The sequence below is a fragment of the Saimiri boliviensis genome, chromosome 1, assembly GCF_048565385.1.
Source record: "Saimiri boliviensis isolate mSaiBol1 chromosome 1, mSaiBol1.pri, whole genome shotgun sequence".
Lineage (NCBI taxonomy): Eukaryota > Metazoa > Chordata > Mammalia > Primates > Cebidae > Saimiri > Saimiri boliviensis.
The window spans coordinates 96,985,811-97,108,310 of NC_133449.1; the positions used below are offsets into that span (position 1 = coordinate 96,985,811).

The window sequence follows — 122,500 nt, forward strand, 5'->3', positions numbered from 1 at the left end:
CATTTCGCATTTCTACAGCACTTCTCCCTGATCTTGGCTTTCCTGTGAGCTGTTACAATCACTGAGTATTTTCCACCCCACCCCCGACAATTGCTTTGTGTGCAGCTGCTTACCATTATTATCCTTAATTTCCAAAGGAGGAAACAGACACGGTAAGTGCTTATCTAGAAGGTGTTATTTGGGCATAAGTAACACCTCAGGTGAAACAGGTGAGGCACAATTTGCATCTTGGCATTAAATTAGAAATAGACCCCAGGAATATTTTATTCCTAAGATAACAACTGGCAAGTGGAAAGCCCTGAGTGATTGATGAAGGATGCTTGGCTTTTGTAACATCTTGGTAAAAAATTGAGAGTTCAAGTCACCTGCTTATAGGTTGGACTGCCCTAGACCTGCAGGAGCCCTGAGCCTGTTTGGCTGGTGTGAAATGAGTAGTGAGCCTGACCAATACACTAAGGATTGTAGGATTCAGAGACCCTGGATCCTACAACCAGCATAGTCATATGACCTTGGCAAGTCGTTGAAAACTGTTAAGCATCAGTTTTGTGTTGTTTTTCTATTTGTAGAGATAACACTTTCACTGATCTTCACAGCTCTCGAGGCTCACTGTTGGAATGAGACGGTGCATCTGAAAGTGGGTTGGAGACTATGGGCACTGGCAGATGTTTTTACATTCCGCTTCACTTCCATCCCCCTATCTTCTAGATTTCTGATTACAGCAGAGGACCCCAAGAGAAGCTAAGAAAAAAAAAAAAAAAAGGAAAATAGTTACATATGCAGAAAAACATAGACAAGTCCTAAAATGGTAAATGGAGGAGGTTTTTTTTTCTTTATAGAGACTGTTGTGCATGAAGCTCATCAATGGATAATTCTTCAGTCTTAGAATTCGGGCCACAGCAAAGTAAGGATGGCTATAGGCAGCCATGATATTACCAGAGATATATTTAGACCTATATACCTTTGTGATCACACATCACAGAGCTGGGAAAACAAAATGCAAGTCCACCCAATGATTAGAAGCACTGAATCCTCACTCAAGATACATGTATACTATTTAACTTATATATTTACTAAACTGATCATTAAGATAAGGTTATCTAGGTTCCATGGCTGACCCAGGTCCTGTTTACACAAATGGGATGAGTCACTGACTTAGGAGACCCCACCTTAATCAATAGATCAATTATGCCATCACCAGGAACAGGATATGTTAATATTGTGGTCCTCTGATACAATGTGCTGGGAAGGGCACATAGCCTCTGTAGTATTCCTTCCCAAAATTTATGGCTCCAATCTATCAAAACATCAGACAAATCTAAATGAGACACATTGGACAAGGTCCTCAACCAGCACTTCCCAAACGTTTCAAGGTCATGTAAGACAAGGAAAGACTGACGCATTGCCACAGATGAGAGGAGACATTGCAACTAAACGTATGGCAGGATCCCGGACCCAACCCTGGAACAGAGAAAGGATACTGGAGGAAACACTAGTGAATTCCTAATGAGTTGTGTAGTTTAGTTAATGGTATCGTATCAAGGTTAACTTAGTTTTGAGAGTGGAACCATGGTTTCCTGGGATTTTAACGTTGGAGAAAATAAATCAGGGTGTGTGTGGGAGCACTCCATTCTCTTTGCAGCTCTTCTGTACATGTAAATTTATTTCAAAATTAAAAGTGTAAAAAATAAGCATGGTGCTTGACCTGATTTCCTAGTCCCCATGCACAATTCCAGGGAGAAATCAGAGCTGCAATTCGATCTGGTGATGGGAGGGGGATGATATCAAAGTTGCCTAAATTGATGCAAAGACTCCAAATTAACAAGGTTGTTATTCCTGCAAAAAGTCTATCTATGACTGATTTATACTAGACTATGAACAAATAACTGAGAATTAGCTCAGTAAGCCCCTGCCAGCAAGCCTCTTCTCCCTAACCCACCACTCCTCCTCCCACCTCCCACCTGCCTGAGAAAGGGGACCTCCTCCCTGAAATCATAGCATTTTCCAATTTTTGTCTAAACCACTGCAAAGGCACTGACTCTTTTTCTTTTTGTATTGTTCCCATGAAGTGTGCCATTAGGGGCTCAGAATAATAAAGACTGCTGTCATAATTAAGCTCCGGGATGTATTTCAAAGACTCACAGACATTAGAGATGAGAAAGACCCGGCAGGTCATCCAAGCCTGTCTCCCTGCCAGTGCGGGATGGCCGTGTGCAATTTGGAAGATCTGTTATCAGGCTATAAAAATTCTAAACTATTCAAAAAATTACCACATTGTATAAATTATAATAAAAAGTTTACCTTATTCCTGGGCAATTCTTGAGTGTGTGTGTGATGGGGGGAGAAAGTAAGTCACTGAATAGCTTTCTAAAAACAATTACTGTCCTATTTAGAATATATTTTCCAAGGTGAAAGTGTGGTTATTTTCTGCTCAATGTGACAGCCTCCGCTTATTGTTATGCGAGAGTTGTCTCCCTGCATCTGATAATTTAAAATTTAGCACTGACCCCAGCTGTCCCTCAAATGATATTATAAATGTGCTTGCAATAGTTCCAACTTCTTCTGGCTTTTATTTAAGTGCTGGACTTGAGCACAGATGCATAGGATTCTGCCTCTGGCTCAGACATCCTACCCCAGTACCTTCATTCTTTAAGAATAAAGGCTGGAAGGAAATACTTCAAAGGCCTTCAAAGAATGATACTCAAGGCATTACACCTTATTAAGTTGAGTGAGGCCTTTTTCGATCAGAATTGTGAAATGACTGTGATGTATGTGTTGATTTACAATCCCAGTAGAAATGAACAAAACAACTACAATACTAAAAGTAGGATGTAATTTCAAGGGGAAGAATTTAGAGGAATATTGAGGAGAATTACTTAAACAAAATGGTTAATTTATAGTCCAGAAATACATCCCTGGAATATATTTGAATTCTAACAAAATGACATAGCAGAATAAAGGATATAGGCAGATAAAATCCAGTAAAATACATGACCACTGCACCCATCAAGAGTGGATATCCTTCTGGCACTCTATCATGCCAGGTATGGGTATATCAGAACATGGCAATATGAAAGATGTCAACATTTCCCATTGTCTTCTTGAGTTTTCTCTACTTGGCATATACAATTCACCTTTACATAATACATACAAAACTGTGGGTTGTGTCCTATGAAAAGAAGGAATATTATCACAAGTTAACTATGTCTAGCTCTTCTTTGCAATCAGTTGGTGGTTGGGTGCCCCACATTTGCAATAAGTCATGGTGGAGACCCACATTAAGAAGCATATCCCAACACCCAGAACTTCTGTGTTTGACATCCTTCATCACTCTTTTTTTCTTTTCTTTCTTTTTTTCATGGGGGACAGAGTCTAGCTCTGTTGCACAAGTTGAAGTGCAATGGCACGATTTCAGCTCACTGCAACCTCCATCTCCCAGGTTTGAGAGATTCTCATGCCTCAGCCTCCTGAGTAGCTGGGACTACAAGCATGCACCACCACACCCAGCTAATTTTTGTATTTTTAGTAGAGACTGGATTCCACCATGTTGGCCAGGCTAGTCTCAAACCCCTGACCTTAGGTGATCTGCCCACCTCAGCCTCCCAAAGTGCTGGGATTACAGGCATGAGCCACCAAACCCAGCCCATCACTCTTCTCCTTTTAAGATGATTTGCATGTTAACACACATGGTTGTATATGCAGGCTAGACCCTGTTTATGTTTCAAAATTTCATTTGTTAGTTTGTTAAAATGTAGAATATATAAAAAATGCTGGCAAGGATATGGAGAAAATGGAACCCTTGCACACTGTCGGTGGGAACGCAAATTAGTCCAACCATTATGGAGAACAGTTTGGAGATTGCTCAAAAAACTAAAAATTGAGCTACCATATGATCCAGCAATCCCACTGCTGGATGTATACCCAAAAGAAAGGAAATCAGTGTATTGAAGAGACATCTGCACTTTTATGTTTGTTGCAGCATTGTTCACAATAGCTAAGATTTAGAACCAACCTAAGTGTCCATCAACAGATGAGCATATAAAGAAAATGTAGTACATATACACAAAGGATTACTATTCAGCTATAAAAAAGAATGAGATCCAGTCATCTGGAATAACATGGATGGAACTGGAGGAGATCATTATGTTAAGTGAAATAAACCAGGCACAGAAAGAGAAACATCACATGTTATCACTTATTTGTGGGATGTAAATATCAAATCAGTTGAGCCTGTGGGCAGAGAGAATAGAAGGATGGTTACCAGTGGCTGGGAAGGGTAGAGGAAGGGTGGAGGTGAAGATGGTTAGCGGATATGAAAAAAGTAGTTATAAAAGATGAATAAGACCTACTATATGAGAGCACAATAGGGTAACTATAATAAATAATAACTTAATTGTGTCTTTTTCAAGAACGTAAACAGTGTAACTGGGTTGTTTGTAACTGAAAGGATAAAATACTTGAGGGGATGGATACCCCATTGTCCATGATGTGCTCTTTTCACATTGCATGCCACCATCAGAACATCTCATGCACCTCGTGCATATATATCTACTGCGTACCTACAAAAATTAAAAACAGATACATAAATAAATCCAGAGCCCCAAAAAAGCATTTGGAATTCATTTTTTCAAAGTCCCAGTGTTGTAAATAAAGCTTACTTCGCAGGTTAGCCCATACAATTCATGATTAGAGCTAGTACCATGGCCTTGACCATATCTACACATAGATCCCTTAAAACCCAAGTGCTGAAATCCCCATGAGTTCACACAGCCATCGGTGCCTGATGCCAGCAACCCTTCACTTGAGTGTTGAGTCTCCCATTCATTGAGAAAGCATAGTCATTTATATGAAGTTGTTGTCATAAATGATTGCTCATTAAGTCTGAGGATTGTGGTTCTGAAAATAATAGATAAAGATTTAGACACATGAAAACAGCAAAAGCCATAAGACATCTCTATGACCACAACAAGAAATGACCAACAGATTACAACTCATGGAGACTGCAGAAGACATAAACTCAGACAGAACTGGGTGAACACTAACATCTCAACAGACACAGCTTTCTCCCTTCCCTTAATGGCATACAAGTAATATGACATACTTCCCTTTACCCTTCAATTATCACTTTTACCGGTAATATGGACAGTAACCTGTTGTGGGAAAACAGCTCCTAAATTTTCCTTTTCTGTTTTGGTTTGAGTCTTTGGTTTCCAAATATGGGGAAACCTTCAATCCAGTTTAATTGGGGGAGGAGAGAGGTCAAGCAAATACATAATGCAAGAAGAAAAAGCCTCACAAAAAGCAAGAACAGGAATCATAAAGCCCCAGGTTACCTGGATCCTGGCACTAGAGGAAGGGCAGCTCCAACAGAAAAAAAAAAAAAAAAAAAAAAAAAACAAACAAACAAACAAAAAAAAAACCTCTGGACCTCGTAAGAGCCCTTTGCTATCCAACGGACTCCTCTACACTCTCTGTGCTTTCTGACCTGCTCATATACTTTCTCATGGTCGCTGTCACCTAAGCCTGTGCCCATGCATAGCTCAGCACTGGCTCTATTCTTCCCATGGTGACTTTTGGAGCATCCTTCAGGTTTCTGTCTCTACTTCTAGCACCTTCTGATATGTCCCCAGTATAAATTTCTGTCAAGGTGGAGATGGGGGAGAAAAGAGAAAGAAAGGTGGGGAAGGGAGAAGAACCTGATGCCCAACCCACCTTTCTTTGACCAGTGACTATAGGTCATAACTTGTAAGTCATTGGATGGGCTATAGATTGGCTGTCCTCCTGTCAGATGTTCCACCCTCATGCAATTAGCATACAAATCCTGTGGCGTAAACTAAGAACCTATCCCCTAGAAAGCATAACAGAAATCAGATCTGTGACATTACTGTCCCCTAAGCCTTCTGCCCATATATTGCCCATTACTGTCAAAATATGTGATGCAAAAAGGTGCTGATAAGCACCTTTTCTTAAGTGTATTCAATGGAGTGCTCTAAGAAAATTAAAAATGCTTACTCTAGTATCATTCAGTGTAGATAAAGGGACCAGTGCTACCTGGATGGGAATGCCAGCTACCCCATAACCTCAGCCTTCTACTTAAACTTCTCATGTTGAGAACTGAAGAAATAACTTGTTCATCAGGAGAATTAAAAGAGAAAGATGGAACCCAGAATATTGCTAACTTCTGCTCTGTTACAACTATTTAAATGAACAACTTTAATTTTTCTAAATAACCATAAATGGGCCAGAGAATATTTGCTCAGTATACATATTCACAGCTGCTCTTCATGCCCCTTATTTCCTGGAAGTCAAATCTCAGGCAATTTCATGTTAAATGTTTAGCCTCACAGTCGTTTTAGATTTTACTCCTTCATTTTTCATTTTCCAGTTTCTTGTAAGTCATCAGTAATAGTGAATTTGCCCTGGGCAGAAACTTCACAGCAGCATGACCCACTCACTCCAGACGGACAACTACTGAGCTCCAACTGGGGTGCAGCCTCGTGTGGAGACTTGGACAGAGAAGGTTCAACTAGAAAAGTCAGGAGAAAAGCCCAGGGCTCCAGAAATCTTGGGCAGACCATCAAAAACACTTCCCTCACCTTGACCATCACTGGGAAATGCTAACTGCCATGTAAACCTTAACCAACAGGTTATCTCCTACCAGAAGGAGAAGAGTTGTCAAAACCCTGATCAATTACCTGATGACTTTTGCAAAGACGTCATGTGGCAACCTGAAACTTGAGCTGGCTACCTTGCTCTTCAAGGTCTCTATTTCACTGTTTCAATTACACAGACAGAAATACATAAGTAATATTTTTCCTAAGGTCTTGACACATATCAGCCGTGACTAGAAGTGGTGCCTCCCTGCCCACTCTCCCTATGTGCTAGCAATTCTATCAGTTTGCTCTGACAGGGGTTTACTCTATTACATGTGATCTCCTGAGACACAGTCCACACTTTTTGAGCACTCATTGAGTGGGGATTTGTTTTCCCTTCCCTGGTTAATAACTACAGAGAGCCATGTCTCCAAACCAAGTCACATTCTGAAACATTTTTATTGCTCTATATGTAAAGCCACAAGCCACTTTTATTTATTTATTTTTGAGATGGAGTCTTACTCTGTCCCCTAGGCTGAAGTATAGTGGCAGGATCTTGGCTCCCTGCAACCTTCACCTCCCAGGTCCATGTGATTCTTCTGCCTCCTGAGCAGCTGGAATTACTGGTGTCTGCCACCCCACCCAGTGAATTTTTGTATTTTTGGTAGACAAGGTGTTTTGCCATGTTGGTGAGGCTGGTCTCGAACTCCTCACTTCAGGTGATCTGCTCACCTTGGCCTCCCAAAGTGCTGGGATTACAGGCTTGAGCTGCCACACCCAGCCTAAGCCACAAGTCACTTTTATCCAGTGTACATATTAGCTAAATATTTGTGGAAGTTGCTCGTTTGTTTTTTTCAAATATTCTGTGAAATTCCAGTCTGGTGGAGGGTGAGGAAGGCAAGCAAAACAGCTGCTTTCCTAACACTAAGCACTCAACCACACTTTCAAATCCTGTCATAGGCTCCTTAGGCAGGGGCAAAATGGTTTCTTTTCAAGAAACAATCTTCCAAGATCAGCGATGCATGAAGTACTTAGATTTGAAAGGAGTGAAAGAAAGGAGAAGACAGCAAAGGAAAAGGAAGCCTCGACACAGCACAGAAATCCAGACTGGAGGGCCTTGAAGCTGAGAATGTTCCTGAAGTTGTCCACAAATGCTGCATCTACCCTTGACAGGTCATTTCATTCCATTTAGCACTTTTTATTCACTGTGGTTTATAAGCTCTTAAGCAAATGTAGAAGGAAGAAAAAGCAAACATATCTGGTAGTATAGTATATCAGACTGACAACCCAACTGAATTTCCTCTGCATTTTGAGCAAGACACTTCACAAAAGAAATAATACAGAAAGAAAAGAGCAGGCGGATCATAGAGATCATGGCTTCATGTTTAATTTCAGAGAAGACCTGAGTTGATTTCTGTTTAGATCAGTGGTACACCAGTTGGAACATGGTGCCTGGCGCTGCAGCACAGTAACATGATCTGTGCTAAAAATAGCTGCCAAATAGCCATGTGGTGGCTGGCAGCATGCTACATGTTGTGATGAGAGCGACCTGATTCAAAGGGAAGCCACACAACGCAAGAGCAAGTAAAGCTGAGGTACAGGGGAGCAGTTCTTCATTATCTTGCTGTGTTTTCCTTTTTATGTGAATTAAAATGTATTCCGCATTTTAAAAGACCATTAATTCAATACGGGTTTTTTTTTGGCGGGGCGGGGGTTGGCCAACCAACCACATTTGGAAACACATCCATGTAATTTCTGAGATGGTTTATCTTATTTGATGGTCTGTTTCCTCCTAAAGGGACATGATATTACTATTGCCAACCCCTCCCTCAAGTTTTCCCACTTCCAATCACATTCCTAGGCAATCTCAGACATACAGAGACAGTGAGATGTAAGAAGTCCCTAAGATGAGTGTAGGGTTGAAAAAATAATAATAATTAGTACTGAAGAAACTCTATCCAGTGACTTCTGAATAGTAAGTCAGAAATCTTGGGTCAGAAACTCTAAAAACATGATATGGTGATTGAAAACTAGAATAATAAAATAACAATAGTTGATATCATTTATTGAGCACTTACTTTGTGTCAGATACTTTTGAAAACATGTTGCATGAACGTTATCAGCGTCCCTGATTCATTGACCAAGAGACTGAGGCACAGGAAGTTTACACAGTTGCTCAACACCACACTGCCAATGGTGGAAGTTGGATCCCAGCCCTGGCCATCTCTCTTTCTCCAGGAACCTCTCTTTTAACCAAAATAGCCCCCACTGCCACTCTAACGAACACTGATTGGGAACTTTGTTAAAAGCCAGTCTGGTGGAACTGCCACCACCAGACAAAGTAAGAAAAGCTACTGGCATGTAGCTTGTAACTGTGTTAAAAGACTGCATGCTGCACTGGGGCTTTGCCCAGTTATTTTGCTTGGAGGAAAGTGAAAAGCTCTATAACTTGCCTGAGGGCATCCCGGTAGGCTTCAGATGCGGAAGTTTTCTCCCTACCACATACCTGGATGCCCTCATGAATGCTGCGAGTCATGGTACCATGACATACACATTGCTTCAAGCCTAAGCTCTAAATCCCAGTGAGTGGCCAGTGGAGAATTTAAAAGTGGCCAACTTCATGCAATTCAGTTGTTCATTCATGCAACTAACTCAACATGTGGCCTCAAGCAGTTGTTCTGTTTTCATTCAAAAGTGTTCAAAACATATTTTCTTTGCTATTAGGAAGAAACCAGTTGATATCATGAAGAGAACATGGAGACTCAAACACCAGGAAATCCACCTCCAGTGTGACCTTGGGCGAGTTACCTACCCTTTTAGTTTCAGTTCCCTCAACTCTCCAGTGGGCATGATGCAAACAGACAAAGTAAGAAAAACTACTGGTATGTAGATACGCTCAAATATAACAATCATGGCCATTGTGAATCTTGTCTTGACTTTCATGTAGTGGAATTTTAAAGAGGATGCTTTATTTTTCTTATAGGATTTCAATTGTCCACAATTATTTCACTCACTATAACTCTGGGTGGATAATCACTATTATTCCTCTGTTTTTGAATAACATCACCTGGAAAACAGCAAAGTGGCTCAGAAAAACCATTGGGCTGCCTAAGGCTGAAGACTCAAAACCATGTCAGCATGAGTCTGAGCTGTGCTGGCGTGGCTGTGATTCAGAGAGTCTTGATGATACTGGAAATATTTAAAGATAGAAAAAAAATGTTAAAATGATACAATTAAGTAAGAAACCAAGTTTAGGAAACTGCTCTGTATTACCGCCTTCTTGTTACCTATTAGAACTATTAACAACACTTGACTCTGAGAGTGGAATTATGGGTAGAAGGTGTTTCTTCCTTTCTGTTCCTTTGTACTTTTTGAATTGTCTAATGCATATGCATTACTTTTGTAAAGAAAACAGCTTGGAAAATTAAAATATTTCTTTACCGTCTTCTTTTGCTGTCCTATTGTGTCTTCCAATAGGCAGTAACAGACCTTAGATACCATGTGCTTTTCTAAAAACTTGATAGGTACTGAAATTCTTGCTTTTGAGGCTCATCATTTCATAATTAAAACAACAATGTTATGAGGCAACAAGGCTATGAAAGCAATTTGGAATATGTTTGTATTAGTCCCTTCTCACACTACTATAAAGAAATACCTGAGATTGGGAGATTGATAAAGAAAAGAGGATTAATTGGCTCATGGTTCCTCATGCTGTGAAGGAAGCATGGCTAGGGAAGCCTCAGGAAACTTCAATCGTGGTGGAAGGCGACAGGGAAGCAGGTACATCTTACATGGCCAGATCAGAAGGAATACAGAGAAGGGGAAGACGCTACACGCTTTTAAACAACCAAATCTTGTGAGCACTCACTATCATGAGAACAGCAAAGAGGAAGTCTACTCCCATGATACAAACACCTCCCACCAGACTCCTCCTCCCACACTGGAGATTACGATTTGACATGAAATTTGGGCAGGGACACAAATCCAAGCCGGATCAAACGTTGCCATCCACAAACAATCACTGAGGACAGGTAAAGGTATTAAATATCACAAACTGGTGAATATGCTGAAGATCAGTCAAAAACTACAGTGTCTATCAGCATAAGACATAGTCACTTATTGTGATGCAGTCAATTGAGCCAGGTATATAGAGCGGTGAAAACAACTTTTCTCCCACATCACCTCTTAAGAATCAAATACACCACTTTTATTAACAAAAAATTAAATACAAGAATTGTTTAGAATCCAAATTGAGTCAAATTTCAAAACCCTCTTTCTGAATCTTTTATTTCATCACTCCTCTTTCATAAGCTGCACTTCCCTTTTTTCTTAGGACATTTTCTTGCTCAAAAAAGGACAACTTCAATGATGTGGAATTACTAACAAGTCTGATGTTCTAGTGCAATATTATTATATGCCTTTTGATTGTCCTTGGACAGGAAGCTGAGTATTCCCATTAAGCTGGTGGATGGCTTTTGGGAAGTCACTGGGATTCTTCTAGATAGGAACAAAACTAAACTAATGTTGAGAATGTGTTATTGAGTGACATTGCTTCACCTTCTTTCTAAGGTCTCATTTGAATGGGTTTGCATTTCTCGTTTAAAAGCTAATCTAAGCATACCTCCTTGAGGATGTGTTATGTGCTATTTTCTTTCAGTGAATGGAACTGTTTGAGAAGGAGAGAACTCTGTAATCTAGTTTTGAAAGCATGCTATTGAAATACACTTCACATTCTTTCTAAGGTATTAAAAACCAAATGCCATAAAAAATAAATAAGAAATTTCCTTCTCAAAATACTTATCTTGAGAATCAAGTCAGGGGAAAATTTAACCTCACTAGCAAGATGGAATCTTCCATATATACACTAACATCCTGGCAGACTGAGACACTGTCATTTTCTATTCCTGCTCACAGTGTTAAAAGACCTGTCTTTCAACTGTGTTGACTCTTGAGAAACTTATTTTTGTGCTTTGAGTATAAGCAGTGAAGACTATTGTATTTGACCTGTAATAGCAAAAGGCAAACCCCAACACCTGATGCTGGAAGTAGTACATAATAAAGGAACAATAGGAATTATGTTTGCTTGGTTGGTTTTATTGCTGCTGCTGCTGCTGCTGCTGCTGCTGCTTCTGCTGCTGCTGCTGCTGCTGCTTCTTCTTCTTCTTCTTCTTCTTCTTCTTCTTCTTCTTCTTCTTCTTCTTCTTCTTCTTCTTCCTCTTCTTCTTCTTCTTCCTCCTCCTCCTCCTCTTCTTCTTCTTCCTCTTCTTCTTCTCCTTTGTCAAATTGAATGTACTGAGTGCTTTCTACATCCTGGGTATTTACTTTGAGGTGAGGCAGGTACCACTGTCCCTCCACACATATGTTGGCAGTCTCCATGCTCCACTTTTTTCATGATCCTGTCCACACGATCAACTCCTTTGTACAAAATAATGTTCAAAGTACACACACTTGCCCTTGTTTCCCTGAGTTTTCAGAATTCTTTCTTTTGATTCCACGTTCTCTTCTGCCCATTTCCATGGCTCTGCTCCGCTTCAAAGACAGTCTGTTTTAGAAGCTGCACAACAGCTTTTTCCACTCTCTCACCTCCCATTAACTCTTCAAATCAATCACGTCTGGCTTCCAGTGCCACCACAACACCAAAACTTCTGTAGTCACCATCACCAACCACTTCCACGCTTGCATCTCCAAAGGTCACCCTTTTTCCCTGTCCTACAGGTCTTCTCAGCACCACTGGTAAAGATAAAAACTCAATCTCTTCAAAACATATTCCTCCTGGGTTTCTTTGACATCACATTTCCCATTAATTCTTCATTGTCTATTTCTGGCCCGTCCGCAGGTTCAGTCTTCCACTTATCCTCCCCTGTTTGGTTCTCCAGCGCACAGAGGATCAGTCTCTCTAGCTCACCTCCTCCGGGGTCTAATCTTTGCCATGGTTTTATATAGGGCGACTCACCAATGCACATCTCCAGGCTCATATTGCTCCTCTGAACTAACTGCCAAATATAACTGTTTTTAAAAATTTATTAACATATACTAGTTGCACATATTTTGGGGGTATATGTGATGTTTTGATGCCTGCATACAATGTGATATTATCATATCAGGGTAATAGGGACATCCACCTCCTCAAACATTTATCTTAAGCATTGCATTTTTTTTTTTTTTTTTTTTTGAGACAGAGTTTCGCTCTCGTTACCCAGGCTGGAGTGCAATGGCGCGATCTCGGCTCACCGCAACCTCCGCCTCCTGGGTTCAGGCAATTCTCCTGCCTCAGCCTCCTGAGTAGCTGGGATTACAGGCACGCGCCACCATGCCCAGCTGATTTTTTGTATTTTTAGTAGAGACGAGGTTTCACCATGTCGACCAGGATGGTCTCGAACTCTCGACCTCGAGATTCACCTGCCTCGGCCTCCCAAAGTGCTGGGATTACAGGCTTGAGCCACCGCGCCCGGCAAGCATTGCATTTTTAAATACGGTGGTCGGGGATGTTTTCATGAGAAGGTAACTTTGAACAAAGATCTAAAGGAGATGAGAGACTGAGTAGGGACCACTGTATTAGGCCATTCTTGCCCTGCTATAAAGAAATACCTGATACTGTGTAATTTATAAAGAAAAGAGGCTTAATTGTCTCGCTTTTCTGCAAGCTATAGAGGGAGCATGGCACTGGCATCTACTCAGCTGCTGGAGATGACTCGGGAACTTTTACTCATGACAGAGGCAAAGAGGGAGTAGATATGTCACATGGCTGAGCTGGAGCAAGAGAGAGTGGGGGAGGAAGTGCCAATCCATCAGTTACATCTCGTGAGCACACACTATGACAAAGATAGATCCAAGCCATGAGGGATAGATCTAAGTCATGACACTGACGACACAAACGCCTCCCACAAAGCCCCACATCCAACACTGGGGATTGTAATTAACATGAGATGTGGGGACAAATACCCAAACTGTATTAACCACTATGTGCAACTGTGCAGGTCACAGTCTGCTTAATTTTAAAGATTTCAGTTATGACAACATAATGCAGACTATATATTATGTTCAAGAACATGGAGTCTGGATTGTTCCCTGGCATGTCTGAGGCACAGAGTGAGTGTGGGAAAGAGTAGAAAATAAGGTTGGAGAAGTAAGGGGTAAGCTTCTACAGCATCCTGTGGTCACTGTAGGACTTTGAGAAATTCAACTCTTTATCAGGGTTGAAACATGGACATATTACAGGCATCTCAAACATGACACCATGAACATGAACCATAAATTCCTCTCCCCTCAAACCTGTTCTCTTCCTGCCTTCTCCATCCAGCCATTTGCGTAAGCTAGGAAATCTGAAGTCATTCTTGGTTTTTCCCTGTCCTCAACCTCTATCAAACTCACAGCAAGTCCTTTCAACCTTGCCCTTAAAATATACCATAGTGACCCAAGGGCTTTGAATGAATGGGCCCTTCTTGCTTCTCTAACTTCAGCACAAAGCACCCCTTTTCAATACCCAGCCATGCGAGCTGCCTTGCAGAACATGTCAAGTTCTTTTCTGTTTTCAGGCCTTTTCTTCCACTTGCTCCCTTCCCTGAAATCCTTTTGTTTCCACTTTTCACCCAGCTAGCCCCTTTTTATCTCTTGTGTATCAGAATTGTCAGAATTCTTGCCTTAGAAAGAATTTCTCTTACTATCCAACAAGCATGGTTTCATCTCTCATTACTATGTCTGTTTTGCATTTTTCCCTAGAGGATTTATCACAATTGATAAAGTCAAAGTTATTTTTTTTACTTGTCTGTTGTCTATATCCCTTGCTTGAACCTTAGTTTGAGGACTAAGAAGACCATGTCTGTGCTGTTCAGTAATATGTGTCTAACATCTAGTGCCATTTGTGACAAATAGCATGTATGCAATTACCATTTGTTGAATAAACTAGTGAACGTTTCAGATATGAAACTGAGTCAAAGTGAAGTAGAATGATTTGGCAAATTGCAAGTTTACAATCCAGAACTGAAAATAAGCTCTCCAAATACAGGCTCATCACCTTCCCCACACCACCCTAGGAACCTCCCTTCAGGGGACCCAAAAAAGGAGTTGACAGGGAACCAATCAGTATAAGGGGATTGAAGGAATAAACCAACCAAGCATGCGGCTTTAGAAAGAAATTATTTTACCCAAAAACGTTTATAATTACTTTTTTTTTTTTTTCCTTGAGACGGAGTCTTGCTCAGTCGCCAAGCTGGAGTGCAGTGGTACAATCTCTGCTCACTGCAACCTCCACCTCCTGGGTTCAAGTGATTCTTCCACCTCAGCCTCCCAAGTAGCTGGGACTACAGGTGTGTGCCAAACGCCTGGCTATTTCTTGTATTTTTAGTAGAGATGGGGTTTCATCATGTTGGCCAGGATGGTCTCGATCTCTTGACCGCGATCCACCCACCTCAGCTTCCCAAAGTGCTGGGATTACAGGTGTGAGCCACCACACCCGGCCTATGACTATTAAATAAATACTTACTGACAGCAATAGATTACCAGGTGGTATACAGAAGGTGTTCAAAAACACAATCATTGCCATTGGCATTTATAGAGAAAACATAACTAGTTCATTGCATATGCACCACCACATAAGCTCTGCATCCAAGGAAGAGAAGGCCATGGTAGCACTTATTGTTTGCCCCAACCCCTCACTCACTGCTAGAATAAGCATGCAATAGCAGAAGATAAAACATGCTCTCCTTTCCAGCAAAACTTAAGAGCTTGGGAATGCCTGAAACAGATATTTTGATATGTGTATATGCACATATAATATAACGTAAGCATTTCTTATATGCATTCATGTATACACTATAGCATATAAAATATTTTTATACATACACATACATTATGTATATATATATGTGAGCACACATGTGTAATCAGGCATATATAGGCATGTATATATATATAGTTCTATATACATACACACAAACATATGTAGTTTTATTTGAATCCATATATACATACACATGCATACTATATATATATATATATATATATATATATATATATATATATGCCTAGGTGTGTGGTTATAGGTACACACAAACAGGTCAATTCAACTCTCTATTTCACGTATCTTTCAGATATTTACATATACCCACAAATTTTTTGAGAAAAACTTCCTTTGTATTTTGGGGGTATGAAAACCATATATTAATATTTCTTATAGTACCTTTATACATGCTAGACCAAAATAGAAGGCAATAAGCATTATTCTTTTACATATCACTCTTTTGTATTCTAAGTTGTTTAAATATCTATTCATTTAGGTAGTTTTTAACATCAATACTATGTGCAAGCACTGGTAAATTTATTAACAGGGCAGTCTCTTTAGAATTAATGGGAAAAATGCTAAGAAAAGAAAAAAAGGAATTGCCATATAAAGGGAGAACCCTCCTTTTCAGTGAATTATGTCACTATAATTCCTAGACATCCAGAAGAATATGAAAATCTTAGCTGCATGTGCACTTATTTTATCCCACTGAGCCCTTTCCTTCCCTAAATTATCTGTGTAATATTCAGATAATGCAAGATACCAACTACTTCAACCATGCTTATTTCATAAACCCAAGGTAAACTATCCTGTCATTTGAGTGAACTAAGAAAACCATCATCATATGAAGAATCCAAATCATTCTAATTTAGTTACTTATACAGATAATGTATAGATACAGAGAGTATCTATATAGAGATCAATTTAACTGTATAATTTAAATATAGACAGAATTAAATAGAATTATTAGATATATCATATGATTTCTTACATCTAGAAGTGGATCATTTATAAAAAGTCCAATGGTCCAATTGCCCCTTCAACTTTTCAGTCATAGCCGAACCCTATGGTTGGGGGGATGATCTTTCAAAGGGCTGAGTGGGCCTCTTAATGCATCTCCATTGTCATTCCAGACTTGTTGTCTTTGATATATCCCACTCTCACAGGACACGTGCCATTCTCACAGGCTAGTCCAGGTTGTCTCACTGATCTGAAGGTGAAGCCCCTAACACTTGCTCTGGAGAGTTAGTTCAGAAAGTCTAATCTGTAACTTGATGCCTGCCTTCCCTCCCTCTCTCCTTCCTTCCTTTTATCATCTTTCTTTCTCTTTCCTTTCTTTCTTTCCTTCCTTCTTTCTTTTTCTTTCTTTTCTTTTTTCCTTTCTTTCCTATCTTCCATGCTAACCACATTAATTGTCCCTTTGCTTACTTTATGCTTATTATAATATGAAAGACACTATTTCCCCATCTTCCCTGGTTTTTAACATATCTAAGATATTGTCAGCCTACATTCTTATTGGAATTTCTCCATCTACCCTGGATCATCACCAAGGAAATGTCTCCATGTATTTAACTCCTTCAGACAATCAATAAAAATTTGGTTTTCTATTTTATCTCATTTATGAGTTTCCATTTCCAGTGGAGTCCCACAAAAATAAAATCTGGTTTTGATTTAGCTCATCTTATATTTTCTTCAATGTAACCCAATTTTCATTGGTCTTTCTCACAATTCCACCCACCTTCTGACTTATATCCAGCTAATTTTACTGGTATCCCATATTTGCCTAACACCTCTGACATTCTAAGTCTCTTTGTAAGTCCAATGTGGTTAATTTTAAGAAAATAAATATCAAATTATGTGTTGAACTGAATAAACCACCATCCATTGAGTGAAACAGTTAAAGTGGCACTCGGGGAAACATAACAATAATAGATTGCCATTTGCCAAAGAAAACTGATTTTTAAAATTTGCTTAGCTCAAATATATTGATTTATACCATCCAATTTATCTCTTTCTACCCAAACTTATAATATACATGAATACTTACATGCACAAAAATATACACACACATGCACCCATATATATTGATGATAGATAAATTAATATAGATGAATAATTACCAACACTAACACTTCCTCCAAGATATTTCTTTATAATTCCACTTAATCTTCAAATTTAATAAACATATTTTATAGATTAGTAATAAAAATGACCAAATAACCACTAACAACACACTTGATAGTACCTTTTATAGAAAGCCCTACCATCAACCCCCAAATTGCACATGATTATTAAACTTCTCTGTATAGTCTCTCCAGCCAGTTCCAACATATGTGCAATCATACACCTAAGTCAATTAAACCAGCTGAACAAATACAATATGGAGAAATGATAGCTTTAACCAAGACCGAAAGCTAACTCACTGCCCTTTTTATTCACTCTTTCTAAAAGTATAACTGAAAAGATATCTTATTTGTTAAATTGAAATTTTATGATGCAAAATCAACACTTTTCAAAAAGATTCTAACACAGTTTAAAGGCTTCTAAAAATTAATAAATACAACCAATAGAGAAATAAACATAATATGGAAATTTGGCAACATAATATCCCAAATCAGACATAAGGTTGCTACAATAATGTACTGTATATCGCTGCTGTTTTTAAGTATATTTCACTTGTTGACATAGCAATCACAACTCACCTTCATTCCTTTGGAGGACTGCCGGTAAATTGATCAAGAAATGTGCTTGAAATTTATTTGATTGCTGCATTACAACTATAAAATACTTCCAAAGTGTGAATCAGTGTAAAAATGTCATACATATCAGCTATTCAGCCAGTTGTCATATGAAAAATATATGGTAGCCACATAAGTGCACTATAAAGTGAGAATAACCATCTGAAATTTATAAATATTCAAGCCTTTGCTGAAAGCAGCTTGTATGTGAAACTTAAATGGAATACAGTACACCAGAAAAAGGCTCCATTCCAAAGTTCTACAAAAAAGAATTGTATTTACAGATGACATGGACTAATCAGATACATCCAGCATCGTCTGGAAAACTTAATGGCATGCCATAACTCAATATCACAGTCAATATGCATAACAGACCTCATAATTATTTTTCTAATAACCAAGCCAAAAGAAATAAATGAAGCAATATAAAAAATGAAACAGTGAAAGACAAAGGAAAGTACCACAAAAACATAATATCATTGAAATGGCTTGAGAAACCAGTTAGATCCCTGGAGCTTTATTATTACTATTATTATTATTATTGGCAAGTAATGTAATGAAAATGCCCTCATGATTCAGAACTTTACAGTTTTTGCAAAGCTCCTTCCCATTGGAACAAGTCTCAGTGGAAAAGCACAAGACGTACAGGGAAGACTGGGATCATCTTTACTGCGACATAGGAAGAGCTGACGACAAGCAGCAGTTCCTCCATCCCAGAGCATCTTCTAGGTGGTGACTCCTTTGCCTGTGGGTCATGCCTCTCTGTCCTCACAACAGCTGAAGAATGAAACACTGCACCTCCAACAAAGCTTGCACACCCTGCTGAGCTCCCCTGGGATGGAGGCTTCCAGAATGCAAATAAGAGGTAGGCATCTCAGATGGATTTGATTTCAATCAACATTAGTGCCAAAGGAACATCTTTGGTATGCAAAATGTCTATGCTACTGAATAATACAGAATTATCTTTCCCCACAAAAACTTTCTTCTTGGAGGTTAAAGGAAATAGTCAATCTGTAAATGTTAATACACCTATTGTCAAGATGAAGAAATTGAGGGACAATAATTAAAGAAATCAAATGATCAGAAGAACTGGAACCCATAACATCTTGAAGAAAGTTAATATTTTACAGTCTTTAATGAAACAAGGCTATTATAATCCTCATATGGAAATATGCTGAGAGTCTGCAGCTAAAGAATATTAAAATCACATTTTACCAATAAATTTTCACATGCTGAACATGTTAGCAATATAATTTTTAAATGGGCATTTTAAAATATCAAATAGAATTATGGGCCAAGCTGAAGTGCTTGGTTTTTACCTATTTTAAACAATATTACATTATACAATTAACTCACTTTATGTTCATAAAATTCAATCTACATTATACATAATTTGATGTGCAGATTTGCTACTTTTAAATATAGTTTAAAGTTTATGTAAGCATGCACAATTAAGTGAATAAAACTAGGTAAGCAAACCACTGTTGGTGAGAAACAAGATAAGCATATGCTCTCAGTCTTATTGTTGTTGTGGCCTATTTTAATTGGTGAGTACATGGCTCCCACTAATCAGAACAACTGTTGTCTATTTTTAAATTCATTTGCTCACAAGAGCCAGTCAATGTGTATGCTGATATTATGTGTGTGGAGAAGGAATGAAAAAAAAAATGATCTGACAACCTTGCTCATTCTTAATTATTCTCCAAGGACTTTTTTAAAATTAGCAGAAGTGAATGCCAAGGAGGCTTTAAGGCTAATCTATCTAGATTTGCCCTACGTCATGGTATTAAGCTATTATCAGGCCTTTGCGACCTGCATGAACTCTAACATGTTCAAGGAAGGGGAGATCTGTTTACCTGTTCCCTAAAGAACCAGGTCCTAGACAGCACTCAGACAAGATGAAGACTTGTTGGTGTCTGGAGAGATTCTAGGACCTTCTTATTGAAGAAAGTCATTAGTAAAATGAAGAATTTGAATAGCAACTAAAAAGTGATATCGACTAATTTTATGGGGGGATCACTGAAACAAAGTGGAAAAGAAAGTATTCTCTGTCTTAAAATCTCTCAAGAAAATACTTGTGACAACAGTTGATTTAGTGATGTATCTGAATATGCCGTCCAATAACTAGAAATAGTAATCCAGCTAGCAAAGAAAAAAATATCCCAGCTGGGGCCAGGAAAAACGACCAGCCATACAGAACGGAAGGGGTGAAATCCAGGCAGTCTTTCATTTTCATGTTTCGGTAGCTTTCCATGTCAGCCACTGCCTGGACCCAGATGACATACAGAATCACCACCAGCGAAAACAGGATGCCTGGGAAGGATGAAACAAAAGACTGTTAGCCTTTCTGAAGATGTTTTCTCAAGAACACTGTCTAAAGCAATCATTGACTGGATGACAAGCTCCTGCAAATATATTTCTAGCAAAATGAAATACTCTATGTTAGACCTTTTATTATGTACTTTATAGATATTTCTTTTATCTTTCATCTTCAAAGCATTGAGGGGACGGCTAGAGTAGCCTAAGAACAGCAACTACTGACAGGTATTTATTGAGTGCTTCCTGTGTGCCAGGAACTGTAATAAGTGCTTGTGAACATTAGTGAAAATCTCAGCACTCATAGAATTTGTATTCTAACTTTTTATTTATTGTACACTTGGTTTAGGATGAGCACTATGCTTTATTATGTCTTTCAATACCTAGAATAAGCTGTTAAAATAGGTACTCTTATCACCTGGTTTTAGATACACACAGGCGCAGCCAGTGGCTTTCAGAGCTGATTTTCAACCCAGGTCTTTCTGACTCTTTACACTATTATAACACAGCTAACTAATGCTGCAATTAAATATGGTTATAAAAATAGAAACCAAAGTAAGCACCAGACAAGAACAGAGATGAAAACACTGAACAAACGCAAAAGAATATACGTGATTCTTCAGATTCTAAATAGATATTTACACTAAAGATTTATTACAGCAAAAAGAAAACACTGTCTTGAATAAATGAGGAAGAAGGATTGATGATAAAAGATTCTGTAGAATATAAAATCATGGATTAGAGATCAACAGCCATATTAAACAAAAGAAGAAAGAGAAGAAGGGAAGGAAGGAAGGAAAGGAGGGAGGGAGGGATGGAGGGAGGGAAGGCAAAGAAAGAACAAATGCCTCACCACTAACTAGAAGGCAACATTCCAATTTAGCAACAATTATAATGTAACTGTACCCAGTTTCAAACACTGGTGCAATTAGATAAGGTATTACAGTGTTGGATCCTTGACCTTAATAAGTGACACAAAAGCTCTGTGAATCCTGAAACTTGAGAATACCACTAAGCATGTCCTGTCCATGTAACTGTTACCGTAATTATCAAAAGGGAACAATGCCACTGCACTGAGCAGCAGGCTCTAGGGTCCACTGAGCAGCAGGCTCTAGGGTCTGCTGAGCAGACTCACCAGAAAGCAACAGGCTCCACATACAAACCACACACAGAGCCTGATGGATTAAAATTTGTCCTAAAGCAAAATCTACTTGAGAACACTTGCTATTTGTCCAAAATTTCAATCCAAACATGCCAAGGATCTACTACACTCATTGAATTAATGAGCTGAACTGTTAGGTATAAAATCTCCATAGTCTAATTGCTGGAATGTCTGAAAGGTAAATGCAAGTCTGAGACTAAGAGCAGAGACTGAGGCATGTTGGCAGAGAGTAACTTTTAAGAGCCCAGTCATCAATTACATCTCTCACGTTAATTGTGATCCTATAGCATTTAAGACTCCCTCTCCCTCCTGGGCTATCAATTTCATAAAGAATCTTGAAAAGCAAACACAAAAGAAAAAGGGCTCATAAATACATTGTGGTGTGTTAGTATTACAGCTTAAACTTCCTTGGAATCGTGATACAAGCTACAGAGCAATGAAGAATCAAATAAATGCTTCACTAATAAGAAGCATCCTTCACACTGTGGTCTGTAATGTAAATGCAAATATTGGCTCACACAGTAGAGCAATGTAGCCACTGAGAAACAACTAATCACAGAGAAATAGTAAAGCCATAGCCTGCAAGCAAACTCCTTACAACGCCGTACCTCAGATTTTGACAACAATATGGCAATTCCATGTGCTGGCTAGCAACTCTGTGCATTTCAATACATTTTCCAGCAAATATATAGACAATGTTCTCTGTTGATGTAAAGGTTTGGCTTAGGCATTTGCATAATATCATTTGCCTTATGCAAAAACCTTGCAAAACTTTGTATTATTTGTTGATACGGTTTTTATCTTCATTGCATCATGTGAATCTCTTGTGCTTTCAGATACTTTAATGGAAAAAGGAAATTGCCTCTGTGAAAAAGCAGTTGCCTTAAATATATGTTTTCAAAAACTGAAAAATTCATCACTGATTTTTGAGTATTAGGAAAACGTATTGCAGGTAATCAGGTAGATGATTTTTAATAAGAAATAATTAATTTATATTTAAATATTGCCATTATTTGAAGAGGGATTCCATCCTGAAAGAATAAAGAATAGTCATTTTTATCACTATAATCTTTAACTTGTTCGCTAATTGAAGATACTGTCCATTTAATTTGTATCAGATCAGTTTATGATTATATCTCACCCATGAGGCAAGCCAGTGTGTGTGTGTGTGTGTGTGTGTGTGTGTGTGTGTGTGTGTGTAAACACACAGAGAGAGACACACACAGACAGACAATGAGAAGGAATTTACACCAAAGGCCAATGGTTTAGTGAATATGAAAGCAAGAATTTAATATGGTGGCCTCCATGAGACATGTGGTCAAGAAAGAAAACAAGAAGGATACTGTATTCAGGTAAACTGATCAAATAAATGAATGGGTTAAGGCTAATGGGAGCCATGTATCTCAGTGTCAGGAGATAGAGTTACAAATTTGCAAAGGAGGAAAGCTAGAATAAGCTCTACAGCTATTAGAATTTGATTAGAATTGGATATATCAGTGTGACCTTATGTTTTTTTCTTAGAGAGATAATACAGAAATAAATATAGAAGTAATATATAAAACATGCACAGTGTGTGTGCGTGTTTTAAAATACACGTGTGTATACACCTAGATATATTTCGTGGCTCTGTTCCTTGAGAGCATCAATAACCCAGTCACATGGAGCATACCAAGGGTCCAGATTTTGACTCCTAAACACCATGAAACAGGGCTTCTCAAATAAATTGCTGAATCCAGGCTGGGGCATAAAATATAAGATAAACCTGGAAAACTTTGTTACGCCAGAAAGTAAAGATGTACTCAAAGAATGCCAGGGGTGTTTTGAAAGCTAGCTTGATGGGGCTTCCCACAGCTCAAACTGAGACAATCTGGTCACCAAATGTATAATGATAGTGGTACATTATTTCTCACTGAATAAAATAGGAAACCACAGTGATATAAATAAATGAGCAAAGAAATAAACAGGGAGAAAAGAAGCTTTCCTTTACAATAGATAACTAACTTAGAAGTGTCGAAGGATGACAGAATTAGAAATCACCATTTGACAATCATTTAAAAAGAATTAATTCAGAGAGGAAACAAAAATGAATGCCAAAACTAGTGGGTGAAATTGAATGAAGCAGAGTATATTTATGTAAGTCCGAAGTCTCCTCCAATAAAATACTTATTAATTTTGAAGGAGAAAACAGTAACTTTATACTACAGAAACCCAGCAAATATTGCCTTATTCAAGTAATCAAAGTTAACATCAGCAGTGACATGACAAATTGATGTCACACATCACCTAATGGGATACAGTGAGAATAACACAGCATCAATGCTATAATCTTAGAGCCGAAAATACAGAGCCTGAATTCAATCATGAAAAAGAAAAATCAAACTCAAATTCAAGATCTTTCTACTAAATCACAGGCCTGTACTTTCCCGAAGTGTCAAGGTTATGAAGGATAAAAATGGACTTACTCTGGTTTAATGGAGATTCAAACAACAACTAAATACAGAGTGTGATTCAGAATTTGGTTATTTTGCTATAAAAGGCATTAATGGAATAGTTAGAAAAACGTGAATGGAATCTCTAGGTAAAATGACTTACCACATCTTTATTTTGAGATCTTAGGACTTTTAAAAACATAATAACTGGCTTGAATAACAAGGAGTTACAAACCTACTTGCCATAGTGACTTTAGCAAGAATAGAAAATTCTGCAATATTAGGAATTTAGTAAATTGTTTTAAAATAAGATTACACTTAAATTTGGTCATACATTTGGAAAGCACAAATTTATTTCCAATTAAATTTTATAAGACCTATATTTTGAAGTTCAGAAAATGTAAAAAAATATTTCACTGGAGGCAGAATCAAAACATGTCATGGAGATTTGCTATTATAATGAAACTGCAGAAAGATAATTGAGTCACACCAAGAACACGTTGAATCTCTTATTATTGGCATTAGGTGAAACAATGATTGAAACGTATAATTTTTCATGGATTCCCTTACAAAAAAACTTTGCCCTTTGAATGTCATAAATGCAATTTGGAAAGCATATTTTCTCTTTCTGAAACAAAGGGCACATAAAATTTAGTGACAAATGGCCACTGAGAATGCAATTGCTAATGATAACAATATGGAAAAAAATCACAGTGTGGAAACAAAACACATTTCCCAAGACCAAGTCAAAAACTGAGACATAAAATTGTATATCCTCACTGTTTCACAAACACAGGAATGAGAAATGGAGGCATACTCTAAAGATCTTTCCACTATACCATACGAACCAGATTTAAAAACACATCCATAGAAAGAAAAAAATTTAGCCCCAGAAATGAAAATTTTTTTTTTCATAAAAATAAAGGTAAACTATCAAACTGCTTTATTTTTCTCTCATGCTATTCTCACTGCACCCCATCAGGTGATGTGTGACATCAATTTGTCATGTCACTGATGAAGCTTACTTTGATTACTTGAATAAGGCAATATTTATTGGGTTTCTGTAGTATGAAGTTACTATTTTCTCCCTCAAAATTAATAAGTATTTTATTGGAAGAGACTTTGAACTCATGTAAATGAAAACATTTTTTCCTTTAAAAGATAGGCAAATTATCAAACTGCTTTATTCTTTCCTAGAAATACATATGCAGTTACATGTAATTTTTTTTAAAAGAGAGTGTTTTGGAGTTACTTGAAAATGATAAACTTGATCTTTAACTGCTTAGGTGTAACTCAACTGCCTTTAAATGGGTTTTCACAACTTGAATCATGAGCATTTATAGGTTGCTTTGGGAAAGAATCATAAATTCAAGATGATTCAAGGCCTCTTTTAGTCATGCTTCCATAAAAATGCTGTGGCAACTCATTTCAGTGTTCCCTGGGCATAAGAAAGGCCATAGAACAGCATAGTCAAAACATGCACTACGAAGTTAAGGTGAAAAGTAAACTAGAATTAGTAAACAAAATCGTCATTTGTCTACGTAAAGGCTGCACACCTCTAAAAGGTAGGGCGATATTTAGCAAGGATATCTACATAGAATTAGAAAGTAAACAGCATAAAATGTTAGGGATGATAGCATCAGCTACCTCACTGTAGCTATTTTCAACAGAGGATGGACATGAGGTTTGCAGCACTCATCTGTCTACCAAGCTCAAATGTTGAGCCTGTGGAATAACTCAGGTTGAACCCTGAGAGCATAAGTCTCACAGGTTAGGCTGAAGACATTCCCAAACATTCTGCAACAGGGAAAATGTTCCCAGGAAGCAGTGGGGGACTAGGTTACTTCTCTAGGTGGAGCTGTTTGGAAGGCAGCGGGGCATGTTTTTGCTAACTATAGAATCAAGGAAAAACTCTGGGGCGGGGTAAGTGTGCTAAGGATAGCAGCATTCATGAAACAGTGAATTTAGATCAGACATATCCAGAAGGAAGAACAAAAAAGAAAGTCGATAAGCTAGGTATTTACTATGATTTACTATCATCTTTGATGAAACATAGCGATTCATCAAGGGAGATATAGGGAATGCCTCCTGCAGATCCGCATAGGGAAAGTGAATAGCATGACTGACAATATCCCCACAAAGGACTTTTGCAAAAATACATACATCATCTTTATATAAACATTTCTTAAATCAGCTTATACCTAGTAGTTGAAGATATTAAATTAAACTGCCATGTCTCAAGGTTTTTCTAATTGGTAAAAATATTCCAGTTTCACTGTTTCTCTTTCTCATTCTTTTAATTGACATATACTTTACATAAAGTAAAATGTACAGATTTCAAGTGTATGCTTTGATAGTTTTTGACCAATGTGAACATCAGTGTAAACACAACCAATACAAAATAGAATGTACTCATCGCTCAGAAAGGTTCTTTATGCCTCTTCACTCTCCTGCCCAGAGCATCTATCACCATAGCTTAATTTTGTCCTTAGAACGTCATTATAAGTGAAATCATAACAGTATGCAGTTCTTTTGTTTGGGAATGTATTTACTCAATATAATGCCTGAGAATGCATTCATGTTCTTAAGATATGTTCACAGTTCACTCCTTTTTATTGCTGAGCAGTATTCCATTGTATGAGTGTACCACAATTTGTTGATCTGTTTATCCACTGATAAACATTTGGGTTGTTCTGGCTATTGTGAATTAAGCTAATGTGAATATATTGTTTTGTGATGTTCTAACTCATACATGAAACTTTGAAATGATGGATAACATTTCCTTAGACAAATGGTTTAGGAAAAATATGGTAATGAAATTTTTGTATGCAGCACAATCTTACACCAAACTGATAAAATGGCACTGGGTCTTATTCTACGACAGGCACCTGAAGTGTACCTGCTGAAGCTTCCTCCCTTTTCCTCCACCCCCAAGAAGCCCTGCTAAATCCAACTGAGAACATGGTTCTTAATAGAACACTACCCTTAATAGAACACTGCCCTGTCTTCCTCAAACATCAATTCCTCAGCAAAATTTTTAATGGTAATTCCACAGCGTTCACTGAGCCATTCAGCTTTCTAAGAGCCTAGAGCACAGGGTTCATTTTGTGACTGGTTGTTTTCCGTTTTTCCATTCTTTTTAAAAAATACTTTAATTGTGTATTATTTGAAATTTACAAAAATGACATATACATAAATGTCATGAAGCTTAATTGTAAAAGCAACACCTATGAACTGGTCCCCAATCTACGCAACAGAACATAATCCATCTTTGCAGCATCACTTCTGGGATTCTTTTGGAGAGACTTGCCCCTGCAATATTTAAGGAGCATCTATAGGCTTTAATTTAGGAAGTCAAAAATTACAACCAAGGAGTAAGAGTTAGACTCTTAAGAAGCTAGCTGTGTGAAAGCAGGCAGCTGATTAACCTCTTAGGATGGACTCTCAATGCTCCCTCATGCTATGAAAGTCAACAGGGTCGATTGAGACAATTTGACTTCAGCCCTGCATTCATAAAAGATTCCCAATTAGCCTTTCCATGATATCTATAAATTATGGTATATAGTCATTCATTTATGTATGAATTGTAAAAACATAGAGCATTAATAAATATAAACACTAAGAATGCTACAATATTTGCAAACTTGTTTTCATATATATTAAGTTTAACAATGAGGAACCTTAGAAATTACAATATTTGAGAGTTTTTTCAACTTCCATGAAGCCCTCTATGTCTTGCTAAAGGATGAAATATGAAGATTTGTGCTAGGTAACTGCCTATCACAGATACATCCCAGAGTCCACAATGTACTTTTAACTTTCTCCATATTACATACTGGGAAAGGGGAAATTTCCCACTTCTGCATTTCTAAAGAGTAATTTTTGTCATAATACTTTAATGTAATTTCAAAGTAATCTCATAAATATTATTGCATTCATTAAAATGTTTACACAGGTTTTCTGAGAAAAGCTGAAGTTACATAAGATGATTTAAAATTGTTTTTGTAAAAATTAGTTTGCTCTTCTGTACATTAGTATGCTATTGTTTCCTCAATAAAATTATGCTTTTAATAAAAATAAAACTAATAAAATTATGCTTCAGATTATAGAACAACTAATGTATAATTGTCCACATTATCTCCATTCTTCATTTTCTCAGAATTGTTTTCCATTTTTTTCTCCAATTTTCTGAGACAGCCTTAATTCCTTCTGTCATTACAATATCATGATTATACCTTTCTGATTTCCAAACACTCTGCACACACTTCATCATTCTACTTTCCAAATACATTAATTCCCTCTTCCCTTTCATTTTCTGGACTCATCATTTGATTTAGTCAACAATATATATAATGCTGATTGGGTTTCTCAAACATTTATGACTTTATCTTAGATTGGCATAATAATTTTTATCATTAAACATCCTACGTACCCAGTGCTCTGTACTCTACTGAGAAATAATTATTGACAGAGAATGATCATAGGGGTTTATCTATTTCTCCAAGTAATTAGGGGTTTAATCCGAAAAGTAGAATTTCATCTAATGCCAAGGCAGTATTTATTCACAAGAATTGAGTTTCAGGAAGTAGGATGTGGTTGAGGGCACACTGCTGGATTCTGGCTACCCTGGTTCAAATCCTGCCTCAAAGGTTCACACTTTTCACTTTATTGAGTAATAAAGATGTCCACTTCATTGAGTAACCTTGAGCAACTTTTATACTGCTCTGTTTCTTCCTTGGTGAAACAGGGAGGATTCAAGTGCCTCCCTCAGAAAGTAGTCATGAGGACTTAACGGAGGAAAAGCACTGAACACAGACAGTGCCTGGAACATGACAAACACCTAATAAGCACTGGCTAGTTTTGTTATTATCATTATTATTATTAAACTTTGGCATGAGCTCCTGCTAATGGTTAGCAAATGTTACTCTCTGAAATCTTCTAAAGCATCGGAGATTCTCATGTGACTGAGCTACTTCAGGACAGGCCAAGAGGCAAAACAGTAAACGTGCGGCAATGTCTTCCAGTCCTGAGATTTCAGAGGAATAAGGGAGTGATGACCTCCCATGCATCTCCCGGTGTCTTTCTGGAATTGTCCACCAGGTGGCACCAGTCACTCCACAGTCCCATGACAAAACATTTGCCAAGAAAGGAAGGTGAATCCAGGCTCGAGCTCGTTGGCACCGTGGACAGTTTCTTCAAGTGTCCAGTCAAGCTGACAGCCTGCCTCTGCCCACCGGCCCTTTGCTTCTAGGAAGTAAAAATTCTTTCCAGAGCAGATTCTTAGCCTAAGTCAAACACATTAGGCTTCTCTTTCCATACATGAAAATGTAAAGAAAACAAAAGGCTCTGAAAAATTACATAAAATTTAGTGGGAAAAAAAACAAAACAATATTCTTTGGCCACTCACTACTAGTTAGTTCTGAGCAAAGTGACTATTTGGGAGATAGGATGGTTTACAATGAAAGGAAATATTTGCAAAGACATTAAATCCCTTAGTACTGAATAAATAGTAGATAGTAATGAGACACATATTTTGAAAAAGAAGAATAAAGCTTATGGAAACTCAGTCTGCCTTTCCACTGTGACAAAACCTAATTTGAGACCAGAGACAGTGTGGGTTTTGTTTTTGTTTTTGTTTTATTTTTAGAGACAGGGTCTTCCTCTGTCAGACTGGAGTACAGTGTTTTGCTCACAGCTCACTGCAGCCTCGAACTCCTGGACTCAAGCAATCCCCCTGCATCAGCCCCCCCAAGTAGCTGGGACTGCAGGCCCACCACCACACTTGGTTCAGAGACACTATCGATAGCCTAGAAATAATCTCATCCCTTTGCACATCTGAAAACCCTCTTTCAGGATAAAGATGAACTATGCCTCAGTATAATATGTCACATAAGTAAAAGCGTTCATTTGCCAGTCCTGTTACTTTAACTCTTAGAAGAACAGCACATTTTTTTAAAGTGGAATGATAGGAGTATGGGGAAGCATTTATTCAACTACAGTCTAAGGTTGTTCAGAAAACCTCCCCCAAAAGTACTCCAGAGCCGGGAATTTATCCGGGCAGGAGTTAGACTGTGACCCAGAATATCTCCAATAAGGACATGGACACACCCAACAAGCCAGGTCGGGTGGACACTTGCAGGGGAGCAATGGCTCTCTCCAGAGAAATGGCTCTGTGTCTCCTCTCTTCACATTCTCATTCCCAGTCGTGGCCTTCATCTAAGATGTTCCAGACTCAAGGAGCAGGATTTGGGATTTGATTGCCTCATTTTCTCCCTTATTAGCGCCCCATTTAAAATGGATTCTAGTAGCCAGTCACAGACATTTCTACTGAAGAGCAACGTGGGGAAAACAAACTTCAAGGAAGAATCAGGGAAAGAAAAGTAATTACATTTAAAATACGTTTGTAAATAAAAGCCTTCATATCTGTTTTCTATATAATATTAAGCAAGTCTGACTAATGCTAGCATTTGACATTTAAGTAAAATGTCAGACCGAGGACATTGGAAAATCCACATGAAAATTTGAAGGAAGGTATTCCCACATTATAATAGGATCAATATGTAGATGACAAATTTTTTTAGACAAATCCCAACTGTGACAATGGCAGGCACAAAGCGAGTCTACAAAGCAGGTACTTTTAGAAATATGAGGGTGGCTAGTCTACGCTCCTGCTTAGAAGGCAGATCTAGTGTACCTGGGTCTTTTGATCATCAAAACTGAAGACACCAATTCTACTATAAGAGGTGCATCTGACTGGCATATCAGTAACAAGTAGTTTGCATTAACTACTCTTTTTTCCCACCACCTACCTCCCACACACCAGAGCTCTGAGTATGTTAAGTTCTGAACTTGGGAAGCTATGTTTTTTATTTTCTCCGGAAAACCTACTTGTCATATACCAGGAAAAGTCAGAGAAGCTTTAGAAAAGCCACTGTAGCCACTCCTTTGCCAGCCCCTCCCAGGGAGTCCCCTGAGCTTGTCCACAGTGTGCAGCTGTTTATAGCCCAGATCTCTCACTGGATGGATGTGGAGATAGCAAGTGTAGACGGCAGGGCTGCGTGTGCCTGCGGGTGTAGACGGCAGGGCTGCGTGTGCCTGTGGGTGTAGACAGAAGGGCTGCCTGTGTCTATTGGTGTAAATGGAAGGACTGTGTGTGCCTGCAGGTGTAGACAGCCTGCCTCCAGGCCATCAGCAGGTCTTCCTAAGCCATCTTGCTCTTGCCTTGCCCCACACACTCTTCTGCTCTGATGGCTGCCACATCCTCCTTTACCTGAAGGAAAACATGAGGAGCCTCTGCAAGCCACGTGTTCAGTTTCAGCCAAAGGTAAATGAACACCTAAACTATGTTCCTTGGTTTCTGTGAGCTGTTTTTTCTAGGATTAAGGAGAAAATATCTATTGTGTGATATATCCATCATATCTCTTATTTCAGGTACAAATAAATGTGGTTTACTAATGGGCTATCGCCATATCTCTCGACCTTTTGTAAAGAATAAAGGAAAACAAATCACAAATCCCACTTCCTTCTAAGTCAGTCTAACCTGCTAGAGATGGGAATTTTCTATTCCCTTTATGCTGACCTTTCCTACACTAGATTGTTTCCATCCCTACACTTATACAAAGTACTGCCTCCAGAATAGGAGGGACAGGTGAGCTGCAGACGGCTGTGCTTTGGCCTTTTTGCCACACATGGCAGAGGGTTCACATGACTCATCCCAACCAGCCCTGCTCATATTCTTGGTGAGCGGCAAAACTCACGACGCAGCTGTCTGGGGCGAAGAGCCCACCTGCGCTCCCAGAATGGGGCAGAGGAAGCAGGCACATGCAGGAATCGAACCACAACTTGGCCTCTGCGGTGTGGGACTCAGGTACACTGCAAAGGTATCCTTTGCTTCTGTGAGCCCATTCTCAACCTGAAATAGGAGCTGCTTGAATCCTTAGACTCTTAAGCTGTCTAGGTAGTCTCAGCAGCCTGAGAGTCTAACAAGGGATTGAGCCGAGGTTCAGAGCACCGTAGTCTCCTCCACCCAGATAGACTCTGTTTCTACTTCCTGCAGCAAAATTCCATACACACCCAGTTTGCCATTTAGGAAAAGGCTACTTCAATTATGGCAGAAAAATGTTTCTATTTTGATATGCTGGTAAGATACTGAATTTTATGGCCTGTCTCCCAATGCCAGTGTCCTGAGTGTCCAGGCCACATCCTTACTCATTTCACAGACTCAGATGTCCTTCCTGCTCATGTACAGAAGTTACTGTGTTGATGTTGCTCAGGGATTATGACTATTCAGCTCTGTGGTTAATTTTCTTTGTATAAGCCAGTGTTTAGAATGCCGTGCCTACCCATCCTAACACTTCCTGCATCTTTTCTATCATATCCAATGCCACAGGAGCAGGAGGAGATGAGTGACAACCCCTTTGTATCTCATAGTTCTCTGTGTGAGTCCACACTAAAACAAATGGCTGCAGTCTAGGTCTTCCAGAGCTGTGTGATAACTTGCTGAAACATAGGCTCAGGGTCAATGTCCTGACAATGACTATGCTTTGTCCAGAACTGACTCTCCTGGAAGTAGATGGCCTTGCCTGCCTGAGGAAGTATCTGCCCGAGAGTAGGGAGAAGCAATATCCACCTTCCAAGCCTTCTGAGCCTTGCTCTGAGCCTATTGACCCAGCAAGGGGAATACCATGGGCCCCACCCCTCTTACCCTACAGCCCTGATGTCAGCATCCCTGTGCCACGCATGGAATGTCCAGACACAGTGCTGCTGATGCCAAAGAGTCTTCCTACGTGCACACACCCAGCAATGGCCATGGAAAAATTAGCTCTGCTCTTCCCTAAAACCATCTGCCCCCAAAAAAGAGAGTGTCCAATTCTGTTTGTGACATCAATAAAGCAGCCGCTGCAAGTCTGAGTCCAGGCCGCACCCGCTCCTAGTTGCAGGCAGAGCTCAGCGTGCTGGCTCAGGGCCAGCACGGGAAACTCAGGAGCGAGGGAACAGCCATATTCCATCCCACCTGATAGGGTAGCTCTCTCTGCTCTTGGTAAACAAATGGTCATACACAAACAATGTAGAATTGTTCCCTGAAGGAAATTATAATAAAAGTCAAATGTAACATAAGTGGCCTCTGAATCATCTAGTTTCGTAACTTTGAGAATGGACTCCCTCAATACCCTGGACACCTCAGAACTCCTCAGGGCTTTTGCATGAAGTCCTGAGCAAGGAAATGCTTGGCCCCTTACCATATGCAACACAACGTTCATTTAAAAAGATCCGATATGTACAATTATTATGTGTCAACTAAACATAACAAAAGAAAAAGAAAAGCCACCAGTTACAGGTGTATGCATATATGAGTACATTAAACGCTTTATCTTCCTACACAGTTCTCAGCCAAACATAATTCTTCACATATATTGCTTTCTTGCACAAATTGCAAAATTAAAAATGACCAACAATTTTTTTCAAAGCTACTAAACACACACACACACACACACACACACACACACACACACAGTCCAATAGGACCAAAACCAGGATCAAAGCAGTTCTGAATTTAAAACAATCATAATGCCCATAATACATAATCACTAAATCATGGTTATTACATGTTCCCTCTATTGACAAACTGAGGTTACAAAAGAAAAGCAAGGAAAAAGAAGAAACAAATACTTAAACATGTAAACAGAGCACGGTTAGTTCTGGGAAGACCATAGAAAAATGTGTACCCTCATTAGAACTTCTGGAAAGTGTAAAATGTAGTTTGGGTGAGAAAAACGTATTTGACCTAGGAGATGCTCAGTTTTAAGGAATATAAGGATATTGGATTTGGTCCTCTGGAATTATGAATTAATTCAAGCAGAGGGATAAGTTATGAGATCTAAGTGAAAAAGGCCAGAAACAAAAGTCCACCTATTGTGTGATTTCACTCAAAGGAAATATGCAGAATAGGCAAACCCACAGAGATAAAAAAAAGTAGATTAGAGGTTTCTTAGAGCTGGCCAGGAGAGGGGGAGAGGAGATAATGAGGTTTCTCTATGGAATGATTTCTGAAATCAGATACTGGTGATTCTTGCACAACTCTGTGAATGTACTAGAATCCTACTATGAATTACACACATCAGAATGGTAGGTTCTATGTGGATTACATCTCAATAAAAAAGGCTTTTATAATGAAGAGCCCTAATGTGTAAATCCAGTGAAAGAAAACAGTTGAAATAAAAGACGAAGCAAAGAATGATTTAAACAGGATTCTTTTCAGAAAGAGAGAGGTTTTGTTTTGTTTTGTTTTGTTTTGTTTTGTTTTTTGAGCTCTTTAAAACGTGGTACTCAGGAAACAAAACCCCAAAATGAAGCCCGAGCAGCAGCCTCAGAAGCAAAAGCTTTTCTCTGACTTTCTCCTGCCCTCCTGTCTCCTAGTGCTGTTCTCTCCCATGGCTGGCCATAGAAACCACAAAGCTACCCCTCTTCACAAAGGTGAATCACAGAAATCTGAACTCCTTTCCACAAAGCCAGCCATGAAACCTGAACACATTATTCCAACTTTCCCTCCACCTTTCTGCGTAAAAACTGGCCACAAAGGAATGACCTGACCTACCTTGTTTACCAATAGGTCATAAGACCCCTATTTCAGAGAGGGTCCTGCCCCACACCCAGAAGGAAAGCATGTGACTCCGAGAGACCAAGAAGCTAGACTGACAGCCCTCGCTGGGTTCCCCACTTAGTCTATTAGCATTAGATCCTACCCATTTTGCCCGGTCATATTTCTACACAGCTGCCCATCCTTTGTTGAACCTAAGCATAAAAATGGACAATTCCCCTTGTTTCTTTTTGGGTCCTCAGTCTGAAAGCTCCCATGTATACACGGTAAATAAATGTGTATGCCTTTTCTTCAATTAATCTGGCTTTTGCAAGTGGATTTTTCAGTGAACCTTCTGTTCCTCTTTGCCCCTACAAAACACAGGCTCTATATCTGATCACTCTGCAGAATTAAGCACCATCGTATGCAGAAAGTATTGTGCTACCTGAGCACTGATGAAGTCACACTGGGCAGTGTCATAAGCTGTGGTTCTAATGATTAGAAGGACAATAACACTCTCCATTCTGTTCCTTTCTTTCAACTGTCACTACAGTGTCATGTAGGAGTACTCTGTCACTCGGATTTGATGTTACAATACAGAATGGTATGTACCATTTGGTCTCAGTCCTACAAGTTTATCTACTTTTTTAGAATCATCTTTACAAATAATAGGCTTGTGCTTATGTATCCAAGTTAATGGTCTGGCTTTTACTTCCTAATTAAATGAAAAGGGCTTAAAATTCACAAGACTTACCTCTTCAATTACTTTTCTATTTGTACTGTGATCATTTTAGCAGGAATTAAATTAGTTAGAAACCTGACTAAAATAAATGCAAGCTTCACACAGAAAATCATATATTCGGATAACTCACATGAGCCATAATTAATTAATTTTTTTTTTTTTTGAGACAGTCTCACTCTGTCATCCAGGCTGGAGTTCAATGGCATGATCTTGGCTCACTGCAACCTCTTCCTCCTGAGTTCAAGTGATTCTCTCGCCTCAGCCTCCGTAGTAGCTGGGAGTATAGGCATGCACAAGCATGCCCTTCTAATTTTGTATTTTGAGTAGAAACAGGTTTTCACTATATTGGCCAAGCTGGTCTCAAACTCCTGACCTCAAGTGATCCACCTGCCTCGGCCTCCCAAAGTGTGGGGATTACAGGTAAGAGCCACCACACTCACATGAACTACAATTAAGAAAAAGAATGGTGGTGATGTAGAAAAATATTTTTGTACCTATGTTAAATAAATAATGCATTTATGTTTATTATAAATCATCACAGACTTATCTTTTGACGAGCTCAGAAAATAACTACCTATGTCATATCCTGTTATGTTACAGAGACATATGTTATGATCCCCATTTACAGATAGAAAACTAATAGGGTAAAAGGTTAATAGTCTCTTGCACACCTTGGAGTGAGTCAGTGACAGATTTTTCTCCTCTAAGCCTCAGTATTCTCCTCTATATAATAATGGGCTTACACTGAGCAGAGACAATCAGGATGGTTAAATGTGTCAGCATGTGGAAAATGGAAAGTCCCTGGAAAGTGTCTGACATAGTGTTCAAGAAGTATTATATACAAATATGATTCATGTTCAAGAAGTATTGTATATAAATATTATTGTATTACTGTTACTAGAAGGCTGACACCTGATACAGAAAAGAAAAACAGAAAGACATGAAGAAAAACCGTGGCTGAAAATCATACCCATTGCACTGTACGTACCTGCAGCAATATACGAGCCTCCCCCGGCTTTGTAGAGAAAATGGCTGGCAAAGGGAGCTGCACAGATGATCAAAAAGCTTGCGGTGACCACAGCAACTACCCCCAGGAGCATCAGGACTGCCCAGAAACCACGGTAAACTGGAGACCCCAGGAGGAAAAGAGAAACGAAAGAAAAATACACTTAGATTGTGGACACAGTAGATTGTCACAGAGTCTGTTGCCTTCATCTTTGTTTTTCTTATTTAAGCCATGGGACTGCTAGATAGAATGCCAGGGATGGATCTGGACAAACCAGAGATCTTATCAGATGACCTCGGAATGAGTGATGTCCATGCTGGTAACCCTCAATCAACTCTTCTTGCTCAATGTTTATACCACACAACGTGCATCATACACTATGGGGCTCATTTTTCTATCAAAACCTTCCATTAAAATGGAAACAGAACTGAGGTTCTGGCTCCTAAAGAGGTCCTCCATATAAGTACCCAGTTGGGTAGCATAGAGGTTTCATATCAAATGTCCAAACACATGTAAAGGCATTCGCATTATTTATAAACACTGCCTCACATATTCTGCTAGGATATATTTGTACCATAATGATTTCTGAGAAGTTGATAATAGTTACCCCCAAGCCCTCTATGGAAAATAGTTTAAGGCAATAAAAAATGACAAGCAAAACCATAAAAGAAGTTTGTTCAATTTTGTTTCCCAAGAAAATCTGAGATTATAAATCAGACTTATTTAAGGTCTACCACTTTCTATTAATATTTTTACTTAGAAATATTCAACATGAGAAGTATAAGAGTCTCTCCATCAAGGTCAAGCAAGGCTAATTTAATGGATACACCTGGTGAGAAACAGACTGTGGGTTTGGTGATATATAGTAATCAAACAAAAAGGAATTCTAACAATCATTTTTGAGTTGGATAAAAACCAATCTTAACCAAATTCATCATTTCCAAAAGGCTAAAGCAGTAAAATAAATTCTTGTTGGTATAGATGGGGGAATGGTCAGTGAAACATGTTAGTCAAGTTATAATCTTTAAAGAAAATACAAAATTTGATAAGAAGGCAAAAAATGCTTTTCCTCAACAAGCCTTCCTGGCAAAGAAGAAATCTATCAATCAACTGGAGTCTTACAGGAAAGAGGATGGGAAGACAGAAATTTGAGAGGAGGCGTCATCTCAGTTAAATGGAAAAGGAAGGCTCAGATTTGTTTATGAATAACCAAGTCCTGGAGACAGAAATACGTAATAGGCTTTCATTTCCCCTGTCAGCTCTGGCCACGTGGCATGGCCTCCAGGGCTGCAGTGTTAGGAAGTATTCTGAGGTTGTATTCAGGCTCAGCATGGAAGAGGGCAATGAAGAAATACTGATGTCAACTTTGAGTATGGAAATCAAGAGTTGCAGAGTGTGGGCCAAATATTTGCTGTCCTTGTCCCACCTCAGATTATTAGGCAATTGGTGCGTCTCACATTTTACATTTTCACTCACTTCATTGAGAAATAGGTTGAGGTTGTCTTTCATAGGACAGCTTCTGTGCCAAGTGCTGGAGCATAACCATTAGTCGAGACATATAATAATAAAATTATCAAAAACCCTAAACAAAGAAAAAGTCTTGAAAACAGCCAGAGGAAAAAAATCATGACATCGATGGGCATTTGGGTTGGTTCCGGGTCTTTGCTATTGTAAACAGTGCTGCTATGAACATTCGTGTGTATGTGTCCTTATAGTAGAATGATTTATAATCCTTTGGATATATACCCAGTAATGGGATTGCTGGGTCAAATGGAATTTCTATTTCTAGGTCCTTAAGGAATCGCCACACTGTCTTCCACAATGGTTGAATGAATTTACACTCTCACCAACAGTGTAAAAGTGTTCCTATTTCTCCACATCCTCTCCAGCATCTGTTGTCTCTAGATTTTTTAATGATCGCCATTCTAACTGGCTTGAGATGGTATCTCAATGAACCTGGAAACCATCATTCTCAGCAAACTGACATAAGAGCAGAAAATCAAAACACTGTATATTCTCACTCATAGGTGGGTGTTGAACAATGAGAACACATGGACACAGAGAGGGGAGCACTACACACTGGGGTCTGTTGTGGGGAAATGGGGGAGGGATGTGGGGTGGGGAGGTCAGATATTGGTGAAGGGGAGGAAGGCAGCAAATCACACTACCATGTGTGTACCTATGCAACAATCTTGCATGTTTTTCACATGTACCCCAAAACATAAAATGCAATAAAAAACATATATATATATATATATATATATATATATTTCCTACATTAAAAAAAATCATGACATAAAACATGGGAAAATAATCCCAAGGCTCTAAATTTCTCATCAAGAATGCTGGAGGCCAAAAGACAGTGGGAAAATATTTTTAAGGTGCTGAAAGAAAAGAGCTTCAACTCAAATTTCCGTAGTGAAAATACCTTATAGAAATAAGGGTAAAATAAAGCCACTTGTGAAGAAGGAAAGCATAGAATGTGTTATCAGCAGACTGTTTTACAAGAAATGCTAAAGGAAGTTCTTCAGGCTAAAGAGAAATGACACCAGAGTGCACGCGAAACTTCAGAAATGGAGGCAGAGCAGCAGAAATGGTTCCTATCCATGTACATAAAGTAGACTCTATTTCTCTTCTTGTTTCTTTATAAGATATTTGTTTGTTAAAATTTTAGAAATCAGCATAATACAGTAGACAAACATAGGTGTTGGAATCAGAGTGACCTGAATACCACTTTCTTGCAAGGTAACTCTGGACCAGTTGCTGAAGCTCCCGGAAGTCTCTTCTATAAAATAGGGATGTTTGTATTCATCCTTTAGAACTATTAGAAGAATGATTTACAATGTATGTGAGGTGTGTGGCATATAATAAGAAACCAGTGAAAGGCATTTTTTTTTTTTCTTTTTGAGACAAAGTCTTGCTCTGTCATACAGGCTGGAGTGCAGTGGTACAATCATAGCTCACTGTATCCTCAAGTTCCTGGGTTCAAACAATCCTCTCTCCTCCTCCACCAAAAGTGCAGGGATTACAGGCATGAGCCACCATCTCTGGCCAGTAGATGACATTAATTTCGTGGTGGCTTGTATTGCTGTTATTGTCAAGATTGCATTATCGCTGCACAGCAGGTGGGCTTGTGTTCAGCAATAGGAACCCGTATTCTTTCCTTTAGCTTGTATGGTCAGCCCTCTGTGTCTGGGTTTTGTATCTGTGCATTCAACCAACCATTAATCAAAATATTTAGGAGCCGAGGTGGGCGGATCACGAGGTCAGGAGATCGAGACCATTCTGGCCAACATGGTGAAACCCCATCTCTACTAAAAATAAAAAAAATTAGCTGGGTCTAGTGGTGCGTGAGTGTAATCCCAGCTACTTGGGAGGCTGCGGCAGGAGAATCACTTCAACCAGGGAGTCAGAGGTTGCAGTAAGCTGAGATCACACCACTGTACTCCAGCTTGGCAACAGAGTGAGACTCCATCTCAAAAAAAAGAAAAAAAGGAAAAAGAAAAAAAAAATTTAGAAAAAACACAATGAAAAATGTCAATACAACAATAAAAAGAATACAAATTTTAAAACGATTCAGTATAACAACAATTTACCTAGTACTTGCATTATAGTAGATATTAGAAATAATTTAGAGATGATTTAATGTATACAGGAGGATGTGCATAGGTTAGATACAAATACTATACCATTTTATACCAGGGACTTTTGTGTTCACAGATTTTGATATCCTCAGAGGATGGGTCCAGGAAAAAGTTATCTGTGGATGCTGAGGGACAACAGGATGGCTGTGCACTGTTTTTGATGTGTTACTGAGCTTGGGACACCTCTTTGAAATGATATTTAGAGTGCAGTAGTCGTGTTTGGGAAAAGTAGACTAATGATACAGCAAGTTCCATGAAGTTCTCATACCATCTCTCATGGGAACATTCTTTGTTCATTTACCTCCTAAAAAGGCAGGGGTCATGTTTCATATCATGTGACTCTACTCCTGTAAACCTAAAACATCAGTAAATAGGAGCAGACACCTGACAGAAAGCCAGTGCACAGTGACCTCTGATCCATGCCTTCTGAAGAATAGTTTGAAAAGATGAGTTGGAATCATCCCTGTGATCCCCCAGGAACTGGAAAACTGAGAAAGTGAGGTAATGAGCAGCAGAGCAGACACTCAGAAGGCACAGGTAGCCCAGTCCAGACGAGCCAGGAAAGCCAGGGGCTCAGGAATCCTGAAACATGGCACACAGAGGGCAGAGGAAGCAGCAGGAGCCTCAAGGCAGTGGCAGCGGAGGGGATGTAAGAAAGGGAGGAGACACGCGATGAGGAAGAGGAAGAAACAGAGAGCAAGACAGAAGTGGGGAACAAACGTGTCCCAGAGCTGCTGTCATTCCTGACCACCAAGAGTCCCTGACATTTCATTTGCTCTAGCGAAGGAGCCCAGCTTTTGATTCTGAATCCCCTGTACAAGGCAGGAACAACAGATCGGTATTTAAAGAAAGGGAGGGCCTTGGCTGCCTGGAGAGCTTTGATCACATAGAAATAGCCTCCAAGTCAGATGCCTGAGCGCCGTCACCATGTGCTTTGTTTCCTGTCTACGCTTCTAACATTTAAAAGTGCATAACGTCAAACATATTACAGAATTTCTTGGAACTTCCTATTTTCTAGCTAATTATATTACATAGTTTTCATATGCACCACACTTCAATTGCAGAATTAAAATCTTCAGTCATAATAAAGAATTGTCTTGTAGAATTGCATAGTGTACATGCACTCTCTAAAATAAAACGGAGCCAGTTAGAATATCTTCAATATAGAGTGAATTAAGTCCATGCATTTGGGAACGGAAACATGATATGGGGCTCCTCTGCTTATAACTGTGTGACTATGATAGACTTCAGTTTTCTAATATGGAAAGCAATATTCGTTTCATAGGTTTATAGTCAGGACTAATTGAGATAATATATGCAAAGTGGTTGCATGCAGTAAGCACTCAAATATATTTGCTATGATTATTAATTATGACACCTTGTAATAAAATAGTCTTGTCAACAATGTGGCTGATACTAACCAATATCATCCAATCTCACAGATCTAGGGTGAAGATAAGCTTTAAATTATAAATATATATATATTAGAACATACACATATGCACACATATGCATATATTAACACTGAAAACTGAAAGACAGTCCTTAGAGGCTATCAATGTGTATATGAGTGTGTGTATATATACACATATATATATAATTTTATATATTTTATAGGTATAAAATTTTATATTCCCATAGAATTTCTGAAAGATATTTTTGTTTGATTAGTAATTTATGTCATTTCAATCTCTTAGATTTGAATGTGTCTCAGAGAAAACTGAGTTGGTTTTCTTGTTCTTTATATAAGCTTGTAAAAACTACACAACCTTGTCTTGAAGGTTTTAGAGTGTGCCTAGTAGGAGCATCTCTAAAAATCCATTTGCATCATTAAATACAATTCAATGTTTAACTTAAATAATATGGAACTTCTATTAGTGCCTATTAGAACATGAAGCAAGGTTTACAATGTAAATACATTTACTTGTAATCTATACAATCACAATGTGGATAATTAAAGGAAAGCACCATGTGAATCTGTGAAAGGATTAAAGAATTAAAGACTAGTTTAAAAGAGAGTCAGTTCTGTTGATTTTTCAATCAATTGGTAAATTGACCTACAAAGCACTCCCTGGGCAGGTGCTGAAATGAGGCTGGCGGCCAATCAGTCCAACAACAGATGTTGCATACATAGTGCTGGAGGATTCCGTTTTTTTTTTTTTTCCCAAACAGATTAAACTTTCATAGAATTACATTTTCTAGCAATTTATTTCATAACCTTATTCTAGCAGATCTAGACTGAAAATCATCAGCCCCAAGTGTACTGAAATATATCAACATATTCTGTGTAACTATATCATTTCACATTTTTCTAACATTTCCCTTTAAACATAGTATTTTCTAGTAACTATGTGAGAAGTATTTTGTTGTTTATTTATAAATAAAACAGCCTGGGCATGGTGGCTCACACCTGTAATCGCAGCACTTTGGGAGGCCAAGGCAGGAGGATCATTTGAGGACAGAAGTTTGAGAAAACCTGGGCAGCATGGTGAAACCCTGTCTATATTAAAAATACAAAAATTAGCCAGGCATGGTGGCATACACCTGTAATCCCAGCTACGCAGGAGGCTGAGACAGGGGAATAGCTTGAACCCGGGAGGTGAAGGTTTCAGTGAGCCAAGATAGTACCACTGCACTCCAGCCTAGGTGACAGAGCAAGACTCCATCTCAAAAAAAAGTAAAATAAAATAATAAACATATAAAATAGTAAAGCAGTCATTGAATCATTAGAGATTATCTAGTTTGTTAAATAGATTGTATACAGAATACAAAACTATGTTCCTGATGTCTCAATTTTATCCATAAAAATATATAATAGAAAGAGTATTAACTGTATCGCAAATTCAAATTTCAGATTCAAGCATGGGTCAAAGGAGCTCATTCATGTCTTGGGTATACCTGAAAGGTCCAAGTTCAAAGTGATGTGAGTAGGCAGTAAAGGAAAACATCTGTTAAAAATCCTTCAGGAAGGAAACTTAAAAATTACCAAAAACTACAGGACACTGAAGGCCATGAAGTAAAGTGGACTATTAATTATGCACACTAACGTATGTGTGTACATCTGTATGAGTGTGCTTATGTGTATCTATGTGCTTTTTTGTGCATATGTGAAGATTATCATAGGCAAGAAGCTAGTGGCAGAATGGGTATCTGTTCCGAATTCAATGGAAAAAGTTAGAAAAGTAAAGCCCCATAGTATTTCTTTTTCCAGTAGAAATATAGAAAAAAAAAAAAAGGCACTAAAACGTCATTAATTTAGACGATGGGCAAAAGCAGCCTGACATTTTAACTGTGGCTGATTTTAGAATAAGTTCCATTCCAAGCCATTCACATCCATCCAACAACTCAAACTGGTGGTCTCATCAGGGGCCTCTAAGAGGGGCCTTGCCAGGCTTGCTTGGCGAATGGGCACAGTGCCGACAACCAGAAGCCACTTAATTTAGCAAACATATGCCGAGGGCTTTTTACGTGCACGGCACCAAAAACTGCCGGAGTAAGCCATAATACTTGCCCTCGCAAGTTCTTTTCCCCAGAAGGAAAAGCAAGTAAGTTTAACGCTGTGTGCTAAGTGCCCTAGCAGGTATACTTGAATATTACGGTGTCTAATGGCATGGAAAGGCCGTGATTTCAGGGCTGAGTAGTCATGAGAAAAGGCATATGGGTACTGGGTCTCAGTGTTTGCCTGCAGTGCACGGGGCAGAAAGCAGGAGCAAGGCTATCCCAATCACAGAGGGAAAGAATTTCATGGAATGTGGGATAGGAAGCTGCTCCCTGCAGCTGCCACCAGGTGGATGAGGGAGGGGAAGAGAAAATGGAGAACCTGGAAAAGTAGCTGTGACTTTGTTTTTCCTTCCAAAGAGCTGATCCCCTATCACATGTGTGTCGGGGGTCACTCAAGACCGTTAATAAGAGATATCAATCCAACTGGTATCAGAGCCTCCCTGTTGTAAATATACAGAGAACGAACTGCCAGGATAAAGCATAGAACAAGGAAAGCTAGTTAAGGTAGCTATTGCAGCAAACCCAAGCGGGAGCTCATAAAAGACTGACCCAGAGCTGAGCAGTTGGGAGGGAGATGACATAAGCTTTGGTGTTCCTGTTGTTACAGGTGGTGAGAAACGAGGCAGAATCAAGGCTGTCTCTAAGGGTTTTCATTTGCAAGCAAAACCAGTTTGTTCAGTTAAGATATTTAAAAATTTCCTCTTGATTTTGCATAATATAATTTGCAGAACAAACCTTCTTTCATTGAGGGTATAGAGAGAAAAGTCAACCCAAATGATCACAATTCCAAATCTGCAGTGTTTTGATAAGTGATTTTGTTGTACATACACACATGTAAATATTTTATTTGCAGCTTAAAGATAAACTTAAGTGTTATTCATTTTTAAAAACTTGCTATATTGCCTCAGACACCCACAAAGCTAGTTCATAAAGCTAATCCTGTGTTTCGACACATCCTCAAGCACACGCAGTGTGAAGTGCTATAAAATGTTCTAAATGAGGCCAAAACAAAACACGCCACTCCCCCCCACCTCCCTCGCAGCAAATGAGGGCCGCCAGCATATGTCGCCTCGCTTTAAGCAATGTGCTTCTGTTGAGCAGGCCAGCAAGCCTGGCCTTCATCTCCATACTCTGCTTGTCTTGGCAGTGTCAGGCAGGTCTAAAAATACAGTAGTGCCTGCACCAAAGCAGAAGGACAGGCTGTACAGTAGCTCTGCATGTGAACCCCACCATCGTGAACATGCCAAGCAAAGTCCAGTGCTCAGCGTGGCCCATTGATTTATTTTCTGGATGCTGAAAACTCTGAGATCAGATGGAGTTTATGAACCTTCTTCCCTAAAACATTGCCCAACTCAGGAGATGCTTCAAGGAGGAAGCACACTGGGCCAAAGCGGGAGGGATTCCACCTTCCACTCTGGCAGTGACCTTGGGAAAGTCCTTGAAGCAGGAGAAGCGTGGGCTTCTTCACAAAGGGTTGAGAGCACACCCATGTTTATTATCTCACTTGCTCCCTCTAAGGAGCTTGAGGGTTAGGAAGGAGGCTTCCTGGGTGCTGAGAAGGGTGGTTTTGTTGTACTAGTGGTCCTATGGGTGGTGGCTGCAGTAACAGGAGTAATAGTCCAATGCAACTTGGAAACAGCCGCCACCAGCATTTTCAAAGTTGTAGAGCTAAGGGAGTGAGGTCAGTGTACAAAGCCACTCAGTGTCCATCCCCGGGGACCAGGTGAGCACACATGGCCTAATCTCCAGCTCCAAGGTCCACCCTGCCTGCAGCTCCCTCAGTAGGGAGGGGAGGCAGGTCGATGGCCCCCATTGCTGCTACACTTCAGAACTACTTCAAGAGCCAAAACATAACACCCATGCTAGGATTCCAAACCAGACCAGCTGAATGAGGATCTCTAAGGGTGGGCACAGGCATTAGTCTTTTCTAAAGCCCAGTAAAGCTGGGTGCAGTGCACACTGTGTAATCCCTGTTACACAGCTTGAGCCCAGGAGTTCAAATCCAGCCTGGGCGACATAGCGAGACATCCTCCACCGCCACCCTTGTCTCTCAAAAATAAATAATTTTTTAAAATAATAAATTTTTAAAAATAAAGCCCACTGGGACACTGTGATACACAGCCAGATTAAGAAAGGTAAGACTCCGGGTCCCTCTGAGCAGCTACTTTTAATGAGAAGGTTCTGCATGTCAGGCAATGGCTTAGCTCTCACACGTGTTCTTTCCTCTGTCTTCCCAGCAATCTCTATGTTACGTTTTACAGATGAGGCTCAGAGAGGTTAAGGCACATTCCACAAATTAAAGAGCCAGTAAAGGATAGGGTCAAGATTTTAATTCAGGGCAGTCTGGAGAGTCCACTATCATTAGTCTTATGTTTGTTGTGTTTTTCAAAGTTGGATGGCACTTATCCCTCTGTATCTTCTAGGTTCAAATTTTCCCATTCTGACTCCTCCTACCACCTTCCCTAGAGACTTTGAAAACGCGCCGAAGTCTTCTAAGGGTATTACCATCCCTCAAGGCTTTTCTTTGCAATACTGTTTCTTCTTACTAGAATAAATAGCCTTCCTACTTAACGTGAACTGAATGTACTCACTCACCCAAATTCATATGTTGAGTCCCTAACCCCCAAAGTGTGAGAGAATTTGAAGATGGAGACTTGGGGAAGTAAATAAATTTAGATGAGGTCATGAGAGTAGGGTCCCCCATGAAGGGATTAGTGACTTTATGAGGAGAGGAAGAGAGAGACCATTCTCTTTCTGCCACAAGGGTACAAAATACAAAGACAGTCATCTTTAATCCTGAAGAGAGTCCACCTCAAACCAAGCCATGCTGACACCCTGATCTTGGACTTCACGCCTCTAGAGTGATGAGAAATAAATGTCTTGTTTAAGCTGCCAGACTGTGGTATTTTGTTACAGTAGCCCAAGCTGACAAAAACACGCTTCCTCCTTCATCTGAGAAGGCATCTTTCTCTCCTTAAAGGGACATCATGGAGAGAGTTACTTCCTTACCTCCACTAAAGGCAGGAGAGGGTAGAATCAGTTGGAATAGAGGTGCATTCAAGAGGTGAAATACCTTTTACTGGGTGTGTGAACTTGGCCAAATTACTTGGCTTCTTCATGCCTCAGTTTCCTTCCCCAAAATGTGATGATAATACCTATTTTATAGTTAGGATGATTGGGATGAAGGTCGGTGCTAACCAAACACCAGTCACTGGACTGAGCACTGTACTGCCATTCCCGGTACACATGCCCCTCCACTTCCTGATTGTGAGTGTCTGTGACTCGGTCTTGCTCATTCATCTCTCTAAACCCAGTGGAAGCTTTATGCCTGGCATGTAATAGGTGCTCAATAAAAATGTGAGTAAGTAGAGAACCCATAATTTACCACTCAGTACCCCCTGTAATCCCAGGGTTAATGAGGTATTCAATGGTCATCAAACAGAATGTTGGAAACTCATTCAGAATGAAACTCATTCAAAATGAAAATGAATCCAGGATCTTGACCTCATTGTCACAACCCATGCAGTCTTTATCATGGAAATCCCTATGACAGAGAAGCAGGCCTTGGAAGAAGAAAAGCTGAGGCATCAAGGGATATGTTAACCCTGAGTACTAAGCAAGAGAGCTGAGTGCTATCTAACCTTCCTCTCCATCTGTCTGAATTCCAGTGCTTCAAATGAATCAAGAACATCAGGGACTTCTGGAAATGCTCCTGCCGAACTCTAAAACTGCCAGAAGAGACAAATTTCCTCATTCATTGATTAAAAAAAAAATTGATTTATACCTGAAAAGACTTGTGATCTTTCAGACTAAGCCACGATAGGAACATTTTAGGACCACTTTATTCCTACACATTTTTAACCACTAAATTGGAATCTGCCTGCTTTGGCTTTTGTGCAGACAGTAGAAAATAATTATAGCAAAGGCTTATTTACTTAGTTGTAAATATTCTAAATATTTTAGGAACCCCGAGTCTTCGTTTTCATAATTTTTTGGTGATTTGCCTCTACAAACATCTAACATCCAAGAAATCATATTTCTCCAGGGAAACTTACAGTCTTTTATTATATTGTTATTATACACCCTGGAATCTTACTCTTAGGGATCGGAATTAAAACTAGTTTCTACAATTTCTGTATCAGAAAAGTTAGTTCAGAAATTTCATAGTACTAAAATGATTTGATATTTTCCCCTCTATTTGTATTATAAGACACCTAGCCAAAGCAATGGTTAACAACTAAATTGAGTTCCACTCTTTCATTCACACACTTGGGCACTGATTGAAAATCTACCTTGTATCAGCTACTGTGCTAGGCTAAGTGAGCACTTACTGGTGATATACTATGAAAAAGTACAATATGTACCATCAAGTAGTCTAAGAGGAAAGAAATACACAACTAGATGGCTATCAGCTATGCCAAGTGCAAGGAAAGTCTATGGATAATTCATTATGCAAGAATAGAGAAAGGGTGCTTGCTGCAATCTTGGTATATTGCATAAAGGCTCTTTGGGGGGAGGTGATTCTTAAAGGTGAGAGTGAGACTGGCCTGAAAATGCAAGCAGCAGAGCAGGCAGCAAGAAGAAAGGGGACTGAGTGTGGAGTGGTGCTTGGAGGAGCTCAGCTTGCAGGTGCAGAACAGTGAAAAGCTTTGGTGTTAGGGAAGTAGCTGGAGGAAGAATGTAAAGAACACATCATAATGGTCTTTTTATAATGTGCTCATTTTTCAGTGGCACATTTTGGCCCAAGTTACATAAACTTTTTATACAAATGATATTGTCAGAGGCGTTTGAACCAGAGCAACTCCGTCTCTAGCTGGGTAAAATGAGTCTGAAACCTACTGGGCTGCATTCCTAGATGGTTAAGGCATTCTAAGTCACAGGGTAAGACAGAAGGTCAGCACAAGATGCAGGTCATATAGACCTTGCAGATAAAACAGTTTGTAGTAAAGAAGCCGGCTAAAACCCACCAAAACCAAATTGACAATGAAAGTAACCTCTGGTCGTCCTCACTGCTACACTCCCACCAGTGCCGTGACAGTTTACAGATGCCACGACACTGCCAGGAAGTTACGCTACATGGTCTAAAAAGGGGAGGAATGAATAATCTACCCTTTGTTTAGCACATAAACAAGAAATAACCATAAAAATGGACATCTGCAACCCCATCCATGGAGTAGTCTTTCTGTTATTCCTCAACTTTCCTAATAAACTTGCTTTCTCTTTACTCTGTGGATTCACCCTGAAGTTTTTCTGGTGCAAGATCCTAGAACCCTCTCTTGGGGTCTGGATCTGGATGCCTTTCCTATAACAATATTTAAAAATAAAACCACTGATTAACTTAATATTGGCTTTTTGTCCATACATCAATGTCAAAACTGCTGACAAAATGCTTGCAGTCTGGTTTCCCGTGGGAGGGTTTTCAGTAAGAAAAATTGACAAAAAAAAAAAAAAGGCAGAAAAACAGATACTCTGTTTTCTTTCTTTATTTTATTTTATTTTATTTTATTTTATTTTATTTTTTTGAGACGAGGTTTCGCTCGTTACCCAGGCTGGAGTGCAATGGCTCAATCTCGGCTAAACGCAACCTCCGCCTCCTGGGTTCAAGCAATTCTCCTGCCTCAGCCTCCTGAGTAGCTGGGATTACAGGCGTGCGCCATCATGCCCAGCTAATTTTTGTATTTTTAGTAGAGACGGGGTTTCACCATGTTGACCAGGATGGTCTCGATCTCTTGACCTCGTGATCCACCCGCCTTGGCCTCCCAAAGTGCTGGGATTACAGGCGTCAGCCACCGCGCCTGGTCTCTCTTTTCTTTCTTATAGAGCCTTATATTTCCCTGATGCTTTTTTCTTAAACAGTAAAATACAATGGGACAAAGGCACGGAAAACTCTGACAATACTTTCTGGAAACTAGTCTACCTAGTGGTGAAATTGACATGATCAAGGGAACTTTTAGAGAAATTTGAATAAAAAGGGAGAGGTCCAAAAAGTTTCTAGAAAGAAAATAAAGCTACAGAGATAAGAGTAGCTATCAGCTGATAGGCTGAGAGGATTGTACCTCCAAGTAGTGACCTATACCTGCCAGCAGATGCCTTGGAAACATACTTGGCCAGTTCAGAATCAAGACCTGCGTAGTTGCCGGGCGCGGTGGCTCAAGCCTGTAATCCCAGCACTTTGGGAGGCCGAGATGGGTGGATCACGAGGTCAAGAGATCGAGACCATCCTGGTCAACATGGTGAAACCCCATCTCTACTAAAAATACAAAAAATTAGCTGGGCATCGTTGTGCGTGCCTGTAATCCCAGCTACTCAGGAGGCTGAGGCAGGAGAATTGCCTGAACCCAGGAGGCAGAGGTTGCAGTGAGCCGAGATCGTGCCATTGCACTCCAGCCTGGGTAACAAGAGCGAAACTCCATCTCAAAAAAAAAAAAAAAAAAAAAGACCTGCGTAGTTTGGGCTGTGAATCACATACGCAGGGCATGCTAGCACAGCCAGGGTAAGATGAATGTCTCGTTGAGACAGACGAGAGCTGAGACATAGCTCGCATCTCTGGCAGGACGAGCATACCTCATTATCCCGGAACGAATGTGTGCAGTTTATTTGTTCACAGGCAGAGAGTCGCATTTTCTTTACTTGTCAAGAAACATGATCACTGGGGTTTTTTTGGTTTGTTTTTTGAGAGACAGCTTCTCACTGTGTTGCTTAGGCTATTGTGCAGGGCTGTTCACAGACATGATCACAGCTCACTACAGCCTCAAACTTCTGTGCTGAAGAGATCCTCCCACCACAGCCTCCTGAGTAACTGGAACTACAAGAGCACACCTCTGCACTCAACAGATGGTTGGTGTTTAACGTCAGCATGCACTGAGTGCAGTACCTCCCTGGGCATCAATTACGGACTTGGCTCCTCTAGGGATGGAGCTAAAGGAATGTGGTGTAAATGTCTGCTGGCAGCCTTGTGTTGTCCTCACTGACCTGACAACTATTTGCTGGGTCTTCTTTAGAAGCAAGTCACTTAACCAGCCTCCTTCGTTTTCTGTTTGCTTCTCCATAAAAAGAGAATCAACAGCATCAGAAGTCACTTCCGACTCATCTACTTAGAGTCCCAGCATGCAGATTGTCAATATTTCTTTTTGCTAATGAACTGCATACATTGAACTTTCAAGTTTCTACTTGAAAAAAACAGCCTTCTAAAATTGCCCATTTTACACAGGAAATCATTGCAAAACCCAAACATAGTGTTCCCATAGTTACTCTGTACATGGTTTAGGAGGGGCTTTCATTTTCCTTATTTATTTGCAGTGATAGGATATATCTTTGGAAGACTTCCTCTCTAGCTACTCAGCATAGCAAGCTGTTACAGCAAATACCCTCCATAGTGCATAACAACAGCTGTTGCTCTGGAAACAAGTTAACACTTTGCTTTCCATAAGACATTCCACTTTCCTTAACAATATTAAATCTGTGGTTTGCTGGTGTAAATAATAGCCTTGGTCTTGGCTCTATACAGACTTGAAGCAATGAATTTGGGTAATAGGAAAAGCATCTGATAAAAATCAATTATATTTAAAAATATTTATATTTAAAAGTCACTGTGGGCAGGGCATAGTGGCTCATGCCTGTAATCCCAGCACTTTGGGAGGCTGAGGTGGGCAGATGAACTAAGGTTGGGAGGTCAAGACCAGCCTGATCAAAATGGAGAAACCCCAACTCTACTAAAAATACAAAACTATCCAGGTGTGGTGGTGCATGCCTGTAATCCCAGCTACTCTGGAGGCTGAGGCAGGAGAATCACTTGAACCCGGAAGGCAGAGGTTGTGGTGAGCCAAGATAGCTCCATTGCAATCCAGCCTGGGCAACAAGGGCAAAACTCTATCTCAAAAAAAAAAAAAAAAAAAAAAAGTAATTGTAATTTTATCCCCATACCCCCAAACTTGTTTCTAAATAGAAAACAAAACAAAGAAATAAAAACCTGATATTGACGCTCTATACCAAAACTAAAAAGTAAAATAGTAGAACTTACCAAATCTTCCCTAATTAACAAACAGATCACGTTTTAAAGTGACGATTGCTCATGAGGAACACAAAACATAAATATTTTGTAAACGTTACTTAAGTTGATTACAAAGAAAGTTGTAGAAATAGAGGCAGCTCACTGATCTTTGGGTGAGAGATCTAAATTCTTGGTTTCCCTGACTTCAGATGAAATTCTTGGCTTTCAGGTGAATCTTCATGTACTGTGAAGTAGTATATACAGATTCAAGGGGATAATATATAAAAAGTAAAGTATGATTGCATATAATATGAACCCCACATACGTTTCCATCATTCCATTTAATTTGCAATAAAAAATAAAGTCATTTATTTTGGTATTAATAATTTTTTATAAAATAGCAAATAAAAATTATTTTTCTATTTTATAAATTATAAATTTATTAATAGGTTTTTGTTTTGTTTTTTGTTTTTGTTTTGACGGAGTTTCGCTCTTGTCGCCCAGGCTAGAGTGCAGTGGTGAGATCTTGGCTAACTGTAACATCTTCCTCCTGAGTTCAAGCGATTCTCCTGCCTCTTAAGGGAGTCTCCTGCCTCAGTCTACTTTGTGGCTGGGATTACAGGCACCAGTCACCACACCCGGCTAATTTTTGTATTTTTAGTAGAGATGAGGTTTCACCATGTTGGGCAGGCTAGTCTCAAACTCCCGACATCAGGGGTGATCTAGCTACCTCAGCCTCCAAAAGTGTTGGGATTACAGGCATAAGCCACTTTGCCCAGCCAACATGTTAGCAGGTTTCAATAAGTAGACAGAAGAAACAAGAAATAAAGAAATAGCTTTGATGAAATTACTATGTGCCTTTGAGCAGTTTATGGTTTTAATTGTTGAAAATTTCACTGGGTCAAATTCCTCATCCCAGCACTGGAGTTCAAGCACTACTAACGTTTGCCTTTTGTGAATGATATAAAATTTGATGGCGAGCTTGATAAGTAAAAATCCCAGAAGGCAAAACCTTGGGTCAAACATTTTTCCACATTACTCTGGACAACTTATTAAATCCAAGGATCAGACTTCAGTTGTGCCTTCCTCTACTTCTCAGCAGTCTTTGGTCCATCTTATCATTCCCTGCCCTCAGAAACACGCTCATCATGATTCCTGCCTCCCAAGCTGCCCATCCCTAGTCTCCTTTGCTGGCCCCTACTCTTATCCCTGACCTAGTAACCATGGAGCATCCTAGGGCTCAGTCCTTGGACTGATCTCCCTTCTCTCTGTACTCACTCTCCAGTGGTTTTGTCCTGTCCTACAGCTTTATAACCTTCATGTCACGACCCTCAAATGCACAGCTCCTGCCCAGACCTCCACCTTTAACTCCAGACTCTGCAATCCAAAAGCCTACAAAATAACTCCACTATGTATCTTAAGTGTAACATGTTCAAAAATTGCAATTCATTCTCTTAAAAATCAGCTCAACCGCAGTCTTCCTTCTCTATATCTACTAATAGCAACTCCATCCCTCCAGTTGCTCAGGACAAAAAAGCATTATCAATGACTACTCTTTCCCTTACACCCCACACCCAGCCCATCAGTTAATCCAGTCAGCTGTTCCTTCAGAATATGACCAGATAAAGTTAACCTCGGCTTCCAGGAAGATGAAGTAGACACACTTGTCTCTATTCCTCCTGGTAAATACAACTAATAACTCTGAACATTATGTATAAAACAAGCATAAGGAGTCTCTAGAAGGAAGACAGCAGAAGACAGGCCGGCAAGAGACTTTGGGACCCAAGCAACAGCAATGTGCCTGGTGAATTCCCTGGGTTTTCTTATTGCCCATGTATTCATGATGGAAAAGCAAGCAAGCCAGAATCAACAATGGGCACAGATTAAAACACAAACAAAATGCCCATCCAACGAGCCAGGTAAAGGATAGCATGCCAAGGTAAAAATCTTTTAGAAAATAACCCCTCTACTTTGACCAAACACTACAAAACACAGCCGTCCCACCATCACAAGTGAAAACTGAAAGGAGAGTGTACACTCCCCCCTCCACAGTTTGTAACAAGGGGTCTCAACCACATCCTGTCTACCCCTCGCAAGTCCAAGTAATATCAGAGCTGAATGAGAAGCCTGGACTTTTATCCCTACAGGTTGGCAATAAGGCCACCCTCCACAGTGGCAGTGCAGACCCTATAGGGTGCTAAGACTTCCACTCCAAAGTGGTAGAAATGAAGCAGACCCTCCTAACTGGAGTGGTGTCATAGGAGGCCTAGTGGAAGGTCAGGACCCTCTTCACCCCCACTTCATAATATCCCACCACCACCTTTGTCAGTGGAGGCTATGATTAGAGCTGTAATGAGGCCTTGCCCAGCTAGGTTGGTATCAGAGGAAGCATCGTGGGAGGCCAGAACCCTCACTAGCACTCAGCAGGAACAGGGAGCCTCTCTCTACCACTCATGACAGAAGAGGCTTGCCAGGGGGTGGAGGGGGGGTGCCTGGAATTAATAAGGCAATGTCTACTCCTTCCTTCACAGGAGTGGTATCAAAGGAAACCAAAAGATTTAAATAAAAAAGGAAAGATTTAAATAAGATCCATAGTCTTATTATACTCAGAAAGTTCAGGCTTCAAGAAAAAATTGTTAGTAATACCAAGAACCTGAAAAAACACCATTTCAGTGAAAAAGAATAATCATTAGACAGGAATGCTGAGATGTCAGAGATGATGAAATTATCTGATGAAGATTTTGAAATAGCCACAATACAAAAAATGGCTTCAATGGCAAATGTCAAAACACTTGAACCAAATTTAAAAAATAAAATAGAAAGTATGAAGAACCAAATGGAAATTTTAGAATTGTAAGATATAAATACTAAAATGAAACACTTACATATGTGTTTTACAGCAGAATGAAGGGGACAGAAAACAGTGAGTTAACTTCAAGATTGAGTAATGAAAATTATCCAATCTAAAAAGCAGAAGGAAAATAGACTTAAAAAATAAAAAGGAACTGACAGATCTGTAGAATTATAACAAAAGGTCTAACATTCATGTCTCCTAAGTCTCAGAAGAGCAGAAGAAATAGGACAGGGTTGAAAAAGTATTCATAGAAATAATGACTGAAAATTTCCAAAGTCATCAGAAGACATAAATTGAAAATACTGAGGGAGCTAAGCAAAGTCCAATAGGATAAACTCAAAGAAATACACACCAAACCATGTGATAATTAAACTTTTGAAAACTAAGGGCAAAGAAAAATCCTCAAAGCAGGATGGAGGAGCAACACCTTACATAGAGGGAAAAACAACTTGAATGACAGTGGATATTTTATCAGAAACCATGAGGTCGGGAAAAAGTGGCATAACATTTAAAGTGAAAAAAAAATGTTAACCCCAAACTTTATACCTAGCAAAAAATAGAATTCAGAAATGAAAGAGAAATCAAGACATTCTCAGAGGAACGGAAGCTAAGATTTGTCACCAACACAATTACTAAAAAGATAAAAAGAGTTTTCTAAACAAAAGCAAAATAATAGAAAACACCAGAAAGGAAGCAACAACAATGGAAAGAGTGAAAATATGGGTAAATACAATGTATATTCCTCCTCCTAAGTTTTCTAAATGATATTTGATGACCGAAGTAGAAAGAGTAACATGTAGTTACTCTTGCATGTAGTTCTCAACATATGTGAAAGAAATATGTGAGAATTACAGTTGCTGGAGAGTAAAGGAACATGAAGAAGGTAACGTTTTGACTTTACTTGCATTGGTAAATGTCAACAGTGATAGACCATAATCACATACATTTATGATGTAATAGCTAAACCAATGATTATAGAAGTTATACAAGGAGTTATACTCAAAACCGCTATAGAAAAATCAAAATAGAATTCTAAAAATATTTCAAGTAACCCCTAGGAAGCAGGGAAAGAAAACAGAGATATACAGAAGACAAAAATCAATATGACAGATTTAAGCCATAACGTATCAATAATATTGCTAAATATAAATGGTCTAAAAGCACAGCTTCCCAGACTGGATTTTTATTAAAAAAAAAAAAAATCACTCAGCTATACATTGTCTATAAGACACTTGCTTCAAATTTAACAATATTGGTAAGTTGAAAGTAAGGAATGAAAAGTGTTACATCATTCAAATATTAATCAAAAGAATGTGGGAGTCACTATGTTAATATAAGAACAAGTAGACTTCGCCACAGAGAAAACTACTAAAAATATATATTGACAAAAAGTTCAATCTACTAAGAAGACGCAGCCGTCCTAAATGTGTATGTATTTAAAAAAAGAGTTGTAAAATATGTGAAGCAAAAACTTATGTAACTTAAAAGGGAAATAGACAAATGCACAATTTTAATTAGAGACTTTGACACCTCTCTATTACTAGTTGATAGAACAACTACACAGAAAATTAGGAAATATGTAGAAAAACTAGATAACACCATCAATCAATAGGCTCTAACTAATCAACACTTATAGAACACAATAAAACAACATAATATGCAATCCTTTCAAGTACCAAGGAACATATACCAATACTGATCATATCGCAGGCTGTAAAACAAATCTCAACCATTTTAAAAGAATTGAAATTATACGGATTGTGTTCTTTGCCCACAGTATAATGAACTAGAAATCAATGACAGAAACATAGTACTGGAAGTCATAGTCTGTGCAATAAGGTAAAAGAAGAAAAAACAGGAAATAAAAGATATTTAAATAAGAAGGAAGAAATAAAATTATCCCTATTTGCAAATAACATGATTGTCTATGTAGGAAATCTCCAAAAATCTCTAGAAATTTCCCACAACTAGTAAGTAAATTCAGTATATTTGCAAGAAAACAAGCTAAATATTTAAAAATCTATTATAATAGAAAAATAAAGTCAGAAAGCTGACACAATCCAACTTCAATATTTACTATCAAGCTAGAATAACAAGAGAATTTTAGTATTGGTGAAAGAATTAATAGACCAATGGAACAGAAAAGAGAGCCCAGAAAGAGATCTACACAAATATATTCAACTAATCTAACAAAGAGGCAAAGGGAATTCAGTGGAGAAAGTTTTTTTCAATAAATGGTGCTGAAGCAATTGAAAATTCATATGTGATCTAATGAACCTAGACACAGATTTTATACCTTTCACAAAATTTGACTCAAAATAAATCATAGATATAAATGTAAAATGCTAAACCATAAAACTCCTTGAAAATAAGGGAAAATCTAGGTGATCCTGGGTTGGGTAATGACTTTTTAGATACAATATGAAAAGTATCACCCAAGAAAGAAAAACAAAGACAAGTTGGATTTTATTAAAATTGAAAATTTCTGCTCTGTGAGACACTATTAAGAAAATGTAAAGAAAAGCCACAAACTAGGAGAATTTTTTGTAAAACATGTATCCAATAAAGGAATGGTATTGAAGATACGCAAAATATCTTAAAATTCAGGAATAAAAAAACAAACAATCCAATTTGAAACTGGGAGAATTTGAACAGAAGCCTCACAAAAGAAGAAATACAGATAGTAAATAAACATGAGAAAAGATGTTCAACATCATATGTCACTAGAGAACTGCAGATTTAAACAATGAGATGCTACTACACACCTATTCAAATGGCTAAGTCCAAAAGCACTGACAACACCAAATGCCGACAAGGATACAGAACAACAGTAACTCTCATTCATTACTGGTGAGAATGCAAAACGATATGGTCACTTTGGAAGACTGCTTGGCAGCTTCTTTAAGCATGCTCTTACCATATGATCCAGAAGTTGCACTCCTTGGTATTTGTCCCAGAGGCGAAAACTTAAGTCCACATAAAAACCTGCATACAAATGTTTATAGCGGCTTTATTAATAATTGCCAAGGCTTACAGGCAACCAAGATGTGCTTCAATAGATGAATGCATAATGATACACCCATAAATGAAACATTACTTATCACAATAAAGAAATGAGCTATCATGCCATGAAAAGACATGGAGGAACCTTAAATACATATTACTAAGTGAAAGAAGCCAATCTGAAAAGGCTACATAAACGATGTGATTTTAACTATATGACATTCTGGAAAAGGTAAAACTATGAAGATGGCAGAAAGATCAGTGATTGCCATGGTTTGGGGGCAGAAAGTGATAAAATAAACAGTATAAAGAGGATTTTTAGGGTAATGAAACTACTCTGTATGATACTATGGTAGATGCATGCCATTATACACTTGTTAAAACTCATTCAATGCTTACGCAAAGAGTGACCCCTCATGTTAACTATTGACTTTAGACAATAATAATGGATCAATGTTGGCTCATCAATTACAACAAATGTACCAAGGCAAAGCAACATGTTAATGGGAGAAACTGTTTAGGTGGTGGGATGGGAATGCTCTATGCTTTCAACTCAAATTTTCTGTAAATATAAAACTGCTGTTAAAATGTCTTATTCTTTAAAAAAAAAAAAAAACAGAATTTCATTTCTATATACTAGCAATGAACACATGGAGAATAAAATTTAGAATACAATATTGTTTACAATTGCTCCAAAAATGGATTCATTAGTTGTAAATGTAACAAAACACATAGTATTTGTGTGCTAAAACCTGCAAAATGCTGATGAAAAAAAATAAAAGAAGACCTAAACAAACAGAAGGATGAACCATGTCCATGGATTAGAAGATTGAACATAATGAGGATACCAATTCTCCCCAAGTCAGTTTAATATAATTCAGCAAGTCTCAGCAAGATTTTTTGTAGCTATATAGACAAGATTATTCTCAAATTTATACAGAAAGTCAAATAATCTAGACTAGATAAAACAAATAATCTAGACTAGATAAAACAATTTTTTAAAACAGAAGAAAATAGGAGGAATCACTCTATCCAATTTCAGCATTCATTAGAGAGATAAAACATTAAGTTAATGTGGTACTAGCAGAGGAATAGAGAAATAGATCAATGAAACAGAATTTAGAATCCAGAAATTACTCCCATATGAGTAGGATCAACTATTTTTTGACAAAAATGCAAAAGCAACTCAATGGAGGAAGGGCAGTTTTTAACAAAGGGTGTTGGAACAAGTGGACATACATCTTCAAAAAAGAATGAGACTAACACCTTATACAAAAATTAGCTCAAAATATATTGGAGATTTAACTGTAATTCATAAAACTTTTAGAAGAAAATATGGGAGATAAATCTTTAAGACCTAAGGAATGGTGAACAGCCCTTAAACATGACTCGGAAGACATGTACTATTTAAAAAAAAAAAATTAAACTAAGTTTTATCAACATTCACCACCTTTATTCTGCAAAGGTTCCTGATGGAAAGCCATGCTATATAATGAGAGAAAATTGTAAAACACCATATCTGAAAAGGATTCATATCTATCATACATAAAGCACTCTCAAAACTCTGTGTAAAAGGTCAACTAATCCAATGAGAAAATGAGCAAAAGATACTAAATTTTACTGATGATGATATCTAGATGACAGCTAACAACATGAAAAGAGGTTTTACATCACTAGACATTATGGAAACATAAGTTAAAACCAAATTGAGATATTACTATATAGCTATAAGAATGGCTAACATTTAAAAACCTGGGGACAAAAAAAAATTGAAATTAAAAAAAAAAATAAAGTGAAAAACTAGTGACGATTAGAAAACCTGGTGAAGATACAGAGAATCTAAATCTCTCATGCATTGTCAGTGGGAATGTAAAACGGTACAGCTACTCTGGAAAATACTTTGGCAGTTTTTTAAAAACCTATACATTTACTTAACATATGACTCAGCAGTTGTACTTCTGGGCATTTATCCTGGGTAAATGAAAATTTACATCCATACAGAAGCAGTACACAATCTTTGTAACAGCCCGCAACTGGAAATAACCAAAATGCCCCACAACAGGTGAATGGTTAAACAAACTACTTAGCAATAAAAAGAAATAACTATTGATGCATGCTACAACTTGGATGGATCTCAAGGGTATATGCTTAGAAAAAAACAGTTTCAAAAGGTCACACATTGTTTAATTACATTTCTGTAACATCCTCAAATGACAAAATGAAAGACATGGATAACAGATTAGTGGTTGCTGGTTAAAAATGGCCAGAGAAGTGGCTATGAAAGGTAATATGAGGGATATCTTTGTGTGGATGAAATAGTTCTACATCATTTTAGGGGTAGTATTCACACCACATGATAAATGACACAGAACAATACAACACATGGTATCAATGTCAGTTTCCTGGTTTTGATATTGCATTATAGCCATGTAACCAATGAAGGAAACTGGGAGAGTGGGCACGGGGACTTCTGTACTATCTTTGCAACCATCTGTAAATCTATATTATTTCAAAATGGCCGGGCATGGTGGGTCACACCTGTAATCTCAGCACTTTAGGAGGCCAAGGCAGATGGATCACCTGAGGTCAGGAATTTGAGACCAGGCTGGTGAACATGACGAAACCCAGTCTCTACTAAAAATACAAAACAAAACAAAACAAAAAGCCAGGTGTGGTGCCATGTGTGCCTGTAATCCCAGCTAGTTGGGAGACTGAGGTAGGAGAATTGCTTGAATCCGGGAGGCTGAGGTTGCAGTGAGCCAAAATCGTGCCATTGCACTCCAGCTTGGGCTATGGAGCAAGACTCTATCTCAAAAAACAATAATAATAAAACCTCAGATAGTGTAAAATCTGTAAAGATATATATGGACATATTTACGGTAGAAAGTGCATAATGCTTGGAATTTGCTTTAAAATAATTCAGTTTGGATTATTTACGTAGATCTATATAGATATATAAATATGTTGACAATTAATGAATTTGTGTGATGATAACATGGGTTCCTTGGGTTCCTTATACTCTTCTGTGAAAATGTGAAAATTTCTAAAATAAAATGGTTTTTTAAAAAATCTAAAATTAACAACAAGAACAAAAAAATCCAGGACTGATATTTTGAAGTACACAGCAGCCCATACATACACAGTTTTTTGCTGTTTCATTTTATTTTTTTTTCCAGGTGATGTCCATTTGATAGATTCCCTTACAGCAGTTAAATAATTTTAATAGGACTGTTAGAATGAAACACATTTTTACCTCCTTATATCCTGGTCCTTCTCATCTGGAATACATCAAATATCCTAACTGGACTCTCTAATTGCTCCCTTGCTTTTGCATAGGCTGCTAATGATACAACAAGCTGGAGAGGTTATTTTGTAACATGTCAGATGGGGAAGCATTCCTTAGCTTCCCCTCTCATCTCATTCAGAGAATGAGCAAGTTTCTTTAAAATGGCCCAGCCTCCCCAGTTGCCTCTCTGACCATGTCTTCTATGCTCCCCTCACTTGCTCTTCACCAGCCATCCACCTCCTCTTCTGTTTTCACCCATCCAGTATGCTCTGGCCTCTAAGCCTTTGCATCTGATGTTCCCTCTGTCTTGAACATTATTCTTATCACATGGCTTGTTCCCTTGCTTTCTTCTGATTTCCATTCCAATGTCAGCTTCTCAGAGACGTGCTTTCCTCTGGCCACATTCAGAGTTCTTATTTATATCCATCCGCTAGGTGTCCAGCCCTGTCCGTGTCTTAGGTTTCTCCAGAACACTTTTCATCTTCTAACAACTGTGTTATCGGCCAAGTTACATTGCTTCATCTGACTCCCCTCACCCAAATGTCAGCCCCTTGAGGGCAGGGACTTTTATCTTTTTTTTTTCTTTCTTTCTTTTTTGACTACTGTTCCCCAGAACATAAAAAAAGGGTTTGGCATATAGCATGTGCTCAAAAAATACCTGTTGAATAAATTTTAATCACTATTACCAGCTTAAGAGTGGCATATCTTGGTCAGCACAGACAGCATAATATTAGCTACCACGTACTAGGATGACAGTGATAATGATAATAATGAACACATGTCTACAAAGCACTAAATCTTTGCTGGAAAGTCTGCCTAATGACTTGTGCGGCCACACACACACACCCTTCAAAGAGCATAAAGCATTTCACTAGGGAGAAGCTATGATGAATTTGTGTGCCCTAATGATGTATTATTTTTGGTGCTCTAAATTGGTATATCATCATAAGAACAGCTCACATTTACTGAATACCAACTACATGGCAACGACTCTGCCAAGCATTGGTATTATGATGTCTTTCATTTTGAAAACAACTGTGTGAGGTTGAAACTATTCTTATCTCCCTTTTACAAACCAGTTGTGGAGATTAAGAAGCCTGCCCAAGTGCTCTTACCCAAAGGGATGGCACCAGGTGATGAACACAGACCAGAAACCTAGCTTGTAACCCCCACAGAACCTTTACCACTAGCCAGTCCCTGTGCTAAATACTCTGTAGCATCTATGTAGTCCCCAAAAGAAGGACTAGAGAAGTTTGCAACACAGCTCGTGGGATGACAGAACCCACATTCGACCCAGGGGTGTCTTCCTCAAAACAAACCTCACCTGTTCGTGACTCCTCCCTGGTCACCCTACTTAGTGTTGAAGTCCCTTCCACACATACACCTCTCTCATCTTTTACTTCCTTCCAAGTGCTTGACTAACTTTTTTTGTTTCTTTTTAGCCCCCCCTCTATAATGAAAGCCCCATGAGGGCAAGAATTTAGGGCTGATTTTGAAGCATCCAGAACAGTGCTCAGTATACAGCAGGCACTCAATAATTGCTTTTCCCTGGTTCTAGTTGATGCTCTCTTAAGAAAACGTCCAAAATTTCAAGCAGAAGCAATGACATTGCAAGATAAGAGAGGCCCAGGCAGCTCCTTGCTCTTTGGGGTTTGAATAGTCTGCATCAAAGATGGCAGTAGAAGGAAGCTATTTTTGTGTATATTCGGGCCCAGACCTGGAGCTGGGCACACAGTGTAAGTAGCATGAGGATAATTTCGAAGAAGATCCTGGGCCTGAGTTAGAGGTTTGGGGAGTAAATGTCTATACAGCCCCAGTGATTCTCATTAGAGGGTGATTTTGTGCCCACCCACACCCAGGATGCCTGGCGATGTCTGAAGGTATTTTTAGTTATCGTAACTGGGATCTAGTGGGTAGAGGCAATGGGTGCTGCAAAATATCCCACAATACACTGGACAGTCCCACAACAAAGAATTATCTGGCCCACAGTGTCCATAGTGCCAAGGCTGAAATCCTGCTGTCTGCATCAGGAGCTCCAAGCATAAGAGAACATTTCTGCTTCTGAGTGTGGTGGGCATTTTCAGGAATCACTTGAAGTCTCTGTGGAAGTGGAAGCCTGTCCTTTGCAAAGGGAATCCAGGCCATGCTGCTGGGATAATCACAGGTCTTGTTTTCAGAAAGTAATTGCCTCCCATTATTGCAGGCGTATTACATAAACTGCCAACCAATTCTGAGAAGCGCACAAATAAATTGTACGGAACACAAAATGGCACCCTCTGAAAAAAAGTGACTTTTAGGTACAGCCTTGAAGTTGTGCCCTAGAAATTTCAAGCCAACTCTACCCTCAGGAGCTAGAGCGTGCAGAATCCCAGTGAGCCACCGTGGGAGTGGTTCCAAACCTGTATGCAATGGAGCCTGGGCTAAGGTCCCAGATGAAAGTCAGCTGTTGTTCAGGAACTGCAGCCACTCCTGTAATATAATACTGTGTCTGTGGTCATGGCTGTGTGGTCCCAAATGTCTGAACGAATAGCAGGAAATTAAGTTGATGTAAGGCATCTCCAAATATCTAAATACTTGACATTTACGGGAAAAAAGAGACTAAATTGCATTTTCCATTAAATTTTGCAGTGCATAGACTTTTCTAGCTAACTAAAACAGAGAGGAAGTATTTGGAGCAATTTGCTATACTTAGGACAATGTCCAGAATCACCATATATGAACACCCAAAACACTGATAAATAAGAACCAGCTACACCAGAGTAATCAATCTGCAAACCAGGGTGGGGACTGAGGTGGGGGTATCTCAATGAGATTAGATACCTACAACACGTCGATGTGCCTCCTAAATTATTTAAATATTTACATTTATAGAAACTCTAGACTCAAACCTTAATTTTTCCTGGGCTGTTTCAAACTCTCAAATGTAAGGACATTCATATTTGTCTTTTATTTTGCCTTGTATGGTAAAGAAAGTTGTTGTGTGTGGATGTGACTGTTTTTATAAGGACTCTGTACCCTCCACCATGCTGTGCTCTGTTGGTGTTCCAAGCCACAGTGTTGACTGATTGAAAAGGTCTCTGCTTCCACACTGCTCACTCCCCAAGCATCCTAGAGAGTGCTTTCACATTCCCATCATTCTGTTCCTACTCCTTTCTGAAGTCACTGCTGTCTGATCTCTCTTCCTGCAAGAAGAGAAGCAGGGAGGAGGAAGCCTGAGGAATGTTTGGCTCTGAGGAGACAAAATGTGCAGGAAAATGGCATGGGATCCCTGAGGAAGGAAGGACATTGCAGGGTAAAGAGGACAGAGTCCTCAGGTCCCATCTAAGACAATGGGCAGTGAACCAGGATGGGATACACAGCAAATGATCTGGAAGTCTTAGGTAGATTTAGAATAGAAGAAGGTGTCTGGAACAAGGAGCCTTAATGGGTGCCTGTAGCTGAACCCTTGGTGAGGAGGGAGCTACTGGGCCATGACAACGTTTGCATCATTGGCTTATAATCCAATTCCTTCCTGCCTGCTTCTCATGCCTATTCATTCTGCATTTGACATTGAAGACCACTGCCTCCTTCCCAAATGCATCGACTGCTCATTGACTTGTTTCTTAATGCTTCTTTCTCTCCCTCATTTGTGGGCTTTCTTCATCCCTTCTTCCCCTAAGAATAATTTATACTTTACTGTCTTCTTTCCTATGATTGTTTTCCTTAAGGATTATATTTGATATCAAAATCACCTCTGCAATTTCTCATCAATACCAACTGTGATAATTAATGACTTCCAGGAAAACCAGTTTTGCACATCAAGCTACTTGCTGAATTATTACAAACTGGTATTCCACCATCAACTTGAACTGAATATGTCCAAACCAAAGTAAATCACCATGCTCTACTTCAAAACATTCCCCTTCCTCTTATCTCTCAGATTTCTGTCCACCTTACCAAATTATCTTAGTTGAAAATCATTCACAGTTTAGTACCAGTTGGTGAGAAATTTTATACTATGGCACAACAACAACATCAAAGAAAATCTATTCCTATGTTTTGATTCACTATTCACACTTCTGGAAATATAACCCAAAGAGTAAATACAAATTATAAAAAATGCTACATATATAGAATTATTTTTGATGTAGAGGTGGCAACTAACATATTTCAAATTTGAGACGTCACTAAGCAAATACATGGGGAAATGTGTGCTAACATAAAAACAGAAAAGCAAGATAGACATTTGTGTTTATTATGATTAAAACAGAATATAATATGCATATAAAAGGATTAAAAATCCACTAAAATAATACTTATAGTTTAAAGGTATGTATCCACATTACTTTTTAACTGTATGTTATTTAAACTGAATTACACCTATTTAAAAGGGAAACTTTTTCATCGTCTTTGATCCCTCCAGCTCTTTTTTGTTTGGCTGCTAATTTACATGTTAACTCCTCCCGTATCAATTATATCCTTTATTTCCTTTTCATTTTTACTGTCCCACCTTTGTTCAACCCCTGATGATACTGATTCACTGAATGATTTTGATTTTCATTCACTCCCAGGCTTTCTCCATTTCCTTCCTGTGTTGTTACAGAGCCCAAAACAACGTGTTCCAACCAGAGGGATCTGTGGCATTGTTCTGATGAATAAACTACTGGCAAAAACTGACTGTTAAATTCTAGGAGGACTTTCACTTTTGAGAGGATGAAACAGCATGAAGGTGACTGTCCACCTCCATGGATGGTAGAAGAAAAAGTTGACAGAGCCTGGGTTCCTGGCAGCATCATTGTGGAAGCTGCTTCCAACCCTCTTTTTGTAGGATAAAAATAACCTTTTGAGCTACAGTTTGTTGTCTGTTACTTGCAGCCGAATGCATTGCCAATTAACATCTTGTCTCACTGTCTCCCTGCTTACAGCCTCACATTGTTCACTTCAGCTTACACTTTTATGAGGGTAAAAGAAGAAAAGACCAGCAAATAGTACTAGATAAATAAACATTGACAATAAAAGCAAAAAACAGCTGGCAGGCAAAAACAATGTGGAAGTTCAAAAATTACAAAAAGCATGTAAAAAAATTTGTTTTTGAGATGGAGCTTACTCTGTTGCCCAGGCTGGAGTGCAGTAGCAAGGTCTCAGCTCACTGCAACCTCTGCCTCCTGAGTTCAAGTAATTCTCATGCTTCAGCCTCCCAAGTAGCTGGGATTGCAGGTGTGTACCAGCTAATTCAATTTTTGTATTTTTTTTAAGTAGAGATAGACTTTACCATGTTGGCCAGGCTGGTATCTAACTGACCTCAAGTGATCTGCCCACCTCAGCCTTCCAAAGTGCTGGGATTACAGGCGTGAGCCAGCATGCCTGGCCAAAAAAAATGTTTAAAGAGCTGTGTAGGTCCATTTAGTAAATGGCTAAAGAAGTTTTGCACATCAATAGTGACTTAGGGTATCACTATCAATACCACAGTATAGTGTAATAATGAAGTCTCCCCAAAATATGCATTCAGATTTTGTCTACAGTAGATACAATAGTGAGCCAAACATACAAGCCCCCTACTCTTATGGAGCTTAGAATTGAACTGAAAAGAAAGTACATGAACAAGATAATTACATGAGTAAGTAATTTAAACCTTGCTATGAATTATCCAATTAAAGACCGAGTTTTGTAAAAGAGAGCCTGGCCCAGTGCACGTACTAGTGGGGTAGAGGGCAGGTAAGGAAGTCTTCTTTGGGAAAATGCTGGGCGGATAAACTTGCTCTGTTAGAAAAAGGAACAGAGGAGGAGGAAGAAAGTCAGCAACAGCATTTGGGGAAGGTGAAGGCATATACACAGGTCCTGGGGCAAAGGCACAGATGCTGAGCTGGAGTGCCTTAAAGAAGGTCAGGTAGCTCAACCCTGTAAGTGTAAATTTGTTCCAACTTATCAAGAAAAGATGAGATGGTGTTCATTGCATTCTGCTTAAGAAGAAACTGAAAGTATGCAATTGAGTTGCTAAACATTTCCACTTGGAAAAATAAAATCAAACTAGTTTATGGCTGAAAATAGTAACTGTAATTTTGCATAAAGTCATTCTAGACATATTTTTAAGCATCTAGTAATTACCAGGAAATATGCTTTGGAGAGCTCAAATAAATAATGAAGGAACTGAGGTAAACAAACAATTCCAGTTAAGCATAATGAGCACTCTGATAGAGGGGTCATCAAAGGCTATGGGGACACTGAGAAAGTGAAAAATTAATTCACTTGGTGTTGAATTATCTTGAAAATTCATTTATGTCCAGTATATCATTTGCCAAATGACACCAAACAAGTGAACCGTGACTGAATATAAACATAAACCAGAAAATCTAGACTCTTGACAAGTCTCCAAAGGTAACAGAATTGTTTAATGGACTTAAAAGTACACAAACCTATCTCAAAAGCAACTCTGTGAATTAAACCACCCTCACTAGGCTTGGGCAATCATTCACATAACTAGATTTGAGGATAACTGAATTTCAGAATATGTATTCAAGATTATTTTAAATGAAAGAAAACACTGAATTAAACCTGATTATACACACAAGTCAGTGTTGAATATAAAGGTAGAAAGAGCCAATGTAAGTTTCATTTGTTCTTTTCTTAAGATACAAATAAATACATATTTTTTAATAGTAAGCACTACAATTAGCCTTTTCATTCGTTGTAGTGTATTAGATCATAGATAAAATAAAAACCAGAGACTTGGTTCTTTGCACTGGTTCTGCCAATAAGCAGCTGTATTAAGACAGAGTCATATGATTTCTCTAATTCCCAATCTCCTTATTATAAAAGACAATAATTTCATTGGTAGTATCCTATTATTCTAAAATAGTTACTCCAGAAAAATCATACACCACTATATTATTTTCACTGAATTCAATATTGGCTAACTGCAATTGTAAAAACTCAGGAGTCTACAAAGCCATTTCACCAATAATTTGCCAGGCCACAATACATCAGAATTTATAAATGATACTTTCAACTTATCAAAGGTGACTTGGCAAGGATCTAATGCCGGGTAATTGTGAAGCTACATGAAACTTCATAGTGGCTCTAAAGCACAGTGAGGGATATGTAGTCTCATTAACTAGGAAACCATACTGAGAAGACAGGTACAAAATTTCCAGTGAAATCTACGCCTTTCTCTTAGATACATAAAAGAAACAAACAACAACAACAACAACAATGTCAGAAACATAGTATGAAATTTCCTTATACATTATCATAAGGATGAATGAAACTGTGTATACTGTTTCTGTTATAGAATACATTTTTGGAAATCTCAATCATTTTTACCTAAAGTGATTGACAAAGTTTCTGAAAGCAAATGAGTTCCAATATGTGTGCCAATGAAGAATCTGATAATTTTAAAAAATTGGATTTGGTTTTGTCACTGGATCGAAAAAGTGACACACTAATTAAATGCAGTGCTACATAATAATTCTAAGTGTAATTGCAGTATAATTTTTCTGACATGTATTTACAATCCATCTCCATCACAATTATTATGCACAGATTATGTTACTTTAAGTTCTCCACTCTCTCCTTGAAGTGCAAGCTTTTCAAATATGTGATCATTTAAAAATATATGGTGCCTACAATACCTGTCTTATCACAGGACTCATTATATGAATAACAACAATACTAATATTTATGCTAATGCCTAATGTTCTGGAAGTCAACCTTGTATTACCTGTCAGCTCAATTTATAAAAAGAAGAACGTTGGGGAAGGAGGATCATTTTGTAACTTTTCTTTAAAACAAAAGAGTTTCTCCTATTCTTTCCTATGCTATCCATCTCTTCTCTGACTAGTGACGGGTAGGCTTGTATACTCCTAAGTCAATTTGACACGACACAAAGGTTTGGACAAATGTGGGTGAGGTACCTCCTGCAGTTTTTAATGGGAAGGGGCGTCCATACCACAAATGTTTTCAAGGAAAATGGCCCCAGTCCTTCAAAACCAAAAACCCTGGTGGACAAGCACAGCTGTGGGTCAGCTCACCTCTTTCCCTATCCAAACTGCATACCCTCTTCATAAGTGTCTTATTAATGATGTGATACAAGGAAATGCTACATTATTTGATAAGACTAAAATAAAATTATAATTTATGGAATTACATATTTAACAGAAAGATGAAAAACAGTTACGTGTAAAGATGTGTTGAGTTCTGTGATGGTTATTGTTACATATCCACTAGGTTGGACTATGGTGCCAAGTTTTTGGGTGAAATACCAGCTTAATATTGCTGTGAAGGTATTTTTAGATGTAATTAGCATATATAATCCCTTGACTTTGAGTAGAGCAGATTGCCCCTTACCCTATACTGTAGGCGGGCCTCACCCAATCCGTTGAAGACCTAAAGAGCAAAAAACAGGTTTCTTGAGGAAGAAGAAAGTCAGCTTTCAGACTGCAGCAGAAAATTTCCACTGGAGTTTCCAGCCTCCAAACTGGAACCTGCGACAGCAGGTCTGACCTGAATCTGCAGCCTGCCAATTGCCCTGCAGATTTCAGACTTAGCAGGCCTTACAATCACTCTCTCACTCTATCTACGTGTGTGTATATGTGTACAAGACTGCAGCAGAAAGATTCTGCTAGAGGTTCCAGCCTTCAGACTGGAGACTACAACAGCAACTCTGACCTGAATCTCCAGCCTGCCAATTGCCCCATAGATTTCAGACTTACCAAGCCTCACAATCTCTGTGTGTGTGTGTGTGTGTGTGTGTGTGTACATGTATATGTATATATATATGTTTGTGTGTATAGAATATATATTTATGTATGTGTTCTATTGTTTCTCTTTTTTCTAGAGAAACCTAATATTAATTTATTCAGAACATTAATAGCTATTCTTTTGGAAAAATACTTTTTTGTTCTGTATATGACATTGATAGTCTGTACTAACCCTTAGCAAGTTATCACAAATTTCACGTTTTTAATGTAATTTTAAATTAATGATATCTGTCTCCCATCCTATGGAATATTACACACACAGAGTCCAGTCATTTTGTATGAATATAGTAGCATAAGTATATATTTATATCATATATATTTATTATATACATATTATATATATTTACATATTATACTCTCACGTGTTATGATGACAAAAACTTTTAGAAGTACGATGTATATTACAATATTTTCAATTGTAGGACTCGTTTTAGATCCATTAAAACCTTAAGAAACAGTTCTTCTTAATAAATATTACTATCTTCATATGGGAAAACATATTTAAAAATACTTTTATAGGCAGCTAGTAAATTATAATGACTTTATTTTTAGATCAAAGTTATGTTCTTTAAAATCATAAATGGCACACTGAAAATAACATTTTTTAATCTAACAGATAGATATTAAAAATATTGAAATTACAGGTCTTAAATGGTTTTTTAATTACATACAATTTTGAAATGAGCATCATTCAGAAAGATCAGACCCCTCCAGTGACAGGCTGAGAACAGAGGGTACTTACTAACTGCAGAGTCATAGGAGGTCGAGTTGTGCTCGCCTCTCATGAAGGGGTACGGAGACAGGTAAGCATGTGTGCAGTTCTTGGACGGTGGCTGATTGGCTAGGAAGGATAGCAAAACAATGGCACTTGTTATTGAAAAGTTCAGTGATGACTCATCCCTAATGGAACAGAAATACGGAGCACAAAGGCTATACAAGCAAAATAAAACTTCTGGTTCCATCAACGAATTCAGAGAATTGCTCTGAGGAGGAAAGCCTTCTAGGAAACTCATATCAAGATGCACATGAGACTTGGAAGGTGGATTCATCCAGAACATCTAGCTACATGACATAATTCAATGGAATAAATAAAAATGCCCTTTATATCACCTTACAATTTAAAATACCACATTCTATATATTTTCACATACTCTCTGGTATCTAACAGTGTCTAGCACACAGTAGGGATTAAAAATAATTGTTTTAAAAATCTAATACACTTAAGTTTAACCTTGATTAGTTCAAATTAATAAAAAAATTCTTCCACATCCATTTTATTTTAGGGAAAGAATGCAAATGATAGGTCATACAAGTTAATAATTCAAATAATTTTTAGTAGTTGAAAACATCACAAGATGGAACTTTTATGTTGTCTGAAAACTTAAAAATTTTGTATGTACACTTTAAGGTAGACAGAAATATTCTTTCTTTCTCTAAGTCTCTGGCAAAATCTTCCTCTTGCACAGTTTGACTTACTTCCCTTTACCAAAGTCTAAATCATTTCCACTGGCAAGTTGTATGCTTATTCTCCTGCCCCCAAACCCACTGTAAGATAGTCTATCAAGTAGTTGCCTCAAAGGCTCCTTCATCACTACTTTGTTCCTTATATATATGCCAACTTAAACACCAGCTTGTTTACGTCTTCAGGAACCTTCTATTTTTGTTAAATATTCCATAATACTGACTACTGTGTAAACACCACACTTTGATTTTTGATAAGAAGACTAATAATTTCAGTTTTCAATAAGCTTTAGGCTAATAAGCAGTTCTTTCATTGTTGACTACAATGAAATAAGTGCTAGCTATTTTCAATAAATTGATTTTCAAAGATTAATTCAATATAAAAATACAGTTGAAGGAATGCATTATAGTTTTTTAAAGTTATGTTACTTTAAAAAAGAACTTTAAAGTTTCACTGAGAACACAAACATCAAAAGCAAGGCATTTCTTGACAGTGCCGACAAACTTGGTTAAAACCCAAATAATATAAGCTTTCATCTGCCATTGCTGGTAATTAAGTTTCATTACTTAAAAAAAGATACTGTTAACTTTGAAGCTATGAAGCTATGAATATGAAATAATACATCTCTATTTATGGATTTTTACATTTGAGATTTCAAGGGCTGATAGCAAAAAGTCTCATTTATTTGCAACACAGTATTCATAGACACTTGAAAAAATGCGATAGACAATGTCAATCCTATTTGTTAGAGTTAGTGTATTCTAAATAGAAGCAGAGAAACAGTGGATAATTCAGTTTTGCCATAAATATTTGGACTCCTGTTTCAAGCTAAAAGATAAAATAATTATTCCTATAGCCATGTCTACTTACTGAAAAGGAATCTCCACATGAACCTTTTAAAGACATCTAATTGAGATTTTATAACTCACAATCCAGTCCTCTAGAAGTGATATATACTAATGTAAGAAACTATTCATTTTTATTTTAGAGACAAGAGGGAAAATAAAGCTAAATTGTACTTACTATACCAGAACTTCCAAATATTGGAGTCATTCTCTTCCACCATCCCATTAAACCAACACCTCCAGAAGAACCCTTCGTGGTGAAAAGTGACATTCTCTATCTGCACAGAACAAAATGAAGTAACTTACCATCAATACAAGAAATATAATCAAAATCACTACATCCAGTAAAATTTTAAAGACATGTATTTTATCCCAAATAACGATGCTTAGTAGCTTTCTACTTATCTCTTCTATGAGGAAATAGACACTCCACAACTATTCTCTATTTTCAAGAGGATACAAAAGGCTATCTTCATAACTACCATGTGCATCACTACTTTGAAGAAAAGACTCACATTCTGTTCACCTGAACATCTCCCCACTTCAGTTGCAAGAAGCCAATAATCCGATCCAAAAGCCACCAAAAAGAGTAAAACCCCCAAAGCACCAAAGAGAGCCCCAAAGAAGATGGCAATATTTAGTCTCATTTTCAATTCACTGTTTTCCTTTAAATTAAAAACAAAAATTCAAAATGGTAAGACACCTAGTTTCTCAGAAACAACAGCAAAATAATAATAATTTTGAGTCCGGAGAATTTTCTTGAGAAGGCTGTCCTAGCTCATGTTTTGGTGGCTTCTCACTCATGCCTCGCTGGTAGATTTGTATTCCCTTTGCTCTCCCCTGGAGGGACTCCAGCCCAGCAGCTGAGAATTGCTGGCTATTTTAAGAAAGTGATTGAGGAGCTGTCGTTCTCCTCTGGGGATCAAAAAATAGCTGACCTTCCACTGACTATAGTGAGAAGTATCAGGAGCTGGCTCAGATTATCATTATTGCGTTTGGGTAATCCACAGAAGCAGAAAGAAGATGGAATGGCTATGAAGTCATTGAAAGGACTGGTCCCGAATCTCAAGTGTCTGAACAAGCTCCTGTTAGTCGAGAATGTCCATTACAATTCCAAAGACACTTAGGACTCTCTTTGAAGATATATAAATCACAGATATAAAGAACCACAAAGACCAATCTTGAATACAATTGAAGTTGTAATTAACTTAATTCATTTTGGACATTTTTTTTTGTGGTAGAAAATAAGGATTTGGTCAAATACTCTAACATAACATAGTACGGTTCAGGTTTATAATCTAAACATTCAGATGTATACTTAAAAGGTCAAGAATGTTCATGGTAATATAATTCTTGAAAGTATAAAGAAGAGCTTTTATGCAGCATACACTGGCGACATAAAAACAACACTTTCTGCAGCAGCCTCCTGAGTCTTATGCAAGTTATTCCAAATAATTATCCCCAGAGTGGACTGATGAAGAAAGTCTCAAAAATATATTACTTCCTGAATAAAGATGAAAGAGCCTGATCTACTTCTTTTTCCTTCATTTTAAATTATCTAACTTCCTTGAAACATGAATCATACTTAATACTCTACAGACCACCTGATAGCAATGAATCTACACTTTCTTCAAGTCTTGACTCTTTACAAAAGCTTATTTGTTTGTTTTGCTTTTATGTCTGATACACCAAAGAAGAGCATTTTTCTAAGTATTTGTGTCCATTTAAAATCTTACACCTTTCCTTTGGTTTTTGTTTTCCTATTCTCAACAATAATCTAGACCACTTAATCTTCCAAGGAGGCATCTCAACTCTACCAGCTTTCTTCACCCCTTCTTTTGTGTGGCATGAGATAGATCTTTACAATAGATACTGTGAGGAGAAAAATACCCTCAATAAAGATGAAGGGCCCTGGTAGGCTGTAGCTATACTATAGGCAATTGAAGGAATTCAAAAGCTACGAATAAGGCTGGGTCGGTAGCTCATGCCTGTAATCCCAGCACTTTGGGAGGCCAAGGTGAGTGGAGTTCAGGAGTTTGAGACCAGACTGGCCAATGTGGTGAAATCCCATCTTTACTAAAAATACAAAAAAAAAAAAAAAAAAAAAAAAAAAAAGCCGGGCATGGTGGCAGACCCCTGTAATCTCAGATACTCAGGAGGCTGAGACTAGGGAAACATTTGAACACTAGAGGTGGAGGCTGCAGTGAGCTGAGACTGCACCACTGCACTTAGACAACAAGAGCAAAAGTCTTTCAAAAAAAAAAAAAAGAAAAATAATCAATAGGATTCTAAGCCATATAGAATGTTACACAATCACTAAATATGAGGATTTAAGTTGAGGGTTCATCTGAGCTGATCCCTCATCTGATGTTTAAATAATTTTTATAAGAATTCCCACACCATCAAGCTATGACATTTCTAGCCTGTGGCATTTAAGGACATCAGTAACTGCCATAACAGCTCTGCCTGATTTTCTGCCAGAAGCTGCATCCTAGGAGTTTGCAGATATTTACTCTATTCTGTCCTCTGAGATTGTGCAGCACAAGTTTCAATCCTATGCTGTGTCACAGAACATTCTGATATTTTGAAGGTAGCCCTCATCTCATGCCTCATCAATCACAGTCCCCACACAACCCTATAGAGAAGTCTTCTTTTTTCTAAGCTAAACTCTCTATTCCTTTAAACGCCGTTTAGATTGGTACAACTCCAAACCTCCTCCTCTCTGCTCTGGTTCTTTCCTACAATTTTCAAGGGCTCGACTGAAGTGAGCCATAGCAAAATATTCTGAGTATATTCTAACAGTTTAATACAACCACGGTTCTTATCTGGATGCTGTGCCAAAAGTAATAATGGCCTCACAATGATGTTTATTCATGCCCTAATCCTAATCCGTGAATATGTTACTTTACATGGAAATATCCTGGATTACACAAGTGGTCCCAATTTTATTACAAGAAACCTTACGTGGAAAGCAGGGAACCAGTCCTGACAAAGTGGCCAGAGAGAGAACTATGACCACACCAAAAGGGGTAGACAGTTGCTGGTTTGAAGATGAAGGATGGGGACCACAAGCCCCTTGAACCTTCCCCCCTTGAGCCTTCAGGAAGGAATGCAACCCTGTCCACAAATTTGAGCTCAGTGAGATCCCTGTGAAATTTATGACTTCTAGAACTGTAGGATAGCAAATCTGTGTTGTTTTAAGCCACTAATTTTGGGGCAATTTGTTACAGTAGGAATATAAACTAAATACAGATGCTATTCTATAATCAATGCAATATTAGAGTAAAGTAAATTTTCTGCAGGGGAGGAGAATGCATCTTCAAGAAGTGCTTATTGTGAACTTTTGAGGGTCCAGGCTTTTTATCAGATATTAAGATTACGATATATAGGCCTTGACTTTGAGGCGTTCATGAGCTAGTGGGGAAAAAAGAGATTTGTTAGAACAAAATACATGGGGGTTTAACAATGAGTTCTGGTCACCCTGTACACGTTTTACTGCTCTCCCGCATGCCCCCACCACCCGGACTAGTGTGGTTGTGGTTGCTGTGGTTGTACAGTGTGGTTGTAGGTGACAGTTTTGTCTGGAATGAAGGAGAAATCTGTTGGATAGGAAGATTTTATTTATTTTACTTATATTTCAATGGTTTATGGTTAAAATTCCATGCATTAATATTAAATCTTTAACACACACACATACAAAAAAGTAGATTTTTTTAATTAGTGGAAAAGAATATAAGACTTTGTTGTTACTATTTAACATGATTTTTGTCTTTGTCAGAGAAAAGGATCATCTTTCTGAACTAGTTTTATCAATGAATAACATAATTTTCTCACCATTTTTGGTTTATCCAAAAATACATAAGCATCATCATAAAAATGTTGCTAGCGGGATTGTAGGACAGGGCAGAGTCCAGATAAATGCCATGAAAGATCACTCTCCAGGGGAGCATTGCCTCAGGAAATAGGTATGTTTTTCAATATATTAAATCAGTCATTAATTTAATTAACATCAGAATTTCCAGTCATTCATATGTGTGCATCTATTGAGAAAAATATCACAGAATACTTTTGCTATCATAAAACTGAGCCATTTTAGCTTGATAATTCTCAGTGCTTAGCATAGGGCTTGGCACACAACAGGCACTGAAATAAAATAGAAATCAATTTGTGTTAGGAGTCTTGGCTGAGATGCAAATACATGACCTCCTGAGCAATCCAACTGACAATCTATCCCCAAAAGAAACAGTGCTAATCTGGCCCAGCTTGGTCCTTGTTAAGCTCTGGAGTGCTGGATTTTAGCAGGGTGCATGTTTCCTGTACAGATGTTTGCAAATCATCTTTTTAAAAATACTTACTAGACTTCTGCTAATGAAGAAATGAAATGGAGCTTACCATCAAGGGGACAAAACGTGTCTTTCTTCTTCAGAAAATTGGACATTTGCCTGTCACTTGAAACTCTTCTAACTTTCCATGATTCCTAAGGAATTTTAATAGCCATTCAGTGTTGCTTCCCCAAGTTATCTCAGCAGCCTAAGAAAATGTCCATGCACTGGGAAGGAAGGCTGTTAAACAGCTGTGGTGTTTTTTACAAATTCACAAATTGAGACACAGGTTCTCTCTTCCCTTTCTCTTTTTCTAATGAAAGGCCAGGAAATGAGGGGAGACAGGCCTGGCCGAGCTCCAACCTTAACTCCTAGTAATCCTATAATAAAGCAGCTTCATTGCTAGTCTATGTATCTATCCCTTATGGGAATATTAACTCTATCTTTATATTGATAAGGTTATCACACTGAGTGATATGGTTTGTATTTGTGTCCCCACCCAAATCTCTTGTCAAACTGGAGGAGGGACATGGTGGGAGGTGATTGGATTATGGGGGTAGATTTTCCCCTTGCTGCTCTCATGATTGTGAGTTCTCATGAGATCTGATGGTTTAAAAGTGTACAGCATTTCTCGCTTCACTCTTTTTCCTGCCACCTTGTGAAGAAGATGCTTGCTTCCTCCTTGCCTTCCGTCATGACCGTAAGCTTCCTGAGGCCTCACAGCCATGTTTTCTGTTAAACATGCTGAACTGTGAGTCAATTAAACCTTTTTTTTTTTTTTTTCATAAATTACCCTGTCTCAGGTAGTTCCTTACAGCAGTGTGAGAACAGACTAATACACTGAGTCACTAAGGCCACAAGAATAAACATGGTATCTCAACATCAATCCTGTGGGAGAAGTTGATTGTCAAAAATGTAAACTGAGGTGCCTAATAGTAGCTAACATGCATGAGCCTCTACCATGTGGCAGGCACCATGATGAGTGCTCCAGTACCTTGAATACAGATCAGTCTTTAGAAGGCAGACTATGAAACAACCAGTGTCTCTGTGGGCATCCACTCTCTTGGGCAGGAATTTTACCACCTGAAGGTCTTCATAGTGGTAGGAGTAAAAGATCTTCTCAGTGACACGAAGAAGGACAAGAGGTAAGTAAGGAGGGATCTTCATGGGGTCCCAGTACTAAAGGCAACTCACAATAATTTATGGATAATGACTTTATGTTTATTTCCTCAATGTTACCCCTTCACTTTGTTTAAGACTTTCAACTTGTCCTCCCTGTGCTCCCAAGTCTAAATGAGGAGGCAATGTGGCTGAGTGGGGACTGCAAAGTGATCATCCAAGAGAAGATGAGCCCGGGGAAAAATAATAGGACCTGCTAGTACAAGGTCTGCTCCCCATCTAGACACTCTACTCTCCCTCTTTGCCAGTCTTAGAATGGGATTTTGCTTAATTAAGAAAACTTGGAGTTTCCTTTCACTAATGAGTGATCTTGAGCCAATGGCTCAACTCTCTGAGTTTCTGTTTGTTTGTTTGTTAGTTTGTTCTTGAGATGGTGTCTTGCTCTGTTGCCCAGACTGGAGTGCAGAGGCACAATCTCAGCTCACTGCAACCTCCCTCTCCCAGGTTCAAGTGATTCTCCCACCTCAGCCTCCCAAGTAGCTGACACTACAGGCACGCACTACCACATCCAGCTAATTTTGAGGGGTTTTTAGTAGAGGCAGGGCTTCACTATATTGGCCAGACTGGTCTCCAACTCCTGACCTCAGGTGATCTGCCCACCTTGGCCTCCCAAAGTGCTGGGATTATAGGTGTGAGCCACCTTGCCCAGCAGGTTTCTGTTTTTTAATATGAAAAATGGGAACATGACTTCACAGGATTATTGGGGGTACCTGATTAGGATGATGTGTGTCAAATGAGCTGGTATTTCTATGTATTAGCCTTCTACTCCACTTTAACTGGAGGTCACATTTCTGACAAAGAAACTAAAAAACAAATAATGAAACAAAAATTTAAAAGCAAAAAACACAATAAAATAAAACTCCCTTTGCTAGTACTGCAAATCTGACTTAAATCTATTTCACCAGACTGATTTCTCACTAGGTGTTACCAGCACTCCCACACCAATACATAACACATCACCCTTCCTCCTGGACCATCAGTAGCCCCTCAAATCTTTGCTTCTTCTCCCTGATTAGAAGGCCTTTCTCTTCCATCTACCTGATGACCTCTCCTTTAGTTCCTTCAACAAATATTTACCACGTGCCTACTATGAACTACATGTTCCCTTAGATGTTAACAACAACACTCTGCAAGGAGACTCACATTACTCACATGATAATTTTTCATATGTGTTTAATTACACTCTCCTTTTCCTAGACAGTTTTTAGAATCCATATGTTGTGGAACAAATTGAGTCAAGAAATGTTTTTTCAACAATCAAATCAGTTTAATAACGATGAGCAAATGAAGAAAAATTCACATATAATTTGCACCCTTATTCTAAATGATGTTACTGGGGACACCGGCTCCTACAAACAGCATCCCCTTATGAAGGCCAGAGGGAAATGTCTGAGTGTTAAATACAAGCTGAATTTCTACAGAGCACTGCTGTCATTTTTCATCTTAAAGACACTATCAATCTTGGTTCATTTGACAAATATTTGTAATATCAAGCATATATCACTTACCTGCTCCAAGACATACCATGCTGTACCCTGGGTGGATACAGTGATTAGAATGTACTCTCTGGCCTCAATGAGGTAATATTCTCATGTAACTGAGACTGCTTCTCTCTTCACTTTGGTACCTGGTAAGATCAGAGACTAAGTACAAACGGTGATGTGCCAGCTTTCACTCTGCCTTCCTTAATTCCCTTCCTGCGCTCCTCACATTTTTTGTATGTGTTTATATACAATGCTTGAAACACTTTTGAGAACAAGGAAAACACTCAAAAATAAAACAAACCAACAAAGACAATTTGTAAAATCAGGTATCAGAAGGAGTAACGTGCCTGGCTAAGAACACCGCTATGGTTCTTCCATTTGAAAAGCTCTGTAACCTCATTGGTTATTCTTTCATTTTTTCCCTCTTATTCTGTTTATTTTGGTCATAACTTCATTTGGAGATTCTTCTGGTTGCCTGGAAATCATATTTCTTTTAGAGTATCTATTCAGTTAAAGAAATTGCAGTGAAAATATTCCAAGTTTGTTTCTTAAATTACAAAATTAAAAAAGCAATCTGTTAACATCTAGAGTCCACTAAGATCAATAATGTTCAAAGATATTATGGTAAATTCTACCTTGGTTTTCACAAGTTAAAGAAGACTTGGTAAGCAACAGCTAGATGATCATAAGCCATAGAAGGTTTTGCCTGTTTTGATTCCATTCTTCTTACTTAACTTTTTAGTTAACTTGTTTTTATTATCAGCAGGTAGACTGAAACTGAGCACAAACCTCAAGTCACATTTGTAAGTGATCATGAGCAAAACATTCTTTTTTCTATAGTCAGAATTGCTAATCCTAATGTTGTGATATTCTTAATTAGTTAAAAATATTTAATGATATTATTTAAACATTTCCCAAGCAAAATTAATTCTAGTTTGCTTTAGTTTAAAAACACAAGCATGGCATTGCTCAGTACACAACAATGCTGAACAAATTTTTAAACAAATATAGAAATCAAACTCCTGTGGCTTCTACAGACTGCAAATCCATGTTCTAGAAAATCCACGTTCTAAAATTCATGTTCTACAGATTGTTAATCCATGTATTTTTGGTAATCCATGGAAATCTGAGCATGGTGGCTTATGTCCATGGATTATCAAAGAAAGTTCTGACATCTTTTTTGGAGATTTTAGGGTAGATTCTTCTTTCATGGGATAGTATAAGTCTACAATACCTCATCTGCCACCTTAATATCCAAAGTCTCTGAAAACTCAAAGCTTTTGGCAAAGCAGACCTGATTAACATGAGGCCATATAAACTATAGAGTGGGTCCTCATATATTTTATGGCATAAATATGAATGTGTTTGATTTATTTCCAGGTTCCCAGGTTCCACAAGTGGGTGTTAGGTAATTACACAATGTATGCATCGGGCACTTTTCTAAAATTCCCCAAATTCTGAGTTCTAAACATATCTGGCCCATAGGATTACACATAAAGGATTGTGGCCCATCATCCTAGGCCCAGGACATTAAACTGAGAGATGACCTGAAGAACAATTGCTTCTGTATGATCCTTATTGAAACAGATTTTTACTGTCTATGAGCCACATGTCTCTGTGACTCTAAGGACCCTTTAATCTTAGTTTTGTATTATAGTTTGTGATTCTTGTGTGACACCTTCTCCACTACACGTCAGTATAAAACATGGCCATACTGTAAGCATTTTAAGGGATTATTCACAGGTTTTCTAGTCTTACACATAGTAAAAGAACAACAAATAAACTACATAGGGCAATAAGTGGTTCGGTTTTTTTTTAGTGTGGCATCACTTACACCTAGCACAATTCTGTAAGGTAGGTAGGTGCTCAGTAAAAATTTAGCTATTCATCTTACTGAGCTGAATTAAATTAGTTTGAACACTGCCACCTGCTGGCCACAGGCAAAATTTGCATTTCATGATACATTATCATAGGTAGTTGGGATTTTTATCTATCAAAAATGTAGAACTGGCTGAGCGTGGTGGCTTATGTCTGTAATCCAAGCACTTTGTGGGGCTGAGGAAGGAGGATCTTTTGAGCCCAGGGGTTCTGGACCAGCCTGAGCAACATAGCAAGACCCCATCTCATTTTGAAAATAAAAGTATATATGGTAAAACAATGGCTTACTAGTTTCATTATATTTGATGCTGAATAGCCTTAACTAAGATAGTTTCATCTAAGCACCTAGATCCCAGTGAATAGTTTACACTGACAATGACTACAGCAGTATCCATAAGCTCATTCACTTCATTAAGTTAGGTTGTTTATGCTCATTTAAACTGAGAGTTACCCACACAAGTAATTCATACCAAGCGAGTTATATGAGAAAAATATCCTTCCCTCTGCAAAAGGGTTTGCTACCTAGCTCCAGGCTCTATTTCATGCAGAACTCTATCAGTGCATTTAAGTATAGTAACTCTTGTAAGAGGGAAAAAAAAAAAACCTTAAAATTCATTTGTTAAAATCCTGCCTTCAAATGCAATTAGGACACAGTAAAACATTTCACAAACAAAACTGGGGACCAAAGAGTGAAATCATTTAATATAGAATTTGGGAGATTTTAGAATCCAAAATGCTGTGATTTATAGGAACAGATCTACTTTATAAAAATATATACATTTTAAACTATTGTAATTTCAATTTAATTTCCTCATCCATTTGTTTAGATAGAGTTAAAATAATTCTAAGATTGTATATTACACTTCATATGCTAGAAGCTGCGTGAATGAAAAGGTTCTCCTCTTCTGACCCTCAGTTATAAAAGCACTCTGCATATTTCTTATGTGTAATGACTTGAGTCTTAGTTTAGAGAAAGAAATTCTGATTTATCCTTATCTCTGGGTACATTACTAGTTCCTTCTTTATCAGGAAAGATGTAATAGACTTGTAAACTCCTCTCCAACTGACTTTCCAGAGGAAGTACTGGTAAGAGGCTCCAATGAGCCCAGCAAGTTCAGGTCATATGGCCCAAAGGAAAGACAATCTAATCAGTGAGAAAGAGAGTGAAATGCAGGGAGACACCTTGGTGTAACCAGATGCCACCCTGTCTGCAAGAGGAAACAGTCATTCGTATTGCATCACTATGAAATAGTCAGAAGTGGTCTAGGCAAAGGCCATTGTCCCAGGCCTGCTAAGAAGGTGTTGCCACAGTTTCTATATAGATGGCTCCATAGCCTCCTCCTCATGTTCTGCTCGGCCAGGTTCTTCAAGTTCTGTTTAATTATTACACGTATGGGGTAAGCACTTAAGAATTAGCACATATCAGGATACCCAAATGACACAACAGCTAAATAACAAAAATGTCAAAAGTAACCAAGTTACAATGTCCAACACTTAGAGAGTTCTCACCCTGTCCCAAGCTCTGTTCTAAGCGCTTGATGCTTGTTAGCTCATTTGCTTTCTACAATCATCCACTGCAATAAGCATCAGGATTGCCCTCATTTTGTTGATGAGGAAATTGAGACAAATTTGAATCTCTTTATGGCAGGGCTTTTTGACCTAAGCACTGTCTATGGACTAAATCCTGTCCCTCTAATATTTGTATGTTGCCCGAATCCCCATGTGACTATATTTGGAGATAGAACCTGTAAGTGGACAATTATGGTTCAATGAGGTCAAAAGGGTGAGCCCTGATCTGGCAAGCCTAGTGTCCCTATAAGAAGAGGCTAAGCACAGTGGCTCACACCTGTCATTCAAGCACTTTGTGAAGCCAGGGTGGGAGGATCTCTTGAGGCCAGGAGTTCAAGACCAGCTTGAGCAACATAACGAAACCCCCATCTCTATAAAAACTTAAAAAATTAGTCAGGCATGGTGGCATGCACCTCTAGCCCTAGATACTTGGGAGGCTAAGACAGGAATATCACTTCAGTCTTCAGGGGTTCAAGATGACAGTGAGTTCCAGCCAGGGCAACAGAGCAAGACCCTGATAACAGAGCAAGTAATGATACAGGAGGTAAGAAGAAATTATTTAGGCAGATAGTGAGGGTAAGGAAGTCCTTGGTAAAGTTTTCCTTTTAATGAAAAGCAGCCCCAAAATCATTTTCTTTGCCAACATAGAGCAGCCTATAAAATCGAGCCATCGACATGGAAAGGCAGGCTAGAAGTTTGCAAAGGTGAAGGCCACCTGGGACTACTCTCATGTTCAAAAGGGTGGCTCATCTTTCCTTTTCCTTTCCAACCACATTTGCAGTAGGGAGCAGATAACACCACCCTGGGCCAAGCGGAAAGCCTATTTGCATAATTAGATGAGGGTGGGGTGGCCAGCTTCCCCATGCACTAAGTAAATGTCACACTTGGCCCAATCAATCTGTGGCCCCTATGTAAATCAGATACCACCTCCTCAAGCCTGTCTATAAAATCCAGTGCACTCCACCGTGGGCCAGAAGACCCACTCAGATGACCTGCTGTTTCACAAGAAAGAGCTATTCTCCTTTCTCTTTCTTGCACCTATTAAACCTCTGCTCTTAAACTCACTCCTTGTGTGTGTATGTGTCCTTAATTTTCTTGGCATGAGACAATAAACGTTAGGTATTTCCCCAGACAACAATGCAGCTTCAATACCAGAGAAATCTTTCTTTGAGCATGTGCAGAGGAGCAGCTAAATGAGGCCCCAGCAAGAAGGTGGCCACATGCAAGCCAGGAGAGGAGGCCTCATCAGAAGCCAATGCTGCTTGCAGCTTGATCTGGACTTCCAGCTTTCAGAACTATGAGAGAATATCTGTTTTTAAGCCATCCAGTCTGTGGCATTTTGTTGTGGCAGTAAATACAGCATTATGAACACAGTGGTTGGGTAAAAGGCCAATCACATCTCTCCCAGGTTGGGATAATAAAAAAAATATGCACAGAGGTTGCCAGATGTCCCCGTGGAAACCACTGTTCTATGGAATCTTCACAAACCTGATTTCTCCAGAGTCTGAGAGCGAAAGAGCTGAAGTGACACTCATCCCCAGTAGCAGACTCCAAATATGTTCAAGTTCTTATTCATTCACCCAGCGAATACCTGGAAAGACGTCCAAGAATCCCCACTAGTCATCATTTTCATAAGGTTTTGACTGTCTGACATTTCGAAGAATGCCCTATTATGACAAACCAGGGAGATGGGCAAAAGAAGGGAATAAAAGATGATTCTAGGAAGGCATATATTTGCTTTAAGGAAGACTCAGATGGTTGAATTTCCTTAGGACAAAAGGAACATCGACCAAAAACAAGTATAGGAATAATGGTCCTACTTACAACCATAGGAGGCAAATACAGTTTGGTCTATTTCAACTTTCAAATATTGTACATTATACAGTGATAAAATTCTGGGAAGGTCTAGCAAAGCTTCTATTGCACCACTTTATTTTAAACACTGAATTTTTAAAATTCGATAGCAGAAATGCTTAATCCGCTTTCACTAGCAGACCAATAGGCAGAAAGCTACTGCATCAAAGTTCAAACCAGAAAATGAAACATTTTAAAAGTGAAAGTGAATCTGTGCAAGTAGAGTACTAATTAAGTGAAAAAAATGAGTTTTTCCATTATTGAGGTACTAGGCAGCTATCTTTTCCTGCTTCATTTTTTTAAAAGCATTTATTTTATTTTATTTTATTTTTTTTTTTTTTGAGACGGAGTTTCGCTCTTGTTACCCAGGCTGGAGTGCAATGACGCGATCTCAGCTCACCGCAACCTCCGCCTCCAGGGTTCAGGCAATTCTCCTGCCTCAGCCTCCTGAGTAGCTGGGATTACAGGCATGCGCCACCATGCCCAGCTAATTTTTTGTATTTTTAGTAGAGACGGGGTTTCACCATGTTGACCAGGATGGTCTCGATCTGACCTCGTGATCCACCCGCCTCGGCCTCCCAAAGTGCTGGGATTACAGGCTTGAGCCACCGCGCCCGGCTAAAAGCATTTATTTCTTATAAATTAATTCACATGATCTCCAGACAGAAAACTGAAAAATATAGAAAGAAAGAAAACAAAGGGTAATCCAACCACCTACATGTAATCACTGGAAACACTTTTAAGTATGTTTCTCATTCCTCGTACTATTCATATAAACATACATCTAAGTTTTTGCTTACAGGATGGAAGCAAATATTTGTATTTTTTACATAAAAATTAGAATTAATTTTGAAATTTTACAGAGGCACCTGTGTTTGAAACCTTATATTGTCACGCAAAGGGAAAACGATCTTTTCTTAAACAGGATGAAATTAATTCCATGTGAAATATGCACAGGTGTATATATTATAAATGTTCTTTTCTACATAATTATGTAATTTTATATTTCTAAATTGTTTCATAACAGATGATTGTTTCAAGGTTTTCTCCAAAGCACCTTTATTAAGATATAATTAATATACCATAAAATTATCCTGATGAAAGTACAGAAATCAATGATTTTTAGTATATTTACAGAGCTTTTTGGCCATCACCATAATCTAATTTCAGAATGTCTTCATCTTTCCCAGTAAGAAATTGTCTATTTGCAGTCACTCCTCATTCCCACTTCACCCTCAGTCCCGGGTTACCACCCATCTCCCTTCTGTTTCTATTTATTTGCCTATTCCATGTATTTCACATAAAAGAAATGTATAGCTGGGCACGGTGGCTCAAGCCTGTAATCCCAGCACTTTGGGAGGCTAGGGTGGGTGGATCACGAGGTCAAGAGATCGAGATCATCCTGGTCAACATGGTGAAACCCCGTCTCTACTAAAAATACAAAACATTAGCTGGGCATGGTGGCGCGTGCCTGTAATCCCAGCTACTCAGGAGGCCGAGGCAGGAGAATTGCCTGAACCCAGGAGTCGGAGGTTGTGGTGAGCCAAGATCGCGCCGTTGCACTCCAGCCTGGGTAACAAGAGCAAAACTCCATCTCACAAGAAAAAAAAAAAAAAAAGAAATATATAGAGGACACTCAGTATGTGGTCTTTTATGATGAGCTTCTTTCAGTTAGCATGTTTTCCAGTTCATTCATGTTGTAAAATATTTCAATACTTCATTTCTTATTACTAATATTTGACTGTTTTATATGCTATTAATATCATTAGAAATAATATATTTCTAAAGCTAAAGTGTTCTTCTTCTATTTTTTAGAAAATAGGTTCAGGATCTTACATTGTAAGCCAAAGTGAGATAAGAAAGAATATAAAGTTTTAATTGTTGGAAATATGTCCAATTTTAAGGTATTAAATTTATCTCTTTAAAATGCATAAATCCACGAATCTGGTCCACTTATTGTGATAAATTCCTCCAGTAATCTTGGATCTCTATCATACATTATTTATTTTAAAGTCATCCTTGAACATGTAGACTGAAATTATATTTCCTTTCCAGAGCTCCAAGAGTGGGGGAAAATCAAAGCTTTGACAACTGGGGGAATAATTTAAGACCGATCTTAATGAAAGAGCAAAAAGAAACCTGGGTTAGAATTAATATAAATTTTTCTCAGATAATGTCATTTTTATGTTATCAGCTTAATTTAAGAACTCTGAATAAAAAGGAAAAGAAAAACGAGAAAAAGACGAGAAGAAAATACCCTTTTAACATAGGAGGTCACAGCACTATAATAATAATGCTTCTTTCTTGACACTGCTAATAAATTACATCGGGAAAATTGAGGTAAAATACAATTAAGGATTTTGTTTTGTTTGTTTTAGTCATAGTTAAATCCAGCCTAGACAAACAAATAGAATTCAAGCAATTAACAAAAGATAACTTTAGTAAAGTGTCTAGCATAGGACCCACCGCATTGCAGACAATCTATTAAAAAGTTATTTTGTGCCCGTTCTCATTCTAACCTGAGTATGTCTAAATTCTCTTTAGATCAACACATGCTTTATCAAATTGAGTTAGAATTATACATAGGACAGAGCAACAAGGTAGGAGCTGTGGGACCAATGACAGCAGTAGTGAGAGGGCCACTCACAGGACTAGGTAGACTCAGGGTCAAGAGAAACAGCTGATCAAGGGCATTTCATTGAGGGCAGATGAAATGTCTATGGCAGACTATCAGTGTCCACAGATTTCCCATTTTCCTTGACATTAGATTGGAGCTGCACTTCTGGATTTTGGTTGCTTGTACACACACAGAAAGTTACTTTTAATCCAAGGATTTTAAGAATGAATGGGGCTTATTCATCTCTCACTTTGCCTCTGAAGGCAACCTTGAAGACTAAATATCATGACAAGAGAGCTACGAAATGGAACAGGCATGGGTCTCTGAGTCACCATAGAGAAAAAACCCACCTGGGAGAGTTGCCTGACCTTCACAGTGTTATATGTGCAAGGAAGTAAAAAAAAGAAAAAACTTTCTGTCTTAAATCACTGAGAGTTTAGAGGTTGATTTGTAAAGACAGCAAAAGAGCTAGCCTATTCTGACAAATACATTCTCCATCTCAAAAGGTCTTGAAGATACATATTATTTGAACAAAGAATAGTTACTGAAATTCCTAACAATGGCAGTGTCAGATATTTAAGATGTTTAAAACCACAGGAACTCTGTCACAGCCAAATCTGTCTATACGAGACCCTCTGGACTCACTTCGCAGGCTATCTAGTTCTCTCTCTCTCTCATTTTTTTCTTTCAAGGATTCTGTTTTTTTTTATTTCCCCATAGGCTCTACATTTCTTAGATACATGGCATCTCAACTAAACATGGGAAGACCACTTTTCACCTACTGTATTCCTATCTGACTAACTACTGTGCAGAGGCTCCTGTTGTCATGACCTCTGCCACCATATTCAACAATTTGGCTATCAGTATCATCCCGGATTAGGAAGGAGTTTAATATACATGTTCCTTGCTCATTAATATTTAGATAGTGACCATCCCTATATTTAAAACAGTACTCAAGGGCATAGAATTAGTTGGATCTGTATTATCTCCTACACCTGTCATAACTGAAACAATACAGATTATGACAATTTCCCTGGCAAAGACAATGTCCAAGGAGACTGGATAAACACACACTCTTACATTGAAGGACTAGCAGAAAGGAGAGGACTCATCTCCAACCAAAAATATATATACATCTTACTATGTACTGTCCTATGCATCATGTTAAGCTTTCAACAAAATACTTCAAAATATACCCCCCCAAAAAAAGGAAAAAAATAAAACAAGTCTAAGTTCCACTTCCAGAATAGCAGTGTGAGGAGCTCCATGACCCACTCCCCAGTGGAACAAGTATAACTGATGAAAACCATTTAAGATATCCAACCATTTAAAGTCCAAGTAATGTGTCCTAAAAAGATAAAGGAAATTATAAAACATTTCTTAAAAAATATTTCAAAATTCAGTAAGAATAGCATGAGTTTGTGACATTTGACCTAAGGCTCAATCTCTCTTCCCTCCTTCTATCAAAAAATATACAAAAATTAACTCTGGGCACAGTGGCTCAGACCTGTAATTCCAGCACTTTGGAAAACCAAGGCGGGCAGATCATGACATCAGGAGTTCGAGACCAGCCTGGTCAACAAGGTGAAGCCTCATCTCTACTAAAAATATGAAAATTAGCCAGTTGTGGTGTCGGGCGCCTGTAATCCCAGCTACTGGAGAGGTTGAGACACGAGAATTGCTTGAACTTGGGATGCAGAGGTTGCAGTGAGCCAAGATGGTACCACTGCACTCCAGCCTGGGTAACAGAGCAAGACTCTGTCTCAAAAAAAAAAAAAAAAAATTAACTCAGGATCAGAGACCTAAATTTAAGTGCTAAAAGTAAAAATCTCTTAGGAAAAAATAGGAACAAATCTTCGTTGTCATGGGTTAGGCAATGTTTCCTTAGATATCACAGCAAAGTATAAGTAACAAAATACAGATAAACTGGACATTATCAAAATTAAAAACATTTGTGCATCAAAGGACATTGATATCAAAAAAAGATAACTGACAAAATTGAAGAAAATATTTGCAAATTATATATCTGATAAAGGACTTGTACTTAGACCACATAAAGAACACTGACAACTCAATTATTTTAAAAATAACAATTCAAAAACAGGCAAGTTATCTACACTGGTATTTCTGCCAACAAGATATACACATGGCCAATAAACACATGAGAAATGGTCAATATCATTAGCCATCAGAGAAATGTAAATCAAAACCATAGTGAGATACTACTTCACATCCACTAGAATGTGCTATAACCCAATTTTGGAAAGTGAAAAGTATTGGTGAAATGTGGAGAAATTAGGACTCTCATACACTGCTGGTGGGAGTATAAATTGTTGTAGTCACTATGGAAAACAGTTTGAGTTTCTCCAAAGTTTAAACGTACAGGTACCATCAACCCAGTAATTCTATGGTAAGAGAAATAAAAACATATGCTACCATCAAAATTTGTATACAAATGTTCATAGCAGCATTATTCATAACATCCCAGAATCGGAACCAATCCCAATGCCCATCAACTGATTAATGTGTAAATAAAATGTGGTATACCCCTAGAGTGGAATGTTATGTGGAATCCATGCTACAACATCGATGAAGCCTGAAATCATGCTAAAGGACCCAGTCACAAAGTAATATCTATTGCATAATTCCATTTATATGAAATATACAAGATATGTAAATATATAGAAATAGAAAGTTTATTAGTTGTTACCTAGGGCTGAGAGGGATTGAAGATTTGGATGGTAATGCCTAAAATACATAGGTATTTGGGGGGCAGTGATTAAAACATTCTAAAATTGTGGTGATAGTTGCACAACTTCATAAACATATCAAAAGCCATTAAATTGTATGTGTTAAGTAGGTGAATTGCATGTATATGAATTATATCTTAATAATGCTGGAAACAGAGAGAGAGAATGGTCTGAGAGACAAAGGAATCATTACAAACAAACCCAGATATGACTTCTATGTTGAAGCTATCACAGAATCACCTTAAAATAACTAAAATTATTATGTTAAAAACTATAATGGAAAACTTAAACAGCATGCAAGACCAGATTGGTATCTTCATCAAAGAGATAAAAACTCTAAGAAAAATTCAAGTGCAAATTCTAGACATTAAAACAAAGTAACAGAGATGAAGATTGTCTTTGATAGTTTATCACCAGACTAAACAGAGAAAAGGAAAGAATTGGTGAACTTGAACACAGATCAATAAAAATTATCTAAACAAAAAAAGCATAAAGAAAAAAGAGTGAGGGAACAAAGGAAAAAAGAACACACTTTCCAACATCTGTTGAGCAACTGCAGATGGTCTAACCAATGAGTCACTAGAGTTCTAGAATTAGAAGACGGAGAAAATGGGAAAGATGAAATATCTGAAGATACAATGGTTGAGAATATTCCTGAATTATAGACAGCCATCAAATGACAGAGCCAGGAAATGCAGAGAATACCAAGTAGGATTAACGCCCAAATAGAAAAAGAACACATGTAAGCATCTCATATGCAAAATGCTGAAAGTCAAAGACAAAAATAAAACCTTAAAGGCAGTCAAACGCAAAAAAAGACATATTGCTTTCAGAATAAGAAAAATTATAGCAAATTTCTCATCAGAAAACATACAAGGATGAAGACAATAAGTGAAATATTTTAAGGTCTAAAAGGAAAAACTAAAACATTTGTCAATCTAGAATTTTGTACACTTCAAAAGTGAAGGAAAAATGAATCCTAGTTGTTTAACACAAACCAAGGGAGTTTATTGTCAGCAGATCTGTTCTATAAGAAACGTTATAAGAATTTCTTCAGGAAGAAAAAACTGTGAGATAGGTCAAAGATTTGATTCTAAACAAAGTAATTAAAATTGTCCTTCCTCTTAGTTCTTAAGACAGAAGCACAAATTCTCGATTTTAGATCTTCTTTCTAATATATGCATTTAATACTATACATTTTCCCCTAAGCAGTGCTTTTTTTTTGCATCTCACAAGTTTGGTTAAGTCACATTTTTATTTGCAGTTAGTTTCAAATATTTTCAAACTGTTCTTGAGATTTCTTTAAACTATGTGTGATTTATAAGTATATTGTTTAATATCCATATATTTGAGGGTTTTTGAGCTATTTTCTGTTACTGATTTCTAGTCTAATTTCATTGTGATCTGAGAGTATACTTTTAATTGTTTCCATTCATATGAAACTTGCTAAAATGTATATTCTAGCCTAGAATGTGGTCTTTCTTTGTGAACATCAGTTTGAGCTTGAGACAAAGGGTTAGTCTGTTGATGTTAAAGTATTTCACAAATATAAATTAAACCCAGTTATAGAATGGTTTATTTTCTACCTGCTGTATCTATAAATTACTGATAGATAGGTGTCAGTCTTCAACTGTAATTGTGGATTTGTCTACATCTCTTCGAAATCATATTAGTTTTTGCCTCAAGTACTTGGAAGCTTTGCTGTTAGGTTCATACACAATAAGGTTGTTATGTCTTCTTAGAGAATTGACCCTTTTATCATTATGTGATATTCTTCTGTACCCATGATTATACTTTTGTTTTGAAATATATCTTGTTGAAATTAACATTGCTACTCCAGTTTTCTTCTGATTAGTGTCAACATAATTTTCCCTAGCCTTGTATTTTTAATCTTTGTTTTATATGTAAAATGGGTTTTGTGTATACAACATATAGTTGTGTCCTGTTTTTTAATCCACTCTGACAGCCTCTCTTTTAATTGGCATATTTAGACCAATAGGAGAATGAATATCTACCATGTTTGTTACATTTTCTCCTTGTTGCATTGTTCCTTGTTTCTTTAATCTTCTGCTCTTATCCAACCTTCTCAGTTTTTGTTTGTTAATTTTGTTTTGCTTTGTTTTGAGATAAGGTCTCATTCTGTTGTCCAGGCTGAGGTACAGTGGGCAATTATAGCTCCCTGTGCCTTGCATTTCTGAGCTTGAATGATCCTCCCACCTCAGCCTCCCCAGTAGCTGGGACTACAGGCATGTGCCACCATGCCTGGTTCTTCTTTGGTTTTAATGGCAGCATTTTATAATTTTTCTTTCTCTCTCTTCTTACCATGTAAATTATATTTATTTTTCAAAACATTTTGTGGTTGCCCTAGAGTTTGCAATATACATTTACAACTAATTTAAGACCAGTTTCAAATAACATACTGACTTGCAGCTACTGCCTATACCTTATAACTGTGTTTCCAATGTTCATTCCCTGATAATATTGCCGCCATTCATTACATTTACCTTCATACTATAATCACTTGGTACGTTGTTACTATTATTACTTTGAACAAACCATTATCTTTTAGATCAATTAATAATAAGAAAAATAAAAGATCTTATTTTCATGGATTCCTTTTCTGACACGGATTCCGTTAACTAATTTATGTAGATTCAAGTTTCTGACCTTATTTTCCTTCTCTCTGAAAAATTTCTTTTAACATTTCTTGAAAGGCATGTCTAATGAAAATGAATTTCCTCAGTTTTTTTTTAAACCTAAGAAAATTTTTATTTTTTCTTCATTCTTGCAGGTTAATTTTTCTGGATACACAATTATTATAGGTTGGTGGATTTTTTTCTAATAACACTTTAAATATCTCACTGCTTGCTTTTATGTTTGCTGATGAAAAAACAGTTGTATATTTTTTTTATCTTAGCTCCTCTATAAGTAAGATGTTTGTATTCTCTGGCTTATTTCAAGATTTTCTGTTTTCAGTTTTCTAAGACATAGATATGCTTAGAGTAGACTGTAGTATTTATCCTGTTTGGTGTTCTCTAAGCTACTACACATGTGGTTTGGTGTCCATCATTAAATTTTGAAAATTCTAGTCCATTATTTATTTCACGTCATTGTTCTGTCTTTTTTATCCTTTTGACATTCCAAAACTGTTATATCAAAAGGTATTTCATACCCTTTGAAATTATCTTACAATTCATTAATATTCTGTTCTTTTGCATTTTTATTATGTTTTCTTTTCTTTGCTTTTCAGTGTAGGAATTTTCTATTGACCCAGCTTCAAGCTCAATAATTGTTACCCTGACTGAATCCAATCTACTGATGAGTCAGTCAAAAGCAACTTGCATTTCTGTTATAGTGTTCTTGATTTCTATAATTTTCTTTTGATTCTTTCTTAAAGTTTTCTTCTCTCTGCTTACATTATCCCTCTGTTCTTGCATGTTGCTTACTTTTCCGTTAAAGCCCTTAATATATTACACATAGTTATTTTAAATCCCATGCCTAATAATTCAAAGACCTGTGTTATATCTAAGCCTAGTTTTAATGGTCAGATTATGGTTTCTTTTTTCTTTTAGCATACATTGTAAATGTTTTGGTGTTGAAAGCCAGACATGGTATCTGGAGTCACAGGATCTCAGGTAACCAGGCTTTTTGTATACGGTTTCAGGTTAATTTGGCTAGGAGCTAGGCTGTGTTTAGTATTTTCATAGCTGGAGGTTCCAGAGGCTTCAGTTTCTTCTAGTTCCTTGTTTTGTGTTTTCTCCCCTCTTGCCTTTGGCTTTCCCTAGAAACTTCTTAATTAGAGTCTGTGTCTTGCATCTCAATTGTAATTCACTGTTATTATACTGGAAACTTATTAACGTTTTTGCGAGGTGTTGGGGAGGGGAAAGGTTCTATAATCTTATCATTAAATTTTAGTGTTTTAGTGGGCTTAAGTGTCTGGAGTTCAACATTTAAAAACATTTTTAGCTTTATTTCTTCCTTCATATGAGACAAATACAGAGTAGACATGAGTTATAAAGTTTCCCTTTTCCAAGTCAGGTAAGATTCTGGCTAGCAGTTTCCCTTACATGGTTCATCATTGTTATAGAAAATGCTCTTAATGTATTTCAATATGGTTAATTTTCCATACTGAAATGGAAAGAAAGGAAAGAAATGCTTGCTTTTCTTTTCCTTCTGCTGGGGACCTGAGGGAATTTTTCTCATATATTCACCATAAGAACCTGGTGGATTTTCTGTAGGTAAAGCTCATTAAATTTTGGGAGTATCCCTAAAACTAACCCTCCACGAGTTTATTATTTTTGTTTTATTATACTTTAAGTTCTGGGGTACATGAGCAGGATGTGCAGGTTTGTTACATAGGTATACACATGCCATGGTGGTTTGCTGCAATCATCACCCCATCATCTACATTAGGTATTTCTCCTAATGCTGTCCCTCCTCTATCCCCTACCTCCTAGTATCCCTCCCTAGCCCCCTACCCACTGACAGGCCCTGGTGCGTGACGTTCCCCTCCCTGTATCCATGTGTTCTCATTGCTCAACACCCACTTATGAGTGAGAACACACAGTGTTTGGTTTTTTTGTTCATGTTTCAGTTTGCTGAGAATGATGGTTCTAGCTTTATCCATATACCTGCAAAGGACATGAACTCATACTTTTTTATAGCTGCATAATATTCCATTGTGTATATGCCACATTTAGGTCAAGTAGTTCATCAAAATCACGACTAAAGTCACACTACTAGTTATTAGTCCCAGTAGCTTCTGCTCTCAGTCAGCTGATCTTGACTGTAATTCTATATGCTAGTCTGTCTCTCCAGATTTCCAGGCAGTGGCTTGCCCTATGACCCCCAATTCTCTTAGGTATCTATTCAAAGTTATGGGTTTTCAGTTTATCCATCTTTTTGTGTTTGTTTTACTAATGGGAGTGGCAACTTCCCAAGCTCTCCATATGTTGAAACAGACACCAGAAGTCCTCTATGATTTTTGTGTTTTGTTCTGAGACAGAGTCTTGCTCCATTGCCAGGCTGGAGTGCAGTGGTGCAATGTTGGCTTACAGTAACCTCCACTCATGGACGTCAACCTACTCCCCGGCCTCAACCTCCCGTGTAGCTGGGACTACAGACATGACCACCCACGCTCCGCTAATTTTTTGTATTTCAGTACAGACAGGGTTTCACCATGTTGGTCAGGCTGGTCTCTAACTCCTGACCTCATCATCTGCCCTTCTTGGCCTCCCAAAGTGCTGGGATTACAGGCATGAGCCACCTATTTTACATAACACTCTTCTCAGCCAAAATATCAGCTGGTCAGCATTTTTTTATTGCATTTTAGATTTTGGGGTACATGTGAAGAATATGCAAGATTGTTGCATAGGTACATACATGGCAGTCTTTTCTACCATAAAGGATATCACCCATGGGTCACAGAACTAATTTGTGAATACTGTCAGTTGTCAAATATTCTATTTCAATTATACATTCAGAAACTGGGGAAATACACTGATAAACTAGGCCCACTATGAATCAGACTTGAGCTAAGATTTTATCTAGCACCTGACTACTCTAAGCTTGTGTGCAAGAAAGAGTTAACATAGTACGCCTGTTATTCTTCGAAAGTTTTGCTTAAAGTGTTATCCCTTGGGTAGCATCTGGGAACTCAGATTTTGGTAGGGTTTTTATTATCCTAACTTGAAAGATGGTACACTGTGTCCAAACTGTTTGTACAAACAGTATGGTTTATACTAAAAATGCTTTCATCCAGGGAGTCTGGAGTTTTGATAGGTGCTAAGTAGAAAGGGACCTAAATAACTAGCCCACAATTAAAACCCCAGGCACTAAGTTTCTAAGCTTCTTTGGTCAAGAATATTTCACTGTTTTGTCATAACTTCTTGCTGAAAGAATTAATCATGTCTCATGTGACTCCACTGGGAGGAGATTCTTGGAGTCTCGAGCCTATTTTCCTTCAGATTTCACACTGTGCAAACCATTTTGCTGATTTTTCTTTGTATCCTTTAACCATAATAAATCTTAGCCACAAGTATGACTACGTGCTGAGTTCTATTTCCTAGCAATTCATTGAATCTGAGACAAATGGTCTCAGGGACTCCCAATTCAGCTCTACTTTGACTGGTTGGACAGAGAAACATTTTGAGTCCCCAAGAACTGGTGTAAATTCAGAGTCAGAGTTTAGGAACTGGGTATTCCTTTTTTCACAGTGCACAATCTCTCTAGTAAATGGCTGAAGGTCCCTTCGGGGAAAGCTAAGAGGAAGATTTATGGAATATACTCAAACGAATGCCACAAGATCCTTCCTCAAGGTTACCTGGGCTCCCCTTGAATCAAGAGACTGTTTTTGAATTGAATTATGTCTAGTAATTGTGTAAAAGGCTGTGATTCTTTTGATCTGTGGAAAGTCAAATCAGGGTTTGTGGTACCAGATCTAGAGTATATTCTGCTATGTAACTTAACCAGTTCTCTGGTTGGCTATCTGATTATTTCATTCCTAGGGATACTATAGTCAATTAGCCATAGCCAAAGATCCCTGCAGGTCAAGGCATTCTGGCGACTGGTACACTCCTGCTGACCTTAAAAGTAAATGTGTCGGCTGGGTGTGGTGGCTCACACCTGTAATACCAGCATTTTGGGAAGACAAGCCGGGTGGATCATGAGGACAAGAGATTGAGACCATCCTAGCCAACATGATGAAACACCATCTCTACTAAAAAGTACAAAAATTAGCTGGAGGTGGTGGCACATGCCTATAGTCCCAATCTCGGGAGGCTGAGGCAGGAGAATTGCTTGAACCTGGGAGGCGGAGGTTGTAGTGAGCTGGAATTGCGTCACTGCACTCCAGCCTGGCACCTAGTGACAGAATGAGACTCTGTCGCAAAAAAAAAAAAAAAAAAAAAGTAAATGTGTCCACATTGTCTTTGGAGTTTAAGTGCTATCACCTGGCCTCTGATAGTCTGGAAATCTTATCTTCATTTAAATCAGAGAGCTTATTTTAATGGCAGTATCCTCCATGGCTATACCTGGCCTACAAAAGAGAGCAATTGCAAATCTTTTCAAAAATGCAAGTACATCTCTCACGAATACATTCTTTAATGCCTTAGTGCACGTAGTGTCTTCTGGGCCTTTTCACGGAATATATTTGAGTGTTAGGCTTGCAGGTCATACATAATAAATCCACTCTGACATTCTCATTTTCCCAAAACTTTTGGGGTCCTTTATCCACATTTTGCCAGGAAAACTCTGGCATCTGATCATCATTAAATGTAGGCATCTTTGAGTCTAAATTTCAACCAACTGAGTAAAATATCAGAGCTGCCCCCAGCTGCACAAGCTAACATATTACAGCTGGTATCTGTAGCAAATGCACCTGTATTAGCGGTTCTGCCTAATTTAGTATTATATTTTTCCTTCTTTTGTCTAACACCCTTGGAAGCCTCTTCCCCACGTTTCTAAAGTTTACATTGATTCTGTATTAGCAGAGACTTACAATTCTCTCAGTGATGCAATTTCCTCCTAGGTTATAATGTGTACCTGTCACCAGAGCATGCTAAAATTTCACCCAAGCTGTGTATTTAGTAGCCACAGTGAGTGGTTTTAATGGGTTAACATGAGCATCTCCCTTCGAGGCACTTTTCCCAGATGAGTTAATCACAAAATTTCAAGTACAAGAAGATTAGTTTCCTCAGCTATAGGAGAGCAAACCAGTTCTCCTGCAAAGGAGTCTCAGAATAACTTGGTGGTTCAAGATTGCCAGTTCCACCTGGATTCAAACACGTCTTAATTCTAAGTATGAGTATTCCATTCCTCCCTATTCAGTGCCTTCTCCCATGATAAACTTTGCAACGTTGAATTTAACAGATCCCAGAATGTAGCCACCTACACAATTAAATTGAGATTTTGAGCAAAATCTCAGTAAAATGTCAGACTCTTCTTGAAACCATAGTGAAAGAGGAATAAATAATGCATTCTAAAAAAAAAAGAGTGGCTAGTCACTATTGTTAATTGTGTATTACTTACCATGTGTCATGGACTTTGCTAAGTAATTTAAATACATTATTTGGTGTCATGCACTCACTTCATTCCTTTCATTGCACTCAGAATAAACCCCAAATCTGTGTCACGGCCTTCTGGGTCCTAAATGGTCTGCACCCCTACTGACCTCTCAGTTTGATGAGAAAGTTTCACGCACATATCTTCTTTCCACTTTTCTCAGCTTACCTGTCACCTTTTCCAAACTGCTTTTCAAAAGTAGCTCACTCCCCACTTCATCAGTACCCACAACAAGACCACGCTTCTTTATTATCACCGTAGTATTTTACTTATTGCATGCTTTTCTTATTGCATGCTTAGTATTTTTATTCATGTTTATTTGCTGTGTGCTTATTATGTTTACTCCATGAGACTGTAACTTGAACTCAGGCATGGACCATCTACGGTTTGTTCACATTGCACCGCACCAGATAAGGAGGTTAATAGGCATATGTAGTTGGCATACATTATTTCCTACTGCTTTTTAAATGGGCAAATGGAAGCTTGGAGAGCCATGTTAACGTATTTCAGGTCCGTCACAACCAACTGGCGGCCACGGTCTGTGGATCTTCAAGCTGGATTTGGTCACCTCCTAGGATAACCCCACACAAGTAAGTGAAGCTCACTGCAATTCCCTCCTGTCCTCCAACGATAGGGGCAGCAGGGTCTGTACCGAGAAGAAACGACGAGCATCATCACTATCATCACAAAACTGGTGCGCGCTTACCATGCCGGCGACGTGCCCGCTCTCCTCCTTGCCTGGGAACAGAACTGACCGCCACAGGCGCGGCCAAGCCCTCGCGGAACCGCCAGGTAGCAGCCGCCCCCTCTCTGCGCAGGCGCGCGCCGGCTGCTTCCGCTCAGGGCGGGGCCGGGCTCCCGGCTGCTGCGGCGTCCGCCCCAGACCCGGCGCGGGTATGGAGCTCGGGGGTCGATGGGGCGGGAGCTCGACCCCGAGGCTGGCCTCGGAGACCGCAGAGCTGCGACAGGAGCAGAGGACAGGAACCCAGGCGGAGGCTGCCGACGCGGGAGCCGTCCGAGCCCGCCGCTTCCTGCTCTGTCTCTACTTGGTGGGCTTCTTGGTGAGTGCGAGCGTGGGGCTGGGGCAAGGGCTGACTGCTCGGGCCTTGGGACGCGGGCGGTTCTCGGAGCTCCGGGGGGAGGGAACCCGCAGTCCGCTGGGTGGGTGCCTCGCTACCTGTCAAGCTCTCCTCTTGCCCCGTCATCTGCTTCACACGGCTTTACTGACCCTCGCGCTTTCGCTTGCACCCCGGTTCGGGAGCCTGTGCCCTTCCCTGCCTTTTAAGAAGCCCTGGTACCAGCTTCCGATGTGGCCAGGTGTTAAATGCTGTGGCAGGTGCAGCTTTTGTAGGGCGAGGAACAGGGGCTTGGGCAAGCTTGGAAAAGCCCAGCTGCTTAGCCGCTGCTGGTGCGGTAGGGACATGCTGGCTTTTTTTACCAGAACAGGCAGGGGAGGCCGCTGTGGATGACCCCCCTGGGACAGAATTAGGCACATTTTCACTAGGGTTCTTGGTTGACTAGAATATTTAAAAATGTAGATCAGAGTGAATTGTACCCATCTGCCTTTCCACAAACTGTGTGCCTCACACAGTATAGATCTGGTTTCATCATGACGTGTGTGCGTGTGCCTAGTTTGCCTTTTGCCAGAACAGACAGGGGAAGCCGCTCTCCCACTTGTACGGAATTGGGTGCATTTTCTCTAGGGCTCTTGGTTGACTTGAATGTTTAAAAATCCAGATCGGAGTGAATTGTACCCATCTACCTTTGGACAAACGGTGTGCATTGCACAACATAGGTTTGGTTTCATCATGGTGTGTGTGCGTGTCCTGGTTTGCTCCCTGAGTGCTAATTTCCCATGTAGAATGGAAAGTTTAGTAAACTGATTCATGGCATTTCTGAACACCTGCCATGTGGTAGTTGCTGTGGAGCTCCACTATTGTAATCCACAGTTCTGCCACCGAAGAATTTAGCCTTACAAGTAAGCTGATGTTGGTAGTTTCTGGGCCATTATATGCATGAACCCTAGATCCACCTCGCAGTCCTCCCTTTCCAAGGCTAGGCCTAGTACAGTAGCCCTGGGTGTGAGCTAATCCAGTATCTTGAGGGCAAAGGGAGCTGAAGTAAGTGTCAATGGGAAAAGGCTGCCTTCTGAGACCTTGAAGATGGTACCTTATGGCACTCTGCCCTGGCAAGGAGGAATCACCATTTTCTGCCCAGATGCAGGTCAAGACCACCACTTTTCCCAGTCTCATGCACTCTCCATGACCCCACCTCCATGCAAGGTGTTAACAGTTGACAGCTACTCTGTTGAGTTAATAGTTAAGACCACCATGAAAGCATGTTCACCAAATTGTGGCAATTGCAGAAGCACAAGGCCCTCATGGAGGGTGGCATTTTAGAGAGGATCTCTCTGCCTCTAGGGCCATCGCAGGGCCCACCCTCCAGCTCTATGCCTTTAACTTCAGAGCCTGACACTCCTTCTGACTACTATTCATCTCTTTATTAGTTCATTCTCAGTGTGGAGATGCTTCTTCTACTTTTCAGTGTAGTCACCTAGAATTCACAACCAGTGAGTATGGTGGTTTTTGGAGAGGAGTTGGCTGCCATCCACCCTTGTTAGATGTGGGTCCCAAGCTACTGTTGTCCTATCTCAGAAGGAACTTGAATTGGTTCCCCAGATGACAACATTTGAGCCCATATTTGGAGAGTCCAGACTAGGACTCAGAGAATGTGGAAACTAACATGACCTAGAATTCAAAATAGTTTGGGTATTACAATAAAACAAGGAAAACTGCAGATCATTTGTTAAAGTCCGCCTTCCAGTACAGATTTGAATATTCACAGCTTCTCATATGTTTGCTTTATGCTGTGCACTAGACAAGTCTAATCTAGCAAGCCTGACACAGAATTTCAATAACTTTAATAATGTATTCAAGAGAAGCATTCGGTGTCTCATATCTTAAGAGAAAAATGTATAGTTTCCCAAAATTTGAGACTAGGGATTTTTTTATAATAGAAAATATTATAAACAATTAAAATACATGAAGCTTTCTATGAAAGTCATATAAAGCTACCTGACAGATGATTGTTAGGTAACATCTAAGGATGATTATGTATAATTTAGTTATTATTTTTGACATATTTAGGGATGTAGAGAACGCTAAGATTTTTGGACAAATGGTTTCTGATTGATAGAGTAGGGAACAAGATTGGAGAAGTCATTTGCCAAATTGTTCTGCTTTAGCAGTTATCTGTACTTCCAGGTTTTGATTGATTTAGGAGGGAAGACCAAGATGACCCTTGAGGCCCATTTTGTTTAGGATGCTTAGATGGTGATGAGATCTATTATTTCAACCACTTTTTTCCTCCAGATATTTGATGACATTTGTTTTCCATCCCATCAGCTTTATTCAGCTTTATTCATTTTTCTTGAGATAGTCCAATAATCAATACTTACTGGGGTTCCTGCCCTGAAAAGAGTTCTGAAACTTTTAAGTGTATATATTCATCAATTTTTATTGAGAAATGTTGATGTTCAGTAAAAAGCTTTTTAAATGGCCCCTTCTGACACCTTTTTATGTGTGGTTATATGCACATGCCCAATTGACAAATGCAGTGATTTTAAGGAAGCTATGAATTCAGAATCAGAAAGGAGTTGCCTTTTATAGGAAAGGAGAAGACCATTTTAGAACAGAACTTCCCAAGAGGAACGATTCAGTGGCCAGTCTCCTTTGAAGAATATAGTCTTTTTCGTACTCAGCAAGTGCTAAAGTAATACCAATCATCAATTATTACTTTTGAGTCTGTATTTTCATATTTGCCTTCGATAGCTCGGTTGTAAACGAACGAGTCAGAAGGAACACGCCATGCTCTGAGTTCCAAATTAAGAGTCCTTCATTAGCTGGCCACCGAGAGATGGCTAATGCTCAAAATTCTCTCACTCCGAGGAAGAGACTTGATTTCGCTTTATACCTTGATTTAGGCAGGGGAGGGGGAGCCTAGCTGAAGCGGAATTTTACAGAAGCAGAACAAGCAAATTAGATAAGGAAGCTGGTAACCAGGGGGCAGGAGGTTCCCAGGATTTTTGGTTGCTGAGGGTATTTCCATACAGTCATCAAGAGGGATGGCAGGGGGAACTTTCCATACAATCAATCACCAGGGAAGGTATTCACAATAGCAGGTAGACTTGCCAAGCAGGATGCAGTTACGATGGTTACAGGTACTGTGAACAGTATGAACCACTCTTTTTTTTTTTTTTTTTTTTTTTTAAGATGAGGTTTCACCGTGTTGGTCAGGCTGGTCTTGAACTCCCGACCTCAGATGATCTGCCCACCTTGGCCTCCAAAGTGCTTGGATTACAGGCATGAGCCACCACATGCAGCATGACCTAGTAATGCACCTGAAGGGGTCGAGGCAGGGAGGGAGAGGCTAGAGAGGGCAACTAAGATGGGGTCAGTTAGGTTAATACAAGTTAGGTTATTACAGATCTCAGCCTCTTGACCTGAATATTTCTCTCCATCTCTTATTCAGGATAACCATTTTATGAATGGTATGTTGTACTGAAAAAAATTTTTTTTGAAAAAAAATTGTTATTGGTCAATCAAGTTTCCTTTTTCAAAAGATCCAGAAGATTCAATAGGTGGCTGGTGCATTACAAGTCTTTTAAATGTAAACCTCAGTGGGCTGATGAGATGCAAAACCCAAAAGAAATTGGCTCCTACCCAAAGGACATTTTAAGTAATCGCAGTATTGAAATAATAAATCATCACTCTGGCAATATAATTTTAATAGTTAATTATAGTCACTTGATATTAGATAACAGGGCCGTCTAAAGATGTAACCATGGAAAAGCCCACTGAAAAAGTATGTGGAAATGTATGTATCTATAGTTATATAAAAACACACCTACCAGGACAGGGAAAGGGGAAAAAAGATTAACTCTGAGCTCAAGGAAAATATCTATTTCATGGGAGTTTGTTCTTTCCAACTAACCAGGTTTATGAGAGAAGGAATTCAGGTTGGGTATAATGAAAACTCTGTGTGTGCAATGTTTTTTCTCCCCCTAAACCAACTGTAGTGGGTAACTTAGTGAAGTGAGAATAAGAACAAAATTAAAGGAAAAATTAGCAGTCTGTCTATTAACTCAGAACACCTAGCAAAAAGAGTTTGTACTTATCACCAGAACTGAAGAAGGGAGAAGATATGTTTGAGCTTATATGGTTTTTTCAGGCCTTTCTGAAGCATTGTGCCACTTAATGCTCATCATATTTCCACCAGGCAGGTATTACTCTTCTCCCAGCACTGAAGTTTGGTGACTTTAAATAACTTTCCAAAAATACATGTTTAGTAAGTAATGGAGCTGGAATTGAGAACTGTCAACCTGACCCCATTCACTTTCTGTGACATAGCTGCAAAAAACTGGCCTTTCTCCAGTGCCCCAGCTTTCTCTTTCCTTCCTACTTTACTGAGCCTTTATAAACCACAGGTCCTAAGATATTAGCCACTTTCACTAACTCCAGAAGGAAACGTATATTTTTAAACAAGTGCTGGTTCACCAATAAATAAAAGTTATGACTGCATTTTTTTTCCTATGATTCATTCACAGAAAATGTGGGGGTTTCTGTTTTGTTTGAGGAATTTCTGTAGCATATCCTCCTTGAGTGTAAAGTTAAAATGTGTCCCAGGTCATTTGTAATCCAGGCATTTGCAAGTGGCTGCAGAATTGTATGGCATGCTATGGAATCAAAATATGATTTCTTATGTATTTAAAATTTTAGATATTGGTTTTACTTTTAAATTAGTTTAAAATTTTAGGTTTACTAGTTTGAAAAAATCTAATTTGAGTCCATCAGCATTTATTTTGTTTCAGGATTTGTTTGGTGTCAGCATGGTTGTGCCTTTACTGAGCCTTCACATCAAGTCCCTTGGAGCAAGTCCAACAGTTGCTGGAATAGTAGGTGAGTGGTCAATACTGCTCATTTTTAGAGCACTGAATTTTAAATTCTCTGAACCAAGTACCTGAAAACAATTCAATCTTGTAGCCAAATATTATCCAAAGGTAAATGGGAAATGAAGTAAAACAAATTTCCAGAGTATTTTAAAATATTAGCCTACAGCAAATGTAATTCCTTTTTTTCTAGACAGCCTATGTTCAGAGAGATTTTGAGGTTTGAGTGTTATACCCAGGTCTCATGCCACTAGTGGCAATAGGTACTTATGGAGCCTCTGTAAGGAACTGGCTATGTGTGTAAAAGGGTAGGTATATGTGGACTCCTGCCTACAGGAACCCTTAACCTAAGGTGAGAGACCAGGGAAACATAATCTACGTAAATTACACCTTATGGAAAAGGGTTTGGGTGAACATTAGTCAATTAGTTGCAAGCTTCCCACACTATGACCAACACAACATGGGGACTGTAGGGTTTCTCTGCCTGTGCAGCATAAAAATTCCATCCAGAAGTCATTGATTTACCAAAGAGCCAAGAAATAGGGCTTAGGACTACGCTAACCAGTGAGAAATTGTTGAGACTAACAGCTCTGGATCATTCACAAGATCAAGAATAAGCAGGTGTTTGCAGACAGTTTTGTACATATTTGTTAAATCATGTTCCATGCCATGATTTGTATTTCCCTTGACAAATATACTTGGAATTAAACTGGACCATGCAGCAGCCTCAGGTTTTTGGTAAAAGCAAATGGGGCATGCTGCATGATAATGGAGATAAACAACTCTGTAAAACCTTATAAGTTCTTGATAAACTTAAATGATTTTATAAAACCATGCAATGTTAGAGACAATGTTAAAACCTTAAGGCTTAGGATTTTTTCAGAATTTAAATTTCTGCTCCCCTGAGTACTCTCCATGCTGTTTCATAAGTTGAAGCTACACAGTTCTCATGATGGAAGGACAATCATACAGCATCCATAAGGTCACCTTTTGCCTTTATTCTCTCTTCCATTTATCCTCTATTTTTTGAAAACCTTTTATTAAAAACTGTATTACTTCCATTTTTCCGAGTAGAAAAAAAATGATGTGAGATTAAAAAAAAAAAAAAAAAAAGGCCCCTCTTTCCTGATGTTTTTCTGTTGGTTTCTGTGTAATTGTTATTTCATGAATCCATTTCTGTGATAGGTTTAGCTGATTTTATTGATTTGTTATTTACAGGCTCCTCCTATGGCATTTTGCAACTCTTTTCTAGCACGTTGGTGGTAAGTTATCTTCCATTTGGTAAAACATAATCACATGTCTCATCCATCACAGATGTAGTAAAATTGGGGGCGTGAAGTTTACCAAAAAGTGATAGATTTGGTATGAAAAGGCCTTTAAATTATAATATGTTCTTCCTATAATTCCCTGCTAACATTTTACAGACAATGTAAACAAAAGTTATTACCAATTTTATTATTTGTTTCACTTCATTGATAGCAATCAAAGCCCTTTATATTTCTGCTATTCTGTTTATAGTTGTTGTGTATTTTGTACTAAATAAAACCTTTTTTATAAGACCTAAGTGTATAGACAGAAGGGGACATTTGGACTGGCTGATCGTATATATATCTGCAGCATGGAGTAGAAAGATCCGGAGGGGCTTAGGCATAATGGTCTACACTTGCAGTCCCAGCTACTTGGGAGGCTAAGGTCAGGAGCCCAGGAGTTCAAATCTAGCCTGAACAACATAGCAAGACCCTGTTTATAAGAAATAAAAGAAAAAAAAGAAACAAAAAAAAGACACTATGGTCTGGAGACCTCAGTGTCCAGTGGTTCAGGCAATTCAGTAGAGTAGTCAGTTTAATCTCACGATTGATATTAGTGACTTTGATCTCAATAGCTGGCCTGGGTGTGGGGGGTCTCACAGTTAATGAACACAAATTGTACTTATATTTCCCAAGAGTTGCTTCCTTGTAAAATATATTTTTAAAAGAAATTCAGTCAGGTTTCATAATAAATTCTTAAGTAAACGGCTACTTCCTGATTTATCTGTTATTGAAGTCTTTCATATATTAGATTTTTCATAATGATAACAGTTTTAGCTTCATTTAAACTTCATAGTAACCCAACAAACTAGTTTGGTTTCTTCCTTTTATATAGAAGGAAATTAAGACCAATTAAGAACCATGTAGTTTAATTTGACTAAGCCACCTAATCTCAGTGTTCAGACTCTAGGCCCATATTATTTTTTTTCTAAGAGCCATCTGTCATTGCCTTAATGATATAAAAAGGTAAATAGGTAACTAGAGTTATCAGATTGTACAGGAGAGCAATCCACTCGCTTGTCAGGCAGAATGTCCTACTGTATGTTCTTTCTTGTGAGAGAAAAGTTTGGGTTACATCTTAGTAAACACCTTTTTTGCTTTATTTGTAAACTCACTCCCAAAATACCTGATGTGTGTATCTGGTAGCACTCTTAGGCCACAGTGTATGTTAATTCTTTAAATGCTTTTCTCCTCCTGGACTCTGGCCTTCCTGAGATATAGACCAGGCTTACTTGCTTAATTTACTTTTATATTCTTACTTATCAGAGCACCTGGCAATAGTTAGCACTTTATGAATGTGATGTTTTTATTGCTAACTGTGACTCTACCCTTTTTTTCAAATTCTTCTTTGTTGTTTTATGTTTGTACTTATGTGGAACATTTCATGTGTCCTTTAGCTGAAATTTAATAAAAACTGTTCTTAGAAAGGCTTAAGATACAGAAGTGTCCAGTTAAAATTTTCTTTTTAACCCATACTCTTGTAAATATGTATTTTAATTATAAATTTTACCAAACAGTTTTTAATTTTGAGAACAATTCTTTATAAAGAAAACGTGTATTCTGTCAGATTTCGCTAATGTTTTTAAATAAATGTATTTTAATAAAAATGATGTATTTATTAAGCACCTATGTGTCAGTCCCTGTTTCAAGAACTTTATTTTCTCTAATCCTTACAATAACCAACCTCAAAGGGTGGTTGTGGGTCTTTAATGACTCATTTTATATTAAGCACATAGAAAGTGTTGAGTGGGGAAACTAATGTCTGAGGCAGATATTATCTTTATTTCTGTTTTACAGTCTCTCAATATGTAGAGAGCCTGAGGCATAGAGAGGTTAACTCATATGTCCGAGGTCATGGTGGAAGGAATCATGAGTTCAGTGTTAAGACCAGGCAGCCAGGCTGAGAGCCCAGGGTATAATTCCCAGATTATACCACTGCCCTGTGAATACAAGGAGGCTGGTGATCCTTTCCCCAGATGAAGAGTGTGGGGAATTTCTAAAATTCATTGAAGTGAAAATTGGAGAGTAGGATTGAAGACATCTGTAGGAGGATGACAGTATTTTGGAAAATTTACCTTCAAAATATTTTATAGAGGAAGTTTACACCCTTATGTTAAGGGATCTTTGGGGTCCTTACAAAAAAGATAAACATATCAATAAAATTGGAGAAAGGGTATGAACAGGTACCCTGGCAATTGGCAAGGAGGAGTTGCCTGCTGAGATTCCTTCTATGGTTAGTGGAGATGGTAAGAAATGGTTGTGGAACATCACTGAGGAAGGAGCGACGCAGGAACCAGCCTCAGTCACCTCCCAGCCAGGACCCATGGAGACCAGCCCATTGTACTGGAACTGGGGGTCATCCAGGATTTCACACAGCATGGGAGACCCTGTTCTTGACCCTTTTACACAGTGCTCCATTGATAGTATAGTGTTTAGTAATTGTTAGTTTAAGGCAGTGACTTTTTTCAGAACCTCAGTATGTGAAATGCTAGGCTTCCTCCGGGGCCACTTCTGTGGTCTTGTTCAACATCCTTACTTGCATAAAGAATGTTGAGGAGAGAGGTGTGCCTGGCAAGTCTCTGAGGCTTCCCAAATGTGGGAATTCTAACGGGCAGAAACGCAGCTTTATTTGCTTCTCTCGAGGAAATACAAATAGTACACAATTTTTTTTTTAGCCAATTATCAGGAAAAAAGGCAAACATAATTTTAAAAGATGCTGCTTAACAAATCTGTAGATTTTAAACATTGATAGTAACCATGCTTGTTGAAATATGGGGAAATGGAGATTGTTACTGTTCTAATTACAGTGTATATGGGATGACAAATCTTTCCGGAGAGTAATTGGTCAGTATGTGGCAAACGCCTAAAAAAAAAAAAAAAAATGGCTGCATAGAATTGGAACAACTCCAATTGTAGAAATTATTTCTAAGGAAATTTTAAGGATATTTGTGGAGAGTTTGCTGTGAAGATACTTATTGTAGCATTATTTATATTTTTGACAAATTTTTAAAGAGTAAAAATCTAACAAAATGATTTGTTAAATAAACATTCGTACATAGTGGAATAAGAAATACGATTAAATGGTAACAAAGGCAAACTTTTATAATATGGAATGATGTTTAAGTCATACTAAGTAAAAAAGCAAGTTACAAAATAGAGTGTACTATATGACCATTTTGTTAAAATATAGGTACATTTGGGATGATGAGGTATTTTTATATTCTTCATTTTGTTTTTCAGTAGTTTCCAAATTTCCAAAAATTGTGCGTGTATCTGAAGAGTATAATTGTATAAAGTCATGAGAATAAAGACAATAATGAGGCTTTATAATTTATACTTTATCATCTCTCCAGGCTTTCTAAGCTACCAGACCATCAGACTTTGTTTGTTTGTTTTTGGATAAAGAAAAATATATTGTGGTTTTCCATTCACTGTGTGTGAAGATTAGAGAAAATAACCGACTCTGACCAATGGCATCATGGAATTGAGCATCTGAGAATCCGACACTGAATCTTCTTGATGTTTTCCTATGGTTACTTTGTTTTGGTCATTTGCATGGTAATGGTTGTTACTGCGTGGAGTCCAAGGGCTTTTTCTTGCTTGCTTTCCTCAGGGCTGCTGGAGCGATGTGGTGGGAAGACGGTCTTCCTTGCTGGCCTGTATTCTACTCAGTGCCCTGGGCTATCTCCTTCTGGGAGCAGCCACCAATGTGTTCCTGTTTGTCCTGGCTAGAATCCCAGCAGGTGAGTTCTCTCTCTCTCTCTCTCTCTCTCTCTCTCTCTCTGTGTGTGTGTGTGTGTGTGTGTCTTTGTCTTTTTATTAAAAAAATTCCCTGTCTCTGCTCTGTCTTTCTATGTAAAGCCTGTCTCTGCTGGACATTGCCTCTTTGATAAGCACTTACATAAAGTGCTAATTACAATGGCAATTGTGACTATAACTGACACCAGCGGCTGCTGACCATTGAATATTTGACACGGGCCAGGCGCTCTGCTATCTTGACAAAGCTGGAGTTGTACTTGACGGAGCCTCTTGCCGCTCAGAGCCTGTCAGTGTGAATGATCACACTACTGTATTGGGACTTGGCTCCTTCCTGTTGATCTTGCCCTACCTTCACTCAGTAAGGATTTGTTAGGTGTCTTTGACAGCACCGAGGTTCCTGTTCTCTCCCTTGGTGAGCCTGTAGTTTTGTAACTGGACTTCCTGACATCAAATCGAGATTCACCTCTTTTGCTTTTCTGTGGCCTCCTTCCGTCTGTCAATTGGGGGGACACTGAGATTATGATATAGTAGCTCATGAGCTAGTTTGCTGTTTCCAGACTGGTCTGGACTATTTTTTTAACATTTTGAACTAGCTTTTGATTTTGTCCATTTTTTGAAGCACCACCTGTGAATGCCAGGTAGTGCTTGGTGGGTGGATTATTCCTGTAGAAGTGTTGTTCTCTTTGCCATTCTTAGCGATTAGAGGAGTTTCAGTGTCTCTCTCTTACTCTACCTGTCAGAGCACTGGCAGGCTTTGCTACCCTGGTCGACACATCTGAGGCACTGGGTACCATCCTGTGTTTAATTAAACTGCTTGCTTTTAACTGACTTCCCAAATAATAGAGCGTCAAATACCTCATTTTAACATAGAAGTGGTGTTCAGCTGGCTCACCTGGGATTTCTACACTCATTTCTGTGCAATATATACTTTTTTCATTTACTCTGAAAGTCTGCAGAGTTCAGCCCCAAAATTCTTACCATGCTTTTTGTTGAGTGGAAAATGCTTTATGAAGGGCTTTGCTTAAATGTAGTTCAGCTGTCTTTACGAAACCCAGTACCACACACAAAATTCAATCGATAGCTGTTGCATGTGCATCTGATGTTGAATTTGTTGTTCTTGGTGGGCAGTGTGTCTTTCTACAGTATAACACCCTCCACCATTCAGTGCTATGTGATGTTCATAAATCTAAAGGCGGCGATGGGGAAGATGAATAAGAACCTAGAGTTGTTACAAAATGCATAGAGATTCATGGGGATGATTAAAATGTTTTACTTAATAGGAAATGGGCCTGGCTTAAGTAGTGAGAGTTCTCTTATGTGAACAGTCACTATAATCTTCACAAATGAGAACTATACATAAAAACTCCTCCTTGCCTACGTAACCTCCACAGTGTTTATTGGTCCGTGAACAGGAGCGAGCCTTCGGGGGCTTCACAGGGTTCTGCTTCACAGAGTCAGTTGTGGATTCAGACCTTTGTGTCCTGAAAATGAGCAGCTGACTTCGAGTCAGTGCCTGAGGTTGAAGTGCCTTAGTTGGATGCCTCATTTTTGTTTCTACTCTGACCACCACCCCAAACTCTAAAAATCTAGAGAAGTTGAGGCTGGGTTGTTCATGGGATACTCTTACCACAATCCTCTTCCCTCATGTTTATAAAGTGAATCTGACATCAATATAGTTTCAGAAACAATTACAGAATTCCCACAAGACCTATGGGAATCACATTCTGGCCCAGTCCTCTCTCATGTTTAAGGAAACAGGTCTAGAGAGAGTCTGTCTACCTAATTCCAAAAGGCTTTATACATTTGCTTCCCAGAGAGGCTGGCTATCTATCAGGCACCCAGCCACGCTAATTTGGAGGCAGAGCTGGGATAGGTTAGTAGGATGAATGTGTTGAAGCACTCCGCAGCGGCACAGTGATGTGCAGAGTGAGAGTGCCTGTGGGAGATCACGGAAAAACGCTGTGTCGCATCACACTCACGTGATTCACGCAGATCCGCCAGTGGCATTTATGGAATTCCTACTATGTGTTGATCAACATAATGGGCTGCTGGTTACCAGAATCTGTCAGCATGTTTGCAAGTATGGTTGTTCTGCACATGGGTTTCTGGGGACATAAGAATCAAATCCATCTGCAGAGATAGGAGGAGTATAGTGGTCAGGCACTTTAATTACTTATTAAAAGTTATATGACAGCATTCAATTTGTTCAGCAAATTCACTGGCCTCATACTGGTATTGGTCTTGATATTGGTTCAGTGATGGTGCTCTCAGATTTCTACTCACTCCTTGTCCTCTCCCCAGCTCCATTTCTCTGTTCCTTGGTTTATCCTCATTGTCAAGATTAGGGCTCACCATAGAGTAGGCAGGCAGTCAATATTGGCTCAATGAGTAAATGTGTAAAGAATGATAACTTGCTACATGGAAGCCACCGTGAAATGCAGTTGGGTAACTGGGAGACACTTGGGAGGTCATGACAGGTGGTGGGCAAGCTGAGGGCTAAGGGACTTGGGTGGCCAGAGATAAGGTGATCGACTAGGATCAGGGTGCTAGGCAAGGAGTAAAATTACGATGGAATGGGCAGACCCCAGAGGTTCAAAGAAAATGAAGATCATATGCGCTGGTGGCATGGTAGTGAGCGTAGCTGCCTTTCAAAGAAGATGGAGATCAGAACTCTGTCAGGGATAGAGGGTAAACACAGGATCATGAGTGAGATGCTTATGGTCTAGAAAAAGTTACAGAGCATGTTTCTCATCCCCTTGCAGGTATTTTTAAACACACTCTCTCCATCTCAAGGGCTCTACTTTCTGATCTGGTTCCAGAGAAGGAACGACCACTTGTAATCGGACACTTCAACACAGCCTCCGGTGTGGGCTTCATTTTGGGCCCCGTGATCGGTGGCTATCTCACTGAATTAGAGGATGGGTTTTATCTCACAGCCTTCATCTGCTTTTTGGTCTTCATTCTCAATGCTGGTAAGTTGACAGTAATGAGAAGACCGTTTTGTGTATTCATACTGACCGATCTACCCACTTTTATTTCTTTCAATTTGTTTTTATCAGAATGGATAGACCCATCCAAAAATTGAAGTCATTTTGAGAAACCTCCCTAGTGTTTTCCACAGTAGCCGGTAACAGTGTACATTCACACCTACAGTGTGCAAGAGTTCTCTGTTCTTCACATCCTCATTAACACTTAACCTTTTAAAAATGTGTCCATATTGGCCCTCCTAACATGTGTGAGGCGATTTTTCACTGTGATTTAGATTGGAATTTTCCCGATGATTTGTCATATCGAGCACCTTCTTGGAGAAATGTGTATTTAGATTTTGTGCCCATTTTTAAATAGGGCTTTGTTTTTTTTTGTTTGTTTGTTTTGTTTTGCTATTGAGTTGAAGGGGTACCTTGTATAGTGTGGATATTAACCCTTAATCACATGTGTGATTTACAAATCATATCCACTGTGCAGATTACTTTTTGCTTTACAGATTGTTTCCAGGTTGCTGTTTCACTTTACTGATTTGTTTCCATTGCTGTGCAGAAGCTTTTTAGTTTTAGTTAGTCCCGTTTGTCTATTTTTTGTCTGTTTGCCTGTGCTTTTGTTGTTATATCTAAGAAATTATTGCCAAGGCCAATTTTAAGAAGCTTCTACCTTCTCTTTTACAGTATCAGGTCTTATGTTTGTCTTTAATCCATTTCAAGTTGATTTATATCTTTAATCCATTTGAGTTGATTTTTGTATGTGGTATGAGGAAGTGGTTAATGTTATTCTTCTGCATGATAAATATTTTAGTCGCAATTTAAAAGGAAAATCTTTTATTTTTAATGTATTTAATATAAATTTAAATACAGTTATGAAAGTAAAAAAGAAAGACTATGCCATTTCCTGCTATAGACTTCCGGTGGCTTCCATCATGATAATACACATGCCTCACAGCTGGCGTGGCGGTTGGTGATAGACAGACCCTGCCAGGGTCATTCCCATCAGAGGGCACCGTACCAGGCCAGTCCTCTACCTGCCACATTTATCCCACATCTTTTATTGGCTCTCTCTTCTTATCACTGAAGACTGAAATATCTGCTTTATCTCTGACCATTCTGCCTAAAATAGCTTAATTTTCTTCATAGCATTCCTGAAATTATGTTATTATTTTACTGCTTACCTTCTGTTTGTCCCCCTAAATCAGGAGGCAGACGCCATGAGGGAAGAGATTTTGTCAACTTTACTCACTGCTATAATCCCTGTGCAGAGTACACACTGGGCTGGGCACAGTAGCTCCTGCCTGTTATCCCAGCACTCTGGGAGGCTGAAGCTGGAGGATTGCTTGAGCCCAGGAATTTGAGACCAACCTAGAAAAGATAGCGAAACCTTGTCTACAAAACTTTTTTAAAAATTAGCTAGACACGGTGGCACATAACTGTAGTCCCAGTCCCAGATCCTCGAGTGGCATAGGCAGGAGGACTGTGATCATGCCACCACATTCCAGCCTGGGTGACAGAGTGAGACCCTGTCTCACATACATACATACACACACACACACACACACACACACACACACACACGACTATGAGCTCCTTGGATGCATGGCTAATTGCTTAAAATGTCTTTCATCTTCTTTGCTTAGAGAGTGATGCATGGCTGGCCCTTGGATAAATGACTTCATAAACAAAAGAATTCATGCTAGGCAGTTTTCCTTACAGTTATTGATATCGTACTTTACTGCAGCTTTTTGAATCTTCCTATTCAGGGTTCTGTTTTGCATGATGACTTCCATTTTGGGTTAGGATGTCAGACTCAGGAAACAAACAAAGTTAATGAGCTTATTCTCAATCCTCACAGAAATGCATTATGATTTTTTGCCAGGAATTTACTTAACCTGTAACTTAAACCAGGAGGGATGGCCTGATGGATTCACATAAACCTAGATAGAATAGTCTCAAATACATGCCCCGTTGATGTGGCCAGGTTATCTTCACATATAAAGGAAGGTACATGAATATGGATTCACTCAAAATTGAAAGTCAGCACATAACAAAGAAATTGGTTATGGAGTTCTAGTTTGCATCCTTCAACATAGTGCCATGTAATATGTTGTCCTATCTTAAGCCTGTAAATGGGTTGAAGCAGTTAGGAAAACATTTTCACTGCAAGTGTTCCCAACTACAACGGCTTAAAGAAAGAGAGACTTGTTTTTATCACGTGAGAAATCTGGGGATAGGCAAGCTGGGGCTGATAGACTAGCAGAGGACGAGTGGGAAGATGACCCGGCCAGACGGCACAGTGTCCCACCGAGGGCTTTGGCCATTCAGTCCAGTGAACATAATATTGTGCTGCTTTTTTTGTCCCAGTCTTGCCATGCTTTCCCCGCCCCGCAATGACTATAGCTGTTTTCCTCAAGGCTTTTACTCTGTTAGCTTCTTATATCCTCCTCTGATCCACCACTTTGCATGAGAAAGCCTTTTCATTGTGATTTCTGTTCTTACGGTTACGAACTCTAAACTCTGGAGTCTGACAGACGTGGGTTCAAATCCCTGTTTTGCCAGTTTTTAGTGTAACCCTGGGGCAAGTTGTCTCCCATTTTTTCATCTATAAAATGGGGTAACAGAACACATAGCCTTGTTGTGAGAACCGTAAGAGGTTCTGCTTACAAGCAGCTTACCCCATTGCCAGAGGTAGGATTTCATAGACCTTGTCTTGTTTGTTAATATTCTCCTAGCTTTTCACACATAAATACTCCGTGAATATTGATGATTGGACAGATGGATGGATAGGTGGGTAGATTGCTTATAGTAAGCACTCAACAGATGTTAGTTGCCATCATCATTTTTTTTTTAATTTTTTAAGTCTATCAGCAATAATTCTGTTACATTTTTATCAATGTTCTGTATAATGTTCAAGGGCCCTTTAATATTGAATTATTAAAAGTCCAGATCCATGTTCTCTTGTGTTTGGTTTTCTGTCATAAATTTGTCTATGGCTGAAGCACTTAGACAGTATTTGGAAAAACGACACACAAAAGAAGTTGCTGAAAACAACATAAAGCAGGAGTGAACAGCCACTGGTCTGAGTTAAACTTTTAAGTCCTGAAGAACTGAAAAAATAGTAGAGTGGAGTTTTGAAAGATGTCCCAGAATGGCTAGTTTGAATTTAGTCTTAAGAAGACTTTTGGACATGAATTTGCAAGAGATAACAGGCAAGAATGTGCTAGTCCTATGAGGACAGAGGTGGGATCATCTGAGTGTCAGTCAGAGCCGCTGTGTAAGGTTGTATATGTCATGGTCTGTGAGAGTGGTACCCCCTGAAGTTTGCAGATGTGACCTGGACAAGCGGTAAATGACCATAACTTGGGACAGATCCAAGCAGGTGCTTCCCAGGGAGAGTTGGCCAAGCTGTACCTGCTCACCCTTCAAGCCAAGACAGGCTGTTGCATATGTAGCAGCCTGTGCTTGCCCCAGCATGGCTCTTATATCGCAATCTGGTTGCATCTTTTCTTATCTGAACCCCTTGTTAGGTGTTAGTGTCTTGAGTACAGTGTTTTCAGAGGCCTCATCTGTGGTAATATATTTCTATATTAAGCACTTAAGCACTTCATGAATATTGGATGTCTAGATGGTTGGATAGATGGATGGATGGACAGATAACTAGGCAGAGAATTACAAAGTTAATAAAGGAAGAATTTAAATTTGTAACAATTTAGATATGAAATGATGCGATGTAGAAAACCATCATAAGCTTCTGAGATGGGAGAAAGCAGTATTTTGTAAGTATTGTGGTATTCTTTTTAAAAGGCGAAGAGTCTTTTGCCAGAGTCCTGATGTCAGAATAAAGCTATAGGAATGGTGAAAAACTAGATACAAAAATACAGACTGGTAAGTGTAGTACAAAAATGTAGATTAGTAATCTAACACAAATACTTGTCCCTTCCCCAGCGAGGTAGCATATGGATTCAGTGCATTCAGTTACTTTAATGGGTCTCATGCCATTTTAACAGGTCTCGTTTGGCTCTTTCCATGGAGGGAAGCAAAACCAGGCAGTACAGAGAAGGGCCTGGTATGGCGAAAGACCCACGTGCTCTTGGGAAGGAGCCATGACACAGTGCAGGAGGCAGCCACCAGCCACAGAGCCAGGGCCAGCGAGAAGGCTACCTGGCCCTGGGTCAAAGTGGTGTTGGCCTTGCAGGACATGAAGAACCTGCTGTTTTCTGAAATGTGGGACATATTTCTGGTGCGCCTGCTGATGGCCATGGCAGTCATGCTGTACTACAGTAACTTTGTCCTGGCCCTGGAGGAGCGCTTTGGGTTACGGCCCAAGGTGACAGGCTACCTCATCAGTTACACCAGCATGCTGGGGGCCATGGCTGGCCTTGCCCTGGGGCCGATCCTACGGCTGTACAAGCACAACTCGCAGGCCCTGCTGCTACACTCCAGTGTGCTCACCTGCACACTGCTGCTGCTCTACTCCTTGGCCCCCACCATAGGTGTAGTTGTCATCTCCTCCACTCTCCTGTCCTTCTCCACTGCCATTGGAAGGACGTGCATCACGGATCTCCAGCTGACTGTGGGCGGGGCCCAGGCCAGCGGCACAATCATCGGCATGGGGCAGTCTGTGACTGCGGTGGGCCGCATCATCGCCCCTCTCCTCTCGGGGATTGCCCAGGAGGTCAGCCCTTGTGGTCCCCCCAGTCTAGGCGCTGCATTAGCCTTAGTGGCCATTTTCGTAATGTCTCTAAGCAAACCACACTCCAGTGGTGGTGGGAATGGTAAATTAAAAAGTGAATAGATGGATTTGGACAAAACAAATTAGAAACAAAATTTGAGGCAGTTGAATCAGGGCCAGAGACCATAATGAGAAGAGCACTTTGGAAAGGGTTGGGGTAGAAGGGAGACATTTCCAGGTAGGTGTGCACTGTTGGAAGTCCAAGTCAGCCCTTGGCCATACAGCTACGCCAGCAGGAAGATCAGAAGTCACGGAAGCTCATGGGAAGGTTAAGACTGGAGTGAAGCTTTTCCAAGGGGAGCATATTCAGCATTTACCTGGAAGTCTCTTCTTCCCATCTGAGTCTCTTCTTCCTGAGTGGGCTAATGAGGTTACAATTTTCAAGAGTGAAAAAACTACCAGCTACAGGGTAGGGAAGTGGTGGTGGAGTAAAAGAACATGATACATGGAGGAAGGGAAGAAACCATAAGCATTTTTCTACTAAAAAATAGGGTGACATGTCAGTCAAATTCTGATCGGCTGGAACTTGAGTTTCCAGTTAAATTCTATACACTGGGAGGGAGTTTTCTATCAAAATCCTGCAAATCGAAGAAGCTGTTTTATTAGAAGGAGCCTGTGGCTTCTCAAACCTGCTTAAAAATCAGATACTGACCTCACCCCCAGAGATGATTCAGTGGGCCTGGGTGGGGCCAAGAAATCCATGGTGTTCTGTAAGCACCACTGGCAATTTCTCATGGTAGTGGAAAAGACCATACATAGGCTTGGCTGTTTTTACACAGCTGACTAAATTTGGACTCTTAAAACTGTGTTTGTAATCACAACATGTTACACCCGTCCCAGCTCCCAGCAGTTGTACTACATGATGGAGCAACGGGTCCTTGCGGCCTGTTGCCCGTGCTTTCTGCCTCTGAGATCCCAACTTGCTCTGAAGTTGGACTAAACCACCTAGATGCTGGGCATGCCAGTCTGCTCCTGGAAGCCTGGAAAGTCGGGTTGCCTCCTGGTGCTGACAGAACCCAGTGGTGAAGCCAAAGCATAGGAATGCTTTTAAAATGAACTGTTTATGCAGAATAAGGGTCAGGTGGCATGTCAGAACAGAAGAACTTGATGCTACTGTGTCTTAAGAATCATGTCATTTATTTTTAATTTCATGCCTGCAAAAACAAGCATTCTGTTGATCAATAGGGAAATATTTTGGTATGCCATTTCTCATCTAAACTGGAGTTCCATGTACAGTGCCCAGGAGCTCACAAGAGGAAGAAGCCCAGACAGAAGGTGAACGTAGCCTTGCAGGGAAACATGCACCAGGCAGGCTGGCCTTTGGGATTACATCAAGTATTAATTAAAGTTACTTAAGCACCTCCCACCCACTGCCACCTCCCGCCCAGCAGGCAGTTGAAGTTCACATTCCTTTTACTTTTCTTAATTAGTCCACCAGGATGTTATGCCTGTTTTCAGCTTAACACATGCATAATTGTAAATATTTAGTACAGTGCAGTAATTTGTCATATCTTTAATTATTGTTTGCAAAGCAGGAAACATTTCTGTATTTTAGAAGTCATGGAGTAAAATCAAATACGGTAAATAATTGGAAGTATGTTTTAGTTTAAAGATGGTCCTTTTTTCTGTCTTGCTACAAGAAAAAAATGGACTTGTGACTAGGTTTTACAATTGTGAACTTTTATGTAAGTGTTAAATGCTTTTGAGGAGACCAATATATTAATATATAAAATGACCTTGCCCTTAAGGAGCAAACTAAATGTCATGGAGATTAGACTCAAAAGGCAATAAATAATCAAGGGTTTATGCAGTGAAGCAGAATTTTAGAAGAGTTTGGATCTCAAAGCTTTCTTCACTCTCAGAAATAGGCAAGTTTCTTAAAAGCTCTTATAGTCATGTTTTTTTTTTTTAATTGTAGCACTTTCTTTTTGAAGTTTAAAAAACCCATAAACTTAATGAGTCTTTATAATCAGACATGAAAATATTAAAAACGAAAGACTGATCTTACAGAGAAACATGTTTGTTACTCTCCACTAGTGACTTCAGTATTTTGTTATGTGATATTTTGTAGGTACACCTTTTCTCATGACCCCTTTTACATTATTTATTGTCTTGCTCTTCAAAGTGTGACCCAGAGACCAGAAGCATCAGCACCACCTGGGAGCTTGTGAGGCCTGCAGACACTCAAGCCCTAGCTGAGATGTGTTGGGGACCAGTTTAATAAGATACCTAACTGATTTTTTGCACAGTAAAGTTTGAAAACCCCTGGTTTAATGGGTAGTATTTGTATCATTTATGGAGTATAACCTCAGGGAAATTAAATCTGCTCAATTAACATTTGTGGTGTTTCATTTTTTAAATTCTCTTGAGTACCTTGTTTTCTGAAGTGTCAGGTTGAGCCACAAGAAGTTGCTATTTTGTGAGTCAAAAATATCTTCATAGGATTCAATATTCTATGGAATCTTATTCTAAAATATTTGTGAAGGAAATGGCACCCTTCAACCCTCTGCCAGCTATGACTGCTGGGGAGCAGGTCTCTAGGCTTCGGGTTCCATAGAGTGGAAGATACGATTATGCCCTCCAGGTCTCTAGGCTTCGGGTTCCATAGAGTGGAAGATACAATTATGCTCTCATGTCTAGAGGGATGAATAAAATTCTGAGAAGGCACAGGGTGTGTCTGGCCACAAGAATCACCTGCAAGTCTCCAAACTCAGGCTGGGTGGCCCCTTGGGGAGTGAATTCTGCAAGAGTTGCGCCTGGGGCCAACAGAAGGAGCTGTTTTGTATCTTGCCTGCTTGCCTTAGACCATGGGAACCCGACTCTTGAAGCACCCTGTGTGTTTCTGTGCACATCTGGAGTTGGGGAATCACTGAGTTAGATCAAGAATGGATTCGTCCACCGCGCTCAGGGGTTGAGTTTTATTGACTGATAAAGGGGAACAATGGAAGAATTCCTGCGGTAGAGTGCTCCAAGGACCATCCTGTTTAGAAAGAGCTCTCCAGCTGCAGTGAGGAGGATTAACTGGAGGCCCAAGGAGCAGTCTGGACTTTGGAGCAGTAACTTAAGGGTGGTCCTGGGAGAGAGCTGGTTGCAAGGACAGGGACAGCAGGCAGAAGTGGTGGCCCTCAGGACGATTGCAAGAGAGGCTATGAGTGATTCCCAAGTGATGAGTGTGCAGCTTTGAGGAATTTCAAAGAGTTGCTTGACATCTTCCTGAAGACACTTCTATAAGAGATTTAGAAATCTGTCAGGAGTGAGAATCAGTCCAGTCTGAGAAAATTTAGGCATTTGGGCAACTGCATTCAGAAAACAGCTGTTTATTTGGAATGCATGATAGCCATGAGAGTGAATCTCCGTACCTCTTTACCCCCAAAAGCCTTAACAATAGCCTTTATGAAGCCTCTAAAACAAGGTCACCACAGATTTAGCCAGGATGGTGTGTAACACAGCTTCTCTTGGAACAGGTTGATGGTTTCGAATAACTTGTTTTCGGCCCTAATTTTTTTTTTCTTGAACTTGCCAGACACATGATAATTTTCTTCAATAATAAAACACCTTTGTAATTGTAATGAAGTACTATCATATATTCTAATAAGGTATATTTTTAGAAGTTATTAGTATATCTTCCACATGTTTTCACTCGTAGGCGGGTAATGAACAATGAGAACACATGGGCACAGGGAGAGGAACATCTTACACTGGGGTAAATTAGGAGGTGGGGAGCCCAGGGGAGGAGAGGGACAGTGGGGGGCAGGGGGGTTGGGGAGGGATAACACCGGGAGAAATGCCCAATGTAGGCAACACGGGGATGGAGACAGCAAACCACCATGGCATATGTGTACCTGTGCAACAATCCTGCAGGATGAGAACATGTACCCCAGAGCTTAAAGTACAATTAAAAAAAGTTATTGGTGTCTCTTGCCACATATTTCAATTCAGGATCCAGAAGTGCTTTGTAAAATGTAATCTCCAGTATGCTAGAACACGTCTTAATAGTATAAACAAGGCTTCAGCTTTTAAAATCATTATGCTGTTACCAAATACATACATAATCTGACATACTGATGGCCAGTAAATGGAGGACAGTTGATGAACAATGCAGGGGTTAGGATTGCCAAGTCCCCAAAACAGTAGAAAATTTGATTTTAATGTTTGACTCTCTAAAAATGTACTACTAATAGCTTACTGTTGACAAGCCCTACCAACATTAATTATATACTGTATTTTTACAATAAAGTAAGCTAGAGAAAAAAATGTTAAGAAAAAAAAATTAAGTGGAAATGGGATCATCATAAGGGTCTTCATCCTTGTCTTCACTTTGGATAGGCTGAAGGGGAGGAGGGGAGGGATTGATCTTGCTGTCTCAGGAGTGGCAAAAGTGGAAGAAAATCCCCATGTAAGTGGACCTGTATAGTTCAAATCTGTTAGCGAAGGATCAACTGTAGTTTTAAGGTAACATCTCACAGTAGGATTTATTTCTAGTTAAGCAGATGCACAAATATTTAGATCCTTCATTTTTCCCAAACAGGTATCTATCTAAACACCATTTTATAGATAGCTGTCTATTAAAACAATAAGAGCAAATCTTCTGTTTTCCTGACTCAATATAAGAAACATTGCTGATTCTTCTATTTATTTATGAGATGGAGTCTCACTCCATCGCTCAGGCTGAAGTGAAATGGTGCAATCTTGGCCCACTGCAACGTCCGCTTCCAGGTTCAAGAAATTCTCCTGCCTCAGCCTTCCGAGTAGCTGGGACTACAGGCACCTGGCCAATTTTTGTATTTTTAGTAGAGACAGGGTTTCACTGTGTTGGTCAGGCTAGTCTCAAATGCCTGACCTCAGGTGATCCACCCACCTCGGCCTCCCAGAGTGCTAGGATTACAGGCATGAGCCATGGTGCCTGGCCACTGATTCTTATCTTTAAAAGTGACTTGAACACCATGTGTATCATTCCTTCCAGGGAGAAGATAATTATAAACATTAAGGAAGGAGTGTTAATTATGGCTAGTAACGTATACAGCATAATAATAAAAGGTAAGGATCTTGTTTGAACAAAGAATTGTATTTTGATCAGTCTTTGTTTAAACTATACTACATCTTGATAAATACAGTTCTTTTCTCGAAGCCTCCACTGTAGAGGAAGAAAGTGGTTAAAATATCTATTAGTGATCACAAATTACAGCATCGATGGGAGACAGCCTTCGGGCTTACCAAAGAATCTCCATGCCATTTTGAATAGTTGAGACTCAGCCTCTTATCCGGAATGAGAACTAGTTTTTGGTGTGATAGCTGACCTACCTAAACCTAACCCAAGTTTGCTTAATGAAATCGAAACCGCATGAAATATCCAAGGCGAACATAATAAAGGTGTTCTGCTGCTGACTCAGGCTGGACCCTTGTGGGTCTGTATGTACATGACGAGGCAGGTGTCTGCCTTAAGTAGTCTAATCTGTGGGGTCAAAGCACAGGCCTGGCCATCACAAAGCCCAACATCTGTTTGACCACGTCTGTGACATCACTGACAAGGATGAGCATTTTCCTTGGGTCACCTTCAAAGTACCTTCACTGTGCATCTCTTTGGCATGAATAACACTGAAAGCATGCTGAACTGGAACTGCCATTCAAAATAACTTTCCAGCTAAAGGTCAGGACTTAAACTAGAGGTCCAACAGTAAGACATAATTATGTTAGCAAATCTATTGTTTATTAATCAGATACCAAACTATGTATTTATGGAAACCTAAAATTTGGTGTGTTGATACACATCTTTGTATAATCTTTAAAAATTATTTGGTAAGGCAATAATTGGAATTAACTATTTTTCTTTGGGTGTGGGAAGGAGGTATTTTGTATTTCAAAGCATACACCATCTTTGAGCCCTTTTTAGATATAAAACTTAATGAACCAATTAAATGTTTATTCCTCTAATCAGTTTCTGTTACGCTGTAATAGAGGTAGCCCAGTTTGAGATATATGGATTTAGAATTAATAGAATTGAAATTTTTAATACTTTGAAGTTCTTACCTTTCAAGAATTCTAGCCATCACAATCCCATTCAACACAAATGAGAGTGGTTTCATACGTAAATATAAAAGCTGGGACTGTTCTGTTTTCATGTATGTATCATTTTCTCCATTAGCGATTAAAGGCTTACATGTGATTTAATATTTAAACTTTGGCAAGATTTTTCATAGAAACAGGGAAAGTTTCCTTCATCTGTGTACCTACACAAATTTGTTTGGTAAGCAGGGTTATCCTAACTGGATACAAAGAGCTTCATCTAAATTAGAAATTTAATCTCCAGTCATACTTATGACTCAACAGAAGCCAATAAAATAAGAAAGGAGAAAAATGTTTGAATTTTTAATTCAAGATGTTTTGTTCCAGAAATCAGAAAAA

At 38.8% G+C, this 122,500-nt stretch overlaps 2 protein-coding genes across 4 annotated transcripts; one reads left to right on the forward strand and one right to left on the reverse strand.

Moving 5' to 3' along the window:
* Nucleotides 1–18,364: 18,364 nt before the first annotated feature.
* Nucleotides 18,365–98,166, reverse strand: TMEM182 (transmembrane protein 182). Of its 2 annotated transcripts, none has more exons than XM_074400524.1 (5): nt 98,079–98,166; nt 71,837–71,936; nt 70,094–70,192; nt 36,321–36,458; nt 18,365–20,420 (listed from the first exon to the last, which is right to left on the reverse strand). In XM_074400524.1, exons 1-5 carry the CDS (start codon nt 98,079–98,081, stop codon nt 20,200–20,202), a joined length of 561 nt encoding a protein of 186 aa, XP_074256625.1. In that variant the 5' UTR covers nt 98,082–98,166; the 3' UTR covers nt 18,365–20,199. The 2 variants fall into 2 exon arrangements, with proteins under 2 accessions (XP_074256625.1, XP_003922837.1); XM_003922788.4 differs by lacking the exon at nt 98,079–98,166 and adding an exon at nt 72,174–72,505.
* A 56-nt stretch (nt 98,167–98,222) lies between these two features.
* Nucleotides 98,223–118,433, forward strand: MFSD9 (major facilitator superfamily domain containing 9). 2 transcript variants are annotated; one of them, XM_003922789.4, is made up of 6 exons: nt 98,223–98,433; nt 103,242–103,329; nt 104,538–104,581; nt 108,240–108,369; nt 111,148–111,357; nt 115,374–118,433. In XM_003922789.4, exons 1-6 carry the CDS (start codon nt 98,269–98,271, stop codon nt 116,159–116,161), a joined length of 1,425 nt encoding a protein of 474 aa, XP_003922838.2. In that variant the 5' UTR covers nt 98,223–98,268; the 3' UTR covers nt 116,162–118,433. The 2 variants fall into 2 exon arrangements, with proteins under 2 accessions (XP_003922838.2, XP_074256667.1); XM_074400566.1 differs by having other exon boundaries at nt 98,228–98,433; nt 103,225–103,329.
* Nucleotides 118,434–122,500: the final 4,067 nt, after the last annotated feature.

Excerpts from the sequence above, each read along its gene's own strand:
- TMEM182 (XM_003922788.4), bottom strand. The coding sequence starts at position 72,305 with ATGAGACTAAATATTGCCATCTTCTTTGGGGCTCTCTTTGGTGCTTTG. Across the intron at positions 71,937-72,173 it reads GATGTTCAGGTGAACAGAAT|ATAGAGAATGTCACTTTTCA; the intron begins GTGAGTCTTTTC and ends TGTTCTGTGCAG. Across the intron at positions 36,459-70,093 it reads CTCCTATGACTCTGCAGTTA|TTTACCGTGGTTTCTGGGCA; the intron begins GTAAGTACCCTC and ends TGGGGTCTCCAG.
- MFSD9 (XM_003922789.4), top strand. The coding sequence starts at position 98,269 with ATGGAGCTCGGGGGTCGATGGGGCGGGAGCTCGACCCCGAGGCTGGCC. Across the intron at positions 98,434-103,241 it reads TCTACTTGGTGGGCTTCTTG|GATTTGTTTGGTGTCAGCAT; the intron begins GTGAGTGCGAGC and ends ATTTTGTTTCAG. Across the intron at positions 108,370-111,147 it reads CCTGGCTAGAATCCCAGCAG|GTATTTTTAAACACACTCTC; the intron begins GTGAGTTCTCTC and ends ATCCCCTTGCAG.